Raw genomic sequence first — 143,406 nt, forward strand, 5'->3', positions numbered from 1 at the left:
GAATGGATACCACCTTCACACGGAGTAATCAAAGTCAATTTTGATGCCACCCTACCACGTGGACAAGCTGGATTCTCCGTTGCGGCAGTGGCGAGGAATGATGCAGGTCAGTGTTTATGTTGGAAACTGGAAAAGATGCAGCTGGTGGAGTGCGAAGCGATGACAAAGTTATTTAGGGTGAGTGCCTTCAAGTTATTACAAATTTACGAGATGGAGACAGTGAATCGTCTTCTTTTGGAACATTATTGGAAGACTGTCTTCGACTTGCTCAAGATTTTAATCAGTGTTCATTTAGTTTTATCAAACGTTTAGGAAATAAGTTAGCTCATGCCATATGTTCTTCCTTCTAATTTGGCATCATTAGCCTAATAAAGTCCATTTTCCCGTCCAAAAAAAATATTATACTAATAATTAATATTTTATTTATGCTCTCTCTAGTCTCCGCTACATAATTTTTAATTTAATTTTTAATTTAATCTCATAAATGATACGTGGAGGAAAACAATACGCGATATTTTCCGATTTGATAACATTGCTTCAAAATACTTTAATTAGGCTCCATTCGGAATGCAAGGATTTGAAATACCTCCGATTTCAAATCCACCACAATAACTTCAAAAAATTCGAGTTAAATCCAATGTAAAACGAACCCATCAAAATAAGTTCAATGAATTTATTATTACGATTTCAAATATCCTTCGATCCAAAATGTACAATCCTACTCAGCTGAAAACTCAAACAACATACTGTGCTTATACTTCTCGCCCGGTCGAACGACAACAGAAGGAAAATTTGGTTGGTTTATCGCATTCGGAAATCCCTGTGTCTCCAAACACGCAGCACCGTGCTTTTCATACACAGCGCCACCTTTACCAACAACCCCGTTCACATAGTTGGCGGTGTAAAATTGCACACCGGGAGCATTCGTCCACAAATCAAGAACCCTCTTGCTAATCGGATCCTTCAATTTCGCAGCATGCTTAAGCCCATTCGATTTCTCGTCACCACAATCAAGAACGTAATTATGGTCGTACCCAATTCCAATTTCGTGGATCCGACTTCCGATTTTATTCTCCGTGGTGAAATCGAACGGTGTGCCTTCAACGGGTGTAATCTCGCCCGTTGGGATTGAGTTCTGATCGACGGGTGTGATGTGATTGGCCGAAATCTGAATCGTGTGGTCCAGAATGCTCCCTGAGTTATGGCCCGATAGATTCCAGTATGTGTGTTGTGCTAAGTTGATTGGGGTTGGCTTATTTTCGGGTACGCCTTCCATTTCGAGTGTCAGTGTGGTTTTTGAAGTGAGTGTGTAAGTTGCAGTGAACGAAACCGAGCCCGGATAACCTGCATTGCAATCACGAGTAGTGGTTATATATTAATTTTATTAATTATGAATTTCTGCGTGCGTGTTATTATATTATATCAATACCTTCTTCTCCGTCGCGACTGTGATATTTGAAGGTAATCGACGGGTTATCGCCCTGGTTGTATTCAGCAACTTCCCAAATGACCTTGTCGAAGCCCTTGTGCCCACCTTTGGAGGATGAAATAAAACTATTAAGTTATACAAAAGATAAAACATTTACGAGTATACTTAACTTAGTAATAAAGGTCGATTTGCCAAAACATTAAATTAATTATTCTTTTCATCGACCCGAAATAATAATGTGGTTAAGAAGGCGAGAACGAACAAATTTTAACTATACGAGACATGAACTTCAAAACTAGTAGACATATTCTTCCAAAGATTTTTTTGACTCAATGTACGAAATGCACGCACGTTAATCGGTAAGAACTTCAATTTCCGAATCCCTCGACGATTTTTTTTTATTATTGACTTTTGAAACAAGAAAACTACAAGGATACTAATATCTAATATCAAATCAACAGAAATTCAAGAAACATCAAACACCCTAAAAAAAATCAAAGAATAAAGAAATTTGTATTGCCCACATCAAAGTTCAAACATGAATGATCAAACAAATATATGTATATATAATAATTTAGTACATTTTTTCCGAGTCGGGACCGAAATAAATTATTTTCTGAACGGGATTATTAATTTATCGAGGTTATACTGTATAAATATTATTTTAATGAAAAATAATGAGTATAATAATATATATATATATATACCATGGAGACTATTAGGTGGGTTGTTGATAGGCAAAGAGTAGTGAACTCCATCGAGTGAAAACTTCCCATCTTTGACCCGGTTCGCGACCCGACCCACTACGCACCCAAAATATGGAGCATCGCCTTTCTGCACACAATCAAGATTCAATTTTTACATGAGGCAGAACATATATATATATATATGAACTAAAGGCTAAAAAAATCAAATGGGTTATTTAGTTATTGAAAAATAATAATTGGGAATACGATTGGTACTCACCAGATATGGGTCGAGTGTGTCGAATCCAAGAACCACATCCGCCAATTTTCCTTTCAGAAATGCAAATATAAATATTCAATAAAAAAAAATGGGATTTGTTGATGAATTAGATCGATTGTGAAGGGTTTAATTTACCATGTTTGTCTGGTATAAGTAAGGAAGTGATGGTGCATCCGAAATTGGAGAGTTTGAGTTGGATGGTGCCATTGTTGAGTTCGAAAAGCTTCGGCTCTGCCATTTATTTGCTGATCAAGTTTTCTCTCTCTTCCTGTGAATAATTGAATATGATCAAGAAATGTTAAGAGAGAGAGAGAGAGAGAGAGAGAGAGAGAGAACCGGATTCTAGTAGTGGTAGTGCGTAAGCAATGGGGCCCAACAGTATTAACAGATAAGAACGGCATTAGATTTGATAATCTCTCGACTTTTTCATGAGTAAATTACGGCGGATACAAAGGTCAAATCACCCCAAAAAAAATTATGTTTGGATAAGTGCAATTAACTCTCACCCATGGTAGTTAATCTCGCGATATACCAAGATATATATCGTATATGGTATGGTTCTAATCAAAACGATATAACTCGGTTTATATATCGATTATTGATAAATACCATTAAATACCGCGAGATATCGTATTGTATCGTCGTATTACGATACGTTACGATATTTACGATATTAGTCGACAATTAAAAAACATGAAGAAAAAAAAAACGAAAAAAAAAAAGAAAAAACGCAATCAAATTTAGTATTTTAACTTAAAAATATTAAATTTTACATGTTTATAATATTTTTATAATGTAGATATATATTTTTTACTATTTTAATAGTTGGTTAAATATCGTACGATACGATAACAATACGGTACGAGATATTTTTACGATCCGATAACCATGCTCTCTCACCTATAAATATTCGTACACGTTCATCCTTGTGCTGTCAAATTTAGTTAAATCTTCTACATTATATTGAATAATTCTCCAGTTTATAGTTGTTTTACTTCATTCGAGCTACACTCTTTAAAACGAGATGATCATAAGATGTGTCTCTTGGCTTGTAAATAACAGATTGTGGTGCATCTGAAATTGCGTTTTTGCACAAAACGAGTACAAACTAAAGAACATTCCATGGAATCTATAAGATTATGTTGAATTTCACTCCATAAAGGAAGGACGTGTAAGAGAAGATTTATAGTTGATAGACAATTGTAATTATCCAAATATGAGTGATTTTTTTGTAATTTGACCCTATTTTTTCATTTGTTTTTTTTTTTGGGGGGAATTTGAGATAGTCTTTAAAACAATTTAATAAAAATCTATTTATTGAAAATACTAATTAACTTGAATGAGAATCCTGATTTTAATCTGGTAATTTGAGGGGTTATTGATTTGCTTTTGTGTTTAATTTTACGGTCTTTTATTGAATTAATTGATAAAAGAATTTACAAAAACTGACTCTACAACGGGCTACTTTGTCTTCACAAAGTTTGTCTTCATCTAGAAAACTATTTAAATGTCAATGTTAAATGCCAAACTTAGTGAATATGTCCAAACTTGATCTTCCCAAGTTTCTTTCAGTGTGCTCATGAATGAAACAAGCTTTATTTAATAACAAAAAATTTGTACCAGAGATTGTCAAATATAACCGCAGATGGTTATATATTTTTTTTTTTAACCATTTTATAAGATTCAATCACTGTACCGAAAAAAGAGAAGAGAAGAAGAAAGGGACAAAACCCGAGGTGCGAAGCGAACGATGATTCCGCTCTCGAACTATGGTTAAGCTTTGCCAGCAGAGCCAAAGAGAAGCATCTTCTCGGAAACCACGGCTTTCATGGCTTCCTTTGAAGATTCCATAACATGAACCAAATCTTTGCCGATGCTCGTTAAAGATTCCATGTAAGCCTTACGTACTTCAGTGTTCACATTGAATTTCCTCACTCCCAACTTTATACATTCCTGTTTTTTTTTTATATATATAAATTTCGGTGGAGCGTAATAAAAAGTGTTCTACACAAGAATTGATTTTAAGAAATTAATTATTTTACCTTGATAATATCCTCTCCCAATCCAGAAGCCCCGTGAAGAACAACTTGGACGCCTTTTTTCGAACATAAATCATATAAATCCTGGAACCAAAAAATAAAAATAAAAATCGTGCAATATTTTCAGACAAAGAATCGGATAATGTTTTCGAATCATGGGATAATCAGCACAAGATATAATAATTCTTTCTGCATTTCTTATACATATGTTGCCATTTATTTAAGCAAAGGAGAAACAATTCAAAATTAGTATGAGCCATGAGGTAATACTTTGACAGGAAAAGAACGAGTTTATTGTATTCTGTACCCCTGTGTTTAGTCTAATTGCTAAAATACCCCCCATGTTTATAATTATTAGCAAAAAAAACAAAACCTCCTGAAGCATTTAATACAGCGCACAACTCCACAAACCGATAAAGAGTGAGTTTTTAGGGGGTAGTTTGCTAAAACAAATTGCATCATACGGGAGTTCTTGCTAATATTTATAACAAGTGGAGCATTTTTAGCAATTATACTAAACATAAGGGTACAAAATGCAATAAACCCGGAAACCAATACTTGGAATTTAAACAATTAACCTTAAGCAAGTCGAGTCTAAGATTCGGGCCACTGTCAGGGTATTTTCCGTGAACGTTTCCAATGCAAACAGCCAAAGCATCTATCCCCGTCGCATCGATGAATTCATTAGCCTGAAATTTTATTATTACAAATATAAATGATTTTTAAGAAAACCAAAAGAATATCGTTTCACCGTCTACGATTTAGTAGTGCTTGTGATTGGGAAATATAAGTAGAAGGGAAAACCTGATTGATGTCAGTTAGTTTTGCTTCGTAATCTTGTACGGTCAAATCGTCTTCGGTTCCGGATAATCTTCCCAACTCGGCTTCCACTAATAAACCTTGCGCGTGTGCTAAGGAAGAAATGTACTTTGTGTACGAAATATTTTCCTTAAACGACAGGTGCGAACCATCAACCATGACCGAGTCAAATCCCTGTAAATGGTTCGATTTTCGGACATAAAAAAACAGATACAGTAGAACCTCGATAAATTAATACTCGATAAATTAATAACCTCGATTAAATAATAGTTTCTCTCGGTCCCCACTCGGTGAAAACGTGAAATATTAACTCGATAATTTAATAATTCACTAAATTAATAGAATTTCCCTAGTCAAGACAGTATTAATTTATAGAGGTTTAACTGTAAATGTATATGTACATATAGGTAATCGCGCCCTTTCTCCGTACTCTTTTTTTTTTTTTTTTCAGAATAAAAGTAGTTGAGAAGAAGCGTTACCAATTCCAAAATTTCGACCAATTCTTGTTTGGAACTTCCATGGTCAAAGTGAACTGTAATAGGAACCTGTCGATCGAAAATTACGAAGTTAATATTGATAAAACAAGCATTATACCACATTTTAAATCTATTCTCAAATAAGGGCAATTAAGGCCACCCCTGAGGTATGCTCAAATTACGAAAAAACCTCTCATGTTTGGGTAATTACAACCACCCCTCAACTATGTAATTGTCTTACACGTCCACCCTTATGGTGTCAAATTTACCTACTGAAAGTGGGTTTTTTTGTAAGACAATACTTAGTTGACGGGGGTGGTTGCAATCATCCAAACATAAGGGATTTTTTCGTAATTTGGGCTTACCTAATTTGCCCCTCAAACAATTATTGAACTAATATTTTGGAGAAGCAAGGAATAATTAAAGTTAGATGGACCAACAACAGCAACTATACACTATTATGTACGAGAACAAGCAATTATGAAAAAAAAAAAAACAAAATTTTACGGAAAAATAAAATAAAAAATATCATGCATTTGTCAGCTTATTGCATCTTTTTTTTTTCTCGAGAATTTTTTTCTAAATTCTCGAGAAGACTTACAGTTGCTTGTTTTGCAGCAGAGATACAGCAGGCTACCAGTGGAACTCCTCCTTGTTTCAACGCACTAGGGTGGATCTGGGGAAACATCATAAAAATTAAAATTAAAATTAAAAAAGAAAAACAAAAAAAATCATAATATTTTCAACATTTTTTTTTCAGTTTAAAATATTGTAAATTTATAAAAAGGCAATAATAGCGAATTCGAACCTGCAAAATAGCAGGGCTTCTCAGTTCCTCGGCTGCAGAAACAACGGCCTGAATCCCTTCCAGATTATACACGTTAAACGCTCCAACGGCATATCCACCATTATCCGCATTCTTTTATTATTACATAAACAATAAAAACATAGTCAACTGTCTGGTCAAAATCGAAACGGAACTTGTTTAAAACACGAAGAAATCTTACGAGAAGAAGTTCCTTCGTAGAAAGCCTGCCTGGATGTGCCCAACTTTTCACCACATCCGCCACAGCATTATTATCTCCAACATTTCCTAAGCACAAGAAAATCGTTTCTAATTAATCGAAAATATTAAAAATAAATTGGAATTCGATGATGTGGCCACTAAATATATCGAAAAATAAAATACCGGGAAACACAATGTAGGGTACGCCTGGATGTCGGCTTTCGGGGCCTAGTTGCCATAAGGGTACCCCAGCTAAAGCTTGCCCTACTATTTTCGCTCGTTTTGCTTCTAACGCTTTTGTCGCAAGATCCGAAGACGTAATTCCACCCTATTATAGAAAGTACCAACTTATGTTAATAACATTTTCATTACCGTATTAAATGCTATACAAATTAAATAGTAATGCGGTAAATAAAATTCGGATTAAAGACAATATGGTAATGTAAATATTATGTTACGGTAAAAAATAAGTGAACAAAAGACGAGTAACATCGAGATTAGTACGGTGGGTAGTAGCTGGAAAAAAATAAAATCGTCAGCTAAATTAACTAAAGTTTCGATTTTTCCGCAATTGTTGATTTCATTTTATTTTAAAAAGTTAATTTTTTTCCCCTCGAATAGAATGTAAGCTTCTCAATGCGCACTAATTACATTATACGACACTCGATAAGAAGTACCTTGGCAAGTATGTATCGTGGTTTTGTAGTTATCCGTCGCACTATTTCCACGAGTGCGGAGCTAACTTTGCCGTTGATCTCTAAACTATGGGAAGCATCTGTTTTACAACGCAGAGATTAATTATCAGAATTAACTAACCAATTTTAATTAAAAAAAGATGGCAGTAAAAAATAAATATCGACGAAAAGGGCGTACTTTTTCCGACAACAAGCAGTCGACTAGTCATTACAAGAGTGTCTCTCCCACTTCTTAGGTACACGTCAGCAGTTTCGGCCGTTTGAGCAATCTCTTCCTCTCTTTCTTCTATCGATTTCATCGCAATTTTATCAACAGAAACCTGTTTCGATAAGGAGATTTTTTTTCACAAAATAATAAAAAATTTCATATATTTCACTCAATAAAAAAAATGAAAAATGAAATTACCTCGATTCGTTTCAAGGCGTGGCCTCGTTGCAAAAGTAGCTCGTCGACCTGTTTAGTTGTTTTGGGAACGTAGGAACCGACGACTATAAGTCCACCGGTCTTGTAACTGGATATTCCGAGATCGGTAGGCAATAATGGAGCTTTAGGAATTATTCCAATACGAGCAGAAACGAAACTAGCTGCTGTGCGGCATAAGAAGCTCTTCCCCTTCATTTCTGCCTATAATATGAGAGAGAGAGAGAGAGAGAGAGAGAGATGAGGAAATTACTAAAGTACCCTTTTGTGTTTATTTCAAGTATATCTGCACAAAATGATTTTTCGAGCAGAGTGAAAAAAAGAACGAAAGACGAACCTTAATCATTCCTGCGGCAAATACAGCCATATCTCTATCACTTGCAGCATTAACAATGCACGTGGACCCCTGTTTCGGTTTAACAGCATATTAGCGTCAAAATGCAATTGATAATATAAACTGAGAAAATAAAGCATCTTCGATCGGTTGAAACGAATGTAAGTCATTAAGCTTGTTAAATAATATTGCGCTTTTTATTATCTTAAAGAAATCGAACCTTTTTCAAACTGCAGAGACGTTCGCAAACAGCTTCAGGTCCACCCTTTCGTAGTAGCTGAATAGAAATGGACGCAACACTACTTGCTGGTATACGACCTCCCGTTTTCTCCTCCACCCACTGAAATCTCAAACAAAAAAATAAAAATCTCATTAAATTTTTCACTCGATTTTTTTAATAATTTCCTATTTAAATTTTACTAATATTACAGAAAAAAATAAAAATACTAGACCTCTCGAAGGTTAGAAGATTTATAGCCAAAAGAAGCATCTTTAGCAAACTCCGTTTCACCTGCAGGGATGAGCCTGACGAGACGATGCTCCTTAAATTATGCTAAATTATCGGAAAATATATTAATTATTAGGTAAAGAAAAACGTGGAAAAAACAAAATAATACCTATCGGAATCTGCAACGTAATGTACGTCTCCGATAGTGTATCGACCTCCTTGCAAAAAGAAGGGGCAAATTATCCATGCATCCACCTCACCAGTTACAGAAACTGCTGCATCTGGCTCCTACACGTTTTTTAAAAAATAAAAACCATATTAAAAAAAAAATGAAAAAATATTAATGTTCGAAAAAGTAACGATATTATGTGCGATGAATTTTCATGCCTCGGGGAAATGGCCTCGTAAAGTTGAATCGCCTCTCAGAACGACAGTGTATTCGGCGTTGTCCACTGTCTTTGCGGCGGCGGATAAGTTGCTGCATATTTCTGTTACTAGTGCAGTAGCCTATAACAACAAAGCTCTACTAAATAACTATAACTATATATATATATATATATATATATATATATATATATATATATATATATATATATATATATATATATATATATATGTATACTTGTAATAAATATTAATAAGAAAAGGAAAGTAACAATTTATAATTTTACCTTGTCGGAACTTACTGACCGTGAATTTGTCAAAATGAAAAAGCATTTCGGCTTCTTACTGAATTGTTCAACAAGTGACTCAATACTCCTGAAATTAGAAATTAAATAAAAAAAAAAAAAAAAAAGTCACTGATTAGTTTATTCACAAAATTGAAACCTGAGTTTTCATGAAATCGGAGGTCAAATAAAAGTGGCATTTTTTAATTTTCTTTTTTGCTACAAAGATAATTTCCACTAGGGGTGAAAATTGGACAGATCGGATTGGAATTAGCATTTTCGGAAAAATTCCGATTTTTTTCGGAAGTGAAAAACAAATTCCAATTCCTTTCCAAAAAAATCGGAAATTGGAATTTCAGAAATTGAAATGAAGAAACTTATTCCAAAATTGGAAAATTCCAATTTTTTACTCACTTAAAATACAAAAAACATAATAATTTTGATACTATTCAGTGTAAATTTTCGGAAAAAAAAATATCAGAACTTTCAGAATTATTTTCAGAAATTAAATTGGATTGGAAATTAGAATTTCATATATATTGCTATTTCAATTTCAATCCAAAAAAACCGGAAAAATTGGAAACCGGAATTCGGAATGAAAAATATTGTTTCAAAATAGGGAAATTTCGAAACGGAATCGGCAGAAATCGGAAATTCCGTTCCAATTCCCCCTAATTTGTTTGTCCGTTCAACGAGAGTTAAGATAATCATCTATTTACTAGTAAGAAAGCACAACGAAAGCTGTGAGTTGACTCACCATTCGGTCAATACATCAATGTCGTGAACCGTTTGAGTTCCAGTTGGATCATCATCCAAAACAACCAAAGTTTTCGAATTTTTCTGAGTAAGAGTAATTATATCCTGAATAGGATCAATCGGCCAATCAGACGGAAGAGACGAAAGCACAGATTCTTTACTCAAAGCGGGCCGTTTTCCTTCAACTTTTACTCCAGTAAGTGTCTCATAAACCTGTCGAATTTTCAATGCTTGAATAATTAACTAAATTAAATATCAAATATCAGTTAATTTAACCTGAAATACACTCGAGAAAAAAAAAATTTAATGTTTTAAAATTTAGAGAAATTAGTAAAGCTCAAACCTTTACTACGGCAGAATCATCTATTCGACCCCATCCAGAAGCTGAACCTGCTCGATTTTGAAGTCATTTTGAGTTATTATTTAATATATGTTTCAAATTCAAATAAAGAAAATGATAAATATATACCTACCTGACAAGAACAGTTGATGTGCAGCATTTGACACATGAAGTGGGACCCTGCGAGACGAGCATTCACGAGAAACGATGCCCTATAAAAAAAGAGTTACGATTGTGTAAACATGCATGCAAATCGTAAAATAACTCAAAAATAAAATCCGTTTTCATTTCAAAAATAAAATAAAATAGAACACCGTTGATTTGTTATGTATCAATCTTACCAGATCCTTTACGAAGATATCGAGTGCGGACAACGGTGTGTAATCATTTTCTACCATGTGTGGGGCACGGTTCTCAAACATCCTGTGGTGAATAAAATAATTACAAATTTTTCTATTATAATACGGAAAATTATTTAGTGATTTTTTTTTACGTGAAAGTTGTGCATATACCATGAAGTTCCGGCGCTGTTTTTTATGACATCGAACAACAATCTCGTATTAAGACCTAATCGAGCCCCGAATGCCATTGCCTCTGCTGCTGATGCAATATGAACTCCAGCTAGCAGTTGATTCACCATTTTTACGCCACTAGAAAATAATAATATATAATAAGAATAAAAATTAAATTACATGCGTCACAGAATCAAATAAATCAAGAATTCAAGTTAGATGATGTACCTTCCAGCACCACAGCCTCCGTTTATGATATAAAGCTTCTCACTTAATGCTGTAAATCGAACCGATAACAAAAAATCAACTTCGGTTTGGGGAATCGGAATTTATAGTTTCCTTAATTTTATCAAAAAAAAAAAAAAAATTTGTTTGAACCTGAAATAACTGAACCAGCATGCTCTAGAGCTTCTTCTGCACCCGATGCCATTATCTGAAATAAAATATGTAACTTTTTAGTCCCGATTATATTATGAGGTACAAACATGTTAAATGTCGATTTTCAAGAATCGATTTATCGTACGGTAAGTGTTCCATTAGCAGCCTTAATCACTCCACCAGAAACCGGAGCATCCACCAACTTTAGATTCTTCTGTTCACCTGTAATAAGTATAGGCAGTGACAATGATAATAAATGTCTGAAAGTCGAAATAAGTATTATATATACGTATGTCGTATGTATATCATCTAAAATACTACCTACTGAAACATGTATGTAACTTAAAAGGAACGTTTGCGACATGATTCTTAGGGTAGTGGTCAGAAACACGTAAATTTGGACAGAAAACGGAACTTTAAAACTAAACAATGAAAGAAATTGTTTTTTTTTTTTTTTTTTTTTTTTTTTTTTTAAGTGAATTGAGCAAAATTCAAATTAAATTCATGTCAATTTCATTTCTCGAAAGAATATATAAGAAATAGAACGAACTTACTTTGCAGTCTTCGCTCAAGCTGGCTGACGAATGCCGGGGATACAGTCGAGGAAATTACAATTGATGCTCCAGATGGAAGGGCTTCAAACACAACAAGAAATAAATAGTAAAAAAAAGTTAAAAAAAAAAAAACAAAAGTCGGTCTTGTTCACTTTGTATACGATGGAATAATCGAGAGAGTCGTAAGTTGTACCTGCCACAGCACCATTATCGCCATATAAAACACTTTCGGCTTGAGACTCATTTGTCACCATTACAACCAATACATCGGCATCTGGACGATATAATTATACGTAAGCAACCGATTGTAGAAAACGTACTTACTCGCAAATATCAAAGGGAATTTAACTAATCCATTTTCATAAGACCAAATAAGTAATTTTGTGAAAACTGAATAGTTGATGCATAAGTTTCGTTTATTAAGTTGCAGAATGAATTTACCTTTGGATACTTCTGCAGGGCTGCTACCTGGAATGCCACCTTCTTTTTCGAATCGAGATAGTGTCGGTTTATAAACCTACTCACCAAAATAATAAAAATATTAATAATTAAATACGGAACTTTATAAATAAATACCGCCATAGACGATAACAAAGTTGCTCGAACATTATTAATAATGATAATTTGACTTACATCAAAGCCAAGTACGGTGAAATTCGACTTGACCAAATGCGTGGCCATGCCAAATCCCATAGCTCCTAACCCGATAAATCCGATTCTCTTAACGGTTTTCGATTTGGCCGATAACTGACGAGCTAATTCCTCTGGATGGTAGGGTTCTTCATTCGCCGCATCTATTATATTCACTCCACATAACATTTCCCACACCTGTCGTAAACAAATAAGCATTTTATTTATCGACTACATAAAACGTATAATAATAATCATAATGTCAACCAATCAAAACCATTTCTAATTTTTGTTTTTTTACTTTTAGCAGTGCAGTGTCCTCAGTGTCCTTGGCAGCATGTGAAGATCCTATCAAAAATAAAAATTAATTAAAAAACACGACGAGGAAATTAAATCTTGAATCCGAAAAAATGTATTATATTACGCGTATTGAATTAATTTTAATATATATTCTAGTGATGTACCTGCAAGGATTTGTTGATGAGCTACTGTTAAAAGTGGAAGAGGAAAAACGAGCGATTTTGCCGTGTCCAACACTATTCCCTTAAATGCACGCGAAAAAAATTAATTCATCAGAAACGAGTAAAAGTATAATCATCGTCGAAGAATATAAATCAAAACATGTTTGCTTAAAATTACACTTTTTTTTAGAAATCTTACCAAGTTTCGAGTAAAAGCATTGAGCAGATGAGCGGACTGGTTACCCTTTAACAAATGAGGAACATAGTTTTTGAAAACCCTGTAATAAATCGACAAAAGACAAGCCAAATCAGTTAAAAAAAACAAAAAAAATAAAAATGTGTTCATGCATGAAACTCGAAAAACGACCTAATTATTTCAATTCATAAATTATGGTTACCATGAATTTCCAGCTGCGTTAGAGATGATATCATATATTATGCATGGATGAATCCCGACTTGAACACCTAGAGACATAGCTTCGATCGAAGCTACAAAGTGGATTCCTTCTAGAAGCTCGATCACCATTTTACTCTTGCTGCAACGAAAAATAAAATAATAATAATCCAATTAAAATACGATAATAATACAGTATTTATTTGTGTAAAATAATTAGAAAGCCCACCTGCCTGCACCTATATCGCCTTCAAATACGATAAGTTTCTCGCTCATGGCTGCACACGTAACAAAAATCGGACTTGGAATAATATCGAACAGAAAATGCGAAAAAACAAGCGAATAAAGAAATGGAAATTATTATTTAAAAAAAAAAAAAAAAAAAACGGAAACTGAACCAGAAAGAATGGGCTGTGCCCGAGAGGTAGATTCCGATTGTCCGGAGGAAATAACCTGAAGATCGAATGACAAACGAAACGAATGAAGCATTTATCATGTCACGGTATTATGGATGCTAAATCAAAATCGATAATAAAAGAATATTATAATATTAAATTATTACCACGAATTTTCCGTTCGAAACTTCGGACCCTGCCTTTAAGGCATACATATCAACTACAACTTCCATCTGATAATCCTCTGCAAGAAAAAAACCCGAAAAAGATTCAGGCGAATGTTCTAGTAGCTTTTCTCGTAACTCGTAATTAAGATTTATTAAAACAAAACAAAATTAAAAAAAAAAACGATTAATAAGCATATGAAATGAAATTTGCCTGTAAGAATTTTCTCGAGATTCTGGATATGTGCAGGTAATATGGTAGAATGGATGATTACGGTTGCGTCTTTCGCAGTTCCTGGAATTTCAGGGAAATTATAAATAAATAAAATCATTATTTCACTTCAAATATAAGAAATTCGGAACTAATAAGACGACCTTTCAGAACACCCTCAGCACCGTAAAAGAGATCGTGTATTTGTTCGACATTAGATATAAGAATGACCAAAGCGCTTACACCTGCACGCATGAACAGAAATAAACAAACAAAATTTCGGATTAGCTATAGGAACAATTTCCGACGAAAAATAAATAAATAAAAGAAAAAAATATGCGATTCGATTCACCTTGCCCTGTTTCGTTCAGATTAGCACACTTTTTACCACCTAGTTTCGAGAAATCGTCTAATAGCTGACCGGACGTCTGCAGCATAGTTTAAGTACAAGGCATATTACAAACGAATACAGAAAGAAAAAGAAAAGTTCGAAACCCGATTGAATTATTTTATTGGCAAAATGTTTTTTGCAAGAATCCATGAATAACAAAGAGAAATTCGATGGCACGAATTTTCTTGAAAGTGGGTTCGTATGCTTTGCGTTCCAAGTAAACACTGATTTAATCTATGTACATTCAACTAATCGTTAATCATAAATAATTTGAAAATTTTCGGTAAGGTTTAGAACTTCCATTTTTATCAATTTTAGCATCTAACTACTTTACGATTCTTGCTAGTGATCGTTCGGTCTCAATAACAACAGCCACGTACGCATACAAAGACTCGTATAATCAACGATCCCGTCAATGTGAATCATCGGTATTATAACCAGTAATCGTCGTAAAAATACTCGAAATTTGAAATCCCTCAAGAAATTGGATTAGCAATTAATTGCATTCAACTCAAAAAGAAAAAATCGAAGCTTGAACTTATGAACATATGCATCGCTTCGATTAATGCAGTTCTGTTTTTGACTTTCGAATAAAGCCCAACAAACACATGTTCAGTTCATTTTGCAATTGACCACACCAAATATCTCCCAATTTAATTAATTACCAGACTCTCTCTCTCTCTCTCTCTCTCTCTCTCTCTCTCTCTCTCTCTCTCTCTCTCTCTCTCTCTCTCAACACACAGTGTAGTAATAAAAACAAGAAAAGCAAGCAAGAAAAAAGAAATGAATTTTATTTATCTTGAATGGGCTAATTAATAAATTAATTAATTAAGAAATAAATAAATTACCTCAAATGCTTGAACTGCATAGCCGGAGTGGAGAAGAGAAGCAGCCAATTCCAAAGAGACCTCATCCAACCCCACAAACCCCACCACTTTTTCAGCCATTTCCGCCACAAAATTCTTTCCAGACATAAAAAATTAAAACAAAAATATTTCCAAGAAAGAGTTATATATATGTGTGTATATATATATATATACGTATATATGTGTGAGAGAAGATGATTAACTTGGCGAAAAAAGAGAAGGAACGTGCTGATATAACTCTTGAATTTCTGACTGTGTCAAAGAAACAACAAAGCCAAGTGGCACTCTAATTTTCTCTCTATGTATAGTTAAATAGCAAGAATGAAGAAACACTTATTTTATTATTATTATTATTATATATATATATTTTTTTTTTAATGGGACTGCAGCACTGAAAATAAGAATTGGGGTTATGGGTTTTTTGATTTAGAAGCATCTGGCAGTGTAATCTTGCTTAAAATCAGCTTCTGCGCTTATTACACGTATATACGCGTGGTTTCCTTAATTTATTTCCTACTCTTTGATAATTAAGTTCTTCCACCGAGGTTGTCCCATCCAAGTCAAATGAAAATGCAATTTATTACTGCCTCCCTATTGTATTTATAAATTGTTTTGTTTCGTGCTGTTGCGCGCATATTAGTAAATTCAATAACTATACATACATTATAAAAAAATAATATAGGAAATATTAAAATATCGTTGTTATTAATTATTTTTTAATTATTTAATTAATTAAGAGTGATAGAGAGCAAAATTGATAAAAATATAATTAATGTTTTGTTGAAACTCCAAATGTCAAATAATTTGGGATTAAAAAATGCACCTCAAAATGACAAATAATAGGGGACGGAGAGAGGGGATATGTTTTTGGGCCTTTGGCAAATTACCGCTACTCCTTGAGCCAGTAAGCTCATATTACGAAATACCCTTGATGTTTAGATTATTACAACCACCTCATCAATTATGTATTGTCTCACGAGAAAACTCACTTCTTTAGTAAGTAAATTTGACACTGTAAAAGTGAACGTATACACAAACAATTATAGTTGTGGGGTGATTGTAATTATCCAAACATTAATAAAAAAATTCATAATTTGGACATGTATAAGAGGTGGGCATAAATTGCCCTATTTCTTTTTTTTAATTTCTTCCGTTCTTTTCTTTTTTTTAAGGTAAATTACAACCATCCCTGAGATATTGTCAAATTACGAAAACCCCCTCCTGTTTGGGTAATTACAACCACCCATCAACTATAAATCTTCTTACACGTCCACCCTTGCGGTTTTAAATTGAGTGGAATCTTTTAGATTATATGGAATATTCTCAATTTTGGACCCGTTTTATCCCATTCGAGCTCCAAATTTCGAAGCTAAATGATCATAAAATGTGTTTTTTGGCTTGTATATATCAGATTGGGGTGCACCAGAAACTGTATTTTTGCACAAAATAAGTACAAACTAGAGAACATTCCTCGGAATCCAGATGATTATGTTGAATTTGACATCATAAGTGTGGATGTAAGAAGATTCATAATTGAGGAAAGTAGATGTAATTATCCAAACATGATGAATTTTTTCGTAATTTGACCATACCTCAGGGGTGGTTGTAATTTACCCCTTTTTTTTCTAATTTTATTTATTTGGGGTCGGAGTGGGGATAGAATTTTAGATTAGCAAAATGGATGGGGTTTGTTATTCGAAATCTAACTAAGTTGAGATTTTTATAATCTCGATTTAGATTTTTATTTAAATTCCTCGTTCCACATTACGGTCAAATTCTAAATAATGATTGTCGTTGCCCTAACAAAATAATTCGGTAGAATATGGTAATGCACTATTTCCGTTCTTTATTATAATTTCGGTCAACATTTGGTTGGTACAATAATAAGGTATTCGATTGATAAGGCAATTCGGTAAAACTATACACCCCCATGTGCAATATGTATTGTTAATGTGTATTAATTTTTTTTTTTTTAATTCATAACCATATTTTAGATATCATATGTTTTAATTTATGATCTATATTTTAAAAGAAAAAAATTATATATTCTTTCTTAAATTGTGTTAATATATATGTGAATACATCTAACATAATCAGGGGCGTTGAACCTGAACTCTCGTAAACTTTTAGTCCATCTAATACTAAATCCTAGTTTGGACGTACATATATTTTTATGTGTGTTATGTATTTGTGCATAATTTATGATATATAGTTCTATGTATCCCTAACCAATATTAAAAACTTATAAATAATACTTATTTAAAAAGAGGTTAATTATACAATGGTGGTCTAGTTGGTGGAGCAAGCGAATGGACAGATCAACTAATTGAGTTCGAATCTAGTTGGTGGTGCTTTCGATATTTAGTAAAAACTATAAGTTATGTATTAATACATTGAACTGTGTAGTCAAGTTAAACTTATGTTTGATCACTTTAAATATAATCTACTTCAATCTCGATTGGATTAAAATAATTAGGTTAATTTTACCTCCAATCATTCATTTTTAAAGTGGTTTCTCTCTAAATATTTTATTAACTACTAACAATATTAAATAGCATTGTAGCTCATTATTTTATACATCTTAGCTCTTTGATTTATTGAAATGTATAATAATAGTTGTTCATGTACCAAAACCAAACAAGGTGGCATTTAACAACCTATGCAATTGGATATTATATGTAATATAATGTCAATCAAACTAACAAATAAAAAATAAAACATTTTTTTAAATATAATATAAACTAAAATTTTATGTTTAGTATTATAATTAGTTATAAAATTGAAAATTCTTCTCATAATGGATTAAAAAAATCAAGGTAGAGTTCAAAGAATTTTAAAAAAGAAAACCTCGACAATTTTTTTCTTTTCATAATTTGAATGCTATCATAAGGTAGCTGATCTTGAACCATTAATCTACATATAATAATATACACTTATATGTTTGTGTGCTTAGTAGATAATTATTTATATAAATCTACGTTTTAAAACCATCGAGTGTATTACACCAGGTATAACATCTCATTGACCTCTAAATGGTCACACTGTTTTGGTTTTGTAGATGCTTCCCCAAAATATTTACACATAGTAATAAACACTCATATGTATATATAATTAGAGGACAGTTATTTGCATAAATATAGGATTTAAAATTATCCGATGTATGTCATCCGGTGTAATATCTGATAGACCCATTTTTGGTGGTCATATCCAACTTGCACTAAGCTTCTTTCCACCTTTGAATGTACCTCTTTTTCTTCTTTTTTTTTTTTTTTTAATTTTTAATTTTTAATTTTATTTTTATTATTTGTGATAACACTTATATAATTTGTGCAAAATAGCTGTCCTTTTTATGGGAAAAAGAAAAGGTGTCCTGGTGACATGACAGTAAGCATAGGACAAGAAATTAATGATGTAATGAAATATAGTAAGTGGATAGAATAGGGGCAATTTTTTTTTTGGAATTTTTATGCAAAAGTCCCCAACCAAGCATGTTTATTATTCTAGGTTTAGGGGACATATCTCTTTTACCAATAAGCCCATCCCTTTAATATTTATTATAACTAAAGGAAACATTCATGTATATCCCAATATTACCCTCAACCATTTATACCCAATTCTTAATTGTAATCCAAATTAATCAATTTTGTCCATAAAAGTTCAATTTTGACCACAAAAATTCAATTTTGACTTTTTTTTGGAGTATAATTTAATATGCTCCAATTTCATCCTTAACTTAATTTAATCTCAATTTGACCCCAAATTTCACAAATTATTAAATTTTGACACAAAAATTTTTTTTTTTCAAAAAATATTTTTTTTTTCAAAAACTTTTTTTTTGCCGCCGGATTCCGGCGTTGACTTTTTTAATTTTTTTTTTTTTTTTTTTCTTTCTTCCGGATTTTTTCGCCGGTTTCCAGCGTTGACCGGCGGTCAACGCCGGTCTCCGGCGTTGACTTTTTTTTTTTTTTTTTTTTTTTTGCTTTTTTCTTTTTTTTTTCTTTTCTTTTCTTCCGGATTTTTTCGCCGGTTTCCGGCGGTCTCTTTTTTTAGTGTTTTTTTAAGTTTTTTGTTTTGTTTTGTTTGGTTTGTTTTGTTTTTCCACGTCCGCCGCTAAACGTTGACCGTAATTGTGCTGTCACTGACAGTAAATTAACGTAATTATACTGTCAATGATAGTTAATTAACGTAATTGTACTGCCGTTGACATTACATTTATGTAATTGTGTTGCCGTTGACAGTAAATTAATGCAATATTATATTTTTTTTATTTATTATTATTTTTTTTTATTTTTTTTTGATTTGTTGACAAGTCAACGTAATTATATTACTGTCGTTGACAGTAAAATAACTGTAAACACAATAATATTACTGTCAACAACATCAATATTATTATTTTTTTGTGGTGTTTGTATTAATATTACTGTCTATTATTGTAATATTACTGTAAACACAATAATATTACTGTGGTTGACGGTAATATTACTGTTTGTTATAGTAATATTCATGTCAACCACATCAATATTATTCTTTTGTTTGGATATTTTGTTTGTTTGAGTTATTCACGGAGTAACGTAATAATATTACTGTCTACTATTGTAATATTACTGTTGCTATAGTAATATTACTGTCACTCACAGTAATATTAATTCTTTTGGTTTTTTTTATTTTGTTTACATTTGTTGAACGGACAACATAGTAATATTACTTTATTATACAATAATAATGAATTTTGTTGTGTTAATATTAATGTGCTAGAGATTAATATAGCAATATCACTGTGTTAAACTATAGTTTAGTTATTTTTACTGTGTTTAACAGTAATATAGTTAATATTACTGTCATTCAAAGCAATATTGTTGTTTAAACGGAAAAAAAAGTTACAGAAAAAAAAATTAAAAAAAAAATAAAAAAAGTCAACGCCGGAGACCGGTGTTTACCGCCGGTCAACGCCGGAATCCGGAAAAAAAATCCGGAAGAAAAAAAAAAAAAAAAAAAAAAAAAAAAAAAAATAAAAAGAAAAATTAAAAGTCAACGCCGGAATCCGGAAAAAAAAAAAAAAATAAATAAATAAAAGTCAACGCCGGAGACCGGCGTTGACCGCCGGAATCCGGAAAAAAAAAATCCGGAAGAAAAAAAAAAAAAAAAAAAAAAAAAAAAAAAAGTCAACGCCGGAGACCGGCGTTGACCGCCGGTCAACGCCGGAATCCGGCGGAAAAAAAAAGTTTTTGAAAAAAAAAAATTTGTGAAAAAAAAAAAGTTTTGGGTCAAAATTGAATAATTTGTGAAATTTGAGGTCAAATTGAAGTTAAATTAAGTTAAGGATGAAATTGGAGCATATAAAAGTAAGAGGGGTTATTTTAGTCATTTACATAAATCTGGACCATGTGTGGACTTATTGGTAAAGGAGAATATTGTCTGGATCTCTTTATGAATAAGTTCCCACTGATGGGCTTATTTGTAATATGCCTTTTTTTTTTTTGGGTTGTTTTGTTTTGGAGTTTTTAAAATGGGGTTATTTTTTAAGTAGTAATTAAATTGGTGTTGGCCGCCACCGGGAACGACGGCATCGGACGGAGACGCCACCGCCGGTGGCGGCACCGGGAGGAGACGCCGCCACCAGTGGCGTCTTCTACTTTTTAAATTATTATTTTAATATTTTAATATTTTAATATTTTAATATTTTTTAATATTTTATTATTTTAATATTTTTTTAGTATTTTATTATTTTAATATTTTCTTATTTTTTAATATTTTTATTATTTTTTAATATTTTAATATTTTCTGATTTTTTTAATATTTTCTGATTTTTAATTTTTTTTTACAAATAAAACAATTCTAACTACATTTTATTAAATTTATTACATTTTATCAATTATATTTATTACATTTTATCAATTAGTGTTAAATTAATCAGTGCATATATTTATCTAATCAACACAAAAAAATATGTAGACAAAAACAAAAAGAGTTTCTAGAAAATAAAAGAGTTATATAAAATAAATAGGTCCAATAAAAGAGTTATATAAAATAAATAGGTCCAAAATGAGTAAAAAGACAAAATGAGTACAAGAAAATAAAATTGGCACTATGAAGTCAGTGCCTATGTGAACCAGTGCCACATGCAGGTGCCCGTCTAGTCCTACGCGGCCTACCATCTCGACGAATGTTAGGATATGCCGGTACATCATCAACAAACTGGGTGTCATCCGGTGGATATGGAACATGGGAAACATTATACTGCGGTCGGATCCGCTCTTGGGGACTTGAGTATCCCAAATTGAGCTCCAAATGTGGACCCCATGAAGAGAACTGAGTATCAATAGCAGGAGGATGTGGGGTAGCTAGAGAATCGGACCATGGCATATCTGGAACGTAATCATTCGTAGATAGACCAACTAAATTTGTAAATATGGGTACCTGAGATGTAGACGCACCGAACATATCCATAAATCTCTGTGTAGTAGATAAATCGTCCATACCTCCATGCACAGGAACATCTGCATAAAAGGGTGTATGGGAAGCAAATGGACCGGCAACATCTCCAGATGGAGGTACCCGAGATGTAGATGCATAATAGTTCCCCTCTCTTGTCTGTCTCACGTCATCCTCGGTAGCTCTTTCGGTAGCGTTGGACCTTCTTCTGGTATTTATTTTATATAACTCTTTTATTTTCTAGAAACTCCTTTTGTTTTTGTCTACATATTTTTTTTTGTTGATTAGATAAATATATGCACTGATTAATTTAACACTAATTGATAAAATGTAATAAATATAATTGATAAAATGTAATAAATTTAATAAAATGTAGTTAGAATTGTTTTATTTGTAAAAAAAATTAAAAATCAGAAAATATTAAAAAAATCAGAAAATATTAAAATATTAAAAAATAATAAAAATATTAAAAAATAAGAAAATAATAAAATACTAAAAAAATATTAAAATATTAAAATAATAAAATACTAAAAAAATATTAAAATAATAAAATATTAAAAAATATTAAAATATTAAAATATTAAAATAATAATTTAAAAAGTAGAAGACGCCACTGGTGGCGGCGTCTCCTCCCGGTGCCGCCACTGGTGGCGGCGTCTCCTCCCGGTGCCGCCACCGGCGGTGGCGTCTCCGTCCGATGCCGCCGTTCCCGGTGGCGGTGATACGCGTTTTCCTCACGTATAAATTACCGCAAGTATACGGTATCGCATTTTGCAGAACAGTGGTTCCGGATATCGATCCACAGGGACCTTGTAGATTCAAATGTTGAGTAGTGTAATTATATTATCGTTATATTATCTAGCCGATCGTAAATAAGTGGATTGGTGAGAAACCCTAATTTAAAAGCATGCAAGAACGTAAACATGCAAATATAAAATGTACGTAAATAAAGTAACGACAACTCAACGCGGGGGACTTCGATTTAAAGGGGACTTCTAGGGCTAAATCCACCTAGGTATAATCAACAACGATCGACAAATCCACCATCTAAAATCACGTTCCTATTCGTTAACCCAGACGCTAATATACTCTAACCCCCGTCTCCAGTGTAGCTAGAGTCTACCCACAGGTCCGACGTCTCCGTTCAGAACCTGCTATTAAGAGAGCATTTAGGTCAAGTCCTTAAGGGCTACCCGAAGTGCATCACGTCTCCGTTTCCACACCCCGGGCTATGTTTTCCTAACTTCAAACAAGAAATCCTCTCTCGAGTTCATTCCTATTTAATATCAGTCTGAGAGCTGATCAACACAATCAGAAGCATTTAATACAGGAAAACATAAACGAAATCAAAACACGACAAATAGAAAGTAGAAATGACGATCGAAATCAATATATACAAGGCTTCATTACCCTAGAAGAAAATGTTCTTAGTTCATAACAAACATAGTATCAAAAGAATGTACAAAGGAAATGAAGAACAAAACGTAAAGAAATTGCGTAAGAAAAACCCAAGTCGGAACCCTCGTTGATGATTCCCGCGAAGAACCGTCGAAAACCGTAAAAAGTCGAAGAAGTATGAAGAGTGAGGGCTTGCTTCTATTTATAGTAAATTGCAAAGCTTCCTCAAGAAGCTTTGCAATTTAAAATATCTATCCTTGAAAAACGTGCCAGATCGCGATCCAATAAAGCCAGATCGCGATCTGGCTTTTAAAAAAAACGTGAACCGCCTTCCAGATCGCGATCCAGGAAGTGCGGATCGCGATCTGGGTGTGAATATTGCTTGCTACTGGAATATGCATCCAGATCGCGATCCGACTTTCCTGGATCGCGATCTGGGTCTTAATGATCACTTTCTCGGCTTGAAAAATCGGTTTCGCTTCCAAATGGCTTCGACTTGGCAACAAAAGCTAACAAAACCTAAAAAAGGAAATAAAACAAGAAACGCAATAATATATACAAATAAAGCCGAAACTCGGACGAACGAAGACCAAAACTCGAAGATTCGATAAGCAAAAATCGTGCAAAACGAACACTTATCACACCCTCAAACTTAGATCTTTACTCGTCCCGAGTAAATCAAAACGAAACTACAACGAAAATGAAATAAAAACAACAAACTAAACTAGGCCACTAACGTAGGGAAACACGATTGCATTTAGCGTATGCAACAAGCCTTTGAACCTCTAGGTACCCCCAAAGGACGAGTTGTGTCTCGTGAGGGTTTTCAGACAACACACCCACAAAGTTGCCGAATTGGTCAAAGCATTGCAATTAATTCCAAAGATGAAACGAGCTAGATAACCTAAAATCTTAGAATGGCATACGGCTTAAGGTATTCGACTTTCTTACCGACGCAATTAGTTGTTTCTACACCAAAATGAAAGATAGACTCAAGAATCCGTAATCAAACAATAAACACAATCATCGAGGGTTTTGAGTAGAAATGTGGGTGAAAAGTAAGTTTTGATTCTGAAATTCAAAAACTCGAGTTGGGCATAAGTAGGTCTCTTTATTCAAAATAAGAAATGACAACAACAATATTTTTGGTGATTTTCATCACAATCTTTTTCTTTTCTCATTTTTTTTGAAACGGGCATAATCGTGACTCGTGCAAGGCTCGACACCACTGTGTTATCTCCCTGACCCATTTATCGAACTTTAGTCCAAGAAACCCCCAAGCTCGACAGCTCGAGAGACTTAGGCGACGAGGTGCACCCAACGGGTTAAGCTCGAGTCAGAAAGGCGGGGAAATCAGAGCGTGAATCACAACAATACCAGAAATTATTATTATTCACACCATTTTTTTTTTTTTTTTTTTTTTTTTTTTTTTTTTTTTTTTTTTTTCGAAATCAATAAAAAATAAAACGTAAAGACCAGTGATAGAACTTTTAGCCAACAACTGGAAATCGTGAAAACATAATTCAATTCTAACTCGCCCCCCCAAACCTCAGACTATTATACCCCTCAGAAAAGTGCGCTCCAGCTTAATCGGAAAGGATTCGAAAGGCTATCCACACAAGTTGCAAAAACGCAGTCGGAAGATACATCTATAATTAGCCGGTTATCCATAATTTCAATTTTAAAATCAACTAGCCCATCTACTAATTCATTAATTGCTTTGCTTCAAAAGAATCCGGAAATGCAACTTACACTCGATCCTATATGAAATGCATGTGACAAACATAACACAATTACGGAAATCGAAATACATAAATAAAACTAAATTATATGATATGCATGCAAAAGACCAAATCAAAATAAGATAAATAAAATAAAAAAATAAAAACAAAGTCTAGCAAAGATACATCGTAAACGAAATATCAATCCAACGACTTATCCCACAAACAACAAACAAAAACAAGCAAGTTCAACACACACCACCCTCAAACTTAAATTCTAGCATAGTCCCTATGCTCAAAAGCAGAAAAAAAAATAAAAGGGAAAGAAAACACAACGTCCCCTAGTTGTCGTGATCGTCCTCGTGGGCTCCTCCCTCCTCTTCCGGTCGTCCCCGCTCGTACTCCTCCCAGGCCTGTGTCACCAGTGTAGTGGCTGCCGCTTGTGCTTGCTCGTCGGCGGCGGAGGTTGATGCTCCATCATATCGAGGCCGTGGTGGGAACGGCCGTGGCTCGACAATGTCATCGGTCCTGCACTGAAGCGCTGCAGCCATGGCCTTCATCATTTTCTTGAACCATCCCACATTTTCCTCCATAACATCCATCCATTGGCCGACATACTCCGGGAGCTGTGGTTCTGTTTCTTGTCTGCCTCTTCTGGCCCTTGGTTGTGGTCGAGCCGCATGAACACCTGAGGGACCCGCATCTGGTAAGTCCGAGTCGCCCTCGCCTAGGGGTCCACTCGCTGGCTGGAGCTTGTGGTAAGGGAAGATCGGCTGTGGTGACCTGATGAGCCGGTCATCAGCGTATGTGGGGACCCCTGCACGATCACACAGTGTAGTGATGAGGGAAGGGAACATCAGACCTAGAGAGGTATCACCTAAGCATCGTCGGATCTCAGAGTGTATGATCGCGCCCACGTTCACAGGTGTCCTCTTCATTATGGCATACATCAGTGTAAGACGTGGGGCATAGGTCTTGGCCGTCGATTTTGTGGGCATTAGCCTGCTACTGACGAAGTACATCCAAACCTTCGCTTCTCTTGAAAGTTCTCCCCGACGAAACCAGTGCTCTCCTTTTTCCCACTTCGAACCCCTAGGGCAAAGAGTCTGAATCAGCTCCTCATAGGTCGTTGCCATCTTCAGTTGTTGAAACGGCTCGGTCGGGACTTCGGGTAGGTGGAAAAACTTGTTGATTGTAGCAGCGTCATAGCGCACCTCTTGGTTTCGAAGAACGACCACCGACCCCGGGTGAAAACCGGCATTGGCATAAAAGAGCCTCACTAGATTCTCGTTGTAGTCCTCCGGTCGTTTGGCCAAGTACTTCCATTGTCGACGATCAAAGTTTTCGAAGATCGAATCTTTTGGCATGCCATCGAGATCTAATTCCCTTTCTGGAACAAACGGTCGGCTGTGGCGACGTATGAATTCCCTTTTTGCCTCGACGTTCACGTACAAAAGCTCATCTCCCGGTTCGAGGACTACGCGGTCAAGGATGGTGTGTTGATTAGCCCGGGATCCCATCTCAAGTTGCACGTTTCCCGTGCGTGGGGTTTGTTGCTCTTCCGGCACCTGAGATGGTGGTGGTGCGCTCGAAGTGCCTTCTTGGCTTCCCGTGCCTCGAGAAGCTCCCTTTTTCTTCGGTGCGGCCTTTCCCTTTGCCGGAGCCTTCTCCTTGGGTTGGGCTTTTTTGGTGGTTTCGCCCGTCTTTAAGAGTTTCTTGGCCGGCGACGTCATTTCGTTCGAATTTGTGCGAGATGGAGGGTCGAAAGCTTTTGGAAGTTCGTTCGGGAATTTTGTCGAACACTTGGCGTGCCCAACTTGGTGATCCTTTTGATTTCCACCGGTTGTTTGGTACCTATCCCTCCTACATCAATCACAACACCCAAGTGAGAATCCACCACCACAATCAACAATAGGTAGCTAAACAATCAACCCAAGTCATTCAAATCTTTATTTTATCCTTTATTTCGAAATTAAGAACAATAGGGCAATTCCTATATCTAAACATTGGTTCACCCGCAAATTCAAGTTTTGAATCCCACACCAAGTACAAATTCACATACAAGCATATACAATTAACAAACAAGGGGAAAAATCATGAAATTTTGGGGAAATTCGAAAGAATTGAAGAAAATAAAAGAAATGAGGATTAGATTGAAAATTTACCTTTTCTTGAAGATTCACCCACAAATTCTTGGAATAAATGTGCAAATCGTGAATTTGTGATGATCAAGTGTGTGATTGATGTGCTTTTATGAAAGAAATTTGAAGATTTTGAAATTGGGGAGGGGTTAGGGTTTGGAATTTAGAGAAAGGGGAAATAAGAAAATGAAAAGGGGGGGTTGCTTTTGAACTGTTTTTTCGTCCCCAGATCGCGATCCACAATACCCGGATCGCGATCTGGGTCTCACCTTGCAGCTTCTGGAAAAAGGCCCCAGATCGCGATCCGACTACCCTGGATCGCGATCTGGCCCTTAAAATTTCAGCTTCTGGAAAAACGTCCCAGATCGCGATCCGACATACCTGGATCGCGATCCGAGCCCAAAATCCGCCGCTTCTGGAAAAACGTCCCAGATCGCGATCCGACATACCTGGATCGCGATCCGGGCCCAAAATTGGCTGCTACTGGAAAAACACCCCAGATCGCGATCCGACTTACCTGGATCGCGATCCGGGACACCTAAAACCTGGCAAAACGAGAATTTAAATGGGTGAGATAGAGGTGTTGAACCCTAAATTATAAAGATGCACGAAAAAGGCTAAAAAAATTAAAAACGAAAACAAGAAAAAGGAAAATGACAGAATATGAGCAACAATGGGTTGCCTCCCATTTAGCGCCTGTTTTACAGTCGACGGCTCGACTTCTTTTGGATTTATTGGGAGAAAATTAGTGCGACACGCTCCACTTCCTCGGGAGCACCATTCGGGTAGTAATGCTTAACTCGTTGCCCATTCACTTTGAACGACGGACCGTCTCGTCCTCGTATTTCGATAACTCCTTGTGGGGTTGCGCTTAGGACTACGAATGGTCCCGACCAACGGGACTTGAGCTTTCCCGGAAATAGTCGTAGCCGAGAATTGAATAGCAGGACTTGGTCACCTGCCCGGAACTCTCGCTTCGTAATTCTTTTGTCATGCCACTTTTTCGTCTTTTCTTTGTAAATCTTGGCATTTTCGTAAGCATCATTTCTGAACTCCTCCATTTCGTTGAGTTGAAGCAATCGACGATCGCCGGTAGCTGTTTGATCGAAATTGAGCTTTTTGACTGCCCAATATGCTCGGTGCTCCAATTCCACTGGCAGGTGGCACGCTTTCCCATACACGAGTTTGTACGGAGACATACCAATCGGTGTTTTGAATGCGGTTCGATAGGCCCAAAGTGCATCATCGAGCTTCAATGCCCAATCTTTTCGGTTCGTGCTCACGGTCTTCTCCAGAATCTGTTTGATTTCTCGATTTGACAACTCAGCAAGGCCATTTGTCTGTGGATGATAGGCAAGCGCAATTTTGTGTCGGATTCCCAACTTGTTCGTGAGATTAGTGAGCAGTTTGTTGCAGAAGTGAGATCCTTCATCGCTAATGATCGCCCTGGGTGTCCCAAACCTTGAGAATATGTTCTTGTGGAAGAATTTGAGGACCGTACGAGCATCGTTGGCCGTGGTGGCAATCGCTTCGACCCATTTGGACACGTAGTCCACGGCAAGCAGAATGTATAACTTTCCGTTCGAAGAAGGGAATGGTCCCATGAAGTCGATGCCCCAAACATCGAAAAGCTCCACCTCTTGCATGTTGTTCAAAGGCATTTGGCTTTTGTTGGATAGGTTCCCTGTTCGTTGGCATCGATCACACCGTTTCACGAACTCGTAACTATCTCGGAAAAGGGTTGGCCAAAAGAAGCCTGACTGCAGAACCTTGGCGGCAGTGCGAGATTCCCCGTGATGCCCGCCACAGGGTGAAGAGTGGCAATGTGTGAGAATCTCACGTACTTCTGTTTCCGGAACACATCTTCGGATGACTCGATCGGGGCCGGTTCTGAAAAGCAATGGCTCGTCCCAAAGATAGAAACGACTGTCGTGAAGGAATTTTTTCTTTTGGTGATACGATAGATCGTCAGGAATGATTCCACTGGCCAAGAAGTTGGCCACATCAGCATACCACGGAGTGTGAGTACTAATGGCGAGCAGTTGCTCGTCTGGGAAGGATTCCTGAATATTTCCTTCGGCTGGAACTTCTTCTAGTATGAGTCTGGAAAGATGATCTGCTACCACATTCTCGCTCCCTTTTTTGTCTCTGATTTCCAAGTCGAACTCCTGGAGTAGTAGTACCCATCTGATGAGTCTGGGCTTGGCGTCCTTCTTCGCGAACAAGTATCGAATAGCTGCGTGGTCGGTGTAAATGATCACCTGAGACCCCAAAATATACGGTCTGAACTTGTCAACAGCATAAACGACTGCAAGCATTTCCTTTTCGGTCGTTGAATAGTTCTTCTGTGCCTGGTCGAGTGTACGACTCGAATAGTAGATGGCTTTGAAGATTTTGTCCCTCCTTTGTCCCAATACAGCACCTACAGCATAGTCGCTCGCATCGCACATGATCTCGAATGGTTCCTCCCAATTGGGAGTAATCATAATCGGTGATTGGGTTAGCTTCTCCTTGAGAAACGTGAAAGCCTGCAAACAAGCAGAATCAAAATCAAAGATAGCTTCCTTCTCAAGCAAATGACATAATGGTTTTACTATTTTCGAAAAATCTTTAATGAATCTACGGTAAAACCCAGCATGCCCTAAAAAACTTCTAACTCCCTTCACATCCTTCGGTGGAGGCAATTTTTCAATCGTTTCGATTTTTGCCCTATCCACCTCAAGACCCTTTTTCGAGACCTTGTGGCCTAGAACAATACCTTCACGAACCATAAAATGACATTTTTCCCAATTTAAAACAAGGTTCGTTTCTGTACATCTTTTCAAAACAAGTTCTAGATTGTGCACACAATGATTGAAAGACGATCCAAACACAGAAAAATCATCCATAAACACCTCAAGAAACTCTTCTACCATATCGTGAAATATAGACATCATACAACGTTGAAAGGTAGCAGGCGCATTACACAAACCGAAAGGCATCCTACGAAATGCAAAAGTACCGTAGGGGCAAGTAAAAGTAGTTTTCTCTTGGTCTTCCGGGGCGATTGAAATTTGATTGTACCCCGAATAACCATCAAGAAAACAGTAATACTCGAAACCTCCTAGCCTGTCTAGCATTTGATCGATAAAGGGAAGGGGGAAATGGTCTTTTCTAGTGGCTGCATTCAACAATCTGTAATCGAAACACACACGCCACCCAGTGACTGTTCTAGACGGAATAAGTTCATTTTTATCATTCACAATAACCGTCATCCCACCCCTTTTTGGCACAACCTGCACCGGACTGACCCACGGACTGTCAGAAATTGCATAAATCATACCAGCGCCTAACAGTTTTAAGACTTCTTTTTTGACTACCTCTTTCATTGACGGGTTTAACCGCCTCTGAGGTTGGACTCTCGGTTTATAGACGTCTTCCATTAGAATTTTGTGTTGAACAATAGACGGGCTAATTCCCTTAATATCCTCAATAGACCAACCTATAGCTGACCTATATTCTCTAAGGACCTCCAGCAGTGTGTTTGTTTCGGCCTCGCTCAAACTAGAAGAAATAATCACCGGATAAGTCTTGTCTGCTCCAAGAAAAGCATAACAAAGATAATCCGGTAATTGCTTCAATTCCAATACGGGGGCCGTTTTCACACTAACTGGTATCTCGGGGACGATTCCTACCTCGTCTACGGCCAAAGTCTCGGCACACTCAAGAAACAACACACAATCAAGCAAATCATTTTCAATAGGAGTTTCAGGGGAGGCAGAATGCAAATCAATAGAATTAACAATGCAGTGCTCAATAGAATCACACAATTCATACAAATCAAAAAGGGAGGAAACACAGTCCTCGATCACGTCTATTCTACTGCAGTGCTCAACATGCTCAGAGTGTTTAAATGCATCTGTCAAATTAAAAACAACTTCTTCCCCATTTACCCTAAGCATTAAAGATCCTAATTCCATATCAATCATCGCCTTACCAGTGGCTAAGAATGGACGACCTAAAATGATTGGTGCTTCATCGTCTTCAGGCATTTCAAGTACCACAAAATCAACAGGCAAAATGAATTTATCTACTTTAACTAGCACATCTTCTACAATCCCATCGGGATATTTCAATGAGCGATCAGCTAGCTGTAAAGTCATGCGAGTGCGGTTCAAATTTCCTAAGCCCAGTTTTAGAAACACAGACATAGGCATCAAATTAATACTTGCCCCCAAATCACATAAAGCTTTATCGAAAGTAGAATTGCCAATAATACAAGGAATAGTGTAACTCCCTGGATCTTTCATTTTTGGTGGCAGATTCGACTGAAGAATGGCACTGCAAGTTGCCGTGAGTGTCACTGGTGTGTCTTCTTCGATTCGAATTTTCTTGGATAGGACTTCCCTCATGAACTTGGTGTAGTTTGGCATTACCTCCAAGGCTTCTGCAAAAGGGATGTTGATTCGAATCTGCTTGATCTTTTCAATGAACTTCTTCAATTGATCCTTGAACTTCTTCTTCTTCTGTCTTTCTGGAAAAGGAATAGGAGTTACCATAAGAGGGGGATTATCAGGAAAAGAAATGTTATTGGGCTTACTAGCCTCTTTTGTATTACTCCCTGAAACGGTGATTTCCGGCTCGACCGGGGTCGGTTGTACAGCTGGCCTTGGTGATTCGTCTGTCGGATAAGGAGGATCGGTCATTTGCAGACCACTTCGGGTGGTTATGGCTTGACAGCTTTCTTTTGGATTGACTTCGGTATTGCTCGGGAATCCACCCTTTGCCATTGTGGACATGGATTGGGCGATTTGCCCTATTTGCTTTTCCATGTTCTTCATTGTTGATTTCAGCCCCTCCATTTCCTGTTCTTGTCGGTGAAGACGCTCGTCATACGTTGGCCCTCGTTGCTCTCTTTGATGGTTGAAATCGGGAGGTGGTTGTAGAGCATTCTTCGGATTGGCATAGGAGAAGTTCTCGTGATTCCGAATTCCCGGGTGGTAATGAGTAGGGTTTTGGTTCTGATTGTTGGTTCCTCGGAAATTGTTGAATCGGTGGTTCATAAAGTGTGCCTGCTCCCAATCGTCGTTTGTGGCTTGCGAGGAACTTGCTGCTGCTACTCGTTCGGTCTGTGGCCCTCGAACTGAAATTTGGGCGACCTGATTTGATAGGATCGCTAATTGTGCTGAAACTGCGGCTAAAGGATCGAGTTGGTGGACTCCTGCTACCTTTTGCACACCACTTCGTTCGGACGGCCAATGGTACGCATTCTCACACATTCGCTCGACAATGTCTCGAGCGTCTGTGGGAGTCTTGTTTTGCAATGATCCACCTGAGGCAGCATCGACTAGAGAGCGGGCTGGTTGATCGAGCCCATTGTAGAATAACTCCATTTGATCCCACGGGTTGAATCCGTGTTGAGGGCATTGTCGTAATAAGTCCTTGAATCTCTCCCAAGACTCGTGCATCGGCTCTTGGCTCATCTGTCTGAAGTTGCCTACATCTCTTCGTAGTTGTGCGGTCTTCGAGGGTGGAAAGAATCGTGCCAGAAAGGCTTGTGATAATTCTTCCCAACAGGTGAGTGATCCTGGATTAAGACTCAGAAGCCAACTCTTCGCTTTGTCTCTGACAGAAAATGAGAATAGCTTCAACCGAATGGCATCATCAGAAACGCCGTTAACTTTGATCGTGTCACAAATCTCCAAGAAATTGGCAAGATGGAGATTTGGATCCGCAGTGGCTGCTCCGGAGAATTGGTTCGCCATGACCATGTTGATTAGCCCCGTTTTCAGCTCGAAGTTGTTTGCGGCTATCGTCGGTTTCCTGATTCCCGAATAGTTTTCATTCATAGCTGGAGTTCGGTATTCTCGCATTGTTCGCTCGGGTGGCAGGTTCGGTCTTGGCTGCTCGTGATCTCGTCCTGGCTCTTGATCGTACTCAAAGGCCAGGTGCTCTGGATTTCCTTGATCTTCGGCCATTGGTTCACTTTGTTGGTTGCGCGTGGCCCTTAGTCTACGTAATGTCCTTTCAATCTCGGGATCGTAAGGTATGATTTCCAAATTTCGACGCCTGGGCATAAACAAAGTGAGTGGTTAAGATCAAGGTAAAAATCGAAAATAAAACAAGTAAATTGCTAAAGTAATACTCAGATAATTGGTAACACTATCAACATAGATAAAATCAATTTGGTCCCCGGCAACGGCGCCAAAAACTTGATACGCGTTTTCCTCACGTATAAATTACCGCAAGTATACGGTATCGCATTTTGCAGAACAGTGGTTCCGGATATCGATCCACAGGGACCTTGTAGATTCAAATGTTGAGTAGTGTAATTATATTATCGTTATATTATCTAGCCGATCGTAAATAAGTGGATTGGTGAGAAACCCTAATTTAAAAGCATGCAAGAACGTAAACATGCAAATATAAAATGTACGTAAATAAAGTAACGACAACTCAACGCGGGGGACTTCGATTTAAAGGGGACTTCTAGGGCTAAATCCACCTAGGTATAATCAACAACGATCGACAAATCCACCATCTAAAATCACGTTCCTATTCGTTAACCCAGACGCTAATATACTCTAACCCCCGTCTCCAGTGTAGCTAGAGTCTACCCACAGGTCCGACGTCTCCGTTCAGAACCTGCTATTAAGAGAGCATTTAGGTCAAGTCCTTAAGGGCTACCCGAAGTGCATCACGTCTCCGTTTCCACACCCCGGGCTATGTTTTCCTAACTTCAAACAAGAAATCCTCTCTCGAGTTCATTCCTATTTAATATCAGTCTGAGAGCTGATCAACACAATCAGAAGCATTTAATACAGGAAAACATAAACGAAATCAAAACACGACAAATAGAAAGTAGAAATGACGATCGAAATCAATATATACAAGGCTTCATTACCCTAGAAGAAAATGTTCTTAGTTCATAACAAACATAGTATCAAAAGAATGTACAAAGGAAATGAAGAACAAAACGTAAAGAAATTGCGTAAGAAAAACCCAAGTCGGAACCCTCGTTGATGATTCCCGCGAAGAACCGTCGAAAACCGTAAAAAGTCGAAGAAGTATGAAGAGTGAGGGCTTGCTTCTATTTATAGTAAATTGCAAAGCTTCCTCAAGAAGCTTTGCAATTTAAAATATCTATCCTTGAAAAACGTGCCAGATCGCGATCCAATAAAGCCAGATCGCGATCTGGCTTTTAAAAAAAACGTGAACCGCCTTCCAGATCGCGATCCAGGAAGTGCGGATCGCGATCTGGGTGTGAATATTGCTTGCTACTGGAATATGCATCCAGATCGCGATCCGACTTTCCTGGATCGCGATCTGGGTCTTAATGATCACTTTCTCGGCTTGAAAAATCGGTTTCGCTTCCAAATGGCTTCGACTTGGCAACAAAAGCTAACAAAACCTAAAAAAGGAAATAAAACAAGAAACGCAATAATATATACAAATAAAGCCGAAACTCGGACGAACGAAGACCAAAACTCGAAGATTCGATAAGCAAAAATCGTGCAAAACGAACACTTATCAGGCGGCCAACACCAATTTAATTAGTACTTCAAAAATAACCCCATTTTAAAAACTCCAAAACAAAACAACCCCAAAAAAAAAAAATTGCACCGATAGAATAGAATATATATCATACCTTAAAACAAATTGATAATAAATTTAGGTTTTTTTTTTTGATAATTATAATAAATGGGCAATTTGCTATAGGTCCTCCTATAAGAGATTATATGTGTTAAAATCCATCTAATAAACTCTAATTTCCAGCAAATTTTTGTATTTATAATTTGTCAAAAGTACCCCTATCAATATCTCTAGTAATATACGGTAAAATATATCTTCAAAATCCAATCCCCCATTTCTCTCCCTATTATACTGCAAATCCGAAATTCCAATTGCAAAAATCTTGAATTCGATTTCTCCCCTTATTCTTCAAATCGAAAATCTCACCACGAATTTTGAATCCTTCAAGAGGTTTTGGGTGTTTGGTCGTTTGCAGTTTTACCAGGTCGTTTGCATTTTGTCTTCGTTTTCGATTTGCTGTTCAATTTTTGGGTTCTTGGTCGTTTGCAGTTTTGGGTGTTTTGGTTGTTTGCAGTTTTCGATTTGCAGCAGTTTGCAGTTCTCGATTTTTGGGTTCTTGATCGTTTGCAGTTTTCGATTTGCTGCAGTTTTCGATTTTTGGGTTCTCGATCGTTTGCAGTTTTCGATTTGGTCGTTTGCAGTTTTCGATTTGCTGTTCAATTTTTCGATTTGGTCGTTTGCAGTTTTCGATTTGCTGCAGTTTGCAGTTTTCGATTTTTGGGTTCTTGATCGTTTGCAGTTTTCGATTTGGTCGTTTGCAGTTTTCGATTTGCTGTTCAATTTGCTGTTCAATTTTTGGGTTCTTGGTCGTTTTACCAGGTCGTTTTACCAGGTCGTTTTGGGTACCAGGTCGTTTTGGGTGTTTGTCGTTTGCAGTTTTACTTCGTTTTGTTTGCAGTTTACAAATTGTTGTTGCCCACTTTGACTTCGTTTTGTTTGCAGTTTACAAATTGTTTGTTGCTCGGAATCAACGGCTGGTGTTAGGGTTTGTTGTTTGGAGTTCATACGATGGCCAAAACACGATTAAGTCTTGGTAATCAATGATCCTTTTGTATTTAGTTTGTTTGCTATTTATTTCAAATATTTCAATACTAATTTGAGAAACCGTTTTTTCCCCCTTAACAGCAAAGGATGATGATGATTTCCAATCCCCGAAATCAGGTAAATTGAGGGGTTTGTGTATGTTACGACTATGGTTATGTTTATTCTAAAACAATACGTTTGAAGAACCTAATTATGTGTTCTGACTTTGCTATTTACATTTATCTGTTATGAGTTTGCAAGTTGAATTTCATTATGTTCGTTTTGGATTTCCAAATTTTACTGCAGTCAAAACCCAAGAACCACTAACCGTTACAGAAAAGAAACCCCGCTTCACATCATCGTGCGAACCTCGTTTTGTTTTCCATGTATTGCACTTTGCAGTTTCACTCTATGTTTGTTGATAAAAGGATTTCATGTGTTTACATTCACCTTGTAAATTCCAAGTTCAAATTGCAAATGAAAATATTTGCTTTTTATATTTGCATTCTGTAAATATTGTTTTTCTCAAACTAATACTAATATCAAATTTATATTTGTTGTTTTAATGTTTGCATTATTTGGGGGTAGGGTTTGTTATTTACTAAAATAATATAACAACACACAATCAATAAAAAACAATAATTTTTTTTTTTCGAAAAATCCAAAGAAAAAAGAAAGAAAGAAATGACATGGTGAGATTTGAAGAAAGAGAGAGAGAAAGAAGAGGTCAGAAAAATAAGAGGAGAGAGAAAGAGAGAGGAAAGATAAAATACATGAAATCGTGAGGAGAGAGAGAAGTGAGAGAAAGATGAGAGTGATATGGGGGATTTGTTCCCTTATTTTACATAAATAATCATTGCATATTAATATTAATTAAGGGTATTTAGTCTATATACTAATAATTTAAATTAATTTACATTATTTTTATTGACTAAAGGACCTACACCTATATTCATCTTATGAAATGGACTTCCACCTATATAAGTTTCAAATAATGGGTGTCTAGCCAATTTCCCCTATAATAAATTTAGGTTCATTGTCGGAATCCGAGTCATTCACACGTCTTTCCCATTCCCGCAATAATCCAATGCAGGAAGGCCAATAAATACCAATTTAGGTAGCTATTTCTATCCCTTTGAAAGATTTTTTATTTTTATTTTTTCCTTTGAAAGATTTTATTGCAAATACATTATATATCATGATTTGGATATGATTTTCACAGTAGTTTTTTTTTTTTTTGAGTAAATTCAAATCATGTTACTAAGGGGAAGTAGGGGAGATGTACGATTCGAACTCTATCTCTACGCTAATAGTAGAGGTTATGTACTGATATGCCTAATTGAGTCAGCCCAATAAGCTTGCAATCTCTCTACTATTAGGCCACGAACCCGATTAGAAGAACACTATTACGAAAGCTCAATCACCTTTAAATAAAATTTGGGCCCAATAAATTATTTTCAGCCCAATCGACAAGATATCAATTTATTTATCAAAGGTACGCTCTATCATTCAATCAATTCAACGGCGCGTATTCTCTCTATTATCACTGACTATACGCACGTCTGACTTGAGCGTCGGAAGGGTTTCCGCCGGATCAACCCTGGCCTAGTTCACGTGTTGTGCTTTCGCAGGTATCTCAGGACCATCTAGCACGTGAGCAGTGATTCACTTTGCTCTCCCAGCTCCCTCTATCTCAACTACATAAGGTGGTCTATTTCTAGCATTATCAGGTACCAACTCTCCTAACAATGATAAGAATCGATGATTTTCACTTTAGTTCAACTTTAAATATGAGTGCATGCTTACTTTATTCAGACATCTAATTATCATAAAGTAAAAAAAGTAAGCATCAAACAAATATACGAATTATTTTGGGCCGTAGAAAAAGGAAAATTTTGAAGGCCTAGGCAATTGGCATCCGTTCATCTTTAGAACCGGCCATGAATGTGAGAAATTTTCACCCAAATTTTCATTGAATTGACAAAAGTTCAATGTCATATTCTTTGGAGTGAAACAAAAGTGACTACTAAATTAAAACGTGTTCGAAAAGGTTGTTTCAACATAATAGTAATGCCAATTATTAACTAGCTAGGATTTGAAATAATTTAAATAGATAAACTAACTTTTCTAGTAAAATAATTTAATTATTTTGTTGGTCCCGATAAGATTATATTCAATCAATTAATTAGAAGACTTGAAATTAATTGAAGGATTTACATTATGTTAATCAATTTGGTTAGAATGATTAATTGATCTGAACCTAATTTTAGTTATGTGATGTTTGAAATCAATCAATTAGTGGGATTATAATAATTAATTAAATAAAGCTTGAGTTATGTCATATTTTGAAAAAGCTTTTATAAATTAAGAGTTTTTTTCGGTTTATAGTCCATTTTTTGAGTGTTCGGAAAACGACTTGTGAAAATAACTTGTTTTAAGCTATAAAATGTCATAAGCATGTTTGAGATAGTTTTTTTGATTTAGAAATTGATTGAGCCTAAATAACCGGATAGAGAAAGTAAGGCCTGAGAAGGATTGAAAGACTATTGGAAGAAGGCCCAAAGAAGAAAGCCTATTCCAAGCGCAATGTACCTGCAAAAAAGGAGTACCGGGAGGAGTCTCCCGACGTTAGCACTCCAACGATTAAATAAGTTGGGTGTTTTGTCGAGAAGAGAATGTATATGTAAAAATGGCAAAGTAGGTAAGATTCTAAACGCATTCTTGTACCTCAAGACTGCTATTTGCGATGGATCTCGCTGTCACTTTCTCTCATGGGGGTGATGTGACCTTCCGGGCTTTCTGGTATGTCGGCGGCGAGCACTTTCCTTGGGCTGCGGGTTATTTGTTGTGGGTAGCCCCTTCGACCGCTAGCGGACTCTCTTGATTATGCGGGGTGGTAGTTCACTTTCTAAAAGTTGGGTGCTCGGCCCGGAGGAGTACTCGCCTCAATCCCACGTGGGTGAGTCTCCTGTCTGTCACTACAGACCTTTCCGTCGCTGTTGTTACTTCAGTCGCAAAACTAGTCTCATCTGTCAGCCGTCCATTCCTTGTGGGAAAGGGTGATGGGGCTAGTGACAATGAGGTTTAGGCCTTAAATACATTGAGTTTTTCCTTACCGGACGTTATGAGGTAAATGTGCGCAGAACAGAAGTAATTTTTGCAAATCACTACCAATGATATTTGATATCATACTCTTATTGTTTTTATCTAAATCCTTTCGATATGGATATTTGAGATATTTCTTCAGAATAAGCTAAAAGTAAATTTGATTTGCAAACATTTTCAACTTTTAAATTATCATTTTGAGTTTCTAAGGAATTTGCAAATACCCACTTTTAAAAATACCCATTTATTTTCAACTAACTCACAATCACCCTAAGGCCTAATTGATGAAGATAATATGACCAAGCCCAAGACTAAGGGCTTGGAAGAGAAGCCCATCAGGGTTTCTTTTAATTATAGGAAAATATTATATAGAATGGAAGAAGAAATTATTATTAGACGAATGCTTAAAAGCCATGCTTCTAATGCAGTTAATTTATTTACTTATTCAATTAATTAGGTTTTTGTCTTTTAAATGAGAATACGCGTGATAAATTAATTATACGTTTATTTATTTATTAATGCATAAGTCGTCGTTTATTCTATTCGTAGATAAATTGGTGTATTGAGTTCTCTAACACATAGAAGACCAACTTTTATGTTCATATAAGAGTACAAAATAGTAGTTCACAAAGTAGATGGAAAGAAACGTACAATCGAAACGGTTGTAGCATAATATTGTTATATGGTTGTGTGTATTTCGAAATGGGAACGAATAAAATTTGGACAGAAGTTTGACAAGAAAAATGTAGTCGAGGCAAGAACTCAGTTCTTTCTCTTTAACACAAATTTGCCCCGTGCAGTGCTCTCGGTTTACGGCAATTGTCTCCCAAGATACAACGACTATTTCAGTTCCAACAAAATATCACAACAATTATTGGAACACGGCGAACAAAACGACGTTTAGGACTTTATAAGACACGAAGAAAATGACTTGATAATGCAACAATATGCAACGAGATGCTATGATGAGAAGTAAATTCAATTAATGTATTGAATTCCATGTGAATAATGAATTAATCAAATGGTGGATTTTGGAATCTATTTATAGATTTTCAAAGGTTATGACCACAAGTCACAACTCTTATGAAAATAATTGGGATAATTAGCTATACCCCCTTATTTCAAACTTATATGGCTAGGAGTTCAATCTGTTAGATTAGTATAGCTATAGGCCATTTGACCAATTTTTTTAATTAAATGAATTAAAATTATAAGCATATGGACATAAACACCCTTCAACAATAAAATTATTTAATTATGGAAGTCATTAATTACCTAAATTGCGTTGAATAAATCTCATATATCACGTTCTAAGATTTGGAAGGGAGTTATGAGACGCGGTTTAAAAAAAAAGGGCAAATGGCAAAAAGGCCCATCACATGGGACTTAAATGCATTTTGGTCCACAAAAAAAACAGTCTCTCAATTAAGCCCATCCCCATGTCTTTAGTCTAAAACACCCTCAATAATATAATTCTTATCAATTCCACCCATTATACTCTAACTTCCTTAACATTACACATTGACCCGAATTTAAACAAATATATCACATTAACCCCCAAAACTTTTTTTTTTCAGAAAATAATTTTTTTTCTGAAATGTTTTTTTTTCCGGCCAGATTCCGGCGTTAACTGCCGGAGACCGCCGGTCTCAGGCGTTGACTTTTTTTTTTTTTTTTTAACTTTTTTTTTTCCTGAAATTTTTTTCCGGCCGGTCAACCACCGTTGACCGCCGATCTCCGGCGTTGACTTTTTTTTTTTTTTAATTGTTTTTCTAAAAAAAAAATATTTTAATTAATATTACAATCTTGGATACTAAATTACTGTCTCAGACAGTAATATTACTGTTTGGGACAGTAATATTATTAATATTATTGTCTAAGACAGTTAAATTACTGTTTGAGACAGTAATTTAACATCCAAGGCAGTAATATTAATTAAAATAATTTTTTTTAAGGAAAAAAAAAAAAGTCAATTAACAGTTAAATTACTGTCTCCGACAGTTAAATAACTGTCGGAGACAGTAATTTAGCAACGAATACAGTAATATTAATTAATTTTTTTTTTTAAGAATAAAAAGTCAATTAACAGTTAAATTACTGTCTCCGACAGTTAAATAACTGCTGGAGACAGTAATTTAGCAACGAATATAGTAATATTAATTAAAATATTTTTGAAGAAAATAAAAAAAAAAAACAAAAGAGTCAATTAACAGTTAAATTACTGTCTCCGACAGTTAAATAACTGTCGGAGACAGTAATTTAGCAGCCAAGACAGTAATATTAATTAAAATATTTTTTTAAGAAAAAACAAAATTATAAAAAAAAAAAAAAAAAAAAAGTCAACGCCGGAGACCCGGCGGTCAACGGCAGTTGACCGGCCGGAAAAAAATTTTAGGAAAAAAAAATTAAAAAAACAAAAAAAAGTCAACGCCGGAGACCGGCGGTCTCCGGTGGTGGCGGGTCAAAATTGGGGTCAAAATTGAAATTAGGGTTAAAATTGGTTAATTGATGAAATTGGGCTAAATTGGGGTGTAAATCATGAAATTGGAGTTAAATTGGGTTTCAATGAATTGGGGGTAATTTTGGTATATATAAAAGGATTTTCCTTATTTGCAAATAAGTTTGAATGGGCTGGATTTATTAGAAAGACAAAAAAGTTGGATGTCCCTCTTTTAATTAAGTGCCCTTGTCATGGGCCTATTTGCCATTACCCCTAAAAAAAAATCCTGGAAGAGAGTTTATCAAACGTGGTTGAATTAAAGAACTCATTCGTCATTATGGGATCTTAGAATTGGATGGCTTTAGTTTTGTGAAATCAATTTCAATTGGGTAAATTTTTGTTTTCCGTATTGCTATCAATATGAAGAAGAGCTACGTCAACAGGTTTGTTTTGTTGTTGGTTACTATCGTGTTCTTTTGGTGGTCGATCCACAACATAATTGAGGTTTTTTATTTGTTAATTTCGTTATGCAGTTTATATTTCGAGATTGAAGAAGGTGAGCGACGTATGAGAGGTTGAAGGCGGTGGAGATTGATACAGTGGAAGGAAATTCAGAAAATTCTCACCCCGATCTTGAGTAATGGTTCTACGGCAAGCAACCCACCAGATTTAATGCTCCTCTTCACCGACGTTCGGAATCCACCTTCCGCTTCGTCCCCCACAATGTCTGCGTCTTGCGCCCTACATCCTCGCTGGCTTTGACTAGTTGCACTTCATTGATAGGGTTCATTACAGCGGCGGCAGCGACTCTAGGGTTTGTGGCGGAGCTAGGGCCGACGGCAATGGATTTGTGAGATGTTGTTTATTGTTGCATTTTGCAATTACTAGTATTATTAGGGGTAAGTATTTTTTTCTTTTTTCTTTTTTGTTTGCAATTTGCAATTTCATGTTGCACATTAGTCTTTCATTCAAAAAGTTAGTATATTTTTGATTAATCTGTTTTTTTTTTCTCCTTTTAGTTGTTTTCATTTGCATTTTGCAGTTTGCAATTTTACGTTACATATCGTTTTCTCTTTTTGATTTTTTTTTTGAAGAGTAGATTTATATTTTCCTTTTTGTTTGCTTTTTGCATTTGCATGATCTGTATTATGTTTTTTTCATTTTGCAGTTAGTGTTTTGCATTTAGATGATGCAGTTTCTTATTTGCATACGTCAAGTCATTGGCGGCGACAGTGCGACGACAACAACGATGGTGTTTCTTTTCAAGATTATGTTGTCGTTTTTTTTAACTAGGATGAGAGAGTTTAAGGATAATTTGATTTGAAAGAGAACTTTTAGGTGATTTGATTTAGGAGAGAGATTTTATAAATTTAATTTGAAAAAAAAAATTTCCTTATTTTTCTCAAGGGTGTTTCTGGTACAAAATGTATAATGGACCTATAGAAAAATATGACTTATGACTTGGGTTTATTGCTATAGAATTTAATATACAGAGGGCTATAGCAAAATGCCCCAAAATAATTTCATAAAAAGGTATCACACATTTTCATATTAATTACACACCTATTCTATTTAATAGATGCTTAAACACCTCCATCTTTTTCAATGGTGGTATTTCACTTTATTATTTTCCACACTTAAATATTTTAAATGATCCATTAATTTATCATTCATCAAAAATTAATTTTAAGAATTTAAATTAAATCAATTAAATATTCAATAAAATTTGATTCAAATACTCAAAATTTCCGACAAATATTTTAGTAGTCTTGGTCATACTAAAACATTTGAATAAACTATATAAAAATTTATTTAATTAAAATAGAAAATGTCATCAAAGAAATCTTTGACAACCACATTCCACACATTTGAAATTTTGGTGTCCACCTTCATTGGAATATGGTCTTTGGCAACAACACTTTCAAATATTTATCTATTACAATTTGGCAACTAGATCGCTTCATTTATTTTTCCCAATATTTGTTTTGTGAAAAATACATATTTTTCTTAGTATTAACAATAAAAAATATTTCTTAATAATAATAATAATAATAATAATAATAATAATAATAATAATAATAATAATAATAATAATAATAATAATAATAATAATAATAATAATAATAATAATCTTATATATAAAAGAAAGAAACGCTAGGGCAACCCTAAGAAACCCTAATGTCATATTTGTAAAAAAAATTCAATTTTTATCTCCTTAATATTATTTTAAATATTATTTTCGAATTTTATCATATTTGTATCCCCTAATTATTATTTTAAATATTATTTTTAATTTTTGTCAGATTGTTGTCTTCTAAATATTATTTTTTATTTTTATCTAATTTTTATCTCTTAAATATTATTATAAATAATATTTTGAATTTTATCAAATTTATATCTCCTAACTATAATTTTAAATATAATTTTCAACTTTTAGCAGATTTTTATCTCCTAAATATTATTTTCGAATTTTATCACATTTATATCTCCTAAATAATATTTTAAATATTTTTTTCGAGTTTTATCATGTTTTTATTAGTTTTTATCTCCTAAATATTATTTTCGTTTTTTATCAGATTATTGTCTCCTAAATATTATTTTCGATTTTTTATCACATTTTCATCTCCTAAATATTATTCTAATTATTATTTTCGTATTTTATCAACTTTTATCTCATTAACATTATTTGAAATATTATTTTCGATTTTTATCAAATTTTTATCTCCTAACTATTATTTTAAATTTTATTTTCGATTCTTATCAGATTTTTATCTCCTAAATATTATTTTTTGTTTTTTTTATCAAATTTTTATCGCCTAAATATTATTTTAAATATTATTATCGATTTTCATCAAATTTTTATCTCCTAGATATTATTTATCATAATCTGATTTTCGATTTTTACAGAAAAGGGTAAATAAATCTGATTTTCATCCCTAGCGTATTTTGTGACATTGTTTTACAGAATGTGTGCAACATTTGAATTTTATTTCTTCCCTACCTAAGACTTCTTCTTTTGGTAACCGGACTTAAGATTTTGTTTCTTATCTTCTTCTTCATCCTATTGACTGTGTGGCAATTAGTTTACATCTTTTTCCATCATGGCTTATAGGTCTTATATATAAAAGAAAGAAACGCTAGGGCAACCCTAAGAAACCCTAATGTCATATTTGTAATTTTTTTTCAATTTTTATCAAATTTTTATCTCCTTAATATTATTTCAAATATTATTTTCGAAATTTATCATATTTGTATCCCCTAAATATTATTTTAAATATTATTTTTAATTTTTATCAGATTTTTGTCTCCTAAATATTATTTTTTATTTTTATCAAATTTTTATCTCCTAAATATTATTATAAATAATATTTTTTAATTTTATCAAATTTATATCTCCTAACTATAATTTTAAATATAATTTTCAACTTTTAGCAGATTTTTATCTCCTAAATATTATTTTCGAATTTTATCAAATTTATATCTCCTAAATAATATTTTAAATATTTTTTTCGAGTTTTATCATGTTTTTATTAGTTTTTATCTCCTAAATATTATTTTTGTTTTTTATCAGATTATTGTCTCCTAAATATTATTTTCGATTTTTTATCAAATTTTTATCTCCTAAATATTATTTTAAATAATAATTTTGATTTTAATCATATTTTATCTCCTAAATATTATTCTAATTATTATTTTCGTATTTTATCTACTTTGATCTCATTAACATTATTTGAAATATTATTTTCGATTTTTATCAAATTTTTATCTCCTAACTATTATTTTAAATTTTATTTTCGATTTTTATCAGATTTTTATCTCCTAAATATTATTTTTTTATTTTTTTATCAAATTTTTATCGCCTAAATATTATTTTAAATATTATTATTGATTTTCATCAAATTTTTATCTCCTAGATTTTATTTATAATAACCTGATTTTTGATTTTTACAGAAATGGGTAAATAAATCTGATTTTCATCCCTCGCGGATTTTGTGACATCGTTTTACAGAATGTCTGCAACATTTGAATTTTATTTCATCCCTACCTAAGGCTTCTTCTTTTGGTAACCGGACTTTAGATTTTGTTTCTTATTTTCTTCTTCATCCTATTGACTGTGTGGCAATTAGTTTACATCTTTTTCCATCATGGCCTATAGGTAGTTTCATTTTGTTAAATTATGTGTTTCATTAATTTATACCAAAGTTTTCAAATTTTATGTATAACAATTATTTCATTTTATATGTTAGTGGACATGTTATTGAAAGGGATGATTTGAGAGAATTAACCAAAAATGGGCGGAGCCACAAGTTATTGGAAGTCGACTTTCAAGACTTATTGTTTGTATGTGATATTTAATTTATTGTTTATATTTATTTTTGTTTCTTAATTTTCCAATTGTTAATTCCAGTGGCAAAACAACCTTAAAATGAGGTAGTGGAGAAGGGCTTAGTTCCGATGCAAGATGTATAGATCGCCTTTTACGATGGTATGTTGTCGATAGTTTAGTTTTGATTATGTTAACTAAGTTATTAAATCTAATTACTTTTAAGCTCAACATGAAAGACATAGTTGATGATTTTTTTCCTGGTTCAAATTTTCAATCTACTGGTATTAGCTGATTCAATTCATTTGGAAAATTATTCAACAGTAAAGTTATCTCCTTTTTTTTTTTTGTGTAGTATACTTAATAATGTTCCAGTATAATAGAATTTTGATCATACGATACATCAAACGTTTGTTTATATTCTTACAATATCAAAACAATGCAATTTGTTGTCCCGTGCATCGCACGGGTACAATTACTAGTAATAATAATAACAATAATAATAATAATAATAATAATAATAATAATAATAATAAATAATAATAATAATAATAATAATAATAATAATAATAAATAATAATAATAATAATAATAATAATAATAATAATAATAATAATAATAATAATAAAAATAATAATAATAATAATAATAATAATAATAATAATAATAATAATAATAATAATAATAATAATAATAATAATAATAATAATAATAAATAATAATAATAATAATAATAATAATAATAATAATAATAAATAATAATAATAATAATAATAATAATAATAATAATAATAACAATAATAATAATAATAATAATAATAATAATAATAATAATAATAATAATAATAATAATAATAATAATAATAATAATAATAATAATAATAATAATAATAATAATAATAATAATAATAATAATAATAATAATAATAATAATAACAATAATAACAATAATAATAATAATAATAATAATAATAATAATAATAATAATAATAATAATAATAATAATAATAATAATAATAATAATAATAATAATAATAATAATAATAATAATAAATAATAATAATAATAATAATAATAATAATAATAATAATAATAATAATAATAATAATAATAATAATAATAATAATAATATAATAATAATAATAATAATAATAATAATAATAATAATAATAATAATAATAATAATAATAATAATAATAATAATAATAATAATAATAATAATAATAATAATAATAATAATAATAATAATAATAATAATAATAATAATAATAATAATAATAATAATAATAATAATAATAATAATAATAATAATAATAATAATAATAATAATAATAATAATAATAATAATAATAATAATAATAATAATAATAATAATAATAATAATAATAATAATAATAATAATAAAGATTGACTAGAAATAAGAAATCAAATTTAGCGTTTTCATTAAAAGGTTTAATTCTTAAAGAAAAACATAATTATCATTACAATTTTTTAAAAATAGTAAGAATATTTAAATTATGATTTGGACTCATTATAATTGATTTTGGCTGATTTTAACTTATCTGTCTTCATTCTTACTTAATTAACTTAATGATGGGAGTTCATTTTTTTTAGAGGAAGATGGGAGTTCATTTTTACTTTAAACTTCTAAATTTTGATGACAATGTTAATTTTATTTGAACTTTCTATTTTTACACCTAAACATAACCAAAAAATCATTTTTTTATTATTAATTTTTTTATCGTTGCCATCAACGAAAATATGTTTTTCACAAAAACATTAATGGCAAAAAATAGATGTATGCTAAATTATTGTATTATAAAGGAGGTGGATGCCAATATTTGAAATGAATGGGGTGTTGTTGCCAAACTACCAAAGTTTAAGGAAGATGAATGCCAAAATTTATGGCTTTAAATACATTAAATAACGCCTTATATGTAGTAAATAAAAAATGGTGGATCGTTAAATTAAGAGGGTAAGTGTATTTTTGAAATACGAGAGTAACTGCGACATAGTACAAGGGAAAAAAATGTATATATTTTCCCTACTAATTGTGCTCTTATACAATTTACAAAGGTGTGTGTTTTCATTTCAAATCTTTAATCATAGTCAAGCTTTATATACACTACAAGAAAGTTCGCATTTGGCTACAATGAATTTCGTTGTGGAAAGTATCTAATTTCGTTGCTAATTCTATTCGCAACGAAAATAAGTCGTTGCTAGCTTCGTTGTCTTTTGTTTGTTACGGAAAGTTCGGGGCAACAAATTAAAAGTTGTTGCCAATACATTAAAGTTTGCGCAACGAATTCATGTCGTTGGCAAATATTTTTCGTTGCCTATACATTTAGAATGCACAATGAATATATTTTGTTGGCAATTATATATCGTTGCCAATGTATTATGTATACACAACGAATTTATTTTCGTCGCCAATAGTATACACAACGAATTTATTTTCGTTGCCAACGAATTTATTTCATTGCAAAACATATGGTCCGGATTTTTATCGAAGCCGGACCCACATCCGCCAACCCGACCCACATCCATTGGCGCACCGGACCCGAATCCATTGGACCACCGAGCCAAGCCGGACCCGAATCCATTGGACCACCGGCCACTTCGGAATATGAATAGTTGGTCGAACTCACGATCGGCCCAACGGGTTGATAAATGTTAAATATATGAAAATATGAAATTGGTAGGAATTGAACCCTGGTTGATTTGAAGTTAGAGACCCTTCAAACCGCTGGGCCAACATTATATTCTGCAAACTTGCTGAAAATAAAATTGTAAAAACTAAATAGACAAGGTAAAATGTTTAATATAGTTATATAAATAAATAATATGTCAAAAAAATAATTTACAATAAAATTAAATTATAAATATAACATCTTGTCATTAATTCTCCACTATTAATAAATGTATATATACTTAATTTTTAAAACCATATAAACAATTAACTTAACAAAAAATGCATGAGTTACTGCTAGTTAATATAAATAAATTTTCTTATCGTATTTTATTTTATATAAATATATATATATATATATATATATATATATATATATATATATATATATATATATATATATATATATATATATATATATATATATATATATATATATATAATAATAATAATAATAATAACAATAATATATACAATAAATTAAAATCAAGAAAAAATAGTTGGTTTGTAAATTGGCAACGATTATATTTTAATTTGTTGCCAAATCACTTGGAACATTTACAAACAATTATATTTTGTTGCTAAATCACTTGGAGCATTTACAACAAAATATTTTGTTGTCTTTTATCACTTACTGGCAACAAAATAAATTTGTTGCCGTTGTATATGTATTTACTACAATTTTATATCGTAGCAAAAAGAAACACTCTTTTGCAACAAATGAAGTTGTTGTCTTACATTAAATTCGTTGCGAAATATATATGATACTATTCACAACAATAGTTTTCGTTGCCTATGAGGTTCAAAGGCAACAAAAATTTCTTGTTACAAAAAGGTTATTCTTTAGCCACAATTACTATATTTCGTTGCTAAAATATAATTATTGGCAACAAAATTAATTTCGTCCACAAAGAAATCGTTGCCTGTTTTATATTTTCTTGTAGTGATAGTAGTTGCACTAAACATATCATAAACAAAGAAGACAACATCAAAAAGCACAAATACAAAATATAAATATAAACAATTAAATAAAAGAATGAACATAAATTAAAATTAAAAAAAAAAAAAAAAATGGTGACTCATCTCATTCATGAATGGTTTCCAAAGCAGGCTCCCAAGATCTCTGCCTAGTGAACCTTTCACCATTTGCTGACTCATCCTCCAAATTATTAATATTATTATTAGGGAAAAGACAAAAAAAATCATGAGGAAAAGTAATACTAGTAATATTCTTCTTGGAGAAAATAACTGCTTGTTGTTTGAATCCTAATTTAGTAGAGGTTTTATGGGTATTGACAATGGAGTTCATCTCATCATCTGTGAGCACTGAGTAAAGCATTTCCATGGGGAGAAGGAAATACAGTTGCCCTATCTCCAATTCTTCGTCTGCGCACACCCCGGGAATTCTCTGCCCGACTCGTAGGTGAGTCGACTCGCACAGAAACTGACCTGGATTTCGTATCAATATTTCTGCTGCTTTCGGCGGCGATGATTTCGTAGTGTATATCAGCAGTCTGCCGTCGGTGGTTGAGACTACTCTCACTACTCCGCCGCCGCCGCCGCCGTTGGAGATGATTGATGGTGCACACATTAGTGCTGCATTGCCCATCTCTCACTTTCTCTCTCTAGAAATTTCGAGGGTAAAATTATTGGAGTGTGTTTGCTTTGGAACAAAAGTTTGATCGTTTATTATAAATGTGTTATGATATATGTCTTAATTAATTGGGGTTAGTATGCTGGAATCCCGAGCTTAATTAGAATTATCTAGATTTTTTTTTTTAAATACACTACTATTTTAAAATATAATATAATTCGCATCTTAATTTTTTTTTTAATTAGAATCTATTTAATTGAACTAGTCCTTTAGTTCTAACTTCTAACAAGTTTTGTCACTATAAATCTGTATCTCAAATCCATTAAATACTTTTAATGAACACTATTTGTACTACCAATTGATTTAATCTCGCTTGAGACACTGAAAATGAAGTTTTTTGGCACTTTGCACCCTTCAAAAATAATAATAGTAGTTTGCACTCTCAAAACGCGATAAATCATTTACAATGCATACATAACTAAATAACGAGGGCAGTTTTATTTTTTATTGATTTTTTTTTTTATTTCCAGGATGCATAATTAAAAATTAAATAGTTATTTTCTTCAACCACCAATCTAATTTTGAACCTACAAAGTGCGAGAAAATAAAAATCACACCTGATTATTGAAAATATTATATTTTCTTACAAAATAAAATAAAATTTTATCACTAAATTATTCAATTGATGAATCTTTTATTGTAATTAGTAAAAATATTTGATAGACATATTTGTAAGAAAATATTGGAGATTTTTTTTGATAAAATATTTTTTTTATTATAAAAATATAAATCTTAAATATTTTGATAAGATGTATTTTTATTTGGTTTTTTAAAGGACTGATGAATAAAAAATAATTGATTTGACATTTGGCATCGTAAATTTTAGACGTTAACTATTGAGGCACACATTTAAAAAGTTGCTTAACATGGTTGAATTTTAGAAGAGAAAAAAAAAACCACATAAAAGGCCTAATATTTATATAATAATTACAATAAATCAATATATATGTTCACAATTTTGAGGGGTAATATAGTAAAATTAGCCTACCTAATTCTATGAAATGCATGCTTAATTAATATTTTAATTGAATTAGAAAATGTAAATGAGTCCAAAAGATATTTTGGATGTTTAGTGCATGACAGATAGTGGTAGTTAAGGTGGGAGAGAAGGGTGTCCCTTTGATTATCTGTATTCATAATATTCACAACAAATACTCTTCTGTCTTAACTTTTTCTTTTTTTTTTTCTTTTTTTTTTGTTTCTCGTAAAAGAAAAAAATAAATTAAAATCAATTATTCATGAATATTAAACGGCAAACACCATTAATTAAATAGTAATTAGATAAATATGTGTTACTATTTTTTCTTTCGAGCACCTAGATTTTCTATCTATGGACGTAAAGGAATCGACTTCATCTGAATATTTTGAATTTGTATTGATTTCAAATAAAATCAAGCTCGAACGGGCTTTAATAAATTGAGAATGAATCGAGTCGAATTGATGTTTTCCTCTATGTATTGTCTTGAATCGAGCTCAAAGGGGATTTAATGATTTGATCCCATTTACATCCTTGAAATGGAGTTTTTTTGGCACTTTGTACTTAAAAAAAATAAAATCAATATCATTTTACACCATCAAAAAGCAATAAATCGTTCCTAATGCACCCTGGATTGAATATTTAAAACTTAATGACGACAACTATTTTTCTATTGTTTTCTTTATTTCTATGGTTGAAAATAACAGATTAAAATTTTATTTTCTTCGACATCCAACCTAATTTTGAGCGCACAATGTGCAAAAATATAAAAACCATATATACCGAAAAAACTATTTTTTTTTACAAAATAAAATAAAAAAGAATTTTATCACTAAACTATTCGATAGATAAATCTTTTATTGTAATTGGGATATTTGGTAGAAATCCTTGGAAGAAAATATAATTTGCAAATAAATTGATAGCAAAATAGTTGAAGGGTATTTTTTTTTTTTTTGTAAAATATTTATTTTCTGATAAAAACATAATTTTAAAATATGTTAATGTGATGTATTTTCATTTTTGCACTATATAATTTCAAAAGAATTGATGAATAGAAAAAAATGATTTGACAAATGGAAACCTAAAGAAATCCCACTAAAAATATTAAATTCCCTTCATCAGCTTTAAAAATTCATTCGAGGTGCATTATACATGGTTTATTATGTTTCGAAGGTGCAAAATACTCTTTATTTTTTTCAAGTGTACAAAGTGTCAAAATACCACACTTCAAGGGTGCAAAAGGAAATTAAACCAAATTTAATTATTTTCGTCTCTATTTTTCATTGACAAATCAGCTTGGCATCCAATATTTTGATTTCAGTAATTTTATGTGATGGAAATTATTATATATAGCATATGGAAATTATTATATATAGCATGCTATATATATTCTTATTTTTTTTGTAGAGGCAAGATTGGTTGTGATTTCAAATCAATTTGTTGGCTTAATCTAGATTTAATTATTCATTTGTGGCACATGGAGCAAGACTCCAGTCTATCACCAGTCACGTAAAGACACTAATCAAAACAATGATTGGACACATATTCCAACCAGCTAGTAATAATTCAAAAATTAAAGAAATTATGTAGGTGGTGCTGAGAGAATCTTAAATCAGTATCTTGTTATTCGTTAACAAATTGTAATTATATGAAATTACAAATATTTTATACATGTTTTTGGCTTGATTTAAACTTGAATAGTACAATAGCTATGAAAGTTGTGATAAAGTTATTTATAATTTTCTCATTTAATTAAATGTTGTTATTCATTAAATACAACAGAGTTAACTCGACAAGAGTTTGAGCTCAAACTTAAGAATTCAAACTTGTATAGATGTTTAAAAGATCGTGAGCCATCTTATTGATATGATGCGCTTGAGCTTGAGCCCAAAAAAATTAGCTCTCGTCTCAAGCTCGCATCCCAAGCTTTGACTTGTATACCTTGAACTTGTATTAGAGATTGTTTCTTTGTTGAGACCTGAAATTGGCTAGTTGACCATGGACCCGTGAATTGGCTCGTTGAGGAAGAGCAGGTTACGGATTTCTATCCCTTTACATGTGAATCCACGGGCTAGACTTTTTTTTTTTTTTTCATTTTATAATTAACTTTTTTACCTATAAATTACACATAGGCCATCTCATTTATCACCAATTCACTGCTAATAAGTTTCATTTCATTGAATTTCTTTCTCAAGTCTCAATTTTTTTGATACATGATAAGTAGGCAATTTGATTTTAAATTCAATAGAAAAGAAATATATTTGAATTTAAATCTAATTTTAGGGCGAAGTTCAAGTCCTTTCAAGTGTTATTTTTTTTGCATTATATTTGAATAATTTACATTTAAAAAAAAAACCCGGGCAAGTCGAACCTGGAACCGGCCCAAACCTGTACGACCCAGCGGGACTCGACCCATCCCGCAACCCGTCCTCCATCTTGGCCGAAACAACGTCTCCGTTTTTCAACCCTTGAACCATGTGGGCATGTCTATTTAGTACTCTACATATAACAATCTAAGTCATATTCTCAACTCGTATCAAATATGCATATCTGAGAAGCGCGATTATGAGGCCGACTAAAGATTTTAGTGTGGGCGCATTCACAAAATCGACTTTTCTAACATTTATAAGCTCAATAATTTGTCTATCCAACTTACTTAATTATAAAATAAGATTCTAATATTGTACCGTATAGCTTCGATGGGCATGGTGCATCATTAAAGCATAAGGACGAAGAGATCATACAAGGTCTACTGAAAAGAAATTTCTTCCCTTCAAATGTATGCTACTGGTCCGACACGACCCGACCCTATATTGCCAAAAACCTTGAGTCGAATGGCTCATGAATAGTGGTAGAAGTTGGAATAAAATATCCGATTTCGACAGACTTCTACAACATAATTTTCAGTTTTTAAACAATACGATTATTCTGAAGTACGAATATTTGATTTCCAATTTTTATTGAAACTTTTGAATTGAAATCGGTATTATATATAAGATTCTAATTTTGAATGGTCAAGGGGCACAAATAGCCTGTCCCTACTAATCAGATGCATATAAGTTTTTAACCATAGATCTACACATAATAACACACACATAAATCCATGTGTTTATATGCTTAGTGAGTATTTACTTATATAAATCACATAATGTATTTCATAAGGTGTAGGATCTCATAAGTCCGTACATATAATCCAAAATTTAATTTCCAAAATTTAATTGCAAAGTTTTCAAAATTTCTCCCTTAAAAAATGTGGTAGGCTAACCCGACCCGACCCGACCCGTATTTAAAAAGATCTTGAATCAAATAGGAAGAAGATGGGTGGATAACATAACACACCATAACGGAACTTATTACACTTCCAAATTCAAGATTGTTTTTGCGCCACTCAACAAACACTCTCTCTCTCTCTCTCTCTCTCTCTCTCTCTCTCTATTGATTCAATTGGCCCAGTTTTCATCATACAGTAAGAAGAAGAAGAAGAAGAAGAAGAAGAAGAAGAAGAAGAAGAAGAAGAAGAAGAAGAAGAAGAAGAAGACCCAATTTCGATAGCATCAATGGCCGCCACGCCATGCACCGATCTCTACAGCAACAACAGTATCTTACTCTGCAAGAATAGGTCGACTTCTCTCATGGCTTTATCACCTTTCCCATTTCATCAACCTACAAAAATACCCGCCCACTCTTTCTCCAGAGGTTAGTTCAATTGGATAATTATTTAAGCTTAGAATTATTGTTTGATTATGTGTTTATCGGAGAGCTTGCTTAATTTTGCATTCATTAATTTATTACGATTTTAGCTGTTCGACATGGTTATTGATTGGCAAGGTTTTTTGAAGAAACTGTTTCCGATTATGTGAAATCCGTTCTATCCGAATAAATCGCTTGCGAAACCTAAGAAATTCTCGAAAATCGGAAGATTGAAGCAAGCAAAGCTTTTTTTTTTTTTTATGGTGGATTGGATTGTGCACCGAGGGTGCCGGTTTATTGCACTCTTTAACCGAATTCGATATATATATATTTTTAATTCTGGACATTGCATCTATTAGTATCGTTTATTCTCGATTTTATTGCAAGACCAGCATTTTAGGATCTAACAACCCGAAGAACATTTGTACTAGTTGTCTTAGGCCCCGTTTGGTTGGCAAGATAAGATTGTCCAAGATAAGATTAAATAATCTAATGAAACCCAATTATTTTATTGGATCTTGAAACGTCCAATAAAAAAAACTCATTAGAAGGCAAATAAGCCATGATTATATAATTTTGACGGGTCGACCCGGCAATTTATTGAGGATGCCAAACATCAAATTAAGTCCAACTATTTAGTTAATCATGGCTTATCTAGGCAACCAAACGGGACCTTAGGAGATTATATTTAGAGGTTATGTCATTAATTTGTTGTCGAGGTTGGGGGCGAGGAGCTTTTTTTCTGAGACGTTTTGCGCGGTTCTGTTATTACGTGTTGATTTTTCGGTTCGTGTGATTCTTTTAGAACTATAAATTACAGAAAGGACTTATTCTCAAACAGTTTCCACACTAGGAGTTTCTACTTTCTCGAAAGCAACTTCTTCATCGTCAAAATCGAAGAGGTTACTCTCTACGATACCCCGATGCAGTGACTCGTCAAATTTAAGTGGCGATAAAGACGAAGAAATCTCAAAGAAGGAAAAGGTACGTATAGACACCAATGGTTAAAAACATCAATACAATTTCTTCGTAATGTTTATCGAGACTTTATTATGCAAATATCTGTCTGAGTGATTGTTTAGATTGTAAAACGCTCCCTTTTCGTATAATATTATTCGATCACGGTATGTTTGGTTTGTTATGATTAGTTATTTGTTCGTAATGCAGACACCTTTCGGATATTCAAGAAAGGATGTTATACTAATTGGAGTCGGAGTTACTGGACTTGGCATCGGCCTCAAAAGTGGATTGGAGGTACGATGGCTCGTATCTCGTTTTGAATTTTGTTTGCTTTTAATCAGGTGAAATAATATTTTCCAAACGCGAAGAATTTAGAGAATTAAATCAAACTAAAGCAAAAAAATTGACTGAATTGACGAGGATGCAGAATTAGTGCATGTGAGAGAATAATCAAACTACAGAAAGATCAATGAGTTCATCGATTCATGTTTACGTGATGTGAGTGTAGCTCATAATTCAGCCAAGAGCAGAAAAGAAAAAAAAAGCAAAAAAAGAATCAAGAAGTCGTAAAGTATTTAAAGATGTATACTTGAATTAGTATATATCATCGTAATTCTTGATTTGTTTTCTTGAAATCGTATTGCAGTACGTTGGAGTTGATCCATTACAGGCAGGGAATGTGGTTCAGTTAGTATTGGTTTTAGGTCTTACGGTAGGTTGGATTTCGACATATATCTTCAGAGTCTCGAATAAGGAGATGACATATGCCACGCAATTACGCGACTATGAAGACAAAGTCATGCAGGTCAACTCACCGTAACTCCCTTCATTTTTTCGACTTCGAGTTTTCAAGATTCTTTAAACAATTTTGCAGCATGAGGTTAAAATGGTAATTTTGATGAAATTTGACAGAAACGTTTGGAGAGCTTAACAGAAGCAGAGATCGTAGCACTAGTCGAACAGGTTGAGGAAGAGAAGAGACAGTTGGCTGCTGGTGAGCAACTCAAATAATTAGCGGTTTTTCCGATCGGCAATTGTTGTATAATCCGCCGCGTATTGAAAATTATATATAGTACAGAAAAAATTAGGACAAACACTTTTTTTTTTTTTTATGTAGCAAAGCAAATTATTATGAGCAGATGCTGATACACTAGTGATGAATCTCAATACCCAATCCACGTGATTTATATAGGGTGAAAAATGCTTTGCTTAATGTGTGTATACGTATTTACTTAAGTACCCATTTTAAAATCATAATTATGTTTTACACTTTACTTCAAACTATTTGTTAAATTCTTATACTTAATAAATATTTTGATTATATTTTTTTTATTTGAAGACACAATTGGGGTTTGTATTTTTTTAATTATCATATATATACTAGCATGGAGTACCGCGCGCCCCTATCCTATGCCAATCGAATTTTGTTCGACAGTACAATAATGCTTTGGAGGGAGTCGTCAAACTAATTTTAAGGAGCAGCTAAAACGAAGACCAATTCTTGTTACTTCAATACCACTACAAACAAAAAAAAAAAAGAAAAAAAAAGGTTCTTCCATAGTTCAACAATGATGAACAAAATTGCCTCGACGTTCATCCATTAACCATATCGAAGTCACAAATATCCGATAATTACGGTTCTTTCAATTGTCTCTTAACATCCTACGAATATGAAAGAAACGGGGAGTAGTGACCAACAGAGCAACTTAAAAAATGTACGTAGAAGTATAGTAGAGCACAGCCACAAAAGAACTGGGGGTGAAGTTTTTATTAGCCACTTCACCTGTATGTTTATAGTTTAGTTCGCACAAACGCGACTTAATAATCAACTACTCTGCTCCTTGTAAATAATCTTAGTTCAGCAGAGCATCGGATGGAGGGGTAAAATTGTCCGAATAATATCGTAGTGAGTATAAGAATCCGCGGATTGAAGAACTCAACCGACAAAGAATAAGGACTGGCAATTAACATAGGCAACCCCCACCATTTTTGCCCAAGTCGGATGAGATTTTGTGACAGCAAATACCCAATGTGGGAAGAGAGAGAAAAAAAGAATATGCTGTTATTATCTCCTGCTTTTTATTGGCTTCAGTCTCTTAACAGCCATGAAAGTTACTGCAGCCGAAAGAGAGTACCTGCACCACATCATCTATATTACGAAAAAACCCATTGCAAAAAAGCATATATATATATATATATATATATATATATATATATATATATATGTGTGTGTGTGTGTGTGTGTGTGTGTGTGTGTGTGTGTGTGTGTGTGGATCTACATGCAAAGAAAGTACGAAAATAGTGATGGAGTGATAAATTTACCATGTCAGCATGTAGTTTAGATGGTCCTGTGGCATAACCGAACTACGAATTAATGTAATAGCATCCTTTTGTATTGGGTATGGGCTGCTTGGATTAACATGTTCATTAATATCTTCAACGTATAACGTATTCTCCGGAAGTCCACAAACACGAGCAAGTGCTGGAACATCCACATAAAACCACTGAGCGGCATTCGGATCATTTGCAGGAACAAATATACTAGGATTCTCGCTACCTCGTATAACTCCAATCACTTCGACAGGAGTAACAGATGGAAGAAGATTCTCCTAGAATTATTATTACAATGTCATGTAAGTTATGCGTGTATATTATCATATATTTGATATTTAATTAAGAAGGCGGAGGAAAATTAGTTAGAACCTCGACAACTTCTTGCTTATCATTAGACCAAAAACGCCACCAAGAAACCTTTGCACTTTCTTGAATTGAGGCGGATGAGCTATTTTTTGCCGGTGGTTCGTCTTCAGACACGTTTAATAATGCCTTGTCTCTCCAGCTTCGTGGGACCCATCCTCTGTTGACTAGTATGGGTGACTGTACACTGCAAAAAAAAGTTTTAAGAATAGGATATGAATACGAATACTAAATTTTTAAAACTAAGGTGCATGCGTTGTAAGTTATTTTTTTAGGCCAATTTTTTATAATTATATTTTCAAATAACCCGAAAGTTGAAGTAGAATCCTCTCAACCGGAGACTGATTTCCACGTAATTTATATTTTTTCTTTATATGAAGAAAGAATGTGTTTTCTGCTCTCCGTTAGCACAAACACCAATATTGAAGCATTACAGACCACCCATTATATACCATAGATTTAAACGAACCAAAAATATGATACGTAAAATACAGCACAAGAACCGTAATAGTTTAGAAACTGAAAATACAGACTATCTTCATCAGAGAGAGAATCTCTGTGTGTGTGTGTGTGTGTGTGTGTGTGTTATAACCTTTCTTGTGAATATTTAAACAATACGGGTACCTTTCGCGATCACCATGGAGAGGAACAAGGGGAGTTATGAGGTAGTATCCATTTTCAGTCACACCAGAAATGCTCCTTGAGCGTGGGCCCACATATATCGACTTTTTCTCGTCAAAAACTCCTTTAAATTGTACTCTCCTAAACTCCAGGGAATCCAAACTCCCATTGGAAGGCACAATTTCATTGCCCTTAAGTGGCTCCAATCCTAGTCTACTCTGCCGATACTCCAGCGTTTTCATCTACAGAAGCAAACAAACATAACCCTGTGATTCGAATTCATTTTCGAACTAAACAACAACCTAATTGCAACAAATGAATCGACGCATTCAAAAGTTTGATCACAAGAAACCTATTGCATTCATCACTAATGCGACGACATTTGGAATTATACACTACGGTTACGACTATTCTGAACAAGATAGGTAGTAACTATAGAACGAAAGGTCTGCTCTCAAACTTTTCGAATTGCAGTTTGTTTGTTCGTTCAATATACTACTCCTTACACCGAAAAAACTAGCTTGTGCTGAAAACAATCAAGTAGATCAATTTAGCTAAGAGATGCTCCACAATAACTAGATCTTCGGTTTTAAGCTGCTGAACCACATATACATGTATATAATCCACAAAGAGGAGTAATGAATATTGACAGATATACATTTATAATTTTGGATGAATTCAAAAAAAAAAAAAACCTTTTCTTGTCTTCTCAAGATTTGCCAAGTGCCGAGGCCAAACGTCATGGCTCCCGGTATAAAAAGCAATAGCTTTGACCATGTTGATCTTCTTTTTATCTCTGAAGATCCCAAAAAAAACCCCAAATCAGTTTCAAAGTAAAATTCGACCTAGAAATCATAATTTTCTAATAAATAATCCTCCCAAGGGAAATGAACAAATCTGGCAATGCAAAACCCTACAAAAAAAAAAGGGGGGATGATTCGTATGACCTTGTTCTGGTTGAGGTTCGGCGGAGATGGCAGCGGCGGAGGTGGAAATCGGGGACGAGTGCGGGACCCACTTAGGAGGGATCGCCGGAGTTAGTCGCTGCCGGAGATTTTTAGCTAGGGTTCTGGAGATGGAAGGTGTTGACATGTTTTAGGATTGTGAGGGTGACATCCAGAAAACGTCGTCGTACGACGTTGCAGCTGTGTTTGGGTATACTGAAAGGGTTTTTCAGTGTCTGGGAATTTTTGGCGTGTGATTCTTATGCTTGGACCATGTCCTTAATTTCATTTGGAACATGCTTTTTTTTTTTTTTTTTTTTTTTTAAGTGAAATGCTAATTGCAATGGGATTTTTTACTGAAAATGCTCGGTACTCTTATTTCTCATTTTTCCATCTTTCTAAAAAATCCGAAACTTTCTCAACTAAAAAAAATCGAAAAACGGGAATCTTAAGTTCGTTTGACAAATTTGCTGCAGAGCAATAACAACTTCTTCAATGGCCGATCCTGACGACTTTTACAAAGTAAAAATGAAGAAATTCGCGAAGAGGGGGGGGGGGGGGGGGGGGGGGGGTGTTTGGAATCGTGCAGTGTAGCACGAGAACTCCAAATAATGGAGGTTTTCGTACTTCACAGTACGAGATTTTTTTTTAAAAAGGAGCAATTCGTCATCTGCAGGACGGGAACCTAGGTTTCCGTGCCCTAGAGGAAAGGGAAACATGGGATTCGTCCTCTGGGGCACGAGTAATTTAATTTCTTTTTCATAGTCTTATTAATATACTAATTATTAATTTGTATACTTTGGTAGGCTAATGAAGGTGATTTTGACAATGAATTTGACGATGAATATGAGAACGAGTACAAGAATCCCAACATGTGTTATAATGTTCCTCAAAACACACCAACAACTTCTGAGGATCACAGTGAATATTTCAATGTGGATATTGAGTTTGAAACTGGCAAAGAATTAGTGGCATGGGCAAAAAACAACGCTGCTACTCATGGTCATCGATTGATAGTAGCTTCAAGCGAGAAAAACGTTTATGTACTAATTACATGTCATATGTCTGGGAAGGGACGTGAAAAACGAACCGATGGTGTGAGGCTACGAAATGTGGGAACAAAGAAATGTGGATGTACATTTCGTTTATACGGTAGCAAAAATCGATATGATGGACTATGGCGAATGAAAAAAGAGAATATGGTGGGGAAGACTATGATACAGCATGTGACGTCGAGCCTTCAAAAAAACTGGATATGAATATTGGTATCGAAGTAGTGAAGCTGGTGATACAGTTATTGATTTGATGTTTGTCGCTCCTATTATTTCACTGAAACTTTTGCGGTTATTTCATCACGTTATATTGATGGACTGCACTTACAAAATCAATAGGTATGAAGTTATTTTGTATTTAGTTTGATTGCATTTGGTATTTATGTTTTGAGGTTTAAAAATATTTTATGTAGGTATGAAATGCCACTCTGGAAATAGTTGGGATTACCCATGTTGGTTATAATTTTACAATTGTTGTTGCTTTTAGATCCCATGAAGGTGAAGACATTTATGTATGAACTATGAGTTGTTTGAAATGTGCATTGGGTGGGCTGGTACCTGATGTGATATTGACGGATTGTGAATTGGGACTCATTAAAGCACTTGCTCAAATTTTTCCAGATTCCAAACATTTCTTGTGTCTGTTTCACATCAATAGAAATGTGGAAAAAATGCGTCGAAGTTTATTGGAAGTAGTAAACACAGGGTTATATTCCAGCACGGACATTGGACAATGCTCATGGAATCGAAAACAGAAAATGATTACTATGAAAATTACGAGCAAATGGTTAGACGCTATGGTTGTTACCCCAAAGTGGTGTCATACCTTAACGATACTTGGCTGATATACAAGCAAAAATTCGTCAAAGCAGGGACTAATAAGATTTTGCATTTTGGGAACACGTCGACTAATAGGTATTTTCGATTTCTGGTCTGCATTTTATAATATATTGTTGGTGTTTTTATTTATTAGTTGCATTTTTTATGTCTATAAACAGGGTGGAAAGTTCTCACAATTCGTCGAAGGGTTGGATTAGTACTTCTACATGCGCTGTTAACACCGTGCAATATCAGCTTGATTCGGGGGTTGATCGTCAACTTACCATGATCAAGGGGGAGTTTTCAAAATCCAGCTTAATCAGGAAGCATAAAGCAGCGTATCCGGTATTTCAGAGTTTGATATGCAAGGTCACTCATAAGGCATTAAATTTGCTGGATGAAGAGCTCGGTAAACCGGGGGTAGAAGATCCATCTAGTTGAGATCACGTTCTGTGGGTTACTCGTGGACTTCCGTGTGCGTGACAAATTTCGTTGAAAATCCAGCAACGTGATACATTTATAACTATGGAGCTATATCCATTCTGGAGTACCATGCACGCATGAAGAACCGGAAACACCCGAAGCACAGGGAGATTGCGAAACGGATATGAGAGACCAGATAATCAGACTGACCACCTAAGTGTTAGAAAAGGATTATATGATTCAAAAAATGATTTTTGATTACATGAATAGCACTATTAATCCTGACACCATCTACTTGGTTGAGCCTACATATGTTAAACCGAAGGGACGACTAGAGGATAAACCGACGAAGAGAAATAAATTCGGTTGGGAGTACCCACCATTCCCTTCGAAGTCGTCTACTGATGAAGAAAATGGCAAATTGTGTACAGGTTCTAAGGGTCGAAAAACTACTTCTACCGTAACCCCACCATTGAAAGTAACCGATCCCGCTCTCGATCGCGGACGGGGGTGCGGTCGGGGTAGTGGTAGATCAAGTGATGAATCTACTGCCAATCAGAATCGTATTCCGAATGCTCGAAAGGAACCGGGCGAAGAGCTCAATTTCATATCATACATCCCAGGTTTTGTGGCAGGATCTATTGCGTCTTATGTTAATGTTGTCGCTGTCGCGGATGGAAACTGTGGGTATAGATGTATTGCAGAAGCAGTGTTCCGAGATCAACATAGATGGAGTCGTGTGAGGAGAGATTTAATTGCTGATATGTACGAGCGATTTTGTACGTACGCATCGCAAAATGGGCAAGACGAAGTCATCCGATGGATTGCAAGATGTGATTGGCATAAAGGATCTTGTGGACCGGAAAAATGGATGTCATTTCCAAATATGGGAATGTCGATCGTGACGGAATCTAATGCGGCTTTGGTCCTATACACCGTCAGCGGTAGTACGACTTACTTACCTCTAGTAGGTCCAGGTGAATTGTCTCATATGATCCATATGGTGTTGTTAGGAAACCATTTTGTTCTTATCCAATTACCGGTTAATTGTCCACTACCACCCATCACTCCACAGTGGCGACCTATTAGAGCTGAAAATCTTAACCATTTGTCGGAAATGTTCGAACAACACCTATATATGCGGCGTCGATTATCTAGGTTGGGTAGGTTTTTTAACTTTATGATGGTGCGTACTAGTTAGATGTTATGATGTTGTGTACTATTTAGTTGTTACTTATTTGAAACTGTTATGTATTTCGAAACTTGTATTTGAAACTTTAAGTATTTTATGTTATGTATTCTTTAGTAGTATTTTAAGTATTTTTCGGACTTATGTAAATAACAGAAAAATACAAAATATATTAAAGAACATTAAAAAACCTAAACATAAATAATAGTCAAACAAAAAATAATAGTGTCCTAGTACAAAATAAACAGAAAAAGTAAAAGTATCGAATCCATACAAAAAAAATAATAGAAAAAACTAGAAGTATCGAATCCTAGATCCACTTTCTACCCCTATACCTCCTCGACGTGCCTCGATGCGGTGGTGGCATCTCCATAAAATCGTCGTCGTCGGAATCTCCAGTCTGAGGCGGGATTAAACCAAGAAAACTTGGCTCCAAAACGGGCTGCAAGTGCACACTGAGATGTTGTGGTATCTCGTGCATGTACGGGCACATGATACGCACAATATCATAGAAGTCCGACTGAATAGGGGGCGCACGTACAACGGCCAGTGGTCCCTGTGGCACTGGCTCCCTGTTGATGACGTACTGATGCATGGAAGAACAATATTATTAACTATTTAAACTAGCTGAAAGGGCGTTCTTATAATTATGAAATGGCATTCTTATAATTATCAAACATTGACCTAACGATCACAAGGTCAAACACAAGAAAATTAACTAAGAGAATTACATTGCTGACAATTGTACAAGTGCAGGGGTGCAGATCGATGCAATTAAGAGTATGATGGGTAATGTGATTCTAGCCTGGAGTAGGGAAAGTAGAATTTAGCCTTTCATTAATACCAGAGTTTGTTTCTCTTTTTTTTTTCCATTTTTTTAAATTCAGATTTACATTCGGAGGACAACTCAAGTAATAATCGTATGAATTCGGACGAGGATTGTCTTCCACAAGAAGTAGAATTTTGTTCTATTTTTGAGGTAAATAACACTTACAAAAGAATTAAAAATCTTACGATTTACAATACGATTCGATTTACGATTTGATTTTTTGATAAATTAATTTGCCATTCGATTTACGATTTAACTACCATGGTTACTATGTTAGACATTAATGTTACTGTGTTAATCTTTAAGGACAAAAAATTAATTTTAGTTGTGGACCCGTCAACGGCATGAAAAAAAGAAGTTAATTTCAAAGGGAAAAAAAATCAACACGGGTCGGCGGCAGGAAAAACAATTTCTGAAGAAAAAAAAATGTTTTTTCCAACAATTGTGAAAATAGGGGTTGATGTGATATATTTGTTAAAATCAGATATGCAATATTGGTTAAGTTGTGTTTAATATATGAAATGATGTAAATTATATTTTGAGGAGTATTTCCGAAAAAAAGGACGAGTGGATAGATTTTCTTGCACCCTTAAATTACACCATTTTGGCACTTTGCACCCTTAAATTGCAAAATTGGCAGATTGCACCCTTTAAACATAAATTGTTTGGCACTTTGCACCTCACCCAAATCACTTTTGGCTTAAAAAACTTACCTGCAACTTGCTGGAACCTGGAAGATGGACAAACTCATAATTTTCTTATTATTTATCCTCTTCCCTCAATTCTTAATCACCGTTCCACCATTTTTATCTTTCTTCCCTTCAATTAAAAATCGTAACATCTTTTTAGCCATTTCTTTTAATGGTAAAATCGGTATAAATACTAAACAACAATAGTAAATCACTTTTTTTTTTCTTTTGAGTGTGAAAAATAATGCAACTGAAAATTTTAGGCCGAGCCCTCAATTTTTTTTTTAAAATAGTCAAATGACAAAATAAGGCTACTGAGAAGTTTATTTGTTGGTAGAAAGCAGTGTTCTAAAAATCGGCCGAGGCGGCCGATTAATCGGTCTCCGAGGCGGAGGCGGTCCAAAACTTTTACGATTTTAGTGTAAAGGTTTGAAAAATCGGTTTTTTTGCTTGTGAGGCGGTTTGAGGCGGTCCGAGGCGGTCAAACCTTTAAGGCGGGTCAAACTTTGGTGCAAAAATCGGTTTTTTTTTTTTTTTTTTTTTTTAAATTTAAATACTTCAAAATAAAAGTTGGGATTTTAATTTAAAAAAACATGAGTTTATGCTTTATTTTGTTTATGCTAACTATTATTGCTAAAGAACTAATGATTTATGCCAAGAGTGTTCAAGAATAAATGTAAATTCAGAAACATTGCCTTTTTATTTATATTTTATAAGGATATTTATGTATTATAATCTTATTATTATTAAACTTTTATTATGTTATTAGGATATATACATGATCGAGATATAACTATATTTAAATATCTTTCTATATATGTTTTGAGTATTTATAAATAATATCTAAAAATATATTATATTATTTTAAAAACCGATTTATTTCCGATTTATCACCGATTAATCACCGCCGCACCGATTAATCGTGAGTCGGTCCATGACCGCCTCCGACCCGATTACCGCTTTTTACAACCTTTGTAGAAAGGTGGTGCCTATTAGTTTCATGATGGGAATATTTTGTGCTCATATTGAATAGTTTGGATCTGCAAAATTTTTTAAAAAAAATAGTGTTGCCATGGGATAAAACTTGATTTTCTGAAGGTGTGTTATCGGACTCTTGTCTATATATTCCGACCATTCATGAGTTTTAGTTCAGAATTTACTTATTATGGCAAATAAAAACGGCTAAGAAGAATTTATGATTTTTTGATTAATAGGACGAAATATAAAAATGGTGGAACGATGATTAAGAATTGGGAGAAGAGGATAGATAATTAGAGATTGCGAATTTGCCCATCATTCACGTTTTCAACAAGTTGCAGGTAATTTTTCTAAGCCAAAAGTGATTTGGAGTGCAAAGTGCCAAATAATTTATGTTTAAAGGGTGTAATCATCCAATTTTGCAATTTAAGGGTGCAAAGTGCCAAAAGAGTGTAATTCAAGGGTGCAAAGTGCCAAAAACCCGAGTATACATGCAATTAAGTTTAGCCTATGAACCTTTTATGCAATTCGCCTTAATAACAAGGGTTTATTAGGGATAACCCCCTTGTTCATATTTTCTAATGAGGTAGATCCAATTAATTTTTCCCTTTTTGATATACACCCAAATATGCCAACTTGGCACAATATATTATTTAATTTCCCTTTAATACCCCTGCTTTATTTTTGAACGGCATTTATTTCCATAACTACGTGATATGAGATTGCTGATACGTTGCCTAAAATCACGGAATAAAATTACGTGAGTATATTGGCGGTTTCGTTGGGCCAAATTACGTGAGTTTGCCAGAGATTTGCTGCCCAGGTATTTCAAGCACAACAATTTCTCCAGTTTCGTTCGGCAACTGAATACTTACATGAGCTTTTGCTAATCGAATCCTTCGATCTGTAACGAGGAATTTTGGTTTTTTTTTTTCGGTTATTGATTGAGTTGCTTATCTGATGATTTTTTAGGGATTTAGGAAGGTTATGCCTGATCGGTGGGAGTTCTCCAATGAATGCTTTCGAAAAGACGAGAAAAGGCTGTTATGCGAAATCCAGCGCCGGAAAATTGCTACGCCGCCGCCGACCGCGGCGGCGACGCTGTCTGCGGCGGTGTCAGAGCGCCTCACTCCAGCTGCACCACAGCGGACGGTGTCTCCGTCGGACTCCGGCGAGGAGCAAGTACTTTCCTCATCTAATTCCCCCGGCACCGTCCGCGAGTTCAGCGGAAGCACGGCGGAGCTAATCGGAGAGAACGAGAGGCTCAGAAAACAAAACGAGCAGCTCAACAAAGAGTTGGGCCAAATGAAGAGCCTGTGTAACAATATTTACGCTTTGATGTCGAATTTCGCCGGCAGCAACAAACATAACAGCAGCAGTAACAGCAACGATCGCCCCGGGCTTAGCTGTAAACAATACATGGCTGAGAACGGCGTGAAACCGTTGGATCTACTACCGATGACGAGATTCTGCGAAGAAATCCAAACCGCCGTCGTCGCCACGGCAGCGCACGGCGGCGAAGCATGTAATATCAGATCCGCAGCGGAGGAAATAGGCGCCAGATTGTTTGGGGATGATAGCGACGAGGACATAAACTCAATTAATTCAAATGATCCGATGGTTGTTATTTTCCAAACCGCCCTAAGATTTGATATGTTTAATTAATGTCGTGTTTACAATGTAATGGCTCGGTAACTTCGGTTAAGTGTTAAACCGTTGTAATACAGTAGTATACTATTATGAATACCGTACGATACTACCATTATCCTTTTATTATACTATTATGAGATTATTAATGTACTAGAGTTTTTTAACTCGACATATTGGTTTGATTGTGTTATGATGTGTTTTAATTATTTTATCAAAACCCTAGATTGAAATTATGAGATTATTAATGTACTATTTTATTGGTTATGTTGGAATTACTTTACGTTGGTTTTGTTCTCAATGTTCTTGTCATTTCAGTGGTATATTGTTTGTAACACAATTTCATATCACTACTATAACCGTATTATACTATCATAGCAGATTAATGTACTATATGAAATTATTAATATACTATGTGGTTGAATAATACGGGATCCATAGTCGATTAACGAGATCCATAGTCGAATTAGATCAATGAGATAGTCTATTACATGATATGGGATAGTCTAACAATATTAAAACACAAATCCGCCGCCATCACTTATCAGATCTAGGATTTTGTTGATTCTTCGGCCCAATAGTCGAATAACTAAACCCATAGTCGAATTAGATATATGGGATAGTCTATTAAATGATATGAGATAGTCTATTAATTTTAAAACACAAATCCGCCGCCGTCACTTCTCAAATCTAGGGTTTTGATGATTCTTCGGCCCATAGTCGATTAACGAGATCCATAGTCAAATTATATCAGTGGGATAGTCTATTAAATGATATGAGATAGTCTATTAATACAGATGTAATTCGACTATGCATCTCGTTAATCAACTATGGGCCGAAGAATTATCAAAACCCTAGATTTGAGTAATCCTAGATTTGAGTAACCCTAGTTTCGAGCAGTGACGGCGGCGACGACGGCGGCCAGCGACGATATCACTCCTAAATTGATTGTTACGACCTTGGAGGCGGGAGCGGCGGAGGTCTTGGTCGTTTTTGGCGGTCTTGGAGGTGGAGGTGGTCGGATGTGGTGGTGGTGGAGGACTAGGCGGTGGTGGAGGTGTTGCTTATGGCCAATATCGTTGTTATCGTCGTTGGCCACCGGCGACAACGGTGACGGAGGTGGCGGCGGTCGGAGGGAAGCGGTGAACCCAGCGGGAAAATAGGGAGGGATTTCGGAGTGCAGAAAATCGTCAATCGCCGGTGTATAAATTTCTGGTTTTCTTTGGGACGTTTGCAGATTTTGGTAGTGAGTTTGTGGGGATAGTGTTTTAACGGGAAAATAGGGAGGGATTTAATATTATTTCAAAAGGTAAAGTAACGGGATTTGTGGGATTTGATTGAGGGTACTGATGTAATTTAGAAAAATATGGGTTTTTATCAAAATGACAAATTTGAGTTTGGGTCTACCCCTATTATTTGTAAGACTAAGGGGGTTATATCTAATAGACCCTAATAACAAATCCATCCATCCTAATATTTGGAGGGGAAAAAAAAAATTGAAACACCTTTTAAACAAATAACATATTTAACAAATAACCTTAATATTGATTCTCATTTCCCAAACTGAGCTTTTTTTGAAAAAACTAACTTGTACACTAGAAAAGAGAAAAGTAGTTTTTTCTTTATGAAGTTCACATTGAATATATATAAAAATATAGGGTTTCTTTATAATTTTCAATTTAGTTTCTATATTTTTTTAAATATAAAAAAAACCTTTATTATAGATATACAAAAGGTTGCCAAATCCAAAGGTGTGCAAGTGCAAATAGCATTGTTGTTTCATGTAACAGCCAACCATACAATTGATAACAATTACACCCCTAAAAAGAAACTATATATCCAGCTAAAGACAAATTCAGACATGTTAAAATTTCTGCTTTTGCAGACAATAAAAAGTACATTTTTTTCAACATTGAAGCCCCAATGGTGTAAGTTAAAGTTTGTTGATGAATTTGGCCCAAATTAGGAACCTTGACACAAATCATCCATAACCCCCCAATGATAAAAGTAAAAAAAAAGAAAAAAGTTACTACAACATTAAGCACTAAAAGCCTAAGCCCACCTACAAATCCCCCCGTTTCGTTTCTGTTAATATCGAAAAACACCCTCATCAGCAGACATGTTAATGCATACATACATACATTATACATACATACACATACCTAAACGTTTAACCTCTTGCTTTCTTCGGCGTATGTCCAGTTTTGCGCTTGTGTCGGCTGAAATCAGACACAAATCGAAACGTCTGCCCGCACCCTGTCTCTGTGCAGACGTACGGGCGGGCCCCGGTGTGCACCCGAACGTGCTCCGTTCGAGCCCATGCCCACTTGAAAGTCATCTTGCACCCTTTCCATGGACACTTCAACGGGCGGTCGTCCATGTGTACGCGTCTGTGCTGTACGAGATATTTATGGGAGAAGAATTTCTTCCCACACCCTTTCACGGGGCAGATGTTTCTTTTATGCAGCGTCAGCTCGTTTTTCGAGGCGAAGCTCATTGCGCAACCTTCCATGTCGCATAGGTACTCTGCTTCTTCGTCTCCTCGGTTTTGGTTCTTTGCCTTTGCTGGATTCTTGACTGTGGCTGGACTTTTCGCCTTTGCTGCCTTTACTGGTATTACCGCATCATTTTGCTGCTTCTTTGGTGCTGGTTTTGCTTTACTGGGTCCCGTTTCTTTACAGATGAGGGTTTTCGTTCTTTTTCTCAGACGTGTGCTGGGCCCACCTTCCGGTTCGTCTATCTGTTTCTTGGTCTTCGGTTGACTTTTCACAGGTTCTTGATTTGCACCGCGTTTGTTCTTGATTTGCTTCCAAGAGCTGCTGAGTGGAAATTCGTCCGAAGAATCGTCGTCGTCTAAATTTACGGCAGTCTCTTTCTTCAACTGCTTGGTTCGACATTCTCCAGAAGATTCGTCCGAGATTTCGGGCTCGTGATTCTCTTCCTTCATTCTCCTCGAGCCACGTTTCCTCTTAATCTGCTTACGGCAATTACGGAGCACAAAATCAAGAGAAGATTCATCCATCTTTGTAGTGGTTTCAACGGAATTTTCTGCAATACTACACTTTCTCTTTCTTTGCGACGACTGTCTCTCGTTCTTGAAATCGGGTTCTTGCAAAAAGTCATGGTCAACCAGTAGCGGGTGAGCATGACTAGACATCCACACTTTGCCGCACCATTTCCCAGCAACAAATATCTTCTTGTGCCTCCCTAAACCTAAACTCTTACCTTCGATCTCAGCCTTGATCGAAGAGGTGTCGTCGATTTCAGAGCTTCGTCCAAACGCACCATATATAACGGAGTTGTAGTGCATCTGCTTACAGTAGAGAGGCGAGCGGCTGAGATTGGCACTGTAGAAGAGGTTGATTCCGAGTTTCACAGCCCAGTCTCTGTTTCCGTGTATCAAGTTTTCACTCTCTAAAGATAGTCGTATTATTTCTTCGTCCTCTTTGGTTGCATCCTGGAAAGAGATTTCATTCCAGGGACTATCGTTTTCGAGTTCTTCGGCGACTTTTCTTGCTTGGGATTCTAACTTCGGATAGTCTGCATATGTTATTACAAGACCAAAAAAACACATATTATGGAGATGTGATGTCGAAAGAAAATGTCGATAAATCGCAGAGAAGCTTATAAAGATTGATACAAACATAATAAAATCTCACCTGGATGACAGACAAGAAAAACGTGGGCCCCACCAACCTCACCGAGCCGCTTTTCTACTTGCATGGCATGCTGAAGACAGAACACATGCAATCGAGAAGAATCTTCGTCGGATCTTGATGGAAAAGGCATAGTCGATTCCGCTAATGGCGTTGAACCATTGTTTGCTTCAGTCTTACGGGCTAAAGAATTTGAGGTCTCGTTCCACGATTCCATTTGACGTCTAAACCTAACAGTTAAGGAATTCTTCGACTCGGCCACGTTACAATTGTTTGTTAAATTTTTCGATTCTCCGTTCTCGTGTGTCTCTATAGGTAGGACAAATTTCGTATTAGAATCAGACATTCGTAAATCAGTGTCATTTTCAGGGCTATCGATTTTACAATTTCCACCGCCTTGGACAGAAATATCAGCTTCGTTCTCGTCCTCCTCTTCAGAGTCCGACGAATTGGCATATGTTAAAGCTAATAGGCCAAGCGACGAGGGCGCTTTTTGTGCCTTTTCGGAAACCACACCTACACTGTTTTCTTTTTCCACCGATAACGGGGCGTCAAAAACACGTCCACTGTGCGTCTTTGTAAGCATCAAAGCTGCAAAATCGAGACTTCCAATCATAAGTGCAGCCATATCATTTTATCCTATATACACTAAAGCAAAAAAAAATTCACAACGAAATATACCTGAAGAAGAAAGCTTTGTGTTTGGAGCCTTTGCATCTCTAATGTCATTGTGGTCATTATCACTCATTTCCCAAAAATTAAATATGCTGCAATCACCCGACATTATGTAACGAGCAGCTGCTTCTGTGGGCTGAACTATAGCAACGCACGCAAAACACAAAATCCCACAAGTTACACACGAAAACAGCCCCTGCTCAGACTTCTGACAAGCTTTCTTTATTTCCCGATCCATGCACGGAACCTCCTCACTATTACTAAAATGCCCCTTTGTTTGTTTCATCGTGCCTTGCTTACTGCTTAGAATGAGTTCGTCGGGGGCATTATTGGTGTTGCTTGTGGTCTTCATCTCGAGATCGGGACTGGATAGACTGGGGAACAGCCTAGATTTGGCTGCTGAGTGGGACCCACTTGGTGAGTCGAGAGAATTCTTGGAAAGGAGCACAATCGGAGATCGTTTGCCGAGAATGTGAAGCCTGTCGTTGTTCTGCATCATGTCCTGGAAAAATAGTTCTTTGATCAGCATTTCTCCTTCGCCTTTCTTTCTATCCTTTAATCTTGAACTCCGGGGCTCCGCTGCAATGCTCTTCGGCGCTCTGCATAGATTTATTTATGTATAAAATGATGAACGAACGTAATTCACATACGTAAATAAAAAGGATCATGTGGAAGTACAATGTGATGTCGAACGGCAAACAATAATGATGTAATCGTCATTCATGAGACAAAAAGAACACGTACGAAATTTCAAGAATTCATAAAAGACCTACGGATACTGAAATAACTATCTTAAAGAGCCCGTAACAAACAAAACTTCACGAAAAAAAAAAAACTGATAACGAAGACAACCGATGCTACACTATAGACAACATGATGTTTCAAATAGAGCGGAAATGCAGTTATTTATTTTCTAAAAACACGCACACTTCTTCCCCGTCAAAAAAAACATTTCAGAATTTTTTTAATGATTCTGGAGGGGATAACGAGCACGAATATATTGATTGCGAGCAAAGCTTAACCAATGTTCATGAAAGATACAACAGCGAAACGATCCACGTTCCAAATATAGGTTCCTTTATCCACGTCAAATAAAAAAAAGTAATCTATTTATAAGGTAGAGTCTCGACTCGAAAGAAAATAGTTACGGCCTAAAAGCAGTAAGGCAGTTTCCCCAGCCTATTTAGATTCCGAAAAATGCGTACAAGATCATGGAAAATTAGAGATTCTAAACATAAACGACGAAGATTGCACGAGTGTCTATGGGGAATAAGTACGAGTGCTAAAATTAGATCAAGCGAGCTAAATTTGATTCATGAAAAAGATTACTTCAGGACATCAGTGCATTACCTCGAACAAAGCGAAAGTGCGAGATCGTATAGTAACTGGAAGTGAGACACCATTGGAGGACAATTAATAGCTGCCCTACGAATTGCGGCTTCTCTTGCAACCCTCAACCATTCAGGGGTAGCAATATTAGCAGCCTCTCCGCAATTAAATCCTAAAAATCGAACGATCATATATAAACATAAGATATTGATATTGAATAACTTATATACATATAGATACAACTTTTATATGTAAATATCAAAAAGGGAAGAGCCTTGCCGTGGCTGAACCCCGAGTGATAAGCTCTTGGGAATGTTACAACAAACTCTCCAGCATTTTGCACCAACCTAAATGAAGATATCGATTTAATAACCAAATTAAAGACGAACCAAAACTAAATACGATAGCACTACAAATTTAAAAAAAAAAAAAAAAAAACCGAGCAATATGATATAGCATAGCAGTAATCACCTGCAGCACGGAACACCAGCACTAAGAAGCACTTCGGGGGGCATTACGGTGGTCTTCTCACCAAGTGTAGCAAATGTAACTGAAAAAAATGCAGGGGTAAAATTTCATTAATACAATCCCGTAAATCTAGAACAGGGGTTGTGGTGACACATCTAAATTTCTCGAATCGAAAGCTGATCTTTTAGTTACTACAAAGTTTGCAGATCCTTCAGCATGTTCAAAAAATTAAATTGCATGTTTTATTCTATTCGGGAACATAATAAAGAGTTTGGTTTATAGCTAATCACCAACCGATCTTGAGTAACATCACATTCGGGTAATTGTCCGAACAAATGTCAATACAACACAATAATTGCGTAAAAAGGTTCATTCAAATTCTATTCGACCCAACCGACTAGCCCTTTAAACAGTATCATCATCAAGAAAAAAAAAATACGTGCAAAACACCTACCAATCGAGCATTATCCTAAAACTAGAGTCTAAAATGAAACACAACGCAGTATCTAAAGTCGAGACGCGTAATCATTCGTCTAAATAGTTAGATTCAGCACTACGTGTACAGAACTATCGAGGCCAAATTTAGGCATACGAAAGCAATTCCCCTAATGTAAGAGTATTCTTCGAACATTTCATTTCAAGAAATCGACTAAATTATCCCTACATTAACCTTACCAAGGGGATTGATCTCTCCACTGTAACCATGCTCCCTTATTACTTCCTCGAACGCGACGGCTGCCTCTCGCGGCACGCCGTACCACGTTTTCCCAGCTCCCATATGCAAGAAATTCATGCTGTGCAAATCGTGATCCTCCACATGCCAAGCGAACCAACTAAACATCATCGCCACGTAAACCATCGGCGACGTAACTCCCGGAATCTCCTCCTTCATGAACCTCAGCAGAGATAAATTCTCCCTCGAAACTCGTCTCATGTTCCACTCGGTGTCGCCCACGGTCAATGCACTCTCGTTCTTCTTAATGCCACTCTTCTGAGGCACGAATGCCGACCCGGGCATGTCGTTCGCGTACTCGACTTGAAAGGGCTTGTCGACCATCGCGTTCCAGTAGAGGGTCTCGATTTCGAGGGGGTTTAGTATCTTCTTCGAGTACTTCTTGAGGTAATTCTTCTCGAAATTCTTGGCTTTGGTTTCGAATTCGGTGAGGGTGTACTTCTCGCCGCTCTGCCACACGGGCTTCTGAACGGGGCGGTGCTTACGTGGACAGAAGCCGATCTGCTGCTGACGTGTGGTGAAGGTGGGGCCCGGGTCGGGGTTGTTGGACCGGGCCAAGAGGGACTTGTTCAAATTGGCGACAATGGTTTTCCTGGGAGCTGCGGGCACGGGAGGGACTATCTTGCAAATACCGTATTTCGAGGCCTCTTTCTCAATTTTGAAAATGTAAGCAATTGGATCTTGAAACTCGGCCAGAGTTGGGTGATACTCCGGCGCCACCGGCATGGATTTCAGCCACGGCGAAACCTCGATACTCCCACCACCACTCACCTCCGCAGCCATTAATTAACCCCCAAAAAGAAATATAAAAAAACCAACTAAAATAATTCCTCGGAGAAAAATCATACACGCCCCACCGCTACAAGTATTTACAGAGCATGTGTTTAATGCATGTGAGATCTGAAGGGGTTCATGAAGGAAGCATTGTAAAAAGAAAAAAAAATTAAAAAAAAAAAAAACAGAGAAGAAGAACAGAGCAGCCGAAAAAATAAGTTCCTCGAGAATCTGCTTTTTTTGCTCTGTTCTTTCGTTTATCGAGGTGGGTTTTTCGTGATTTTTATTTATTTATTTTTATTTCTCTGTATTTTTGTTTCCTCTGTTTTTCGTTGGGTGAGAAATGAACAGAGGGAAGGTGAAAACATGTGAGAGTGGGGGGGAGGGGGGTTTTTTTACAGGGGTGGGAAATCGGACAGCGGTTTTGTGGTGGGGTCGAATGTGAAATGACTGTTTTGCCACTGTAGTCTTCTATTTTTCCTTCCTGGTCTTTTTTTTGTCTTTTTTATTTTTTTATTTTTACAAGAAACGAAAACGAGGAGTAATGAAGAGGTGGGTGGGGGTGGAAAGATTCGGGAATGGGCATCATTTCTTGGGAATTTACATTAGTGACCTTGTACTTTGGTTATTTATGGTTTCGCCCCTTTATGTTTTGGTTTGTGACGGTTTAGGTGTGGAGAAAAATGCATTAGGATGAACTCTAATTAATTAACTTCAACAAAAGGCTAAACATTTTCATTATAATATATATACGTGAAATGAATTTTGCGGTATTAAAATTACGAATACCGTTTATAATACACTTTTTTTTATCTCTTTAACCCACTCAAACCTCCCAAAAAAATCTCATATCTCACAAGAACTCACAATAACACACCAAAATCATCACAAATCCTCTCAAATCCAAAAATCTCACCAAATTTAAAGGTCATTTCCACTCTAGATACTAATATTATATGTCAATTTTAGTTACTTTAATTTGTTAATTATATGTTAAAAATCCCTAAAAGTCGAATTTTTAAGGTTTTTTTTTCTGAACTGCTTTATTGGAACGCCCAGAATGGGCGTCAAAAATTATTTTTCACGGCCAAAGTGAGCTTGGAAAATAGATTTGGATGCCCATTTTGGGTGTGGGTTAGGGGAGCAGACGGTCAGAACAAGCGTAGAAATAACCGGTCGTCCGGTTTGGTTGAACTAGTCAACCAGTAATTTTTTTCTCAATAGAGTCATTTTAATTTATATAATTTTTTAAATAGTAGTTTGTTTCAATAATTACTTGATTAATGAAATTGTACCGTTAATTTTGTAAATGTCGACACGTTCCGGGTTCGGGAGATGCAAGGGTCTCATGACTCTTGTTATGCATATGGATTTGCTGGACATGAGGCATCGGTAGATGAGACTACTACACACGAGGGATCGAAAGATGAGACTACTGCAACGAGAGGGTAGGACACACAAGTGTAAGGTTACTGGATTAACACGACGAGGTGAGCGCAATTTGCTACCGGTGGAGTCAGAGGCACAAGCGGATCCATCGCATAATGAGGATGATTGCACACGTAAGTTTTCACTCCCAGTATATTTATCCGGTGCCAAATTTTGGATTAGATGGTAATGACGATGGCGATGATGATGGCGATGACAAATCTGCACGCACAACTGCTTTGACTGGTGGTGGTGTTGCTACTGCTACTTCGTCCGGTGCTGGTACTCGTTCCCATGGTCGTACTTCCCATCCCAGAATGTTACTCGTCCATGAAAGTTGACTGGTTCGGCACTTGGTGGACCTACTGAGTTTGAGTTGATGCCGAGTTTCGGAACGCACGTCGCCGATGACATTTGGGAGGGAAAGGTAATATTTATTAATTTTAATTGTATTTTTTTCTTATATGTGTATAGTGATAAGTGGTCGTTTTGCACGATTTTTGCTTATCAAATCTTCGAGTTTTGGTCTTCGTTCGTCCGAGTTTCGGCTTTATTTGTTTATATTATTGCGTTTCTTGTTTTATTTCCTTTTTTAGGTTTTGTTAGCTTTTGTTGCCAAGTCGAAGCCATTTGGAAGCGAAACCGATTTTTCAAGCCGAGAAAGTGGTCATTAAGACCCAGATCGCGATCCAGGGAAGCCGGATCGCGATCTGGTGACAAATTCCAGTAGCAAACAATATTCAGACCCAGATCGCGATCCGCACTTCCTGGATCGCGATCTGGGAGGCGGTTCACGTTTTTTTGAGAAGCCAGATCGCGATCTGACTTTATTGGATCGCGATCTGGCACGATTTTCAAGGGCAGATATTTTAAAAAGCAAAGCTTCTTGAGGAAGCTTTGCAATTTACTATAAATAGAAGCAAGCCCTCACTCTTCGTTCTTCTTCGACTTTTTACGGTTTTCGACGGTTCTTCGCGGGAATCATCAACGGGGGTTCCGACTTGGGTTTTTCTTACGCAATTTCTTTACGTTTTGTTCTTCATTTCCTTTGTACATTCTTTTGATACTATGTTTGTTATGAACTAAGAACATTTTCTTCTAGGGCAATGAAGCCTTGTATATATTGATTTCGATCGTCATTTCTGTTATCTATTTATCGTGTTTTGATTTCGTTTATGTTTTCCTGTATTAAATGCTTCTTATTGTGTTGATCAGCTCTCAGATTGATATTAAATAGGAATGAACTCGAGAGAGGATTTCTTGTTTGAAGTTAGGAAAACATAGCTCGGGGTGTGGAAACGGAGACGTGATGCACTTCGGGTAGCCCTTAAGGACTTGGCCTAAATGCTCTCTTAATAGCAGGTTCTGAACGGAGACGTCGGACCTGTGGGTAGACTCTAACTACACTGGAGACGGGGGTTAGAGTACATTAGCGTCTGGGTTAACGAATAGGAGCGTGAATTTAGATAGCGGATTTGTCGATCGTTGTTGATTATACCTAGGTGGATTTGGCCCTAGAAGTCCCCTTTAAATCGAAGTCCCCCGCGTTGAGTTGTCGTTACTTTATTTACGTACATTCTATATTTGCATGTTTACGATCTTGCATGCTTTTAAATTAGGGTTTCTCCCCAATCCACTTATTTACGATCGGCTAGATAATATAACGATAATATAATTACACTACTCAGCATTTGAATCTACAAGGTCCCTGTGGATCGATATCCGGAACCACTGTTCTGCAAAATGCGATACCGTATACTTGCGGTAATTTATACGTGAGGAAAACCCGTATCAAGTTTTTGGCGCCGTTGCCGGGGACCAATTTGATTTTATCTTTGTTGATAGTGTTACCAATTATCTGATTATTACTTTAGCCATTTACATGTTTTATGTTCGATTTTTACCTTGATCTTAACCACTCACTTTGTTTATGCCCAGGCGTCGAAATTTGGAAATCATACCTTACGATCCCGAGATTGAAAGGACATTACGTAGACTAAGGGCCACGCGCAACCAACAAAGTGAACCAATGGCCGAAGATCAAGGAAATCCAGAGCACCTGGCCTTTGAGTACGATCGAGAGCCAGGACGAGATAACGAGCAGCCAAGACCGAACCTGCCACCCGAGCGAACAATGCGGGAATACCGAACTCCAGCTATGAATGAGAACTATTCGGGAATCAGAAAACCGACGATAGCCGCAAACAACTTCGAGCTGAAGACGGGGCTAATCAACATGGTCATGGCGAACCAATTCTCCGGAGCAGCCACTGCGGATCCGAATCTCCATCTTGCCAATTTCTTGGAGATTTGTGACACGATCAAAGTTAACGGCGTTTCTGATGATGCCATTCGGTTGAAGCTATTCTCATTTTCTGTCAGAGACAAAGCGAAGAGTTGGCTTCTGAGTCTTAATCCGGGATCACTCACCTGTTGGGAAGAATTATCACAAGCCTTTCTAGCACGATTCTTTCCACCCTCAAAGACCGCACAACTACGAAGAGATGTAGGCAATTTTAGACAGATGAGCCAAGAGCCGATGCACGAGTCTTGGGAGAGATTCAAAGACTTATTACGACAATGCCCTCAACACGGATTCAACCCGTGGGATCAAATGGAGTTATTCTACAATGGGCTCGATCAACCAGCCCGATCTCTAGTCGATGCTGCCTCAGGTGGATCATTGCAAAACAAGACTCCCACAGACGCTCGAGACATTGTCGAGCGAATGTGTGAAAATGCTTACCATTGGCCGTCCGAACGGAGTGGTATACAAAAAGTGGCCGGAGTCCACCAACTCGATCCTTTAGCCGCAGTTTCAGCACAATTAGCGATCCTATCAAATCAGGTCGCCCAAATTTCAGTTCGAGGGCCACAGACCGAACGAGCAGCAGCAGCAAGTACCTCACAAGCCACAAACGACGATTGGGAGCAGGCACACTTTATGAATCACCGATTCAACAATTTCCGAGGAACCAACAATCAGAACCAAAACCCTACTCATTACCACCCGGGAATTCGGAATCACGAGAACTTCTCCTATGCCAATCCGAAGAATGCTCTACAACCACCTCCCGATCTCAACCATCAAAGAGAGCAACGAGGGCCAACGTATGACGAGCGTCTTCACCGACAAGAACATGAAATGGAGGGCCTGAAATCAACAATGAAGAACATGGAGAAGCAAATAGGGCAAATCGCCCAATCCATGTCCACAATGGCCAAGGGTGGATTTCCGAGCAATACCGAAGTCAATCCAAAAGAAAGCTGTCAAGCCATAACCACCCGAAGTGGTCTGCAAATGACCGATCCTCCTTATCCGACTGACGAGTCACCAAGGCCACATGTACAACCGACCCCGGTCGAGCCGGAAATCACCATTTCAGGGAGTAGTACAAAAGAGGCTAGTAAGCCCAATAACATTTCTTTTCCTGATAATCCCCCTCTTATGGTAACTCCTATTCCTTTTCCAGAAAGACAGAAGAAGAAGAAGTTCAAGGATCAATTGAAGAAGTTCATTGAAAAGATCAAGCAGATTCGAATCAACATCCCTTTTGCAGAAGCCTTGGAGGTAATGCCAAACTACACCAAGTTCATGAAGGAAGTCCTATCCAAGAAAATTCGGATCGAAGAAGACATACCAGTGACACTCACGGCAACTTGCAGTGCCATTCTTCAGTCGAATCTACCACCGAAAATGAAAGATCCAGGGAGTTACACTATTCCTTGTATTATAGGCAATTCTACTTTCGATAAAGCTTTATGTGATTTGGGGGCAAGTATTAATTTGATGCCTATGTCTGTGTTTCTAAAACTGGGCTTAGGAAATTTGAACCGCACTCGCATGACTTTACAGCTAGCTGATCGTTCATTGAAATATCCCGATGGGATTGTAGAAGATGTGCTAGTTAAAGTAGATAAATTCATTTTGCCTGTTGATTTTGTGGTACTTGAAATGCCTGAAGATGATGAAGCACCAATCATTTTAGGTCGTCCATTCTTAGCCACTGGTAAGGCGATGATTGATATGGAATTAGGATCTTTAATGCTTAGGGTAAATGGGGAAGAAGTTGTTTTTAATTTGACAGATGCATTTAAACACTCTGAGCATGTTGAGCATTGCAGTAGAATAGACGTGATCGAGGACTGTGTTTCCTCCTTTTTTGATTTGTATGAATTGTGTGATTCTATTGAGCACTGCATTGTTAATTCTATTGATTTGCATTCTGCCTCCCCTGAAACTCCTATTGAAAATGATGTGCTTGATTGTGTGTTGTTTCTTGAGTGTGCCGAGACTTTGGGCGTAGACGAGGTAGGAATCGTCCCCGAGATACCAGTTAGTGTGAAAACGGCCCCCGTATTGGAATTGAAGCAATTACCGGATTATCTTTGTTATGCTTTTCTTGGAGCAGACAAGACTTATCCGGTGATTATTTCTTCTAGTTTGAGCGAGGCCGAAACAAACACACTGCTGGAGGTCCTTAGAGAATATAGGTCAGCTATAGGTTGGTCTATTGAGGATATTAAGGGAATTAGCCCGTCTATTGTTCAACACAAAATTCTAATGGAAGACGTCTATAAACCGAGAGTCCAACCTCAGAGGCGGTTAAACCCGTCAATGAAAGAGGTAGTCAAAAAAGAAGTCTTAAAACTGTTAGGCGCTGGTATGATTTATGCAATTTCTGACAGTCCGTGGGTCAGTCCGGTGCAGGTTGTGCCAAAAAGGGGTGGGATGACGGTTATTGTGAATGATAAAAATGAACTTATTCCGTCTAGAACAGTCACTGGGTGGCGTGTATGCTTCGATTACCGATTATTGAATGCAGCCACTAGAAAAGACCATTTCCCCCTTCCCTTTATCGATCAAATGCTAGACAGGCTAGGAGGTTTCGAGTATTACTGTTTTCTTGATGGTTATTCGGGGTACAATCAAATTTCAATCGCCCCGGAAGACCAAGAGAAAACTACTTTTACTTGCCCCTACGGTACTTTTGCATTTCGTAGGATGCCTTTCGGTTTGTGTAATGCGCCTGCTACCTTTCAACGTTGTATGATGTCTATATTTCACGATATGGTAGAAGAGTTTCTTGAGGTGTTTATGGATGATTTTTCTGTGTTTGGATCGTCTTTCGATCATTGTGTGCACAATCTAGAACTTGTTTTGAAAAGATGTACAGAAACGAACCTTGTTTTAAATTGGGAAAAATGTCATTTTATGGTTCGTGAAGGTATTGTTCTAGGTCACAAGGTATCGAAAAAGGGTCTTGAGGTGGATAGGGCAAAAATCGAAACGATTGAAAAATTGCCTCCACCGAAGGATGTCAAGGGGGTTAGAAGTTTTTTAGGGCATGCTGGGTTTTACCGTAGATTCATTAAAGATTTTTCGAAAATAGTAAAACCCTTGTGTCATTTGCTTGAGAAGGAAGCCGTCTTTGATTTTGATTCCGCTTGTTTGCAGGCTTTCACGTTTCTCAAGGAGAAGCTAACCCAATCACCGATTATGATTACTCCCAATTGGGAGGAACCATTCGAGATCATGTGCGATGCGAGCGACTATGCTGTAGGTGCAGTATTGGGACAAAGGAGGGATAAAATCTTCAAAGCCATCTACTATTCGAGTCGTACACTTGACCAGGCACAGAAGAACTATTCAACGACCGAAAAGGAAATGCTTGTTGTCGTTTATGCTATTGACAAGTTCAGACCGTATATTTTGGGGTCTCAGGTGATCATTTACACCGACCACGCAGCTATTCGATACTTGTTCGCAAAGAAGGACGCCAAGCCCAGACTCATCAGATGGGTGCTCCTACTCCAGGAGTTCGACTTGGAAATCAGAGACAAAAAGGGGAGCGAGAATGTGGTAGCAGATCATCTTTCCAGACTCATACTAGAAGAAGTTCCAGCCGAAGGAAATATTCAGGAGTCCTTCCCAGACGAGCAACTGCTCGCCATTAGTACTCACACTCCGTGGTATGCTGATGTGGCCAACTTCTTGGCCAGTGGAATCATTCCCGACGATCTTTCTTATCATCAAAAGAAAAAATTCCTTCACGACAGCCGTTTCTATCTTTGGGACGAGCCATTGCTTTTCAGAACCGGCCCCGATCGTGTCATCCGAAGATGTGTTCCGGAAACTGAAGTACGTGAGATTCTCACACATTGCCACTCTTCACCTTGTGGCGGGCATCACGGGGAATCTCGCACAGCCGCCAAGGTTCTGCAGTCAGGCTTCTTTTGGCCAACCCTATTCAGAGATAGTTACGAGTTCGTGAAACGGTGTGATCGATGCCAACGAACAGGGAACCTTTCCAACAAAAGCCAAATGCCTTTGAACAACATGCAAGAGGTGGAGCTTTTCGATGTTTGGGGCATAGACTTCATGGGACCATTCCCATCTTCGAACGGGAAGTTATACATTTTGCTTGCCGTGGACTACGTGTCCAAATGGGTCGAAGCAATTGCCACCACTACCAACGATGCTCGTACGGTCCTCAAATTCTTCCACAAGAACATCTTCTCAAGGTTTGGGACACCCAGGGCAATCATTAGCGATGAAGGATCTCACTTCTGCAACAAACTGCTCACTAATCTCACGAACAAGTTGGGGATCCGACACAAAATTGCGCTAGCCTATCATCCACAAACAAATGGCCTTGCTGAGTTGTCAGACCGAGAAATCAAACAGATTCTGGAGAAGACCGTGAGCACGAACCGAAAAGATTGGGCATTGAAGCTCGATGATGCACTTTGGGCCTATCGAACCGCATTCAAGACACCGATTGGGATGTCTCCGTACAAACTCGTGTATGGGAAAGCGTGCCACCTGCCAGTGGAATTGGAGCACCGAGCTTATTGGGCAGTCAAAAAGCTCAATTTCGATCAAACAGCTACCGGCGATCGTCGATTGCTTCAACTCAACGAAATGGAGGAGTTCAGAAATGATGCTTACGAAAATGCCAAGATTTACAAAGAAAAGACGAAAAAGTGGCATGACAAAAGAATTACAAAGCGAGAGTTCCGGGCAGGTGACCAAGTCCTGCTATTCAATTCTCGGCTACGACTATTTCCGGGCAAGCTCAAGTCCCGTTGGTCAGGACCATTCGTAGTCCTGAGCGCAACCCCACAAGGAGTAATCGAAATACGAGGACGAGACGGTCCATCGTTCAAAGTGAATGGGCAACGAGTTAAGCATTACTACCCGAATGGTGCTCCCGAGGAAGTGGAGCGTGTCGCACTAATTTTCTCCCAATAAATCCAAAAGAAGTCAAGCCGTCGACTGTAAAACAGGCGCTAAATGGGAGGCACCCCATTGTTGCTCATTATCTGTCATTTTCCTTTTTGATCTTGTTTTCGTTTTTTTTTTTTTTTTTCATTTTCGTGCATTTTTATAATTTAGGGTTCAACATCTCTATCTTACCCATTTAAAATTTTCGTTTTGGCAGGTTTTAGGTGTCCCAGATCGCGATCCAGGTAAGCCGGATCGCGATCTGGGGTGTTTTTCCAGTAGCAGCCAATTTCGGGCCCGGATCGCGATCCAGGTATGTCGGATCGCGATCTGGGGTGTTTTTCCAGTAGCCAACAATTTAAGGCCAGATCGCGATCCGGGTATTGTGGATCGCGATCTGGAGCCTTTTTCCAGAAGCTGCAAGGTGAGCCTCCAGATCGCGATCCGGGTATTGTGGATCGCGATCTGGGGCCGAAAAACAGTTCAAAAGGCTGACCCCCCCCCCCTTCATTTTCTTATTTCCCCTTTTTCTAATTCCAAACCCTAACCCCTCCCCAATTTCAAAATCTTCAAATTTCTATCATAAAAGCACATCAATCACACACTTGAACATCACAAATTCACGATTTGCACATTTACTCCAAGAATTTGTGGGTGAATCTTCAAGAAAAGGTAAATTTTCAATCTAATCTTCATTTCTTTCATTTTCTTCAATTCTTTCGAATTTCCCCAAAATTTCATGATTTTTTCCCCTTGTTTGTTAATTGTGTATGCTAGTACGTGATTTTGTACTTGGTGTTGGGATTCAAAACATGAATTTGCGGGTGAACCAATGTTTAGATATAGGAATTGCCCTATTGTTCTTAATTTCGAACTAAAGGATAAAATAAAGATTTGAATGACTTGGGTTGATTGTTTAGCTACCTATCGTTAATTGTGGTGGTGGATTCTCACTTGGGTGTTGTGATTGATGTAGGAGGGATAGGTACCGAACAACCGGTGGAAATCAAAAGGCTTACCAAGTTGGGCACGCCAAGTGTTCGACAAAATTCCCGAACCAACTTCCAAAGGCTTTCGACCCTCCATCTCGCACAAATTCGATCGAAATGACGTCGCCGGCCAAGAAACTCTTAAAGACGGGCGAAACCACCAAAAAAGCCCAACCCAAGGAGAAGGCTCCGGCAAAAGGAAAAGCCGCACCGAAGAAAAAGGCAGCCTCTCGAGGCACGGGAAGCCAAGAAGGCACTTCGAGCGCACCACCACCATCTCAGGTGCCGGAAGAGCAACAAACCCCACGCACGGGAAACGTGCAACTTGAGATGGGATCCCGTGCTAATCAACACACCATCCTTGACCGCGTAGTCCTCGAACCGGGAGATGAGTTTTTGTACGTGAACGTCGAGGCCAAAAGGGAATTCATACGTCGCCATAGCCGACCGTTTGTTCCAGAACGGGAATTAGATATCGATGGCATGGAAAAAGAATCGATCATAGAAAACTTTGATCGTCGACAATGGAAGTACTTGGCCAAACGACCGGAGGACTACAACGAGAATCTAGTGAGGCTCTTCTATGCCAATGCCGGTTTTCACCCGGGGTCGGTGGTCGTTCTTCGAGACAAAGAGGTGCGCTATGACGCTTCTACAATCAACAAGTTTTTCCACCTACCCGAAGTCTCGACCGAGCCGTTTCAACAACTGAAGATGGCAACGACCTATGAGGAGCTGATTCAGACTCTTTGCCCTAGGGGTTCGAAGTGGCAAAAAGGAGAGCACTGGTTCCGTCGGGGGGAACTTTCAAGGGAAGCGAAGGTGTGGATGTACTTCGTCAGTAGCAGGCTCATGCCCACAAAGTCGACGGCCAAGACCTATGCCCCACGTCTTACACTGATGTACGCCATTATGAAGAGGACACCTGTGAATGTGGGCGCGATCATACACGCTGAGATCCGACGATGCTTAGGTGATACCTCTCTAGGTCTGATGTTCCCTTCCCTCATCACTACACTGTGTGATCGTGCAGGGGTCCCCACATACGCGGATGACCGGCTCACCAGGTCACCACAGCCTATCTTCCCTTACCACAAGCTCCAGCCAGCGAGTGGACCCCTAGGCGAGGGCGACTCAGACTTACCAGATGCGGGTCCCTCAGGTGTTCATGCGGCTCGACCAGAACAAAGGGCCAGAAGAGGCAGACAAGAAGCAGAACCACAGCTCCCGGAGTATGTCGGCCAATGGATGGATGTTATGGAGGAAAATGTGGGATGGTTCAAGAAAATGATGAAGGCCATGGCTGCAGCGCTTCAGTGCAGGACCGATGACATTGTCGAGCCACGGCCGTTCCCACCACGGCCTCGATATGATGGAGCATCAACCTCCGCCGCCGACGAGCAAGCACAAGCGGCAGCCACTACACTGGTGGCACAGGCCTGGGAGGAGTACGAGCGGGGACGACCGGAAGAGGAGGGAGGAGCCCACGAGGACGATCACGACAACTAGGGGACGTTGTGTTTTCTATCCCTTTTATTTTTTTTATTCTGCTTTTGAGCATAGGGACTATGCTAGAATTTAAGTTTGAGGGTGGTGTGTGTTGAACCTGTTTGTTTTTAGTTCGTTTGTTTTGGGATGAGTCGTTGGATTGATATTTCGTTTACGATGTATCTTTGCTAGACTTTGTTTTTATTTTTATTTTATTTATCTTATTTTGATTTGGTCTTTTGCATGCATATCATATAATTTAGTTTCGTTTATGTATTTTGATTTCTGTTATTGTGTTTTGGTTGTCACATGCATTTCATGTAGGATCGAGTGTAATTTGCATTTCCGGGTTCTTTTGAAGCAAAGCAATTAATGAATTAGTAGATGGGCTAGTTGATTTTAAAATTGAAATTATGGATCACCGGCTAATTATAGATGAACCTTCTGACTGCGTTTTTGCAACTTGTGTGGATAGCCTTTCGAATCCTTTCCGATTAAGTTTGAGCGCATTTTTCTGAGGGGTATAATAGCCTGAGGTTTGGGGGGCAGGTTAGAATTGAATTATGTGTTCACGATTTCGAGTTGTTGGCTAGAAGTTCTATCAATGGTCTTTACGTTTTTATTCGATATGTCAAGAAAAAAAAAAAAAAAAAAAAAAAAAAAAAAAAAAAAAAAAAAAAAAAAAAAAAAAAAAAAAAAAAAAAAAGCAAAAAAAAAAAAAAAAAAAAGAAAAAAAAGAAAAAAAAAAGAGAAAGTTGTGAGAAAAATCACAATATATTGTTGTTGTCGTATCTTATTGAATAAAAAGACCTACTTATGCCCAACTCGAGTTTTTGAATTTCAGAATCAAAACTTACTTTTCACCCACATTTCTACTCAAAACCCTCGATGATTGTGTTTATTGTTTAATTACGGATTCTTGAGTCTATCTTTCATTTTGGTGTAGAAACAACTAATTGCGTCGGTAGGAAAGTCGAATACCTTAAAGTCGTGGGCCATTCTGAGATTTTAGGTTATCTAGCTCGTTTTATCTTTCGAATTAATTGCAATGCTTTAACCAATCCGGCAACTTTGTGGGTGTGTTGTCTGAAAACCCTCACGAGACACAACTCGTCCTTTGGGGGTACCCAGGGGTTCAAAGGCTTGTTGCATACGCTAAATGCAATCGTGATTCCCTACGTTAGTGGCCTAGTTTAGTTTGGTGTTTTTATTTTCATTTTTGTTGTAGTTTCGTTTTGATTTACTCGGGACGAGTAAAGATCTAAGTTTGAGGGTGTGATAAGTGGTCGTTTTGCACGATTTTTGCTTATCAAATCTTCGAGTTTTGGTCTTCGTTGATCCGAGTTTCGGCTTTATTTGTTTATATTATTGCGTTTCTTGTTTTATTTCCTTTTTTAGGTTTTGTTAGCTTTTGTTGCCAAGTCGAAGCCATTTGGAAGCGAAACCGATTTTTCAAGCCGAGAAAGTGGTCATTAAGACCCAGATCGCGATCCAGGGAAGCCGGATCGCGATCTGGTGACAAATTCCAGTAGCAAACAATATTCAGACCCAGATCGCGATCCGCACTTCCTGGATCGCGATCTGGGAGGCGGTTCACGTTTTTTTGAGAAGCCAGATCGCGATCTGACTTTATTGGATCGCGATCTGGCACGATTTTCAAGGGCAGATATTTTAAAAAGCAAAGCTTCTTGAGGAAGCTTTGCAATTTACTATAAATAGAAGCAAGCCCTCACTCTTCGTTCTTCTTCGACTTTTTACGGTTTTCGACGGTTCTTCGCGGGAATCATCAACGGGGGTTCCGACTTGGGTTTTTCTTACGCAATTTCTTTACGTTTTGTTCTTCATTTCCTTTGTACATTCTTTTGATACTATGTTTGTTATGAACTAAGAACATTTTCTTCTAGGGCAATGAAGCCTTGTATATATTGATTTCGATCGTCATTTCTGTTATCTATTTATCGTGTTTTGATTTCGTTTATGTTTTCCTGTATTAAATGCTTCTTATTGTGTTGATCAGCTCTCAGATTGATATTAAATAGGAATGAACTCGAGAGAGGATTTCTTGTTTGAAGTTAGGAAAACATAGCTCGGGGTGTGGAAACGGAGACGTGATGCACTTCGGGTAGCCCTTAAGGACTTGGCCTAAATGCTCTCTTAATAGCAGGTTCTGAACGGAGACGTCGGACCTGTGGGTAGACTCTAACTACACTGGAGACGGGGGTTAGAGTACATTAGCGTCTGGGTTAACGAATAGGAGCGTGAATTTAGATAGCGGATTTGTCGATCGTTGTTGATTATACCTAGGTGGATTTGGCCCTAGAAGTCCCCTTTAAATCGAAGTCCCCCGCGTTGAGTTGTCGTTACTTTATTTACGTACATTCTATATTTGCATGTTTACGATCTTGCATGCTTTTAAATTAGGGTTTCTCCCCAATCCACTTATTTACGATCGGCTAGATAATATAACGATAATATAATTACACTACTCAGCATTTGAATCTACAAGGTCCCTGTGGATCGATATCCGGAACCACTGTTCTGCAAAATGCGATACCGTATACTTGCGGTAATTTATACGTGAGGAAAACCCGTATCATATAGTATCATGTCGATCAGTTTTTTGTCTATCAATCGATTAATATCCAGAAGATGTTATGGATAAAACAAAATTATCGATTAACACCTATGGAAGTTCGACAATTGAATAGGTCGAATGATTTATTATGTCCCATGAAGGAGGACGAGGAAGTGTTGGCATATCTAATGTTCAGTGTACTTAACTCCATGTACTCAATATGATTTGGCGTTTTCGGTAAATTTATTAGGTAGACATAACTCACCTCACCGAGTCGTATTCATCAGTGAAAGATGCAAAACTTGTAGGTTATACTGATTTTGACCGTAAATCATATACACACAAAGCTCGTTCCCAGAATCTATGGTTTAGTTTTAGAAAAGTAGCTATATCTTGGAGGTCTGTGAAATGTACCTTAAGTTACTTGGTCGAATCATGTTAAAATTTTACCTTCACGAGGTAGCGCGTGAATGCACATGGCCTGAAGCCATGATTGGACATGTTTGAAATTTCTCCGAGTGGAGATATTGTTGGTGGTTTTACCTACACGCAAGTGCACGTATCGAACAAGTAATATAGTGGACAATTAAGTCTGAATATCCATCCCACAGAGAATAATAAATTATCTAATCCTATACGCTAAATTCTACGAATTATGCTCAAGCCCACTCTACACAGTCGTAAGTTGATTAATTAAACTAAATTAAACTGAAACAATTTAAAAACAATTTAAACAAGCAAAAGCACGAAAGAAATTAAAAACGAAGATTTATCAGAGAAAACAAGCTAGGATTTTATTCTCCCCTCTATGTGATTATTAATTCCCGAAATCCTTCAATTATGCAAATCATTAAATCGGATTAGTAACCTGAGATGCTAAATTAATCATCACACGCTTCCACGTGTATTACGATTCTAATACTCTAGATTGAATTATTGTATTCCTACTCAATTAAACCTAGAACACAGCATGAAGCACAAATTTCAATAATAGCTACCTAAGAGCTTAACTATATTCATTATGTTAATACTACAAAGGATCTTCTACCCAAGCTTTGATTATTAACCTGGTCTTCCGATGTAGGGAATCGGACACGTGTACGCAACGGAAAACAAAAATTTATGCGATTTAAACAAATTTAAAACACATAAACACATGCCCGATAATTGAAAACAATTAATTGCGTACCTTTGCGCTTCCAGCGAAATTAAAAACAACATACATGCTTAATTACTTAATCGAAATTAAATCAACTAGCATGCTCGCGTTTAAATCAAATAATCATGCTCGCAGTAAATAAACAATTTCATGTAGTCACATAAAATCATACAATTATCTTACTTAAACGAACATGCATATATTAATTTAAACGTGTCCGAATCTAACGACGATGGATTCGAAACTTTACCTCTTGAAGCATGAGGTAGGCGCACTAAGCAAAGCTAGATTGCCACGGAAAACCAATCCGTGCGATCCGGGGCAGCAACGACGATGATCCGAGCTACGGCGGCGCTTGTGGTTCACGCGCTCTCTTCGGGCGGCGCGTGCGTCGTCGGCTCGGTGGCAGCTCCTCGATTCTTCGATTCTTCCTCCTCTCGAATTTCACCTCGTATACTTTGATCTACTAGAACGTTGCACTAGACACGAAGTAGTTAGAATAAAACGGAAAGAAACGAAAAGAGAAAAGAGCTACCAAAAGGATCGGCCAACAGATGGCCGATTCTGGCGAGATGGTGGCGACGGCGCGGTGGTGGTCACGGGTTGAGATCGGCCGAGAGAGGTGAGAGCGGCTAGGGTTTAGTTCGTGTGTTGTGTGTTGTGCAAGACCTATAAATCAAGTATTTATAGTGTCTTGCATAAAACCCTAACGGGCTTAAGTTGGACCTGGCCCAACAGCTTAAGTTCGTTAGTTCTTTTACTTGCTCGTCTCTCTCAATTCGATGATCGGAAAATTGTAACAATTACATTTTCGGAATCATTATAATGTCCTCGTCATTACGAGTGCCAATTCTCAATTTCAAACTTTCTAAAAGTGGAACCCTAATTCAGTGCACTTTCTAAATTTGGAAACTTCCCGATTTAGAAAGTTCACTAAGATGTTCGTCTATTCTTTTCTTTTTCTTATTCTCATTCATAATTCCAAATTACAAATGTTGGACCCAATCATATTGACTTTCAATCATGCAAAGATAAACCATTTTTACCTTTGACCATTTATTCAAAGATCTCATGTGCACGAGCAGTGTCACCCTCGATGGTTCAGGTGTAAGCTAGCTGTGGGCCCACAGCCCTTTGTGGTCAAAACTCGTCCCTTAGACTTACGATTAAGATGAAGCTCGTTTCACCTTAATCACCCAACGAATCAAGATTGGCGTCTAACAACTACACGTCATGATTCCGTAGATACAAATGAAGTGCCTGCAAGAACCTTTTGATATAGTTAGCGTACAGTATGATCCCTTCGATTCATATGTCTCGATTCAACTGGAGGCATTGGTTCATCAAGACCTCTTTATTTGTTCAATGACTGTGCGATCGTTCTAAGTGTTGTAATCGTTACGTGCATGACTTAGAGAACTGAATTTTCTAATCATCACTTAGTCAGCTCTGGCAAGAGACTTATAGAGATTACAAACTATAAGAACACACAGGACATCCAAGAATATTCTAGCGATTGAATCCCCGACTACAATGCACAGACCTCCCACTAGATTTCGGACTGCACGAACACTGGCCCTTGGAGTGGTCCTCGGTGGAACTCAGGGACAGGTCACGATACAGCTGGTCCTCTAGTGAAGTCACGGTGATGTCTAGGTCATAGGACTAATGGTGTACATCTATACATAGATATCTCTACTCCATTATTGGGAACCACTTAGAGATTTCTAAGGTGAGGGAGTTCAGTGAACTCGTCAACTTACGAGCACCCACTTATGCATGCCGATATCACAATATCGTTTACTGATGAGATGCAGTACACATACACTAAGTGTTAGCTAGTCTCTTAATGGGAAAGGCCGATACCCTTATAAGTGGCGTAACCCTTCGACTACGAACACGTTTAACAGTTATAATACTTAATTAAATATCTCACGATCCTAACGATCAATTACTAGTACTTGTAATAACTGTAAGGACTATATCTATGCTTGTGACAAATGGACAAAGATATAGAATGCCAAGGTGTTTTATCATTAATACGAAAAAGGTTTGTTTATTACCATAATAAATACGAAAGACCACAGCCACATGTTGGCTTGTCGGTCACCTACTCTAACATCCGATTCATGCGATTAACAATAACCGAAAAGCACATAAAGTGAGCAGTTACTTAATAAAACATGCAGAAGAAATAATTCGAAATGAAAACTTGCATAAAATCATGGAAAATGGTTCATAAATCCCACATAGGGTTCAAAATAAAATCCTAAAAATAAAGAGTTTAGCTACTCATGATTAAATTCAAAACTAAATAAAAAGAGTTCATGGAAGATAAAAACTATGCTTGAATCTTCAAGGTCTTCGTCTTCGTTATTGTTTTTTTGCTCTTGACATTGCGTAAAAAAAAGACCCCTTCATTGTGTGCTTGAGTTGGTCATTTATAAGGTGGAAAAAATCGCGAAAAATGTAGTTTTCTTGTAGTTCCTTACTCCGCCTCTCTGCCTGCTCGAACGGCCATCTGGATTTTCAGTTAAAATCCGAGATGGCCATCTCAAATCCAGAGACTTTTCTCTTCTTGAAAATAGATTTTCGGACGGCCGTCTCAACTTCTAGTGTATTTCTCGGACGGCTGTCCGAGATCTTGACGGTCTGACTTTTGACTTCACTTTTTTGTCCACATTTTGTTCTTATTTTCCCTTTTGACCCCCACTTTATTCAATTCTTCATATCATGCCTGAAACTCAATAAATCATGACTTTAAACACCAATTATCAATAAATTACACCAAAAGCTCCAATTAAAAGATACAATTAAGTGTACAAATATACACGATACTCGTACGTTCCTGAACCATATCTTGGTACTTAAAAATTATCTTGATACTCCTTTCCGTGTATAAAATTTCAATCAAAATTAGTTTTCCAAAATAATTTGTCGATCTAAAGTTAAAAATTAATCCAGTCAATTGAAAAACATAGGTAGGGAATGAAACTTTAAAATTCATAAACATATAAAATAAAAGTATGTATTCATTCCTGCTGAAATTTTAACACGAAAACTTCTTTACATGTTTTGGATTATCGGTGGAAACAGTTTTCGAAATAATTGGTCAATTTGAAGTAATAAGTAAAAAAATACTATCTAGTGAGCGAGAATTTATGATAATGAAGCTATAAAAATTATTAAAAAAACATATTCATCCAAAAATGGTGATATGTTAATAAATTTTATGTTGGAATATTCAAATAAAACAGTGATATGCATAATTGGGCCAACTCAATGGGCCTACAAATTACTTACCTACTGGGCCACGAGCCCAATATCGAAGATCACTATCACCGAGGCCCAATCACCTTCAAGTAAGGTTTGGGCCCGACAATCTCAACTAAACTATAAATAAATGTTTGAATTCATTCCTTAAGGTACGTCCTATTAACTGAACAATACTATAATATGTATTCTCTGGACTATTTCTATGATCAGCACGTCTGACTTGAGCGTCGGAGGGGTTTCTGCCGGATCAACCCCCGGCTTAGTTCATGTGTTCTATGATCGCAGGTACCTCATGAACATCAAGTTGTCAAGCTCCTGATCTGCTTTGCTCTCCCAGTTCGTTTTCTACACCACCCTAGGTGAGCTATATTTTAGCATCATCATTTTGACGCCGTCTGTGGGAACGATGCAAACCACATCATGTAGACAACAAGATCCTCCTGAGGCGTCTGCTCGGAGAGAAAATGACACTACTAACGACCTCCCACCTCGTGGAGGCTCTGGCTTGCCACCTCCTCCACGTCCTATGGATCCGCCTCGCGAGGTTCAGGTGATCCCCTCTCGGGACCCACCACTCGCCGATCCACCACTCCCTGCTCCTCGAATGGTTCAAATAACCGAGGATGCGCTTCAACGCATGATAGCAGAAGCTTCAACTCGCGCTGCCACAGAGGCCGTGACCCAATATATCGCCACGATGGGAGCAAATGCTCCCAACGCGATATCAGCACCTGCTCCACATGTGGAGCCACCTATGGCACCACCGCCATCGACTCCCTGGGGGCTTACATCTGCCCCCAAAATATTTCGCTCGCCAAGGGTTATCGACTCCCTGGGGGCTTACATCTGCCCCCAAAATATTTCGCTCGCCAAGGGTTATCGACTCCCTGGGGGCTTACATCTGCCCCCAAAATATTTCGCTCGCCAAGGTTTATCGACTCCCTGGGGGTTTACATCTGCCCCCAAAATATTTCGCTCGCCAAGGGTTATCGACTCCCTGGGGGCTTACCTCTACCCCCGAAATATCTCGCTCGCCAAGGGTTATCGACTCCCTGGAGGTATACAGTGCCCCCAAAATATTTCGCTCGCCAAGGGTTATCGACTCCCTGGGGGCTTATAGTGCCCCCAAAATATTTCGCTCGCCATGGGTCATCGACTCTCTGGGGGCCTACTTCCACCCCCCTCGAGCGGTTCAGATAACCGAAGAGGACCTTCAGCGTATGATCGCCGAAACTTCAACAATATCAACTGATACTTGCTCCTCTAACGATTCAGATAACCGACAAGGACCTTCAGCATACGACCGCGAAAGCTTCAACTCGTGTTGTCACCTCAGACCATAGGTCTCGAGCGCCTCATCCTACAGTGAGTGGTTAACCCATCCCTAGGTTGGGCATCACCTTTACCTTTCAACCCCAAGTGGGTTCACATCACATCGCAAGAGACGAGTAAAAAAAAAATAAAAAAAAAAGGGGGGGGGGGAGGTAAAATCGCGCACGCGAGACCCCCGAAGAAGATGAAGAAAAAAGAAAAAAAAAGAAGATGAAAAAACAGAAGAAGAAAGAAAAAAAAAAGAAGAAGATGAAAAAATAAAAAAAAAGATGAAAAAAGAGAAGAAGAAAAAAGAAGATGAAAAAAATACAAGAACAAGAAGAAGAAAAAAGAGAGTAAAAGAAGAAGAATTAGAAGAAGAAAGAAAGAAGAAAGAAGAAGAAAAAGAAAAAAGAGAATAAAAAATAAAAAGGGAGGAGATGCAGCTGAGCCGCGCGCGCGGCTCCATTCAAAAAAAAAAAAAAAAAAAAAAGGGGAAAAGGCGCGCGCCTTCCCATGCACGCGCGCGCCTCCCAAAGCCACCTTGGAGCGCGCGCTCCCACCTAATTGGGCACAACTTTTGCCACTCTCCACCAAATTGCGCGTAGATTTCACCTCGCTTCACCAAATCGCGCAAGAATTTCAACGCGCTCCACCAAGCGCGAACTCTCTAGCGCGCCTCATCATATCGCGCACGCGCTCAAATGGATAAATACAAATTATTATTTCTCCACACCACGCCAGCAATTAAAGAAACACTACAACACCGATCTACTCTCGACACGATCCGGTACCCTTTTCGACGTGGCTCTCACATCGTCTCGAGGGTGGGGGGCTTGCGAGACAACTCCCACTAGGAGACCACTCGCTCCGTCCTACAACCCGCAGCGAGACAACTCCCACGAGGAGCCAACTCCCTCGGGTCTACGAAACCATAGCGAGATAACTCACACGAGGAGACCACTCGCTCCATCCTATAACCCGTTGCGAGGTAACTCCCACGAGGAGCCAACTCCCTCGGGTCTCATAACCACAGCGAGATAACTCCCATGAGGAACAAACTCGCTCGGTCCTACAACCAGCAGCGAGACAACTCCCACGAGGAGCAAACTCGCTCTGTCCTACATCCCGCAGTGAGACAACTCCCATGAGGAGCAAACTCGCTCTGTCCTACATCCCGCAGTGAGACAACTCCCACGAGGAGCAAACTCGCTCGAACCTACAACCCCTTGCGAGGAAAATCCCACGAGGAGACCACTCGCTCCGTCCTACAACCCGCAGCGAGACAACTCCCACGAGGAGCCAACTCGCTCGGTACTACGAACCCTCAGCGAGATAACTCCCACGAGGAGCCAACTCCCACAAGGAGCCAACTCGCTCGACACTACAAATCCGTTGCAAGGCAACTCCCACGTGCAGCCACCTCGCTCGATAATAAGACTCGCTGCGAGACAACTCCCACGAGGAGAGAAATCGCTCAGAGCGACATCAATCTGCACACTCGTCAGTCGCGGGTCATCCAATGATTCTACAACTTCGCTGCGAGACAACTCCCATGAGGAGACAACTCGCCCGAAACTCACTATATAATCGCAAGCTCAAGTTAGCACGATTACAACCCTAGAAACACTTAGAAATATTATGGGAATCTATATAGCCTGGCCAGCTTGATTACTCAAATTTATCTACTTGTTTTCAATGGGTCCTTCATTAAAACGTGGCCACGGTCCAAACATACTTACGACCCACGAGGTCTAACAAAGGGCACGATCCCCATATAAAAATCTTGAGAGCCTGATCCCCTCCTCAAGTACGTCACGCACAAGGCTATATGTAAACACATACAAGCAACGCGTCACAACATTGACAATGTCGATAAATAACAACTCCCACGAGGAGAATACTCGCTCTGTGCTACTGCATTATCACGAGACAACTCCCACGAGGAGATAACTCGGTCAACTCTATTACCCCGCGACGAGACAACTCCCACGAGGAGATAACTTGATCCGAGCTATTACATCGTCGCGGGACAACACCGACGACTCAAGTAACTTACATCGCGACAACTTGATTGCGCTACGCGCCAACGCGCCTTCACGCCCCTCCGACACACGCTCCGATGCGTTTTCGCACACCATTAGGCCATACGCCAACGATCGACTTCTACAAATTTTACTCTCGACACGATCTGACACCCATTTCAACATGCCCCCCACATCGAATCGAGAGTGGGGGGCTTAATGATATGCATAATTGGGCCAACTCAATGGGTCTACAAATTACTTACCTACTGGGCCACGAGCCCAATATCGAAGACCACTATCACCGAGGCCCAATCACCTTCAAGTAAGGTTTGGGCCCGACAATCTCAACTAAACTATAAATAAAGGTTTGAATTAATTCCTTAAGGTACGTCCTATTAACTGAGCAATACTATAATATGTATTCTCTGGACTATTTCTATGATCAGCACGTCTGACTTGAGCGTCGGAGGGGTTTTCGCCGGATCAACCCCCGGCTTAGTTCATGTGTTCTATGATCGCAGGTACCTCATGATCATCAAGTTGTCAAGCTTCTGATCTGCTTTGCTCTCCCAGTTCGTTTTCTACACCACCCTAGGTGAGCTATATTTTAGCATCATCAAACAGTTTTCTGAAACACACAATAAAAGATCATTGTGCATATAAACAAAGAAATTGGGGTTACTCCCGTCATCAGCAATTTACAGCCGTCAATTTTTTTCTCACTTTTCCCGCTCTTCGTTTTCTTCAAGTTCCTAATTTGATATCTACAACCACACATGGTGCAATGTAAGTGATTATATTCATGTATTCTTCTAAAAGTTGTACTCAGGTTTTTTACCGTCGTAATTACTTTACTTAATTGAAGAGTTTTCTATAAAATTGGAATGTAGGTGGATAATAATCACGTCACACACGACTGGTCTAATTTTCCTTAAATCATTTTAAACTTTAAAAATTGAAGAGGATATTGGAGTTTTTGCCTAAATGTAAGTATTCATGCTTTATTTACGTGTATTTAAGCGTGTTATGTTAAAATCTCATTTTCTGTTGTGGAATATAGGGAATAGGATTATTGTGTGAAAAGAAATAGGCTTATAATTTTGTTTACAATTTGAAATAGGATTTCGTTTACAATTTATGTTCTGATATTCCAAATGCCCTAAGCATAATATAGAAAATAATTTAGAAAGATTCGTTGCCACAGACTTGTTGTTTTAATAACTACTGAACATATGTACTTTATTGTTATTTTCAATATTTTACAAGTATTTTTGATTAGTTTAGAACTGACATCGTACTCCTATTTATACTTCTCCATCCCCGCGATGAATGGTGGGAAATGATTTACTTATATGGTTGGGGATGACTCTTTAGAACACTATATAGACGTTTGATATCTTTTAGGAAGCAAAGTACAATTGAGAGCTTTCTAGAAAGTTTCTATAAATCTATAGTAATCGGTTACAACTTCTATATATTTGTAGAAAAATTATATCTACAAATAAAGAAGAGTTAATCTCATTTGGCGGGTTTGTTTTGTTGATTCCCTTCTTCGGCTCATGCCATTCTTACAAAAATTGAAATCAGATCTAGTATTGAGATTCAGGTTTCTCTTGTCAATGTAAGTATTTAACAATTTTTTTCTCCATTTATTGAATATTCGACGTCCTCTTACATTTTTTTTAATAGTTTTATCATCAAACTCTATATTTTCTTTAATAATTTCTACAAAATGACACCTTATTTTTATTAAAAAAATATTTTTGCATTGCGGATAAATATAGGAAATTAATATTTCGCATGTATAATTTTTCAGATGTTGGATTAAAATATTTACTCATTAGATATTTATATGAAAACTTGTAATTTTTGCATCAATATTTATTTAACGGTAAATGTTAATGTTCTATTGTATTTAACTATTTATTACTAACATCAAATTTCATTAACATGACCTTTTCATTTAGGATTAACGGTACGAAATTTGATGTTACAAATAAATATTTAACTTTTAATGTACATATTTGGTGAATTAAATAATTTCATCCAACATATGAAAAAATATACTATCTAAATGTTATTTTTTTAATTTAAATATTTAATGAGTAAATAATTTTTAACCCAAAATTTGAAAAAAAATTACTATCTTAAATATTATTTAGTTGATTTATTCATAGCACATTTATTATTTCTAAATAAAAATAAGGTGTCATTTATTAAAACTTAGAGCCTGTTTGGCAAAGCTTATAAGCTCCTAAAAACATCTTATAAAATGTTTAAGAGCTTATAAGCTATTAAAAAGTGTTTGGTAAAAAAATTAGAAAAGATCTTATTTTTTCAAAAAATAAGCTGTTAGGGAACTTATAAGATATTTTTAAAAAAGTACCTTCACGCCACCTTTTTTCTATAAGATCTTGTTTGCTTATTTACTAAAACACTCAAAATACAAAATTACCCTCAAGTACTTTATTATATTACATGAATACTAATAACATTTATATTTTATCAAAACAACGTATTATTGTAATCAAGATTAATAATTAGTTAAAATATAATTATCATGATAATTGTAAAAAAAATTATTCTCTATTTATATTTTATATATATATATATATATATATATATATATATATATATATATATATATATATATATATATATATATATATATATATATATATATATATATATATATACCCGAACATTCTTATTATCTCAATAATAAATTATATTTCTTTTATTTAGCTATAAAAAAAATATATTTCTTTTACAACCTTTATTTTATTTTATATTAATATATTAATGGGAAAAAAATTAAAACTTTCACAAATCTGTTTCATTAAAATATTTTATTACACTTCATTTTATTTTAAAAAAATTGTCAAATGTCATATCAACATACATAAAAAAATATTTGGTTTGTTTAATATATAATTTTATATTATTATTTATATTTGAAAATTAATTTGTAAATATTATTATAGTAACAGTTTAGGAACAAAATTATTTAAGTCGAATTAGTTTAACAGTTATAATGGCGTCATGTACTTTTTTGTCATTATAGTGATAAACAGACATTTTATTTCCAAACACCTGAACAACTTATAAAAACTAAATTAACTTATAAGTTAAATATCCAAACACCTTAAAAAATAATTTTTAAAACAAAATCTAATAGCTTATCAGCTCCTAAAACATCTTATCAGATGTAGGAGCTTATAAGATGTTTTAAATAAGCTTAGCCAAACGGGCTCTTAATAAAAATATATTAAGTTTATTTTACTACTAACACCTCTATGATCAAATAGATTGACCATTAAGTGGATGGGGTAAGTGTATTTTTCATAGGGTAACTAATAAGTGTTACATAGGGCTTAGTACAAGGAGGTAAAATGTATCTTACTCTATAAAATATATAAGAGCTTAGAAGCTCTTCCAAAATATTTGGTAAATTTTCTAAAAAAGATCCTAAAAGTTCAAAAAATAAGTTATTGAAGAGCTTTTAAGATCTTTTTCAAAAGTACCTACTCCACATGTGTATGTAAGATCTTATAATGATGTAAAAATAATTTATAAGCTTACTATCCAAACACTTTAAAAATTAATTCCGATTATAAGACGTAACGACTTATCAGCTCTTAATAAACGGCTTATCAGAAGAAGCTTATCAGCTGTTTAAAATAAGCTTAACCAAACAGGCCCGAAATACATGCTCTTCGGCCTTCACCACTAAATAAGCAATACGTATTTGGCACACTAAATAGGAATGAGAAAGTCAATTAGGGTCCCAATTAATCCATTAATAACCATCCACTAAGTGGAATTAATGCAATAAAAACTAATAGTGTTTGAATGCATCACCAAAGAGAAAGAAACCTAGCTTCCGTTGTTAGTAGGGCCCACGTCAGAAAGCTCGAGCGATACTGGGCAATGGTCACTCCCGTAGAAACCTGCAACCATTTGACTCAGTTAAGATTGCAATTTTTCAAAACTTGAGGGGTCTAGATGTAATTAAACCAATTCGAACAATGTTCGTTTACCTTGTAGTTCAATACCATGTCCATGCATTTCACAGGCAACAATTCTTTCCTTGAGTTTCTCCGAGACTATGAAATAGTCGATTCTCATTCTTTTTCCACGATATCTGCAAATGTGTTAATTCATTTGTGTGAGCTCCAATTGTCGATTCTCATACTCTTTCATATCAATTAAATTAAATTGAATTAAATTAGCATAGTAACTTCTTACTTTCCGACGGGGTTTCCTGACCAGGAGAAACCACGCTCCATGTCTTTATCCTTGTGTAAATACCTATACGAATCCATTAGCTTCCCCCTGGGTAAACACAAATTAAATCCAAGTGTGAGATTTCCATAAACCACAAATACTTGGTAGAAAAAAAAAAAAAAAAAAAGAAAAAAGAAAGAAATAAAAAAAGGCATCTAATAGGCAAGAATTCAACAACCCCTACATCAAAATCAAAGAACTATGTATTCTTACGTTGTTGAATCGAAATACGTTATGATGCCAATTGTTGATAATTTTGTCATCATCCAATTGTTTTTCGAAATTTCAAAATCACAATGTGATAAAATAAAAATCAATTAAAATAAGAAAAGGTCCTCTAATTCCAATTATGAATTTGCTTCGGGCCTTTGGGAACAGCCTTTCTAATTCTAATTACGAATGTTGATTGATTTTACCGTAAAACCATTGAATAACTCATAATCAGATCAGACAACACGGTACGTACTCTTTTAGAATGGAACCAAATCGTTTCCTCTCAGACAATGTAAATCCAGGTTGTCCACAATCCTGCATCACATAGAGAAAATATTTCGACATCACAATTTGTTAGCTTTAGAGAAAAAAGAGAATATATATATATATATATATATATATATATATATATATATATATATGAACAATTCATCTACTGCTACGAATATTATCTACTCCATTCGTTCTCATTATAAATGTAACCAGAATGCACGAAAAAGTTGACCACTAAATCAAGAGTAAAACTGCCTCATTAGTTAGTTATTATACTCGTGACCAATTTCTCGGACAAAGTTGGTAGTATTTTTTTTTCTTTTTCCCTTCATAATCACTTAATTAAAGTTGATTCAAATAACAAGCTTTATAATGAACACGGAACTCGACAGGCAATAAAGTAAGCTGCTATAAAGCAGTACCTCTTTATTAGGTGGAACATAACCATTTTGCTTAGCTGAACTGAAAAATTCTGGATGACTTACATCAATATCTTCATGACTGCATAAATTTTTTTTAATAATAATAACAAGAGATTACGAACAGCATTATCCAATATATGAAATGCACGAATTGAACAGATCAGCTGAACTTATTATTGCACGTGTTTTGGCAAAGTACCTTACGTTAAGATCTCCACACCAGATAAGGGGCTTATCGGAATTTTTCTGAACAAATTCTAACATCCTTTTATCCCACTTTCTTCTCCTTTGAAACGAGGATTCCTCGTCCTTCCATCCATTGTTAGGAGAATATGTATTCAATATACGGAATGATTCAAATTCAGCCAATATAACCCTGCCATCTGGCTCATGCTTTGAACCTAATACGAAACTTACACAGTTATGAAATGACTTTTTGCTCCTTGCACCAAGATCTCTAACAAAACATTCGGATCTCTTATAATTTTGAAACTTTTAGCTCGTTATTTCAATTTGTAAACATTGATCGGGACAATCCACAAGCAAAAAATGTTTAACAGCCAGAGATAATATAAGCAAGACTATTTAATGACGAGAATGGTACGATTAAGATACAATTTCATTTCCTTATGATTAAATCATACTATAAGTGGGATGAAGGTAATTTCAAATCCAATAGCAATAGGGCAAAATTATTTTTATATAAAAAAGATCCTATTCGAAAAAGACATCATCCAACAAACCTGATTGGTCCAATGAGAAGGAAACCCTTTTCGGCTGGAAGCACTTTTTAATAAACAACGCAGTTCCAGCATATTTTGTATCTGAAAGAGACCACCATACATTATAGTTTTTAAATGGTAGATTTGATAATGCACGCATCAGAACCTGCACACAAAAATAACGAAAAAATAACTCAATTTGCATATACTGGCAGTAAAAGGAAAATTCTATGCACCGACTATTTTATGGGAATGTTGTTGCCTACATTCCGACTCAATTTACTTTTCCGGAGAAGATTTTTTCATTCCTGAATTAATAAAGTACTATGCTAGCAGAATTTATGTAATCAAAGTACGACGCATTAAAAAGTTTAGATCATGAATTTTATAAACTTTTCTCGAAATAAAAAGTTTACCTGTTTCTCCTCACGTGAGGAGGTAGTATCATCTTTGAACTCTCTAGGGTTTTTCGGTGCACCTTTAGAACCAGCTGCAGGCATTCTAACTTCCTACCACCATTATCAAGTTAGATAAACTCTTGTCCAAGGTTCCAAGTAACAAAAATTCAAAATTACATTGCATATATGTTTACTTACAAGATAAATAAAAGATCTCTACAAATCAAGGGAGTAGATGTTCCACAAATATTTTACGTGGGGTAGGGGTACGTTGCATAATCAACTAAAAGAATTTATGCTAAAGCAGGCCCGATTCTGGAACAAAATATGTTTACTTACAAGTAACATGTATTCCAAGATCATAAATTCCTACTCAAACAGCATTTCTGCCTAAACAGAGACGTTCGCGAAATTTAAACAAAAATGTTAAGATATTCATTTAGAACAGGGATGTATAACTACAAAAGCAAAAACTTTGATCAATTCACTGTAAGCAAACAATACAACCAAAAAGGTATCATAAGAACTTAAACTAGGCCCTCCCATTTTGGAGCATCAAAAGAAAAACAAATTCACAAACACTTGGCAGGCACTAATCCAACATTAGAAAAATAACACTTTTGGAAAGAATACCTGTATTGCAATGACGTCAGGATCAAGGGTTTCTATGAACTTTGAGAACTCGGTCCAGTTGTTCTTGACTCGTAGCAGGAAGCTGTTGGCATTCCATGTCAAGAATTTCGAAGGCTCTTTCTTTGTGGTGTCTTCATCAATGGCGGCAGAAGCATTTTCCGTTGGGTTTTCGGAGTCTTTCAGTGGTGAAGAGGAAGAGGAGAGAGTGGGTTTCTTGGAAGGGGAATCTCTCTCTACCGGCTTGAAAAATCTCTTCATCTTTGTGTTCGCTGCCGTCAATTGACAGACGGAGGAGTATATAACCTTTGTTTGGCTGTTGCCGGAGAAATTAACTAGGGGGCTAATGCTAATTATTGGAAGTGTTTGGAACATTTTCACACTACAAAAAGTTGTCAAATTGCAAACTAACCCTTGAAATATGATTAATTACAAAAAAAAACCCCTTCGCGTTTGCATAATTGTATTTACAATCTTGAGGTGCAATGTTTTCCTCCTTGAAATCAAGGCATTGCATTGCACAAAGGGGATAATGAGAAAATCAAAGAAAACTGTTTGACTCACCACAAAAGTAGAAGCTACTTATAGTTTCGTCAAAGATGGGTAGAACAAGTATAACAGTTGCGAAATGTCATATGATCGTGTAGCTAATTGACTCTGACAATCTTAGGCTTTGTACCCGATTGTTAGCCCCTTGCACGGACAAATATATTATGTTTGTAAAGGAACATGTGCCAAAGTGAACTATATAAGCGCCAACATACAAGTCCACCAATAAAAAAATGAGAGTCTTTGCAAGTAGTGCTAAAAATGAAATCGGTACTATTTGATGTGTGTTGTGTGCATCACGCTCTATGATCGGCATCATAAAAACATGAACAAGTTATGTGCCCAAAAATGAGTTTGGGACTTTGTTTAGCATGATGTAGGGCAAAATCAGAAAATAAGGAAAGAAAAACATAAAAGAAGAACGCAACATAGCACAAAACCAAAAGAAAAAGGGACTATTAGTGAGAACCCCCTCTAGCTTTATTTTAATGATGATAGATCTAGCTCATTTTCCTTTATTAGTGAGAGACCCATCCTTTTTTTTATTCCCAAATTTACCCTTCCTCTAGTTACTACCTATTATACACTACTTTGATACACTTTTATTTTTTTATTTTTTTGTATTTTAATTTTAATTTTTGTTTTTTTTTTTATTTTTCTTATTTTAAAAAAATATATTTAAAAAAAAATTATTTTTTTAACTTTTTTATTATATTTTTTTACTATATTTTTTTGTCTTCAGTTAAAACAACTATATTTCAATAAAACAACTATTATTAAAACAACTGTTATTAAAACAATATGAGTAAAACAACTATATATCTCCAGCAACTCTCATTTATCAAAATCAACTATTTGTTAAATCAACTATTACATTCAACTAAAAAGTAATAAAAACAACTATATTGCTGCACGAAAACAACTATATTGCTGTACGAAAACAACTATATTGCTGTACGAAAACAACTATATTGATGTACGAAAATATCTATAAATCTGTGAATAACACCACACAATTTCAACAAAACCAAACATCCATTATACTATTGATTGAACACAAAATTAGCCTTTTATATAAGAATTCAACCAAAAACTCCAATTAAGAAAATTAAGATTCGAGAATTGGGTTCCAAAAAATCAGAGACGAAGAAGAAGAAGAACAACAATGAAACAATGTGGCGGTGGTCTGTATTGAAATCTCAGACGCAATATCAACCCTAGCGCCGCTGCATAATCTCGTCTTTCTCCCTAGCGAAAACCCTAACGCCGTCCTTGACGAGAGAATCCCAGGGGTGAAGATCGTCTTCTTTTCGCGTTGGTGGAGGGAGAAACGCCGTTGGGAGAAGAGAGTAACGATGGCGGCGCAAAGACGGAAGAGGGTTGGAGGCGGTGGCAGAACACAGATGGAAGAGAGTTGGAGGCGCCGATATGTAGAGAGAAAAGAGAGAGAAGAATAAGAAAATAGAGAGAACGTGAAATAGGTTTGGTTATTTTAATAGGGCAAATTAGGTATATTAGTAATGTCAAAAATAATATTAATTAAAAAAAAAAATAATATAAGGTGGGGGTTTTCACTAATAATGAAAATGAGGTTATATCCACCTTTATATAAGTAAATGAATTGGGGGGTTTTCACTAATTATCCCAAAGAAAAAAGGGAAAAAATAGGATAACTCTAATATTAATTAGAGTTTTGGATGGGTTAAATAATAAAAAGGGTAAATTACGGCCACCCCTGAGGTATGGCTAAATTACGAAAAAAACTTCTTTTGTTTGTGTAATTACAGCCACCCCTTCTTTTAAATTTTTTTACATAAAATTTATGTAATTCGGTTATTTATCGAACCAAATCGTATATTCAGTTCGGTAAACGGTATGAAATATTGGCGTAGTGAAATTTCAATTAGGTTTTACCGATTTAACATCCTTAAATACACCTCTAGAGGGATATTTTTTTAAGATAATACATAGTTGAGGGGGAGACTGTGATCATTACCCAACCAGAAGGGAGGTTTTCATAATTTAACCATAACTCAGGGGTGACTGTAATTTGCCCATAATAAAAATTGGGTTCATGAGATAAATATGCATATAGATATAATATATATAATGTAAAAGTTTTGAATTGAGGGTGAGTTTAGATTCTTCTTTGCCCAAGCTAGGGTTGGACTCGCCCATGGTGGCCAAAGGGTTAATATGAAACGATTTCGTAGATTTTAAGTTTATCGCAGAAAGACGAAGATAGAGAGAGTTAGGTAGAAAGTTTATATTCTTCCATTTTTGTATCTTTATTTTTCTTCTCGAGTTCATATATTCTTTTTATTGTTCTTTCGTTTTTGTCTCTCTTTATTTCTTTGTTAGGTCTAATTTTCTTCTCATGTATGTTCTTCCTTTTCTTCTTTACCCTCTCACAACTTTTCTGCATCAGCACTATAATATAAACTTACGATATGAATTTATAAATTATTATCACAAAATTAGAAGTTTACAAAGTTAAATATTAATAAATAGGGTAAATTACACCCACACCCCTGAAGTATGCTTAAATAACTTTAAGGTCCCTGTGGTATCGATAATTACACTCACCCCCTTGAAACGTAGTTAAAAACTCTAACGGGATAATGCATTGCATACATTATTCCGATAGAGTTCTAATGGACTATTACTTTAAGCTAGTGGTGGAGATAACATAGAATTATGGGGTGACATGGTTCCCCCAATATTTCTTAAATCACCCATAACTCTTTGTCGTCTCCACCACTTCCTGAAACCAATAGTCCGTTCGAACTGTATCGTAATAACGTATCCAATGCATTATCCCATTATAGTTTATAACTACGTTTCAAGGGGGTGAGTGTAATTATCGATACCACAGGAACCTTAAAATTATTTAAGCATACCTCAGGGGCGTGGGTGTAATTTACCCTAATAAATAACCACATCTATCTACAGTTAAACATCTATAAATTAATACAGTTGGGACCATCAACATTTCATTAATTTAGCGAAATATTAACTTATCAATAAATTAATAATTATTAATTTATACATTAATTAATAACTTATTAATTTATGAAATTACTTTTATTATTATTTTCAATAAATACATTTTTTATAATTTTTTTATGTATATATTATTCATTGTACCATTAGTTCAATGCATATAGAGCCCGTTTCACGAGCGGGAGCTCTTAAAACAACAATGATATAGAACGATTTTATGTTGAGTTATGAGAAAACTATACCGAAAGTTCTAACCATGTTAAGAAAAGTGAGGGACGAGATTGATGTTGATGTGAACTTCAACAAGAAACAAGCGACAATTAAATTATATTGTATTAAGCTTTCATAGATCTATAAAATATGTATTGTACCATGTAAAGTAAGAATTATTTTTATGCATTATTAATTTATATATTATATGGGGCTTCTTAAAATCTTCGAATGTGTATTATCTTATAAATTTAGCGAATTATTAATTTAACACGTTGTCCCCGAGTCGGGATCGGGAAAATTTATTATTTAAGCGAGGTTATTAATTTATCGAGGTTCTACTGTATCTATATAAAAAAGACAATACCTTGCCTAATATTTTGACACGTGGCATCCTTTAGGTTTGCAAACCCTCTATGTTTGCTTCAATTTTCATCGAGTAAATTCTAATATGATTTGTTGTTTATTTCGGAAAATTGTGAATTTTGGCCGCTCTATTGGATTTCCAGAAATTTCTCATTTTGTTTTAGGTTTGTTCATAATTTCTCCCTATTATTGCGATGGGCTTCTTATTCTGTTTAATTTGAGATTTTCGTTCTTTCAGATTGTAATTTTTTTGTACGACACCCACATTTTCAATATAATTTGTTTTACAATATTTACTGCCCGATGTTATGGGTATTATTATTTTTAATTTCTTTGGTGATTTTTCAGAGAAACCTCCAACAACAAAATTTTGGAGTTTTTAAAAAGATCAATTTTGCACATATGCATGTCTCATAAGGACTTTGCTTTATTAGTTTCTAAAATTTCGATAAAGATGACGAATATGTTATATAGTATTGTGCATTCTTATGCTTAATCATTCCCCAAATTTCAACACCCCGAGTAAAGTAAATACCTTTCAGTTTCGAAGTTAACAAATCAAAAGTTGTTTTATAAGATATTAAAATGGCTTATGAAAAATATATGAAATCTGAATGGATGTCTTTTTCGACATAACGTACTCTTGCGTCGGAATTGGTTTCTATCAACACTGTTATGTGACAGTTCAAATGTTGCTTTTTTGTATATTTTCTATTTTGATTGATTTGTGCTCGGTTGGTGATATAATATATTTAATTTTGAGATTTTTGTATAGTTATTTCATATATCTTCATTAGCCATCTATTTAATAGTGTCTACATTGTTTCTTTATTCTTATTTTAGAAATTGCTGTCAATTGTAATTGTATTTCAGCTTTCCGTTATATTAAAGTGGTGATGAAGGAAAAACAATGTCCATTAATGTTGAAATGCAAGTTCAAGCCACACAGACTACTAGATAGGTGAGTAAGATTATAAATTAATGTTAAAATGTTTGTAAATTTTACTTACAGGTTTTTGCATTTTATATCATACAATCCTATTGACCCTTTCAGCATCTTTTATTTAGTTAAATTGATATTCAAGGTTAACAATGATATAGTTTATTTACCGTATTGAATTTACAGGGTATTTTGTATTGGCAACACTTCTTCACGAGGGAGGTCTTGCTTCTTTGTTATGAATTATACAATGGCCACAAACTAGGTTATCGAAACACCCATATTATATGTTCCCTGTTTAATAAACTAGGTTGCCCGGATCTTCTCATATGTATATTAAGCAGGGATATGGTCACTAGGTAGTAAGCAAAATTAAGAATTTTGCGAGTTCATATTTTGTCTTTTGTTTTTTACTACTAAAAGGGCCGTGAGTTTCTTATTTTTAGGTCGTTGTATGTTTGAATTGTTGCACACCAACAAACATTTAGATCTACCGTAAGTTTAATTTTTTTACTATTATATATTTTTCATTTCTTATATTTTTCGTATATATATATATATATATATATATATATATATATATATATATATATATATATATATATATATATATATATATATATATATATATATATATATATATACAGGTTTGCCATCATGACAGTAGATAGAACACATTTATCATGAAGAGTTGAATTGTCAGTCAAACAAATACTCCTTGCAAAGTTCTCAAGGAGCCTTCAGAAATTAGTAGACGAGGTTTTTCCACCTCCATCCATCCATTTAATTCTTAAGTAGATATTAATTGATTTGATATTCTTAGTTTCTATACTATATAAAATTGTCTCTTGGTGGTTGTAGTTTGGTGTTGCTGTTGTTATAAAGAACGATGTTATGGCCCAAGTGGATGGTTCATCGATTTTCGGCGGGCCTCAAATAGAACCCTTTGCTGTTAATATGTTATTACCACAAAGTTCTTTTCCTGTATCTTTTTCTTTCATGAATTCTTGCGAAAGCAATTACTTTTAATGGATAGTTTGTCTGAACATTTGATTTGTGGTGACAGATTATCTTTAATAAAAAGTAAGAGGAATGTAGATGATTGGCAAAATAAATTATCCGTGTTTGGCTGAAGCAAGATTTAGATATCTACACAAAGTGTAATAGATGAGAAGGATTAATGTCCTTTTAATCTATTTACTGTTTACGTAAACAGATTCTTTATTGTGATTATGTTTCTTCAATTATATTTCCTTGATATTTATTTTAATAGAAAATTCTGGGCTTGCAGTTGTAGTATAAAATGAAATCCCCTTTTATTGCATTCGTTTTTAATCGATTGGCATCACTTAAGCTTGATCCTTATAAATTTGCAATTTTACATATTAGTTATTAATATATCTACATGATTTTGTGGAATTCGTATGTTTTAACATTATAATGTAGGAATTAATGCACGGATAAATCAATTCAAATATTCCCTAATTTTACATATTTTTAACATTCATATTTTTTCAATTCAATATATAAGAATCCAGTAAGTCTAAACATAGCGGATTGACATATAATGTACGCACTGTTAAACACATGTGTTTTTTTTTAATTATTTATATGTATAATTATGGTTTTTTTTAATTATTTATATGTATAATTATTTTTGCAGTGTGAGGTGTATTTGTATCATATGGTGTATCTTATTTTTTTATATCACAAATTTCATATTTTATATTTTAATTTAGTATTTGAACCAAATAGAACGAATATTATTTTCCCACCCATTATATCATATTATATATCAAATATTCAAAGGTGCAATTTATTATTTTATCTAAAACTTTTATTCTTTTTAAATTGACCCCGTGCATCGCACGGGTGCAATACTAGTTCTTTTATTTAAAATAAATGTAGGTTACATCTAATAACATGAAGTATCTTTAAACTATCGTATATTTAACAACTAAGTTTAGTACTTTCGAAAATTGTTTTTGAGGGAGTTTAGATTCAACACTTTGGTATATTTAAACCCCATAATAGTTCATTATGTGACCAAATATAAATATTTCGATGATCTAATTATATGTGCATTGGTAGTGACAACTTCAATCAAGAATGTCTTTATATCCAGAGCGTTTTTAAAACGTATTTAACGGGTTACCGTATGATTGAAAATCATTGAAGATTTAGAAATATACAAAAATAAATATCACAAAATAATTGTTTCATTGTATTTGAAACAAATGTATGTCACATGCTTGATGCTACGGGATGGTGTCGTATATTCCTACAAAAAGATTTATTTTTTAATATTTAGCGTTTATTCAATTGACCGCTCTAGTATATTGAATACTGGTGTTTTGGTAATGCTACATTAGACAAGTTTTGTCGTACTAGAAAAAGACGTTATCAAATTATGGAGCTAATTGCATAAAACCCCCTGTGTAATTTCGAATTGTCAAAAAAGTCCTCGTGTTAAAATATTAGCAAGGACCCCCCTATGTTTTATTTTATGAAGCACACCGCTCCTTAATTCGAAATTGATGGTTGACTTGTATGCAATGACTAAAATATCCCTAATAGTTTTTAATGATATTTCAATTTTAAACAATAAAAAGAAAAAAAAAAATATCACACAAATAAGCAAACCTGCATCTTCTCTCCGACAATGGTGTGCGGCGATTTTTTTGGTTTCTTTCGGATAGAAAGAAAAAAGTGCAGCAAAGCAGTTTTTGGTGGACGGGAATTGTGGATTCAGAAACTATAGTAGTGGTGGTGGCATTCAACGGCAGCGGCGGCAGTGTGGTGGATCCGGAGAGTCGGCTTCGAGTTTGGGTGGAGTAGCTGTGGAGTGACGGCGAATATTCTTCGATTTTGACATTCTTCTTCTTCTTCTTCCTCAGTATACGACTCAAGATTCACTAATTGGAAAAAAATGCTATGGAAATTGGAAGAAAATGCTTTGAAGAATGTTTGCATTTTTTTTGGGTTTTGGCAGGGATGTGCCGAAAAAGCTTGAGACGCCATTTTTCTTCCCTTTTGTTTACTTGGATTTGGAATATGAATGAACATCATGCTCAGATTGGGTTTGGTTGATGGGTTTTGCTGGAAAAAGTAATGGTGAAAAAGTGGAGTGTTGTTCTTGAGGTTGGAGAAGAGGGCTTATTTGAATATATAAAGGACTCAATTGAAAATCTTAAAAACTTCATTTTGGTGCTTATAAAATTTATGGGGGCATTTTGGTATTTTCGTGTCAAAAAAACGAACCCCCACTCGCATTCATGGCAAGTGAAGCACACGGTCAGCTCTCAGGGACCTTATTGCCTTTGATTATTTTTCGTAGGGGGTATTTGCTAATTGTTTTAACACAGGGGTGGTTTTTGCAAAAAACCCTCAAATTATGTGTTCATTTTCGAACGATAGCTTCTACTCTTTGTGAGTAAGGTGGTATTTGCAAAATCTTTTAGTCACAATTTATGAATTTTTTTTTGCACATAATCTGTTTTTAGGTTTTTTTTTGCACATAATCTGTTTTTAGGTGTTTACAAATTCAACTTTGCTTTTGAGTCTCTTAAAAATAAAATACTTTAAGCTTTTTTTTCTAAAAGTATTTGCAAGCACCCCCAACTTTTATATATATATATATATATATATATATATATATATATATATATATATATATATATATATATATATATATATATATATATATGATAAATAGAGTTGGAGAAAGAGAGAATTGTGTCTCTCACGTATATTAATCATATATATAGTTACATGTAGGAAACCCTAACCTATTACACAATGTAACCTATTACACAAGGTAACTATAATAAATAATAATAATAATAATAATAATAATAATAATAATAATAATAATAATAATAATAATAATAATAATAATAATAATAATAATAATAATAATAATAATAATAATAATAATAATAATAATAATAATAATAATAATAATAATTATTATAATAATAATAATAATAATAATAATAATAATAATAATAATAATAATAATAATAATAATAATAATAATAATAATAATAATAATAATAATAATAATAATAATAATAATAATAATAATAATAATAATAATAATAATAATAATAATAATAATAATAATATATGTAATATATAATATATATACGCTAATACACCCCCGCAGTCGAAACGGGAAAGGAGAGGACGTGGAGACTGGAGACAAACTGTTGAAACAGTTGAGTAGGGAGTCCTTTCGTGAAGATATCGGCAAACTGGTAGGCAGAAGTGACGTGAAGAACTCGAACGTGTCCCAAAGCAACTTTGTCTCGGACAAAGTGGATATCGATCTCCACATGTTTCGTACGAGAGTGTTGAATAGGATTGCAGAATAGGTAGACGGCATTGACGTTGTCACAGTAGACAATGGTGGCTTCTGAAAGTGGGCAGAGCAACTCAAAAAGTAGGTTGCGTAACCAAGTCGTTTCGGCGACGGCGTTTGCGACAGCTCGATATTCAGCCTCCGCACTACATTGAGAAGTAGTGACCTGTCGTTTGGAGGACCAAGAGATGAGGTTGTTGCCGAGGAAAACGCAATAGCCCGATGTCGAACGACGATTGTCAGGACAACCACCCCAATCGGCGTTGGAGTAAGCGATAAGAGAGAGGTCCGGATTGGGGGAGAGGAGAAGGGAAGACCATGGCCGAGAGTGCCGCGAATGTAGCGAATGATACGTTTGAGAGCAGCCATATGAGGTTCCCTCGAATCATGCATGAATAGACATATTTGTTGCACAACATAGCAAATGTCGGGACGAGTAAACGTGAGGTATTGCAGTGCACCGGCAAGGCTGCGATAAAGAGTAGGGTCAGCAACGGGGGGTCCAGTGGTCGAAGACAACTTGCTCTTTGTGTCAGCCGGCGTAAGACAATGGTTGCAGGAAACCATGTGTGCATGCTCTAGTATCTCGTCGACGTACTTGCGTTGAGAGAGAAATAGCCCATTCGACGAGCGAGTAATTGAGATGCCGAGAAAGTAGTGAAGATCGCCAAGATCCTTCATTGCGAACTCTTGATTAAGGGCAGCGATGATATAGCGGAGCAATTCAGGTGTGGAGGCCGTAAGTACAATGTCATCGACATACAATAGAAGGTAGGCGCATGAACTGTTGCGACAGTCGCGTGAACTGTTGCTCTAGTAGCGTGAACTGTTGCGACAGTACACGAAGAGTGAAGTGTCGAACTTGCATTCTCTGAACCCCATGGTCGTAATGTGAGAGGCAAAATGCTTATACCAAGCATGGGGTGCCTGCTTGAGACCGTAGAGTGCTTTGTTGAGACGACACACGTGAGTGCGGCGAGATGGATCGACGAATCCGGGAGGTTGCTCGCAGTAGACAGTTTCAGAGAGATTGCCATGTAAGAAGGCATTTTTTACATCAAGCTGGTGGATTGGCAATGATCGTGAGAGAGCAATACTGAGAACTGTTCGAACAGTGGCTGGTTTGACAACTGGGCTAAAAGTCTCGTCAAAGTCGATGCCAGCCTGCTGGTGAAAACCGCGAACAACCCATCGTGCTTTGTATCCCTCAAGGGAGCCATCAAACTTGAGTTTCTGTTTGTATATCCACTTACCAGAAATAACATTGGTGAACGGGGGGCGGGACACAACATTCCAAGTATTGTTTTTAATTAAAGCAGTATATTCCTCAATCGTGGCATTTCGCCAATTTTGGTCAAGAAGAGCTTGGCGATAGTTGGTGGGAATGGAAGAGATAGAGGACACAACTAAAGAGAAATGGGTTTTGAGTTTGTGGATGCCCGCTTTACTGCGAGTCACCATATGGTGAGCAGGGGGAGGTGTGGAAGTATGGGAAGAAGATGTGGGAGTAGGAGAAGGGGTTGTGCTGGTCGTGGTCGAGAGGTGGTGCTGTAGGTGAAACATGTGTTGGCTGTGTTATAGGACTGTTGGACGAACTATTGGAACAGGGTGGTTCACTGTTAGAACAGTTGGATGAACTGTTGCAACAGTTAGACGAATTCTGAGGGAGGAGGAACAGGGAGGGTGTGTTTTCGTCCAAGGCAGAGGTAGGAAGTGTGTTTGTAGGGGGAGTTGACTCAGCAAAGGGAAAGTGAGTTTCGTCGAAGGTAACATGACGAGAAATTATGATTCGGCCAGTGGATCTATCAAGGCAACGATAGCCTTTGTGAGAGGAAGGGTGACTGAGATAGACACAAGGAGTAGAACGAGGGGCGAGTTTATGTGGTGTGGTGGCGGTGAGGTTGGGATAGCAGAGACAGCCGAATACTCGAAGATGAGAGTATGTAGGTTTGATTAGGTAAAGAGCTTCGTGAGGGTCCGGTTTTGTGTGGTTTTGGTAGGTAAGATATTGAGTAGGTGGGTGGCCATATGAAGGGCTTCGACCCAATATGTAGGAGGAAGATGAGCTTGAAAGATGAGGGATCGAATCATGTTGGTTATAGTGCGGATCATTCGTTCTGCGTGTCCGTTTTGAGGGGAGGTGTGGGGACACGAAAAACGATTTAGGATGCCGTGTTTAGTGAACTAGTTTTGAAAATCCGCATTTTTTAATTCACGACCATTATCACTTTGTAAGGCTTTGAGGGGATGTTGGAATTGAGTTTTTAGAAGTGTATGAAAATTGACAAAGGTTGTAAAAACGTCAGATTTATTTCGAAGAGGAAAAGTCCATAAATAATGGGTAAAATCATCAACTAAGACAAGATAGTATTTAAAACCCGTAAGACTAGAGACAAGAGAAGTCCATAAATCAGCATGAATAATTTGAAATGGAGCAACAGTGGTAGATTTTTGAGAATAAAATGGTAGACGAAAATGTTTGCCTAATTGACATGCATTACAAAGAGACTCCCTAGGGTCTTTATTATGAGAAAGAAAAGTGCTAGAAAATAAACGGGACATGACGTGTTTGCCGGGATGGCCTAGACGCCGATGCCAAAGAGTTTGAGACGAAGGTGTGGAGACAGTGAGGAAAGCAGCGGGAGGTGAGGTGGGAGGAGGGACGCCAAATGGATATAGGTCACTGGAGCCATTGCACCTAAAAATCTCGACTCGACTCCGAAGATCCTTCACAAAAAAACCAAAAGGGTCAAATTCAACCGAGCATGAGTTATCGCGGGTGAACTTTCGAACAGAGATAAGGTGTTTGATGATATTGGGTGTGACATAGACATTTGTGAGGCGGAAATGAGTGGTGGGAAGAATTGTGTGGCCTATGTGGGTGATGGGAAGGTGGAACCATTACCGACGACGACATGTTTGGGGAAATTACTGCTAGGATTAAAAACAAAATTGAAATTATCTGAGTGTGGTGCCATATGAGAGGTCGCCCCGCTGTCCATGAACCACTGTGACTCGGTAAACTGCTGAAGTGTCACCCTATTTGAACGATTTGCGAGATCCACCACGTCGGCACTGTTGCATGAAATGTTGCATTAGTTGATGGAACTGTTAGAGCTATGTCATGGCTCCTGGTGCGGATGAACCCAGGTAGGGGCCGAGTTGCCCGTGTAGGGTTCAGGTGGTCCAGTAAAGTAGGCTTGAACCGACGGAGTGGATGGGTGACCGCTATGAGCACTATGGTAGCTGTAGTGCTGCATGGGGTGACGGTTAGTGCCGCGACCTCCGCGACGGTTGGATCGGCCACCCTCGCGCTGATAACGCGAAGAACCACCTCTGCGGGAACTGTTGCAGGAACTGTTGTAACTGTTGGATGGACAGTTCGCGTTGGAGGCGTAGAAAACAACAGTGGTCTGTTCAGGTTCAGCAAGTCTGGTTTCTTCCATCTGAAGAAGGGATCGAGTCTGTAGAAAAGTGGGAAGGGGATTCTGAAAGGAGATGAGATTGGCGACGGTACCGTAATTTTTCGGAAGGCCATGTAGGGTTTGTAGGACGAGTTGTTTGTCGGAGATTGGATTTCCGACATCGGCCAAGCTGTCCGCCGTGGTTTTGATTATTTGGCAATAATCGTGAAGGGAGAGAGTGCCTTTCTTGAGGGACTTGAATTTTTCTTCAAGTTGAATGGCCCGATAATCTTTATTATCGGTGAAGAGAGAAGAGATGGCGGTCCATAGATCACTGGCGGTGGAGGTTTTGGAGAAAACCATGCTGGACAAATCGTCGAAGATGGTGCCGTAGATCCAAGATTGGAGAAGATAGTCGGCGCGTTGCCATTCATCGGCTGAAATTGAATCGGGTCGGGGTTTTCCATGGAGAAGATCGGAGAGGCAGAAACGACCGACGGTAATTTTGAAAAAAATGCTCCACTTTTGATTGAGATTTTTCAGATCTAGGATAAGATGAGAGATTTGATATTGGAGATGTCATGAGCAATGTGGAAAGGAATACCATATAGGAGAAATAGAGTTGGAGAAAGAGAGAATTGTGTCTCTCACGTATATTACTCATATATATAGTTACATGTATGAAACTCTAATCTATTACACAAGGTAACTATAATAAATAATAATAATAATAATAATAATATATATGTAATATATAATATATATACGCTAATAAATATATATATATATATATATATATATATATATATATATATATATATATATACACACGCGATAATTATTCAGTAAAGTTATAGGATATTTTTTCCTACAAATTTATCTTATATATAAAAGAAAGAAACGCTAGGGCAACCCTAAAAAACCCTAATGTCATATTTGTAATTGTTTTTCAATTTTTATCAAATTTTTATCTCCTTAATATTATTTTAAATATTATTTTCGAATTTTATCATATTTGTATCCCCTAAATATTATTTTAAATATTATTTTTTATTTTTATCAGATATTTGTCTCCTAAATATTATTTTTTATTTTTATCTCCTAAATATTATTATAAATAATTTTTTTTTTAATTTTATCAATTTTATATCTCCTAACTATAATTTTAAATATAATTTTCAACTTTTAGCATATTTTTATCTCCTAGATATTATTTTCAAATTTTATCAAAGTTATATCTCCTAAATAATATTTTAAATATTTTTTTCGAGTTTTATCATGTTTTTATTAGTTTTTTATCTCCTAAATATTAATTTTGTTTTTTATCAGATTATTATCTCCTAAATATTAGTTTTGATTTGTATCAAATTTTTATCTCCTAAATATTATTTTAAATAATAATTTTGATTTTAATCATATTTTATCTCCTAAATATTTTTCTAATTATTATTTTCGTTTTTTATCAACTTTTATCTCATTAACATTATTTGAAATATTATTTTCGATTTTTATCAAATTTTTATCTCCTAACTATTATTAAATTTTATTTTCGATTTTTATCAGATTTTTATCTTCTAAATATTATTTTTTGATTTTTTATCAAATTTTTATCTCCTAAATATTATTATAGATTTTCATCAATTTTTTATCTCCTAGATATCTTATATATAAAAGAAAGAAACGCTATGGCAACCCTAAGAAACCCTAATGTCATATTTGTAATTGTTTTTCAATTTTTATCAAATTTTTATCTCCTTAATATTATTTTAAATATTATTTTCGAATTTTATCATATTTGTATCCCCTAAATATTATTTTAAATATTATTTTTTATTTTTATCATATATTTGTCTCCTAAATATTATTTTTTATTTTTATCTCCTAAATATTATTATAAATAATATTTTTATTAATTTTATCAATTTTATATCTCCTAACTATAATTTTAAATATAATTTTCTACTTTTAGCATATTTTTATCTCCTAAATATTATTTTCAAATTTGATCAAAGTTATATCTCCTAAATAATATTTTAAATATTTTTTTCGAGTTTTATCATGTTTTTATTAGTTTTTTATCTCCTAAATATTAATTTTATTTTTTATCAGATTATTATCTCTTAAATATTATTTTCGATTTGTATCAAATTTTTATCTCCTAAATATTATTTTAAACAATAATTTTGATTTTAATCATATTTTATCTCCTAAATATTATTCTAATTATTATTTTCGTTTTTTATCAACTTTTATCTCATTAACATTATTTGAAATATTATTTTCGATTTTTATCAAATTTTTATCTCCTAACTATTATTAAATTTTATTTTCGATTTTTATCAGATTTTTATCTCCTAAATATTATTTTTTGATTTTTTATCAAATTTTTATCTCCTAAATATTATTTTAAATATTATTATCGATTTTCATCAATTTTTTATCTCCTAGATATCTTATATATAAAAGAAAGAAACGCTAGGGCAACCCTAAGAAACCCTAATGTCATATTTGTAATTGTTTTTCAATTTTATCAAATTTTTATCTCCTTAATATTATTTTAAATATTATATTCGAATTTTATCATATTTGTATCCCCTAAATATAATTTGTTATTTTTATCAGATTTTTGTCTCCTAAATATTATTTTTTATTTTTATCAAATTTTTATCTCCTAAATATTATTATAAATATTATTTTTTTAATTTTATCAATTTTATATCTCCTAACTATAATTTTAAATATAATTTTCAAAATTTAGCAGATTTTTATCTCCTAAATATTATTTTAGAATTTTATCAAAGTTATATCTCCTAAATAATATTTTTAAATATTTTTTTCGAGTTTTATCATGTTTTTATTAGTTTTTTATCTCCTAAATATTAATTTTGTTTTTTATCAGATTATTGTCTCCTAAATATTATTTTCGATTTGTATCAAATTTTTATCTCCTAAATATTATTTTAAATAATAATTTTGATTTTAATCATATTTTATCTCCTAAATATTATTCTAATTATTATTTTCGTATTTTATCAACTTTTATCTCATTAACATTATTTGAAATATTATTTTCGATTTTTATCCACTTTATCTTCTAACTATTATTTTAAATTTTATTTTCGATTTTTATCAGATTTTTATCTCCTAAATATTATTTTTTGATTTTTTTATCATTTTTTTATCTCCTAAATATTATTTTAAATATTATTATCGATTTTCATCAAATTCTCCTAGATATTATTTATAATAATCTGATTTTCGATTTTTACAGAAAAGGGTAAATAAATCTGATTTTCATCCCTAGCGAATTTTGTGACATCGTTTTACATAATGTCTGCAACATTTGAATTTTATTTCTTCCCTACCTAAGGCTTCTTCTTTTGGTAACCCGACTTTAGATTTTTTTTTTTTATCTTCTTCATCCTATTGACTGTGTGACAATTAGTTTACATCTTTTTCCATCATGGCTTATAGGTAATTTCATTTTGTTAAATTATGTGTTTCATTAATTTATACCAAAGTTTTCAAATTTTATGTATAACAATTATTTCATTTTATATGTTATTGGACATGTTATTGAAATGGATGATTTGAGAGGATTAACCAAAAATGGGCGGAGCCACAAGCTATTGGAAGTCGACCTTCAAGACTTATTGTTTGTATGCGATATTTAATTTATTGTTTATATTTATTTTTGTTTCTTAATTTTCCAATTGTTAATTCCAGCGGCAAAACAGCCTTAAAATGAGGCAGTGGAGAAGGGCTTAGTTCCGATGCAAGATGTATAGATGGCATTTTATGTTGTCGATAGTTTAGTTTTGATTATGTTAACTAAGTTATTAAATCTAATTACTTTTAAGCTCAACATGATAGCATAGTTGATGATTTTTTTCCTGGTTCAAATTTTCAATCTACTGGTATTAACTGATTCAATTCATTTGGAAAATTATTCAACAGTAAAGTTATTTCCTTTTTTTTGTATGTAGTATACTTAATAATGTTCCAGTATAATAGAATTTTGATGATACGATAAATCAATGGTTTGTTTATATTCTTACAACAACATCAAAACAATGCAATTTGTTGTCCCGTGCATCGCACGGGTACAATTACTAGTAATAATAATAATAATAATATATATGTAATATATAATATATATACGCTAATAAATATATATATATATATATATATATATATATATATATATATATATATATATATATATATATATATATATATATATATATATATATATATATATATATATACACACGCGATAATTATTCAGTAAAGTTATAGGATATTTTTTCCTACAAATATATCGTAAAAACTATCACCAACTTCTACTTTTGAATAAACATTTACTAATACCACCTAAATAGTTGACTTTGGTAGTATTTTGAGCTCCAATTTTTACTTATTACTCATTTATTAAGTTATAATATAGTGAACCACTTTTAAATGAATTGTCACGAACAATAACATCTCAAATCCCCACAAGCATTTGTGAGTTATGGGTGTTTGCGGAAAAAAAAAAGTTCGAAATATATTATGACTTTTTTTCTTCTCAAAATCTACTAAAATATATGCAAAATCAACTTTTACTTTTGTTTTGCTTAAAATAAATTGCTTTAAGCTATAATTTCAAAATATATCCCTAAATAAACTTTTTCAATTTAAGTTGATTTTTCAACCCATTTCCAAACACATCAAACTTCTGAAAAGAAGTATGGAAAGTCAACTTAACTCAGAATTATAAACTTTTAATTTTAAATAAACTTTTACAAACTCCACCTTAGAGGGTGTTTGGCTAAACTTATAAAATGTTAAAAGGAGCTTATAATTTATTTAAGAGCTTATAAGTTCTTTCAAAGTGTTTTTTATTTTTTTAAGGAAATATTGTAATTTTTTTTTTAAAATAAGCAGTTGAAGAGGAAATAAGACATTTTTTTTAAAAATACATATACACCACCTTTTTATTTAAGATCTTATAATAAATAAAAATAACAAATAAAATTATTATCTCAAACAATTAAAAAAATAATTTTAAAATAAGATGCAATAATTTATTGGTCTTAAAACTTTATTAGTTATTTAAAATAAGATTAGCCAAACGTGTCCTTAATCTCAAATTCTCAATACATGAAGAAACAATAAAATAAGGAAGAAACTTAATGTTTGGAAGCGTTTTGAATCTTATTTTGATTTCATTTTGAGGAAATATGTTTTGGGGGAATAATTTGAGAATGAAAGTAATGTTTGTTTGTATTTTGGAAGGAGACAAAATACACTGTAGAAGTCAAATCATGTTTAAAGGTGTTAGAAAAAGGTATTTTTGAAGAAAAAAATTGAAAGATGAAGTGATGTTTATTTGTTTTTTAGTGAAGACATTTTTTACTGTAGCAGTCACATCATTTTACTGTAGCAGTCACATCATGTCTGAAGGAGAGAGAAACTTTTGAAATTGTTTTGAGAAAATGATTTGAAAAGTGTAATAAATCCCATTTTGTTTTGGGGAAACAATGAAAACAAAACAAAAATGCTTCCAAACATAGCCTTAATTCACACCAAGACACATTTACAGTTTAACACACCCACGAAGAAAGCTCTGCTGTCGGTAAATATTCTCTCTCCCCACTCTCTCTCTCTCTCTTCTCTCTCTCACACACAAAAACACACACACATACACACCCCACACTCCATCAATTCAAAACCCCAATATTTTTAAAGTAGTGAGAAAGCACCAAACTGTTAAGCCATTGATTTCCTTTGCGTTAGAAATGCGGAGTGACTAAAAAATGGCCGAAACACCAGCATCATCAACCTCTGATAAACCCCCAATTCAAAAACTAGGGCTTGGCCTTTTGATCCCCGACGCGGCGCCGTTTGATCCAACCACCACCGCCGCCGATGATCAGCCGAATGCCTCCGATTCCGTGAGTGATCCACCACCGCAGGCTGCGGCGGAGGCGGTGATGGATGAGGGAATTTCAACCACCTCGGAGGAAGCGGAATTAGAATTAGGGATTTCCCTTGAGAAAGAGTTTTTTCAGCTTGCCATTTTTCAGGCTGAAATGGAGGCTGCCTCCATGAGATTAGAGGCCATTGACGCTGAGGAGGAGGAAGAGAACGGTTTTCGAACAGTGGAAACTGAAAATTTTGATGAAGGGGAGAATGGGAAAGATTCAGAGAGGGTAGAAGAAGCGAACGAGGGTTACGATGAGGGGAATGCGATGAAAATGGCGGAAATTGATTATGTTGGTGAAGAAAATAACGAAAACGATGCAGAGATTTTTGAAGAAGAAAATGAGAATGGGGGTAGTGAGAATGATAGGGAGGAGGTAGGGTTTGGAGAAGAGGTAGAAAAGTTAGCTAGGCCTAATCATAGTCTTAACCGGAGAAAGATTAACTATCCAACTCGGCCCGATGCGGAGGATTGTGCATTCTATATGAAGTTCGGGTCTTGTAAATTCGGAACGAATTGCAAGTTCAATCACCCGCCTCGGAGAAAATCTCAAGTTAGTGTACTGATTAGATTTGTGCATGTTATATGTGTTTTGCTTAGATTTATGGAAATTATAGTTTTGAAGCTGGTTGTCTGATTTCTTCGAATGTTTCGTCCGATGCATGCATGTGTATAATTTGCAGTAATTTGACCGATCTAAAGTAGCTATCATTTTTTTTAGGGCATTGCTTGAATTTTTTAGTGGTATTGTTTAAGGTTTCGTTTTTTAGAGCATTGCTTATAATTTACCGAGTATTATTTGATCAGTGAAATTGTATGGTTTTGTAAAAAATGTTTGCTTTAATAAATGCATTTTGAAGAGAATAGGCAAACTGTCTGATTGCTTGGATAGCACTGTACGTTTTTTATGTGGGATTTAGCATATATTCAGTCTGTTGATTACTTGATTTGAATCAGAAGGCATAAATAATCGAATGCATGTATTTGTATTTATGTGTACGTTTTGTTGTTGATTGCATGGTAATCACAAATCATTTGATTGATCAGAGTTTCTCAACATGTCATATCATGTAAAATAAAAAAAATTCGGGTATGTAAAAGAAATTTCACATCACTAAAATCTCTTTAGTATCTATTAAAATTTTCTTCCCCAGTTTTGTTGCTATTTGGTCGGTTGTTAGGGCCAGTGAAAACTGGCTCAAGATCTCGTAACCTGTTGCACTTTAATGGTTTTGTTCTAGAGCTTGAGAGGGCTGAAGTTTGCTACTTCACTTTTGACTTTCGTCGCTCTGCTAGAGGGAAAAAAAAATGTGGAGTACATTTTTTTATTCCGAATGTTTTTTGCATTGTGCAGTTCTTTTTGTTTCAGAGTGTTTCTCTTCCCTAAAGCAAGGTTAATGGTACATTTGTTATTACGTTTTATCAAAGATTTTAGTCGTGTTCTTGTCATATTTGTGTCAAATTCACATTTTAAAAGTAGCATTTTTGGTTGCGAAAAAGGGTTTTTTTTTTTTATTGCTTAGCTGTCAGCACTTCATACCTCAACGTTCAGCGAACTGTTTTGAATCCTTTGAAGTACTACAAGTTCATTACCTGTACCAGGCCATTTGCTTTCCTCTGATTATGGAATTTATTCTCAGGGTGTTAAAGAGAGAGCTAATCACAGGGAAGAAAACTCCGAAAAGGCAGGGCAGACTGAATGCAAGGTGATTATTAATGTGTTTAATTTTTATTTTTTCGGAATCATTAACTTAACTGCTGTATGATTGAATGTTATCTTAATTCCTAGGAATTAATGATTTAATATATCGATATCATATTGTGGAACGTTTGCTGCATATTTCCTCCGTACATCTTTCTGCCATATGATTTGAAGATACATGTCTTAATTTTGAGGTTTTCCCGTCTTTTATTTTCAACTAATCTGATGCAGCAATTTAATTCGTCTTTTTGCAGTATCACTTTACATCAGTGGGTTGCAGATATGGGCAGGATTGTAAATACTCTCACGGTCCGATGAAAAGCTCCACATTCCACAACCCAGCATTTAACTTTCTAGGACTGCCGATTCGACCCGTATAATATTTCTTCATAATTTCAATTCTACAAAAGATGTTCTGCTTTCAAATAAAAGATGTCATAAAATACTAAAGATTGTATTATTCATTACAGGGAGAAAAAGAGTGTCCGTACTACTTACGCACTGGGTCATGCAAGTATGGGTCGAACTGCAGGTTTCATCATCCCGAACCTAAAACAGTGCCTGTAGGTGGCGGGTCCCCTTCTGGATATGACAATGGCTCTTCATGGTCTTCGCCGAGGGCATTAACTAACACTTCTCCATTTGTACCTGTAATGTTTCCTTCGAATCAAGGCACTTCTACTCCTAATCAAGAATGGAACAACCGGTATCAGGTAATTTCTCTACTCTTTGGAGTGTTTTCACATTAACTTATTCGGTTATTCCTGTGTAAGAGATTCAAAGATGGGTCAAGAATTAGTTTCTTTTAGTTCTCGTAGGGTTCGTAACATATACTCTGTGTTTGTGTGTGTTTCCTAATTTAGTATTTTTGTCCTTTTCATTTGGGCTTCACGCTTGGTGGTGATTGAGCTTTCGTTGAACGCCCATAGTTAAATTACTTAAACACCCTGTGGGAGTATTTTATTTAAAATGTCTTGCCCAGAAGAATCTCCGTTTTACTCAAACCAGTAACATATGAAGTTGCCCCTAGATGTACCCATAAAATAATTATTACGAGGAGGGATCTTTGTATTTTACACACCTAATCTTCTAGTTCTTGATTTCTTTAGTTTCGTAAAGGCAGATTTTTACTTTTTACCTCAAAATCCATGTGACTTATTACATTAATGCCCTTACTGCTGTGTCTTATCCGTCATGTTTTTTTATTACAATAATTTAGGGTACGACCTACCCGACATCTGAGAGGAGCCTACCTACACCTCCAGCTTTTGCCATTAACAATCTACCAACTGAGATTAACTTCCCAATGCAACAACAACATGGTATGGCAGTCGAAGAATATCCAGAACGTCCCGGTGAACCCGAGTGCAGTTTCTTCATAAAAACCGGTGACTGCAAATTCAAGTTCAACTGCAAATTTAACCATCCCAAGAATCGCAACCCCAGAGCCAACTCTTTTTCACTCAATGACCAAGGCCTGCCCCTTCGACCTGTAAGTTCTTTTCATTTCAGCACACTCTCGTTTATGGTGTCTGTTTCTTTTTTAGTGACTAGTTCAAATCGAATTTTCTTTTTTTTTTCTACATGTACTTGTAATTTCTTTTTCTGAATTCAAATTTTCTTGTGAGTTTTGGTGGTGTTAATCTTGTTGTTGGTATAATATATTGCAGGATCAGCCCATATGTACACACTATCACCGGTACGGAATTTGCAAGTATGGACCTGCTTGCAAATATGACCATTCCATGGGACCATCGCCGCCTCCTTTTGTTCAGCCACCAGCATTCGATCGGGGTCAAATATCGGCAGCATTCGATCGGGGTCAAATATCGGGGCTCAGGAAATGAAAGCAAAGCTAAAAACTCATCTGTTTTTTTTTTTTTTTTTTTTTATTTTTTTTTTATTAAGTTATCAGAGGATTGGAAGACTTGAAAAATGGAAGTTTAGCATGACTGACTTTCTTTATTAACTGACTTAGACTTACCCTTATGTAGAAGTTCTGTGTTACTTGAAGCATATAGGATTTGTAAGTTTATCTCTTATATGTATATTTTCTTTCTAACATTAAAATTAGGGAAGAAAATAACTTATTTAAATACATGACCATATAAAAATATATTGCACAATATCAAAATATTTATTTATGAAATTGAAATTTCAGTAATAGCATAAAAAATGATCAAAGTATTGTGCATGTCGGCTCGTTCGTGTGAATCAAATGAGCTTGCTGCAACGCGTAGTCTGTCTGGGGAATCGACGTTGATAATTTAGGAATTGTACCGTCCATAGGATTCCCGAACAATGTTTCTTTCTGCGATTTGCGGGCGATTATTGTCATTTATCGCAGCTTCACTTGCTATCTCACCGCCTAATACAAACAAGTTTTGAGGGAAAACAGAACGGTGTTTAATTTCTTCGAAGATTTTTAATGGAGAAAGAAAATGAAGATCGTATTTGACGGAAATTACAGTAGGGAGAAACACCAGGGCTTACTTCTTCGATCATTTTCTCTTTTATTTGCCCTTTTCCTCTTCATTCGAATTTATCGAAAATGAAGACATGTATGCGTCGAAATTCAACTGTGTAGCCACATTCACCATCATCTAATTTTTGTGTAGCACGAAGACCCACATTCCTATTGATATGGAATGTAGATAGAAGATTATATGAATTCAGGAAGACATTGTGTAACGTCTTCATAAGCCCCAACTCTCTATCAGTCATAACTACACCATGTAAATTGTTTGGAGCGAATAGCCTTCTCACATTGTTCAATGCCCATGTATAATGTTCCTTATTTTCATGGTGCAAAAATGCCACCAACAATAAAATTCAGACCATCGGAGCAAACACCAATAATCTCAAACAAAGTCATTTTATACTGATTTGTTTTGTACGTACAGTCGAACAGTAGAACATGGTAACAATCTCAACATTTTGACCGATTGAGGTTGATCCCACATTTGATCAATAACTTCATACGTAGTTAGATTACTGCGGATCCACTTATAATAGTTATGTTCCTCAAGCAACACAAATAAATGCTGCAGAACTGTATGCCCACCTGTTGAGGTGCAAACAATGTCCCACATCGGTTTAATATGGGAAAGTTCACTCCTTTATAAGGAGGGGATAGCAACTCCATTGGAATGAGGTCTTTTGGGGAAACCTAAGAGCAAAACCAGTTGGGTCCGTCCCAATCTGGACAATATCATACCAATGTGGAGTTTGTGCTATCTTGTCGGGGCCCAACAGTGGTACCAGAGCATCGTCAAGTTGGGGGTGCTCGTTCAAATAGGGCGTACAGAAATCCAACCGGATTCCGCTCGGGTATTGTACCCTAAACCCCCTATGGTTGGGATTTATTTTCTGTTGTGATTGGTACTGCCTTAGCTTTTAGATTCTGTGGTCTGTGAACCACTTTGTGTGATTCGTGGTCCGTACACCACTCTGTGTGTTCTGTTGTGGTCTGTGTGCCACTCTTGCTTCTGTGTGAACATTATTCTTCCGCTGCATATATATATATAAACTGCTCACTTATATATATAAATATTAAAGGGTGGTATAACTTGGATTCTTGACCTCACTTGACCGGACCGCAAGTGCCCTGAAATCCTGTGAGGGGGGGTCTCCAAGATTGCCTATCCTTGTTGCATATGCACTTACCCCAGTTTTGGCCTATTGTGAAAAATTGGTCTAATATCTTGCTTTGTGCTGAAATTTGTATGGCTGTCATGTCTGTCTATTCTATGGCTCATTTTGATGGTAAGGGTGATTTTTCTATTTGGAAACAGAAAATGAAAGGTGTGTTAATTCAACAAAGATGCTATGTGGCTATTGATGAATCTTATGCTGCTGAAACTAGTGCTTCTAAGAAAAAAGAACTTGATGAACTTGCTTACTCTGCCATTATATTGAATCTTTCTGACTCTGTGATTAGAAAGGTAGGTATGCATGATTCTGCCAAATGTTTGTGGGAAAAATTAGACGAGCTATACACTGAAACTTCTCTGCCCTCAAAATTGTTTTTACTCGAAAAGTTTTTTAGATTCAAATTGGATCTAACCAAAGATATTGATGAGAACATAGATCAGTTTACCAGATTAGTTCAGGATATTAAACTGACGGGAGACAAAAGTATTTTTTGTTAAATGCAATCCCTGATTCTTACAACGATTTGAAATCTGCTATTAAGTATGGCAGGGATAATATTTCTCTTGACACTGTCATAAACGGTTTAAAGAGTAAATAACTGGATTTGAGAGTTAACAAAAGCAATAAGAGTTTTGGTGAGGTAAACTTTGTGAGAGGAAGGCAGCAAAACCAATTTTCAAATAAGCCTTCCTCCAGTAACCAAAATGTTTCTGAAAATAGTTCTCATCAAAACAATTTTCAAAAGAAAAAGGGCAGGGGCATGAGTAAGTCGAAAACCCGTGTTAGTAATCGTAAGTGCTATAATTGTGGTAAACCTGGTCATTATGCTCAGAACTGTACTAAGCCTAATAAGCACTCTAATGATCAGCATGCTAATCATGTTTCTGATAATAATCTTGGTGATGTGTTTATGGTTGGTGAACATGCTTGTGTGAATTCTGTGCTATCATCTCTTAGTGAAAATGATTGGCTTTTAGATTCTGCATGCTCACATCATATGACTCCTATGAAACATGTTTTCTCCCACTATGAATCATTGAATAATTGCAATGTGACTATGGCTGATGGCACAAAACGCCAAGTTCATGGAATTGGAACTGTTTGCTTAAAGTTTGAAACTAGTTATGTGTTAACTTTGCAAAATGTGCGGCATGTTCCTAATTTGAGTGAAAATCTGATTTCATGTGCTATCTTAGAAGATGATGGGTTTCATGGTGGTTGGGGTAATGGTTGCATGAAAATTATGAGGGGTAATCTGCTATGTTTTAAGGCCATAAAAATGCAAAATATGTATGTAGGTCATTCTGAATCATCTGCTTCTGTGAATGTTGTCCAAAGTGATCATTCTATTATGTGGCATAATAGACTAGGTCACATTAGTAACAAATGTCTCAGTATTCTGCATTACAATCTCTATTTTGGCAATGATAAAGTATCTGAGGTTACTATGTGTGACTCTTGCATCGTTAGAAAGCAAACTCGTGTTTCTTTTCAACCAACCCCTTCCCCCAATCCCTCTAAATGTTCTGATATTCTTGAGTATGTGCATGCTGATGTAAGGGGTCCTGCCAGTGTTCCTATACATGGTGGGAACCGTTACTTTCTATACATAATTGATGATTTCTCTCGTAAGGTGTTTGTCTTCCTGCTGAAACAAAAATTTGATGTTATTGATAAGTTCAAAACATGAAAAGTTTATATTGAGAATCAAATAGGAAAACGGATAAAAACCCTTAGGACAGATTACAGTATAGAAGTTTGTAATCAAGAAATGGATGCTATGTGCTCTGAATCTGGTATTAAAAGGCACAAAACTGTTCCTTACTCCCCTCAGCAAAACAGGGTGGTTGAACGTATGAATCGAACTCTTTTAGAGAGGGTTCGAGCCATGCTCGCCACTTCGGGACCAACTATGTTTTGGGGTGAGGGTGTTTTGAATGCCACCTATTTGATTAATAGATCTCCCTCTATGCCTTTAAATGGTGATTTGCCTGAATGTGTTTGGTCGGGTAAAAAGGTTGATTTGTCCAACTTACGTGTTTTTGGTTGTGCTGCATTCATGCATCATAAAAGTGATAAGCTTGAACCTCGTTCTGTGAAATGTGTTTTCTTGGGTTATCCCGAAGGGTTTAAATGTTATAGACTTTGGGTTAAAGGGAAACATGGCTATAAAACTGCTATTAGTCATGATGTGATTTTTAATGGATATGTTTTTCCTTGCCTTGTTGTGCATAATGCTGTGAATTCAGAGGCTGCTCCAAATGAGGTGGAGCTGCCTACTGTTAAATCTGAAATGTGCCTGATATTGAATCTGAAATACTTGAAAATTTGCATGACCAAAATGTTCAACATGACTTGCCTAATGTGGATGACTTGTCTGATTATCAACTTACTAGAGATCGACCTAGACGTGAAAATGCTAGGCCTCCACAACGTTTTGATAGCTTTCATCTTGCTTCTCATGTTTTCAATGTGTTTGAATCTACAGATAGCAATGAACCTAAAACTGTTAGGGATGCTCTAAAATCTGATAAATCAGCTGAATGGTTAAATGCTATGAAAGAATAAATGAACTCTTTGCATGTTAATCAAACTTGGACTCTTGTTCCTAAACCTGCTAATTGCTCTTTGTTAGACTGCAAATGATTGTTTAAGGTTAAGGATGAAGTAGACTCCATTAGGTATAAGCTCAGTCTTGTTGCTAAAGGTTTCATGCAAAAGGAAGGTATAGACTATACTGAAATTTTTGCTCATGTTGTTAAATTTACCACTGTTCGTATTATGCTTGCATTAGTTGCGCATTTTAATTGGGAATTGAAACAAATGGATGTAAAAACTGCTTTCTTGCATGGTGAATTGGATGAGCATATTTACATGAAACAGCCCGAGGGCTTCGTAGATGGTAAAAGGCCTGAATACGTGTGTTTGCTGAAAAAAATCTTTATATGGCTTGAAACAATCACCTAGGCAATGGAATAAGAAATTCGATTCTTGCATGCTTTCATTGAAGTTTAAGAAGAGTGATTATGACCCTTGTCTTTACTTCAAAAAAGCTCACTCTGTGCTTATTTTCTTGTTGATCTATGTTGATGATATGCTCATAATTAGCCCTTGTGTGAAATCTGTTGATCATCTGAAAATGCGTCTAAGTGAACAATTTGACATGAAATACTTAGGGGATGCTAAGAAAATATTGGGCATGAACATTGATCGCAATCGAGATAATAATTTGTTGTTCTTGAATCAAATTTCTTATGTGAGTAAGATCTTAGAAAAATTTGCCATGTCTAATGCTAAACCTGCAAATGTGCCTTTAGCTGCCCATTTTCAATTAAGGATCAGTCCCCCAAGACTAAAACTGAAATTGACTCTATGCAAAATGTTCCTTATGCCAATGCGATAGGTTCTGTGATGTACTTGATGGTAAGCACTCGTCCTGATATAGCTTGTGGTAAGTTGTTTGAGTCGCTATATGTCGAACCCAGGTATGCCGCATTGGGAAGCTTCGAAATGGCTTCTTCGTTATTTGAAACATTTTTTGCATATTGGCCTAAATTTTTCTAAATCTGAAACTGAAATTGAATTAATTGGCTATGTTGACTCCAACTTTGCGAATGATAGAGACAGTAGGAAATCATCCACTTCTTACGTTTTCACTGTGTGGATCGTGCATTAGTTGGAAATCGCAACTGTAGAATATTGTAGCCCTATCTTCAACCGAGGCTGAATACATCGCTGCCACCGAGGCAATAAAATAAGCTATATGGCTTAAAGGCATTCTGCGCGAAATTGGTTTTCTTAAAAAGGATGTCACTGTTTTCTCGGATAGCCAATCGGGAATTCAATTGTGTAAAAACCCGGTTTTTCACGATCGTACCAAACATATTGAGATTAAGTATCATTTTATTCGTAATATTGTGGAACAGGGTATTATCAAGCTAGAAAAAATCCCATCACAATTTAATCCAGCAGATATGGGTACTAAGTGTCTCCCACTTGAGAAGTTTCGCTCTTGCTTGAAAAGCTTTAGCCTAATCTCTCAATTTTAATTATTGTGTGTAATTATAGGGATGTCTTCGTGACTGCCCCTATTTTTAATCTGTGTGAATAATTTTTTAATGTACGTTGCTGACTTCATGTTGTGTTGTGCAGGTACGTGTAAAACGGTAATGATGACCTCATATCCCAATTTTGTCCCAATAGTCCATTTGGTCCCAGGTGGAGATTGTTAGATAAAAGGGGCTCAAATGTTTATTTGGCCAAAAATTGCTAACCCACTTTGTGCAGCCCATTCCCTTGGTGTCGGCCCATCAGATCACTTAAGGCCCAAAGCAGAGTCAATCTGGACCGTTGATTGATAAGTCTCGATCTCAGCCATCCATGCCACATATGTATATCACCCCACTCTCTCTAATCCTCAAACCCTAACCCTAACAGCTGCATCTCCTCTCTTCTCTCTCTTCTCGACGGCCGAATCTTTCGCCGATTTCCATGGCGGTCGGAGATTCGGTCGATTCTCTTTCCTTTCTTGCTGCAGTTGTACGAGTATATATACATCTCTTCTTCAAGATGAAGGGAACAACGAAATCTTCCCATCTTATACCTTCTTGTCTCAAATCTCTCTGTGGTGAGTGGTTTTGTGACCTCTGTGAGTGAGGGTAAAAGATCTGGGGAAACACTGTGTGTGTGAGTTCGATTCGTTGGGGTTTTGGGTTGGGTTGAGACGACGGTCGGAGTGAGGCTGAGATCTGAGCACTCGGATGAAGTTCTGACTGCTGGGTGTGATCTGCGAGCTTGAAACCAGGAGTGTGCTGGCTGCCGCCGACTGGACTCCGGACGTGGACACGGGAAACGAGGACTGAGTCGTTGATGTGTCATCTTCTCCGCCGGAGCTGAAAACGGGCAAATTTTCGATCTGCCCCAAATTCGTTCTTATTATTATTTATTTTTGTAATTTATTTGCTAAGTCTTAATCTCCTTCCCCTTAGGCTTATTAATCTGTCTAATTCATTTGATTAAAGGTCTGTAATATTAATGCTATTTGAACGGCCACCCAACAGTGGTATCAGAGCCATGACCCAGACTTAACCATGTGGTGGAAATTGCCGGAATCTATGTGAAATTTCCGGAGGTCCTCGATGACGAACAAAAATGGTCAGCTCCCAGCGCCTCCATGTGGGAGGCTCGGTGTTCCTTTGTTCGAGGCTCGGTGCGCTCTGAAACAAAGATGGTGTAAGCCCTATGCGCAAATTGAGGGGAGGCTCGGTGGTCCGTCCGACCTATATGGTCCTTTGTTCGAGGGGAGGATTGTTGATGTGCAAACAATGTCCCACATCGGTTTAAGATGGGAAAGTTCACTCATTTATAAGGAGGGGATAACAACTCCATTGGAATGAGGCATTTTGGGGAAACCCAAGAGCAAAACCAATTGGGTCCCGGCACACAATCTGGACAATATCATACCAATGTGGAGTTTGTGCTATCCTGTCGGGTCCCAACACCACCCAACCTACTTTTTCATTTTCGCCTTTTCATCGTATACTTTTCTAAAATTGACATCGTCTGCCATGTTCTGCTCTATTAAATGCATTAAAATCTTCTTCACCATCACATGACTTTTTGCCCACATTCGATTAAAATCTTCTTCCACCTCCTCTTGAGTCATTTTACTAGACTCACGCCCCCACAAATATACGAAATCATGATTAGGTTTCCATATAATATTTTAAGTTCAGATATATCCTCGTAGTGTTCGGAGCCCACCAAGTAAGATTTACAATGACATTTTCTTTGTCATGCCATCTCTTATTTTCCACATCTATGTTCGTTGAAATTAATCGCTTCCCAGCGAATAGATCACAAGTAAGATATATTATATTCTTAATAAGACTACTACGCTTCACAAACTTTACACCAAGAATCTTGGTGGTCGCTCTCGCAGTATCTATAAACTCACCAAAACCTGTTTACACGCACAAAATGGGTGCGGAAAGACGGACTGCACGCCCAAACTGGGCGTAGATCAAACTTATAAGCGCCCATTTTGAGCATGAAAATAGTTTATCCGCACCCGTTTTGGTCGTGAGCCATCTTTACCAGATTTTACCGAACGAAAAGGAACAAATTTTACCTCATTGTATTTTAGTATCTCAATCCTCATCCCATGCACTCATTTTCCTTTGTAAATCGATTTAACAAGATGGGTTTCGGAACAATTCTAATATAAAAGATGAAGAGGTTTTTTTTTCTAAAGAGATGAATGGAGAGGAGAGAGTCAATTATTGTGAACGGTATTCGTAAAAATGGTACCGCATTTCCCCAAAAAATAAATACCCCAATAGCCCTTATAGATATAATTATTTCAAATTGTCCTATTGTTTATTTCTATGCTACACCCAGTGAAGATTACACCGGGTAATTTTTATTTTTTTTGGAAGAAATAGAAAATATTATTAGGCTAAAGCTGCCAGTTCGGGAGGAAGAGAGGAACCCTCCAAAAAAGCTAGATTCAGATCACTCACGAGACTATGAGCGATATTATTACAATGTCGTTTTACAGCCGAAAATAGACAATTATGAAAAGAAAAAGAGATAAGCCTAATATCATCGAGAAAAGGCCCGAAAGACTGCATGGATTGATCTTCATCGCGAATTGCTGATATTACTTGTAGGCAGTTTCCTTTAAGGATGATCGATGTCTAGCCTTGCAACGATTCCTTATGTATTGCGTTGAAAGCCGCGTGTGCCTCTCCCTCAACCGAAAGAATTTTCCCAGGAATTCTATCGACACTCCACTATAAGACAGCCCCTGAAGAGTCTCTCGCCACCATTGAGATTTGATAAAAATCATTGTTTAGAGGAAAAGCGGCATCAACGTCCCGACCCCATAATTTTTCTCCATGCATTTCCTTATTCCTTGACTCCCATGCTTGCCAGCACACAACCAAAGCTAGACGAAGAAGATCTTTTGTCAGATTTTGTTGTAAAAAGATATACCAGTTTCAAAACAATGAGAGCTCTCCCTTAAGAGAGAGTTCGAATGGGCCTGAGCTCCACACCCCATACATTCCTCGACAACCCATCATCACGTGCATGCTGGACTCCGGTTGTGTTCCACATTCACGGCAGAAATGATTGGCTGCCACTCGCCTTCGAAAGAGGGAAACGTTAGTTGGGAGAATATCCGAGATCGCTCGCCAAACAAAAATTCTAACTTTCGGTGGAACTTGTAATAACCAGACCTTCTTCCAAAACCCTTTAAAATTCCTTGTATTTGATGATTCACCGGATATTTTTTTCCATTAATCTACACACACCAATATGAATATGTATGTATTTGTATGTATATGAATAGTAAAAACTTACGTGATATAGCATATAATATAAACCATGTCCTATTACATTATATTTGAGGCATTTAAAAAAAAAAAAATTCCTAACTATATAAGAACCCAAGAAGTCGTACCCATTGCTTCCATATTATAATTTATAAGCCTCACTCATTTAATTTTAATATTTTCTTTTTCTGAAATTAATTATTAAATTAATAATGTGATATTACCACCAACAATAAACAACCCCCACTGCTTTGAGATGGATATTAATTTTATTACTCTATATATACATACATACATCAAACTATCTCTACACTAAGCTACCCACAAACAAAAGCTTAATTGGCAAAATAAAACAATGGCTTCCTTCACACTTATTCTGCTACTATCTACTTTCTCACTCCTCCCTCTCTCTCTCTCTCTAGCACATTCCTTCACAAAAATCTACTCCTTCGGCGACTCCTTCACCGACACCGGAAACACCCACACCTCCACCGGCCCCACCGCCTTCAACTACATCTCCAACCCACCCTACGGCGTCACATTCTTCCACCACCCAACCAACCGCTACTCCGACGGCCGTATCGTCCTCGACTTCCTCGCGGAGTCCCTCTCCCTGCCCTTCCTGCCGCCGTACCGGAACTCCAGCGCCGCCGACCAGACCCACGGCGTCAACTTCGCCGTCGGCGGCGGCTGCGCCATCAGGTACGGCTTCTTCGTGAAGCACAACGTGAGCTTCAACCTCGTACCCCAGTCCCTCCAGACACAGCTCGTCTGGTTCACCAAGATCGCGGCGGCTAAAGGCTGCAAGCTGCAGCTGGATCGCCGCTCGCCGGCGGCGGCGGCAACACCTAGTAAAGAGTGCGCGGCGGTGCTGGGCGACGCGCTGATTTGGATGGGCGAAATCGGGGCCAATGATTACACTTCCAGCCTCGGATCTTCGGTTCCGATCAAAACCATACAAACCCTTGCCGTTAACAGCGTTGTCGGTTTCTTACAGGTATATATATCAATAGTTTCCCATGCATTTCATTAATTACATCAAACAATCCCATGCATGCATTAATTATACCTAATTTATGAAGGTTTACATAATTATACGTTACTATTTTTCAACGGAACAGATAATTATAAAATAAATTAATGTCAGTCCTGAGGTAAGGTCGAATTACGAAAAAAATCTCTTATCTTTGGATAATTACAGCTATCCCATCAGCTGTGAATTTTCTTACACGTTCACTTTTATGGTGTCAAATTCAACATAATATTCGCGATTCAGTGAAATGTTTTTCTACTTTGTACTTGTTTTGTGCAAAAAGGCAGTTTCGAATGCACCACAATCTGATATTTACAAGTCAATATACACATCTTATGATCATCTTGTTTTTAAATGTGGAGCTGGAATGCGTGTACAAACTAAAAAAATATTCTATATCACTAAATTTGACACTACGATGATCAACGTGTAAGAAGAGTCATAATGAAGAGGTGTAATTATCCAAACATAAATATTTTTTTTATAATTTGATCGTACCGGGCTATAATTTACCAAATAATTATAAGTTATTAGAGAAAATTATAATATAAAATGACGAATAATAATATTAAAAGAAAATTTCTAAACTAGTGATGGTGTACGATTTCTAGACTTGGTAATTAAGGGGGTCATGGCCCCGTTGCCATGTGTTGACTCCGTCCACTAAGAAAAACTTCATTAAAAAATAGAAGCAATTAATGGATACATTTCATTATTTTATATTTTATAAAATTAATTTTATTAATTTTATATTTGCATTTACTATAGTTGGTGTTAACTCGATCTCCCTGCCCACTACCCAATCAGTGGTGCATTTATGTCAAATATTGACTACACTTGGCTAGCTAGTAGCTACTCTAGTGTATATTAATGTGTATAGTATATGTGGTGATTTAAGAGAAAAAAAATAAAATTAAGTTTTATGGACTTAAAGCAGGGCCGGTTCTGAGGGGAGGCGAAGTAGGCGGTCGCCTAGGGCCCCCGATTTTTTATGAAAATTAAGGGCCCCCAAATATTTTTATATACACTTTATATATCAATAATTATTTTTAAAATTTATTATATATAATATTTTGAAACATCAATTCTAAAATAAATTTAAAATTAATGATCAGTTAGATATTTTTACAATTTTCTTAACATATATTGGGGCCCTAAATATTAAATTTATATAATGTCTTAATTACTTATTTTTATTCCTAAAATTTGAATCAATATTCATTAATTTATTCAAGTTTCTTTTTATAAAATATTTATAAAGTCTATTTGCTATAAAGATTATATGTTACAGTAGTAAGTGAACCAGCAAATTATTCGGTTTATGTTGAAATTTTTTCATATTTTTAGTTATTTTATATTCATACATTTCAAAAACAAATCGGGGGCGCTGCCCCCGAACCCCCATCCATCACTTTTATGAAATGTTAATTTATATTCTTTTAATATATTCAATTTCGAACTCCCTTATAAACAAATTATTTTATCAAATAGGAGTCCCATTTTGAATTATTTTTTAAATCTCGCCTAGGGCCCCCGAATTTTCAGGAACGGCCCTGACTAAAAGTATATAAAATTGAAAGTTTAAGCGGCGAAAGTCCATTAACTAAAATAAAAATTATTCACTTTTATTTTTTCTGGGCCCCGCATTTAGGCGTACATAATAAGCGCATATCTCATATATAATCTTCTCCCATGCATGCAAAAAAACAGGTATTGTTGAACAATGGCGCAAAGTATATAGTGGTCCAAGGCCTACCGCCAACGGGCTGCGCCACGTACACATTCGCGCTCTCGTCTCCGGAGGATCGAGACGCGGATGGATGTGTGGCGTCCTCCAACCGGATAGCCCTCGGTCACAACGCGGCCCTCAAGGCGAAGCTCGACTCTCTCAGGAAACAGTATCCGGAAGCCGTCATTCTCTACGCCGACTACTACAACGCCCACCTCACCGTGCTCAGGAATCCGCGCAAGTATGGGATCGTCGAGCGGTACAAGGCGTGCTGCGGCTTCGGCGGCGGGGAGTTCAATTTCGACATCTTCAACACGTGCGGCACCGCTTCGTCCGCCGCGTGCGCCAACCCTTCCGAGTACATCAACTGGGACGGGGCCCACTTCACCGAGGCGATGAATAAGGTGCTAGCGAATTCGTTCTTCAACGGGACGTATTGCGACCCGCCGTTCAGTTACTTGCTGAGCAAGAAACTGCGGTCGGGATGATCACTTTTGGTTACGCCGCACCCACATGCATGTGTTTTTTTTTATTTTTATTTTTATTTTTTAACTTTTTTTTTGTTGAATAATGGTAAATTTTATATTGGGTCTATAGCATGTAATAAACTCATAATGAGTTGCCTTTTATGGAATTATTGTTATGTTTTTCTTTGTACTTGGGGATATACGATGGTTTCTTGGGTTTTGTGAAAGAGTTATGGGCTTAGGTTGTCGTATGATGTACCATATGATCTCATCTTTTTTTTTTTTTTTTCTATTATTCTTTAAAATCATATAATATTACAATTAATATTTTGATGTATTGAATAATAATTTTAATACCTGCTTAATGAAATTTTAAAACAATATAGCTATTTTGCGAGGTAACAAAAACCCTATATAATTATAAATGACTAGAATTCCACTCCAATAAACTAAACTCCTGAAGTAATGTAACATGACATTGTAGTAAGCTACCTTAGTCGATTTTTCGTATTTCATTTTTCATGTTCTATTCCGCAAATAAAGTAAGTGATTTTTTTTCCTTGAGGGCAAATGGCAAATAGGCCCATGACAAGGGCACTTAATTAAAAGAGGGACATCCAACTTTTTTGTTTTTCAAATAAATCCAGCAGCTCATTCAAACTTATTTGCAAATAAGGAAAATCCCTTTATATATACCAAAATTACCCCCAATTAATTGAAACCCAATTCAACTCCAATTTCATGATTTACACCCCAATTTAGCCAAATTTCATCAATTAACCAATTTTAACCATAATTTCAATTTTGACCCTAATTTTGACCCGCCACCACCGGAGCCCGCCGGCCGCCGCCGTTGACCGGCGTTGACTTTTTTTTTTTTTTTATAATTATGTTTTTTCTTAAAAAAATATTTTAATTAATATTACTGTCTTGGCTGCTAAATTACTGTCTCTGGCAGTTAAATTACAGTAATTTAACTGTTAATTGACTTTTTTTTTCTTTAATTTTTTTTTAATTAATATTACTGTTTTCGTTGCTAAATTACTGTCTCCAGCAGTTATTTAACTGTCGGAGACAGTAATTTAACTGTTATTTGACATTTTTATTCTTAAAAAAAATATTTTTAATTAATATTACTGTATTCGTTGCTAAATTACTGTCTCCAGCAGTTATTTAACTGTCGGAGACAGTAATTTAACTGTTAATTGACTTTTTTTTTTCTTAAAAAAATTATTTTAATTAATATTACTACCTTGGGTGCTAAATTACTGTCTCCAATAGTAATTTAACTGTCTTAGACAATAATATAAACAATATTACTGTTCGGGAAAATAATATTCATAATATTACTATCCGAAAAAGTAATATTACTGTCTGAGACAGTAATTTAGTAGCCAAGACAGTAATATTAATTAAAATATTTTTTTCTAACAAAAAAAAAAAAAAAAAAAAAAGTCAATGCCGGAATCTGACCGGAAAAAAAAACATTTCAGAAAAAAAATTATTTTCTGAAAAAAAAATTTGGGGGTTAATGTGATATATTTGTTTAAATTCGGGGTCAATGTGTAATATTAAGGAAGTTAGAGCATAATGGGTGGAATTGATAAGAATTATATTATGGAGGGTATTTTAGACTAAAGACATGGGGATGGGTTTAATTGAGAGACTGTTTTTTTTGTGGACCAAAATGCATTTAAGTCCCATGTGATGGACCTTTTTGCCATTCGCCCATTTCTTGATTCATTCACATATAAATATAGCACAAAATAACTACAAATTTATAAACTTAAACTAACATAAGCTACACTAAATTACTTGGGTGGGTGGCCTTAACATTTACGGGGGTTCGGCCCCCGATTTTTTCTATAAAATTCATTAACATGAAATAGCATAAAATAACTACAAATTATAAACTTTAACTAATATAACATAAATTTTTTGGTAGATAAGCTAAACTAAATTACTTGAGTTGGGCTAAATTAAACTATTTAGGTGGACTAATTATATATAGATATAATATATAGTATATTTTTTTTTAGAATGAGAGTGGGCTGGAGCCCACCCTTGCCAAAGGGTGGCTCCGCCACTGCAGACCAGTAAATCAGACCAGATAGGTGGTCTTTGATAGAGGTGTGCACGGCTCGGTTTTTGGCTAAAATGGAACATTAACAAATTATATATCGGTTCTACCGATTGGAGCAATTGAGCATGTTTCAATTAACCTAGGTTTGAATGTCCTAGTTAACGGTCGCTAGGTGGAGTTTGTCACACATGGTTAGCCTAGTGTAGTTTAAATCTCTCGTATGGTTTGCAAGCTATTATATAAGAGTGTAGGTCTACAGTGTACCTATATGGTTGGTTGCGGGTTCCTTCATTCCTTCAAACTATCTTTACTATTTGATATACCTAATTTGGCCGACCCAATGGGCCCCCTAATTCGCCTAATAGTTAGGCCCACTACACGAAAGCCCAAACACCTTCAAAATAAGGCTTGGGCCCAACAAAGTAAGCCCAACCCACTCAACGACATATCAATAGATGTTTTACTCATTTGTTAAGGTATGTTTTGATTATTCACAATCAAGTTAGAGTATTATTCTCTCTACCATATCCACCATCCGTATATCTGATTTGAGCGTCGGAGGGGTTTCCGCCGGATCAACCCCCGGCTTAGTTCACGTGTGCTCATTTCGCAGGGACCTCAGGATCATTAAGTTGACAAGCTACTGATCCGCTTTGCTCTCCCAGCTCGTTTTCTACACTACCCCAGGTGATCTACATTTTAGCATCATCATTTTGGTGCCGTCTGTGGGAACGATGCAAACCAGATCACGTAGCCAACAAGATCCTCCTGAGGCGTCTGCTCGGAGAGAAAATGACACAGCTAATAACCTCCCAGTCCGTGGAGGATCTGGCTTGCCACCTCCTCCACGTGCCGCGGAGCCACCTCCTCGCCACGTGCCACGGATCCACCTCGCGAGGTTCAGGTGATCCCTCATCGGGACCCACCACTCGCCGATCCACCACTCCCTGCTCCTCGAACGGTTCAAATAACCGAGGACGCGCTCCAACGCATGATAGCAGAAGCCTCAACTCGCGCCGCCACGGAGGCCGTAACTCAATATATCGCCACGATGGGAGCAAACGCTCCCAATGCGATACCAGCGCCAGCTCCACCTATAGTGCCACCTGTGGCCCCACAGCCAATCCAGAATCAAATAAGTGTCTCCTCCTCCACCTCGGACCCACGGTCCCGAGTGCAGCTATCCACAAATCACATGGGGGCACAGCCCAGACAACAACGTCAACGCTCACCCCCACGGGGGAATGCGTCTCCACAGAGAGTCCCTCTCTTTAATGAAGGAGAAGGCGAGGTAAACAGCAGAATGTCCCGCCATTTACTAAACAATCCAATTGGCGAAAGAATGCCCGTCCCAATAAGACGTAGTCCTTTCACCATAGACATCCTCAACGAGGTATTACCTCAAGGAGTGAAGATCTCGGGGTTATCTCAATTTGAAGGGACCACCGACCCACATGAGCATATAGAGAAATTCAACGCCATGGCGGACTTATATGGCCCAACGGATGCTGCGATGTGCAAAATGTTTCGCACCACTCTCTCCAAGAGAGCAATGAATTGGTTCAACTCTCTACCCATAGGATCGATTGACACATTCGCTCGGCTGTCAACACGGTTTCCCAACCAATTCGCCATCAACAAGCAGTATGCCAAGACCCCAGCCCACATTTTCTCTGTAGTATAGAGAGATAACGAAACGCTCCGCAACTACATCAAGCGTTTTGCAGAAGCAGTTCATGAAGTTCCCAGTGTAGGGCAAGACATGCTCTCCGGGATTATGCAACAGAACTTGAAGCCGGGTAGATTCAAAGAATCTATCGCCGGAAGGCCCCCAGGCAACCTAGAGGAGTTGCTGAATCGAGCCGAAAAATACGTCCGGATAGAGGAAGCCTCTACCCATGCTCCTCCTAAAAGGAAAAGGGAAGATGACCGTCAGGACAATAGGAGGCGGGATGATCGACGTCCACCACTTCCACCTCAAGGTCAACCATCTTCCTCCTATAATAGGTTCACTCCGCTAAACACTCGGCTCACTGAAATCCTTCACGTGATAGAACAAAAAGGTTTAGCAGAGCCTCCACGTCCTATGCAGCCAAATGCGAAGCGAGAAAAGTCGGGTCGCTACTGTCTATTCCATAATGATAGAGGACATACTACTGAGGAATGTGCACAACTCAAAGTGGCGATTGAGAGGCTGATCAAGCAAGGCCACTTAGGCGAATACATTGATAAGCCTCGAAATAAGCGCCGTGATGACCTTCCACGCCGAGATAACAATCGAGATCAACAGCAAGGACGAGAGGAGGGGGGTCATCGACGCGACCCAGATAACAATGATAACCAACCTACCCGGGGAATCATCTCCTTTATCTCCGGAGGACCGGCAGGTGGCGACTCACAAAACGCGAGACGCACTCTCGCTCGATCAGCACGTATGAATCAAGAACGTGCTTCTCCATCCGCATGTATCTATCAAATACGAAGACCTGATCATAGCATAGTCTTCAACTCCTCAGACCTTGAAGGCCCAGAAGAAAATCATGTCGACGCGTTGGTAATAACAACAACGGTGGCCAACTTCTTGGTTAAGAAGATATTAGTGGACGGTGGGAGCTCAGCCGACATCATGTACCTCCACGCTTTTAAGCAACTGGACATAGATAATGCCCGGTTTAGCCCCATCTCCACGCCCCTAAAAGGATTCACGGGAGAGGGCATTTTGTCCATGGGAGAAGTCGAGCTGCCCGTCTCTTTAGGGGAAAACCCTTGTCGAATCACCAAGCTAATCAAATTCCTCATCGTCGACAAGCCATCCCCCTACAACATCATCCTAGGGAGGCCAGCAATCCATACATTCAAGTCAGTACCTTCCTCCTACCATCAGAAGTGGAAATTCCCTACTCCCTATGGAATGGGGGAAGTACTTGTAGATAGACGTCTGGCCCGAGAGTGCTATGCAAGGGCCCTACGAGAACCTTCCAAGAAACCTAAACCGTCCGGAAGGGGAGATGACACTCAAAAATCCGACAAACGGAAGTGGGTCAACGCGATCATTGAGGATGATAAAGAAATCCTTATCAGTGTACCAGACGACAGCATCAAGCTAGCAGCCGTCGAAGAGCTTAAGCTCATAGAGCTCACACCTGGAGATAAATCCAAGCTCATACGAATCGG

The 143,406-nt window shown here is 36.1% G+C and overlaps 13 protein-coding genes and 2 long non-coding RNA genes across 19 annotated transcripts; 7 read left to right on the plus strand and 8 right to left on the minus strand.

The window, feature by feature from the left end:
- Nucleotides 1-659: 659 nt before the first annotated feature.
- LOC105962508 (uncharacterized) lies at nt 660-2,877 on the minus strand. The gene is made up of 5 exons (XM_012986825.2): nt 2,531-2,877; nt 2,396-2,445; nt 2,137-2,263; nt 1,430-1,534; nt 660-1,344 (listed from the first exon to the last, which is right to left on the minus strand). The coding sequence occupies exons 1-5, from the start codon at nt 2,631-2,633 to the stop codon at nt 719-721; spliced, it is 1,011 nt and encodes a 336-aa protein (XP_012842279.2). The 5' UTR covers nt 2,634-2,877; the 3' UTR covers nt 660-718.
- A 1,098-nt stretch (nt 2,878-3,975) lies between these two features.
- Nucleotides 3,976-15,906, minus strand: LOC105955044 (ketose-bisphosphate aldolase class-II family protein). 2 transcript variants are annotated; one of them, XM_088822877.1, is made up of 42 exons: nt 15,557-15,831; nt 15,336-15,449; nt 14,449-14,524; nt 14,261-14,341; nt 14,100-14,180; nt 13,889-13,965; nt 13,725-13,779; nt 13,556-13,604; nt 13,331-13,468; nt 13,132-13,210; nt 12,936-13,014; nt 12,773-12,819; nt 12,475-12,669; nt 12,283-12,358; nt 12,035-12,115; nt 11,842-11,922; nt 11,433-11,509; nt 11,288-11,342; nt 11,138-11,186; nt 10,910-11,047; nt 10,739-10,820; nt 10,531-10,609; nt 10,401-10,447; nt 10,059-10,270; nt 9,305-9,392; nt 9,021-9,140; nt 8,803-8,921; nt 8,638-8,710; nt 8,406-8,525; nt 8,189-8,257; nt 7,837-8,055; nt 7,609-7,750; nt 7,413-7,510; nt 6,919-7,063; nt 6,737-6,822; nt 6,538-6,648; nt 6,331-6,405; nt 5,733-5,798; nt 5,239-5,427; nt 5,013-5,123; nt 4,438-4,518; nt 3,976-4,348 (listed from the first exon to the last, which is right to left on the minus strand). In XM_088822877.1, the coding sequence occupies exons 2-42, from the start codon at nt 15,432-15,434 to the stop codon at nt 4,169-4,171; spliced, it is 4,125 nt and encodes a 1,374-aa protein (XP_088679003.1). In that variant the 5' UTR covers nt 15,435-15,449; nt 15,557-15,831; the 3' UTR covers nt 3,976-4,168. The 2 variants fall into 2 exon arrangements, with proteins under 2 accessions (XP_088679003.1, XP_012834197.2); XM_012978743.2 differs by having other exon boundaries at nt 15,336-15,906.
- A 9,339-nt stretch (nt 15,907-25,245) lies between these two features.
- LOC148768094 (uncharacterized) lies at nt 25,246-27,430 on the minus strand. The gene is made up of 2 exons (XM_088822767.1): nt 27,070-27,430; nt 25,246-26,767 (listed from the first exon to the last, which is right to left on the minus strand). Exon 2 carries the CDS (start codon nt 26,635-26,637, stop codon nt 25,246-25,248), a length of 1,392 nt encoding a protein of 463 aa, XP_088678893.1. The 5' UTR covers nt 26,638-26,767; nt 27,070-27,430.
- Nucleotides 27,431-27,776: 346 nt separating this feature from the next.
- On the minus strand, nt 27,777-32,866 carry LOC105973307 (uncharacterized). Its single transcript, XM_012998329.2, has one exon. The coding sequence runs from the start codon at nt 32,793-32,795 to the stop codon at nt 27,777-27,779; it is 5,019 nt and encodes a 1,672-aa protein (XP_012853783.2). The 5' UTR covers nt 32,796-32,866.
- A 2,153-nt stretch (nt 32,867-35,019) lies between these two features.
- LOC148768095 (uncharacterized) lies at nt 35,020-35,898 on the plus strand. The gene is made up of 3 exons (XR_016033645.1): nt 35,020-35,041; nt 35,560-35,650; nt 35,743-35,898. It is a non-coding gene; the product is annotated as an uncharacterized LOC148768095 (long non-coding RNA).
- Nucleotides 35,899-49,168: 13,270 nt separating this feature from the next.
- LOC148768096 (uncharacterized) lies at nt 49,169-49,920 on the minus strand. The gene has a single exon (XM_088823548.1). It carries the CDS (start codon nt 49,805-49,807, stop codon nt 49,283-49,285), a length of 525 nt encoding a protein of 174 aa, XP_088679674.1. The 5' UTR covers nt 49,808-49,920; the 3' UTR covers nt 49,169-49,282.
- Nucleotides 49,921-54,146: 4,226 nt separating this feature from the next.
- Nucleotides 54,147-56,759, plus strand: LOC105955046 (uncharacterized). 4 transcript variants are annotated; one of them, XM_088822880.1, is made up of 6 exons: nt 54,147-54,294; nt 54,342-54,524; nt 55,339-55,502; nt 55,686-55,772; nt 56,125-56,283; nt 56,391-56,759. In XM_088822880.1, exons 2-6 carry the CDS (start codon nt 54,386-54,388, stop codon nt 56,487-56,489), a joined length of 648 nt encoding a protein of 215 aa, XP_088679006.1. In that variant the 5' UTR covers nt 54,147-54,294; nt 54,342-54,385; the 3' UTR covers nt 56,490-56,759. The 4 variants fall into 4 exon arrangements, with proteins under 4 accessions (XP_088679006.1, XP_088679008.1, XP_088679007.1 ...); XM_088822882.1 differs by having other exon boundaries at nt 54,169-54,294; nt 55,372-55,502; XM_088822881.1 differs by lacking the exon at nt 54,147-54,294 and having other exon boundaries at nt 54,339-54,524; nt 55,372-55,502.
- Nucleotides 56,760-57,044: 285 nt separating this feature from the next.
- Nucleotides 57,045-60,029, minus strand: SURF1 (Surfeit locus 1 cytochrome c oxidase biogenesis protein). The gene is made up of 6 exons (XM_012978744.2): nt 59,744-60,029; nt 59,492-59,592; nt 58,800-59,038; nt 58,182-58,362; nt 57,801-58,087; nt 57,045-57,613 (listed from the first exon to the last, which is right to left on the minus strand). Exons 1-6 carry the CDS (start codon nt 59,886-59,888, stop codon nt 57,544-57,546), a joined length of 1,023 nt encoding a protein of 340 aa, XP_012834198.2. The 5' UTR covers nt 59,889-60,029; the 3' UTR covers nt 57,045-57,543.
- A 6,625-nt stretch (nt 60,030-66,654) lies between these two features.
- On the plus strand, nt 66,655-67,384 carry LOC148768097 (uncharacterized). The gene has a single exon (XM_088822768.1). It carries the CDS (start codon nt 66,707-66,709, stop codon nt 67,382-67,384), a length of 678 nt encoding a protein of 225 aa, XP_088678894.1. The 5' UTR covers nt 66,655-66,706.
- A 1,844-nt stretch (nt 67,385-69,228) lies between these two features.
- REF6 (relative of early flowering 6) lies at nt 69,229-75,444 on the minus strand. The gene is made up of 7 exons (XM_012978747.2): nt 74,170-75,444; nt 73,498-73,576; nt 73,306-73,373; nt 73,048-73,198; nt 71,704-72,296; nt 71,026-71,613; nt 69,229-70,906 (listed from the first exon to the last, which is right to left on the minus strand). The coding sequence occupies exons 1-7, from the start codon at nt 75,008-75,010 to the stop codon at nt 69,537-69,539; spliced, it is 3,690 nt and encodes a 1,229-aa protein (XP_012834201.2). The 5' UTR covers nt 75,011-75,444; the 3' UTR covers nt 69,229-69,536.
- An 8,687-nt stretch (nt 75,445-84,131) lies between these two features.
- Nucleotides 84,132-86,567, plus strand: LOC148768098 (uncharacterized). The gene is made up of 2 exons (XM_088822883.1): nt 84,132-84,329; nt 84,634-86,567. The coding sequence occupies exon 2, from the start codon at nt 84,764-84,766 to the stop codon at nt 86,153-86,155; it is 1,392 nt and encodes a 463-aa protein (XP_088679009.1). The 5' UTR covers nt 84,132-84,329; nt 84,634-84,763; the 3' UTR covers nt 86,156-86,567.
- A 13,508-nt stretch (nt 86,568-100,075) lies between these two features.
- Nucleotides 100,076-103,786, minus strand: LOC105955049 (DNAse I-like superfamily protein). The gene is made up of 9 exons (XM_012978748.2): nt 103,431-103,786; nt 102,816-102,908; nt 102,421-102,565; nt 101,877-102,078; nt 101,678-101,756; nt 101,236-101,297; nt 100,731-100,817; nt 100,523-100,626; nt 100,076-100,432 (listed from the first exon to the last, which is right to left on the minus strand). The coding sequence occupies exons 1-9, from the start codon at nt 103,686-103,688 to the stop codon at nt 100,359-100,361; spliced, it is 1,104 nt and encodes a 367-aa protein (XP_012834202.2). The 5' UTR covers nt 103,689-103,786; the 3' UTR covers nt 100,076-100,358.
- A 3,893-nt stretch (nt 103,787-107,679) lies between these two features.
- Nucleotides 107,680-109,047, plus strand: LOC148768099 (uncharacterized). Its single transcript, XR_016033646.1, has 3 exons — nt 107,680-107,719; nt 108,429-108,516; nt 108,682-109,047. It is a non-coding gene; the product is annotated as an uncharacterized LOC148768099 (long non-coding RNA).
- A 12,786-nt stretch (nt 109,048-121,833) lies between these two features.
- On the plus strand, nt 121,834-125,999 carry LOC105955050 (Zinc finger C-x8-C-x5-C-x3-H type family protein). The gene is made up of 6 exons (XM_012978749.2): nt 121,834-122,780; nt 123,868-123,933; nt 124,184-124,303; nt 124,400-124,642; nt 125,149-125,421; nt 125,600-125,999. The coding sequence occupies exons 1-6, from the start codon at nt 122,061-122,063 to the stop codon at nt 125,774-125,776; spliced, it is 1,599 nt and encodes a 532-aa protein (XP_012834203.2). The 5' UTR covers nt 121,834-122,060; the 3' UTR covers nt 125,777-125,999.
- A 9,229-nt stretch (nt 126,000-135,228) lies between these two features.
- LOC105955029 (GDSL esterase/lipase At3g48460) lies at nt 135,229-138,376 on the plus strand. The gene is made up of 2 exons (XM_012978729.2): nt 135,229-135,917; nt 137,664-138,376. Exons 1-2 carry the CDS (start codon nt 135,276-135,278, stop codon nt 138,168-138,170), a joined length of 1,149 nt encoding a protein of 382 aa, XP_012834183.2. The 5' UTR covers nt 135,229-135,275; the 3' UTR covers nt 138,171-138,376.
- The last annotated feature ends 5,030 nt before the right edge of the window (nt 138,377-143,406 follow it).

The sequence above is a fragment of the Erythranthe guttata genome, chromosome 9, assembly GCF_056151865.1.
Source record: "Erythranthe guttata isolate IM_541 chromosome 9, IM_541, whole genome shotgun sequence".
Lineage (NCBI taxonomy): Eukaryota > Viridiplantae > Streptophyta > Magnoliopsida > Lamiales > Phrymaceae > Erythranthe > Erythranthe guttata.

What these genes read in the sequence shown, in the direction of transcription:
- LOC105962508 (XM_012986825.2), bottom strand. Translation starts at nt 2,633, where the DNA reads ATGGCAGAGCCGAAGCTTTTCGAACTCAACAATGGCACCATCCAACTC. An exon ending in ACTTATACCAGACAAACATG is followed by an intron (nt 2,446 to 2,530) that starts GTAAATTAAACC and finishes CATTTCTGAAAG; the next exon opens with GAAAATTGGCGGATGTGGTT. An exon ending in ACACACTCGACCCATATCTG is followed by an intron (nt 2,264 to 2,395) that starts GTGAGTACCAAT and finishes GATTGTGTGCAG; the next exon opens with AAAGGCGATGCTCCATATTT.
- LOC105955044 (XM_012978743.2), bottom strand. Translation starts at nt 15,461, where the DNA reads ATGTCTGGAAAGAATTTTGTGGCGGAAATGGCTGAAAAAGTGGTGGGG. An exon ending in ATGCAGTTCAAGCATTTGAG is followed by an intron (nt 14,525 to 15,335) that starts GTAATTTATTTA and finishes ACTATGCTGCAG; the next exon opens with ACGTCCGGTCAGCTATTAGA. An exon ending in TGGGAGAGGATATTATCAAG is followed by an intron (nt 4,349 to 4,437) that starts GTAAAATAATTA and finishes AAAAAAAAACAG; the next exon opens with GAATGTATAAAGTTGGGAGT.
- LOC148768094 (XM_088822767.1), bottom strand. Translation starts at nt 26,637, where the DNA reads ATGACGTCGCCGGCCAAGAAACTCTTAAAGACGGGCGAAACCACCAAA.
- LOC105973307 (XM_012998329.2), bottom strand. Translation starts at nt 32,795, where the DNA reads ATGGTCATGGCGAACCAATTCTCCGGAGCAGCCACTGCGGATCCAAAT.
- LOC148768096 (XM_088823548.1), bottom strand. Translation starts at nt 49,807, where the DNA reads ATGGGCAATGCAGCACTAATGTGTGCACCATCAATCATCTCCAACGGC.
- LOC105955046 (XM_088822880.1), top strand. Translation starts at nt 54,386, where the DNA reads ATGGCCGCCACGCCATGCACCGATCTCTACAGCAACAACAGTATCTTA. An exon ending in CGCCCACTCTTTCTCCAGAG is followed by an intron (nt 54,525 to 55,338) that starts GTTAGTTCAATT and finishes TATAAATTACAG; the next exon opens with AAAGGACTTATTCTCAAACA. An exon ending in ATGAAGACAAAGTCATGCAG is followed by an intron (nt 56,284 to 56,390) that starts GTCAACTCACCG and finishes GAAATTTGACAG; the next exon opens with AAACGTTTGGAGAGCTTAAC.
- SURF1 (XM_012978744.2), bottom strand. Translation starts at nt 59,888, where the DNA reads ATGTCAACACCTTCCATCTCCAGAACCCTAGCTAAAAATCTCCGGCAG. An exon ending in TCTTGAGAAGACAAGAAAAG is followed by an intron (nt 59,039 to 59,491) that starts GTTTTTTTTTTT and finishes TTGCTTCTGTAG; the next exon opens with ATGAAAACGCTGGAGTATCG. An exon ending in ATAAGCAAGAAGTTGTCGAG is followed by an intron (nt 58,088 to 58,181) that starts GTTCTAACTAAT and finishes TAATAATTCTAG; the next exon opens with GAGAATCTTCTTCCATCTGT.
- LOC148768097 (XM_088822768.1), top strand. Translation starts at nt 66,707, where the DNA reads ATGCCTGATCGGTGGGAGTTCTCCAATGAATGCTTTCGAAAAGACGAG.
- REF6 (XM_012978747.2), bottom strand. Translation starts at nt 75,010, where the DNA reads ATGGCTGCGGAGGTGAGTGGTGGTGGGAGTATCGAGGTTTCGCCGTGG. An exon ending in CACAAAGCTTTCTTCTTCAG is followed by an intron (nt 71,614 to 71,703) that starts GTATATTTCGTT and finishes TCGATTTTGCAG; the next exon opens with CTTTGATGCTTACAAAGACG. An exon ending in TTTTCTTGTCTGTCATCCAG is followed by an intron (nt 70,907 to 71,025) that starts GTGAGATTTTAT and finishes TAACATATGCAG; the next exon opens with ACTATCCGAAGTTAGAATCC.
- LOC148768098 (XM_088822883.1), top strand. Translation starts at nt 84,764, where the DNA reads ATGACGTCGCCGGCCAAGAAACTCTTAAAGACGGGCGAAACCACCAAA.
- LOC105955049 (XM_012978748.2), bottom strand. Translation starts at nt 103,688, where the DNA reads ATGAAGAGATTTTTCAAGCCGGTAGAGAGAGATTCCCCTTCCAAGAAA. An exon ending in CTTCTCATTGGACCAATCAG is followed by an intron (nt 102,079 to 102,420) that starts GTTTGTTGGATG and finishes GTTTCGTATTAG; the next exon opens with GTTCAAAGCATGAGCCAGAT. An exon ending in TGTGGAGATCTTAACGTAAG is followed by an intron (nt 101,757 to 101,876) that starts GTACTTTGCCAA and finishes AAATTTATGCAG; the next exon opens with TCATGAAGATATTGATGTAA.
- LOC105955050 (XM_012978749.2), top strand. Translation starts at nt 122,061, where the DNA reads ATGGCCGAAACACCAGCATCATCAACCTCTGATAAACCCCCAATTCAA. An exon ending in CAGGGCAGACTGAATGCAAG is followed by an intron (nt 123,934 to 124,183) that starts GTGATTATTAAT and finishes GTCTTTTTGCAG; the next exon opens with TATCACTTTACATCAGTGGG. An exon ending in TAGGACTGCCGATTCGACCC is followed by an intron (nt 124,304 to 124,399) that starts GTATAATATTTC and finishes TATTCATTACAG; the next exon opens with GGAGAAAAAGAGTGTCCGTA.
- LOC105955029 (XM_012978729.2), top strand. Translation starts at nt 135,276, where the DNA reads ATGGCTTCCTTCACACTTATTCTGCTACTATCTACTTTCTCACTCCTC. An exon ending in GCGTTGTCGGTTTCTTACAG is followed by an intron (nt 135,918 to 137,663) that starts GTATATATATCA and finishes GCAAAAAAACAG; the next exon opens with GTATTGTTGAACAATGGCGC.